Source organism: Erithacus rubecula (genome assembly GCF_903797595.1).
Source record: "Erithacus rubecula genome assembly, contig: SUPER_Z_unloc_4, whole genome shotgun sequence".
Classification (NCBI taxonomy): Eukaryota; Metazoa; Chordata; class Aves; order Passeriformes; family Muscicapidae; genus Erithacus; species Erithacus rubecula.
In genome coordinates, this window is record NW_027635670.1 from 311291 (window position 1) to 455147 (window position 143857).

Below are 143857 nucleotides of genomic sequence, written 5' to 3' on the forward strand. Positions count from 1 at the left end.
TAAGTCAGGAAGGCCTGGCATCACCCATCATGTTACTGATGCTGCAGAGCACAGCAGTTGAGCCCCAAAGCAGAGCAGCAGATAAAAACAAAGTTAATCCTGGAAGACACAGAGTCATGACCCTCAGTTGCTGTGTGCTGAAAGACGTGTGGGATGATTGATTTATCCTTCAAACACAGCAAGAACTGGTAAGAACTGGGAAAAGAACAGAGATTCTTCCTCAGAGCATGAAAGGGATATAAGACAGCCTGAGCAAAATCACCATTCCCTGTTTTCTTATGATGTTCTCTTTGTTCCATCTCCTAGGTCCATAATTTTGCACTCTGCTTTCCTAAAAACCACTTCATTTGAACCATATCTTTATTAATAAGTTATGACATCATCATTTACTATCTCACAAGTTGGCTATTACACCCACTGATCTGGTCAACCACAATTGTAAATTCCAATAAAGCTGTTTTTATGCAGTAATTCAGAATTAAAAATTGCCTCTAATAGACCTTTTTCTGAGATGTGAAAGATATGTTACACTGTAATTATAGTTTAATATCATGCAACACTAAGTTATATATAGTATAAAAATAGATAATGCTGTTTCTGAAAGTGGGTCCTCTTCACAAATAGCACCATCAATTTGATGAGACATCCAGGCCTTTACTGGAGAATTCCATCATATCAATTTTCTGCAGCCCTACTTCAGGTGTGCCACATCCACATGTTATTTATGGACACTCTAGTTTTCTTCTATCTCCATGAAATTGTTTAGTGATCAGGATTATGTTCAAATTTTAAATACTCACCACTAAGAATGTTTATAGTCTTTCACATGAAGGAGTTGGAAAATACTTCAACGTGGCTTCTAAAATCAATTGATTATGATGTCCATATTATTATTTTTCCTTAAGTAACCTTCTTGGTTCTCCAGCATCTTATGCTGCGCTTACTCTAATATCACGACACTATTCCTTAGAGCTTAGAATTCATATTGACCATGGTCTGCTGTCTTTCTCAAAAGACCTCTGGTGTCGCTCTTAAAACAGTTTAGTGTCTTTTTATAGGTATTTTCATAAAGCATTATATGCTTTAAAGAAAAAGAGCTATTTTGTAAGAGTAGTAGAAATTATATGATTGACTTCAGATCATGTCTGGATTTCTGCTCTAAGTCTGGAAATGTTGTTATTGGTTACACTTAGTTACACATCCTGCTTTGCATTCACTACAAGTTTGGATCGTGAGAATAGGATTCAAATAGGCCAAGACATATTTATCCAGTGAAATGAAAGTAAACTGCTGAAGGACTGTTTAATAGATTTTCCTGAAGTGCCTGGATCTTTTTTCAATCACAATTAACAAGCTCCACTGCAATTGCAGGGTAAACATTTATGTAGACTGAGGTTCTTTTATTTATTAAAACTGCTCAATACGGGAAACTGATACATGTATTTTTTAGGAGAGCCAATTGGGATGCTGGTCTACAAATCAGGCACTGCTGTCTAGTATCTATGTAATTTTACACTAAGGAGGTTATGTCACCCCTAATCAGAAATGGAGAGAGTGGGCACTGTTCTTTAGCTTCAGTGTCCTTGGCTGCAGCTGCACTTTGCAAAGTCTGTCTGTGTAGCCACTGTGCACAGACAGTAAGTTTGTTCATACAAACAAACAGTGATCAGGGTCTGGTCAGCACAGAAAGCAGAGCTAGGGAATATAGTGAGGTCTGCAGACTTGACATGGAAAGCCAAAGAATTCAGCTTTGCTCTTTAAACCCAAAGAGGAAACCACTTAGTTCACTAGCAAAATCCACTTCAAAAGGTAATGAAAGTGACAGATAGGTCAGACTTGTGATCAATTTTCAGAGCACAGCATGCAAGAAATCATTATTTTGCATAACTTTACTTACAACAAAATGAAAATAATTGATTAAGTAATAAAGCTCTGACATTTAGGAACAAACAACAGTAATACATTATCATACAAGAGTTTGGATCAAACTGTCTTTGACACAGGGAAGCGGGAAGTACGTTAGTAATGCTCAACAGCTCTTGGTTACTTTGTAAGAAGCAGAATTTTTCAGCTAGGGTCTTAATACATGAAGTACAATGCAGATTTTTTTTCCAACTCGTGTCTTCAAGCATTAAATTATGTATGTAACTTACGTACGTAAGTTAAGGTATGTAAAAACACAAAAAACAATTTGTACTTTTCTTGTATGAGACTGAAATTTTTTTTTTTAAACTTTGGGCCAAAGCAATTGCATCCTGAAAATCCTAAAGGAATTTCAGACAAATGGTAATTTAAGAAATTAAATTAAGCTAAATTTAAGAAAGCCAAAACAGTTATGTGCATATTTTAATGACACAGCCTTTTTAATTTGCACAATCTTTACAAATTTAGAAAAATTTCAGGCTCTCTGTATGGATTTTAACAAATCTAATGCTGGTATGTGGTGTGTAGGTACTTAAATAGTGGTCTTTTCTATTATATTTCTAAAGGGATTCCATACTGCACTCTCATCTTTCTGCATCTGACGCATGAGTTCCTATGCTCTAGGCTTAAGATTTTTTTCTTTAACTTTCAAGATACTGTTTTACTGTGGTATGGATATGGTTACAGTGCACTTTAGTCAGCCATCCACATTTGAAAAATGGAAAGCTAAGCCTAGCACAACAATATAAAATTGCATTTAAACTGAGCACTATTCTGAAATGGAAAGAGTAATATCTTTTAGGCTGCAGCAACTGGTGTAACCAGGAAAAGTGCCGAGCTAAGCTAATTAACAGCTAACAGCCCATAAAATAGAAATTAAACTGGAGTTTCCAAAAAACAATATGAATAAAAACAGAATCTTTAAGTGGTTACAGAATTACTGAAGCTGTGTCTGGTGTAGGCTGGCTTCACTTAAAACTGAATGGAAATGACTTCTAATTAAATATGAGCACCACCAGACCCTGTAATTACTGTGTAATAATAGCTTTTCATTTAAAACTCATTAAGTTTGAATGATCTTGTCACACCTACTGGAAGTAATTCAAACAGTTTCAGCATTGGTGGGAAGAAGCCTACGCAAACTCTTCTTCTTCTGACGTTGTCGTACAGATGAGAAAATTTGCTGTGGTGTTAGGGGTTGAGTGTTTTTCTATTACTGTGTCAATTTAAATCTTTTTTCCCATTGTCAGGCCAGTGGAGCTGGTCGGGTTACACCCAGCATCTCTGATGACTCTGGACAAAGGGGACTCGTGTTTCAGGGAGCTCGGAGGAGGACGCCCCGTCTGCAGCCACGCGGCCGAACGCAGGAGAGCCAGACGGTCTGTGATCACCTGCCCTGCATCTGCCCCGTTCCAGCCTCCTGCCTCTGCGGACACAGCTGACCACCAGAACCCACATGGTGAGCGAGGAGCTGCCCTCTCCAGCCCGTTCCCAGCCGAGACCGGCGTGGCCGCTGCCGCCCCTCCCGCCTGTGCTCCCGCTGCAGCTGCCGGGCTTTGGTCTGTCTGCAGCACCGGGACCGAGGGCAGAGAGAGTGCCTGCAGCTAAAGAAAGGACTGGAGCCGAGGTATCTGTTCTGTTTTCTTGGCAGTTTTAACAACTGCTCTTGTTTCTGCTTGTACGGTTAGATATATTAGTAAAAGAGCTGTTATTCCTACCCCCTTATCTCTGCTTCAGAGTCCTCAATTCAAACAATTATAATACTTGGGGGGAGTAGAACTAAAGTCTCTATTTCAAAGAAAAACTTCCACCTTTATCAGCAGACACCTGTCCTTCAAATCAGGACAAATATATACTACTTTCAAATGAATTTCATATTATATGAAAGGATAAAATCAAGAGCCCTCAGTTAAAAAAGTCTGAGTGATTTACTAACACTATGAAACTATTTCTGTTTTACAAGTCTTCTGAAAGGATTAAAAGTGAACATAAATGTTGAGGATTTCATTCTTATTATGTTAGCATGTCTGAAAATGGTTAAGGATTAATTTCACTGTCCCTTAGACATAAAGGTAATTGGCAGTGTGACTGCAGTAAATCTGTGGGCAAAAATATACTATATTAAGCAATGTAAATCAAGAAAAACGAGTATAGGTTTGTACTGAGCTTAAAAGCAGAGGTCCTCCATTGCCCATGTATCTTCACTGGATTCCAGAGGCTTGCTTGAGACTTCAAATCAGAAATATGACTGTGTCAAACTTCCAAATGTCCAGCTTTCTTGTGGCACTTTACGTGTTTTATATCAAATCTCATTAAGTTTCCTTAAAGTTAGAAGTCCATCTCTGGATAGAGAGGAAGAAAGAATAGAACTGAATGTTACTCTAATGTGTGCTTCAGAATTTCAGGGAAAGGAGTAACTGGAAAAGAAACAGTGGAAGTTACAGACTCTTTCCTGGCTGCATAAACTTGACACACACAACAGCTGAGTGCTGGTACCCTGGCAAGTTCTGTGCTACTCACAATTACCTAAAAAAATCCCACCTAAATTACCATTATCTCTGCAAGATATATCCCTGATCTCAGGAGTTGCTCACAACCACAGGAAAAACCCTGTTTTTGCAACTGTGAGGGTGAACACTAGCTGGATCATACAATTTTTCCCAGTGGCATTGCTCATAGGTTAGCAAAGCCACAATGTCACAGAGGAATCTCTTCCAGAAGAATTCTCTGGTGTTCTTTGGACTGCTCCACAGAGCCCAAAAGAAGGCCACCGACTTTGGCAGGAGGATTAAGTAATGACATGGCTTTCTAGCAAAGGCTGGAGGTGGGACACATAATCTTCTGCATCAACTCTCACCTGGCAAACAACAGGCATCCAACAGGCATTTACAGAAGGTAAACGTGCACTTGGTAGCTTTTGTCCCTGCCACAGGCAGACACTATCACCACTCCACATTCTGTCCCAAAACCTGTGATGTAAACTTTTTTTTCTGAATTGCTTTTGTAGTATTATCTTATTTTTAACTTCTGTTGATTTAATCTGTAGCTTAAAAAAAAGCCTAAGCAACCAAAAACTCCCCAGCTGTTGTCTTTTTATTTATTTAGCAAATTAGGATATTGAATTTGTATCATATTAATTTCTTATGATTTCTGTTCCAAGTTCTTCAAAGATATTCCTGCTTGTCTCCTGGTAAGATCAATGTACAGTTGACTAATATTCTCCTGAAACATTTTTAGTAACTTCCCCTTTTATCTGTCTCATGAAGGAGACAACTGATGGCCCATTCTCTGTTAGTCTGTTCCGTGGTGTGTTTCAATGGTTTCCTTAGAAGGTGGCATTGGCTGCAAATTTTAAACTTTGATGTGCACTGTATGCTCAAACATCTGACTTTGTAGCATGTAAATGAAATGACCACAAGGTCAGGCTAACTTACTTTCAGCAATCTTTGGCCCTTGACATACAACTCAAACCAAGAAACATATTAGTGTCTTCAGAAATTAGAAGACAGGGTTAAAAGCTGGAGACTTTATTAGAAAGGGCCCCACAGTTTAAACATTTGGTGCAACCTTAACTTACATTTCAGTTGATGGGATGTGTAAGAATGGAATTCAATAAGATGGGCTTTGTCTTAGAAAAAGTATACTAATTTGAAAATTATCAAGAATTCAAGAACTATATTAAAGACAATGCAAATGTCCCATTTTTAATTCTACAAAACAGGGATCAAGCATTTGATTCCTCTAATGAAGCCAACACAAAATTTACTGATTTAGCTTCAAAGAGCTTCAAATCAATTCAAACAATTTATATTCCCTAACAGCACAAAACTTCTGCTGGAACACAGCTGATTTTCAATAGAAAGGCACACATTAATTCAACCAGAAGTACAAAAGACAGAATATCCTTTTATGTTCAGTTTTAAGATACCATGAGCTTAGTAAATCTGTAGTGGTGTAATTATTGAAGAAAAGTAGGGGGAGCAAGTAGGTTTGTATAACTTGTAAGACATTGTGTCAGCTTACTCCAGCTGACACAACCTGTAAGGCATTTGTTTTGGGCTTTTTTGTTTGTTGGGGTTTTTGTTTATTGTTGTGTTGTTTTGGTTGTTGTGTTTTTGTTTTTTTTTTTTAATCAAAACTTTACTCCCGGAGTTACACAAAAAGTAATTTATTGCCTGAAAGCTTTCACAGTGATTTGCATTTCACAAGAATAGACAGTTTCATACAGAAAAACAAAGTTGTAGGGGAAAAAAACCAAAAGTGGTAATTTTTGTCCTGGAAACAAATGACAGCACTCCCCAGGTGCTTTGTGGTGTAAATGTGCTTCCTTCAGGACACTCCGGCAAGAACTTGGGATGCAACCCTTGGGCTCAACTTGTGCTTCTGTCACCATTCCTGTGCAGCACTTAGATCTGTCTACAGAAGAACACAGGGTCTTCTGGCAGCTGTTAATTGCACAGACATGAGCATAACACCTTCCTTGTAGGCAGCTGAACCCATGGCAGCAGAACACATTTCATTAAGAGTTATTTATGAATACAGATTCTGCCTCCAAAGCTCAACATAAGAAGCAGTGACTTAAGCCATTCTCTCCATGTCCTGTGACACTGAAGAATTTTAAGCTTGTGAGCTTTGTTTATGCAGGAAAAAGACTCATGTAAGAAGATACCTGAACCTTCTTGCCTCTCATTACAGGACTTTAAAGCTTGCACTTTGCAATTGCATAATCAACAGTATGCAGCATAATATGTTGCTAAACTATGATAAAAGGCTGAGCTAGTAAAAGAGCTGGCTGATTAAATGTGAACCAGAACAGTCTTAAATATTATGACTTGTGTTCAACAACTGTTCTAATGAAAGGTACAGAGAAAAAAAATTGGTTGCTTTGGTTTTTATTTTTTCCCTCTAGGGTCTTCAAGTTCTCACAAAATAAAACATCACCATTTAACCACAGTATTGCATAGGGCTAAAACATTTGTTCTATGGTTTTTACATTTAAACAGTCTAGAATTACATCTGTAGATGACTGCTTGTGCAATGTCCTCATCTTAAAACAGTTCTGGTCAACAAAACACTGCCTTCTTTGATAAGAGCTTAACGAGCTTTTCTGGCATCTAGCTCTTTCCAGGATGATAAAAATTAAAAATCTGACTCAATGTATTTTTGAAAACAGGAAATTAGGAGTGCTCTAGACTTTTTAAAATCTCTTAAATACTTAGTGTGATTGTAGTTTATCCCCAGACTTCCACAAGAGCTTTTTATTTATCCCCAGTCTTTCACTATTTTTTCTTTTTTTTGTTTTTTTTAGTATTACATACTATGTTAGAATGAATTTGTTAGAGCTCTCTATTAGAGAATTTAGTAACAAAAATATTGAAAATGAGATTGCATCTCAAATACTTGTAACATTTACTTACCATCACAATAAGAAAGTATCTCTCAGTAATGTGCAATACTCGGCTACAGCTACTTGAGCAATCTGAAGGAAGTACTATTTTTTAACTGCAGAGAAATTTGAAAGTGGCTGAATTTATTTTTCATTTTACTTTAATTCACAGGAAGCAGCAATAAATTTTAAAAATTTTTATTCAGCTTCAGGTATCTCTTCTAAAGATACCTGCAGTATATTTGATGCACATCTTCCCTCATTACTTCAAACACACTTAAACTTTGAGGTAATTTAGGACAAGACATAAGAGCACTTGCAAAAAATAAAAGTCAGAGATCAGTATTAAAAAATTTAGGCAGGATAAATAGAAAAATATTCTGTCTTACTTTCACTACAAATAGTTTCAGCATAATACACTTCAAAAAGCAAAATAATCAAGCCACAAAGTCCAAGTGAATTTCTAAAGCAAACCTGACTTAAGCAAGCATTTCACCTGCTTAACATTTCAGAGATTTTGCCCACAGCAATAGAGAAGACAAAGCATTCCTGAGGCAGATTGTCTCAGGTCATTTTGCACCTCACTTAGAGGGCTAGAGAAAGGAAAGGAAAAAAATTTTACCAAAATTAAAACTCAAACCATGTAATGCTGTCCTCCATGAAGGCAAACAATGGCCCATCTCGACACAGCATCTCCATTTATGCCTGCCAGCCAGTACAGACTGTCAGTATTAGCTGCACAAAGGAACATATACCCAGGGAGATTTGGGGAAATGTTAACAATGGTGTCCTGCTGTCCCACAAGGAGCTTTCAGTACTCCAGAGATACAAGGCACTTGCTAGGAAGGCCTGAGATGAAACCTGTGAATTTAGAAGATGGTCCTTTGCCCATTCAGTGATAATGGTGTGCCACACTTTCTCTGTGATAATTCCAAAAAGGAATTCTGATTTAAAATGTGACACCTGGCTATTAAGATTGCTCCTTTGCAAAGCATGATTTCACCCTCTCATTCATATGCTATACTGGGATACTCTAAGTGAGATATTTTTATGGTTGTGAAGATATGTTTTGAAAATGACAGAGACAATGCAAGTTATAGCTTTACACACCAAGTTAAAAAAACTAATCGGAGTCTTCATCATCAAGGTATTCCTCTGCATTACTCAATGTTCGGACAGTACCTGGAAAGAAACAAAATTTAAAAAACGTATTAAAAATACCAGGCACAGAGGTTACAAGACTGACATAATTCACAGAAGTGATAAACATGTCATCCTAGATTTCTGGAACAAGATAAATGAGTAAGTTTAAAATGAACTTGCTCAACCGTTTTGAGAAAAGAAATCTAAGTGAAAAAAATAATGATTCTCTTTTTTAGGAGGAGAAGCAGCAAAGGGAGAACAGGAAGAAAAGAAATTGCAGAGCCCTGTGCTCACAGGGACATACTTCAAGAGAGTACAAACTAAATTTCTTCTGTACATTTCTTCTGCTCCCATACTCAGCAGCATAATTAACATAATCTTTTTGCATTTCAATTACAGGATTTTAATAATTTTAATTTTTAGAATGTACTTCAGCAATTGATATTTGAGTATCTGTCTGTATATGTAAAACAAATTTGAACATTGAAGTGGAGGCAAAGTAACCTTCCTCCAATAAAACAGTTTTAGAGATGGACAATAGAAGTCTTAAGTAAACAGGAACAAGAGAAGACTGCTGATATAGAACTGAATTTCTGACAATGTTTCACTTCCAGACATTGGAAACACTTAAATGCAGACTCAAGAGACAGAAGAATTAAGTTAGTGAAAACAACAAAGAAAATACAACATGCAGGAAAAGTATACAGATCAGTGGTGTCACGGATACTATAAAAGATGAAGCTGAGACAGAAAAACTAACAAGGATACAAATATTGAAACTGCAGTTAGACTGGGAATATCACCTGTTATATCAAAGCAAGTAAAAAAGGATGGTGTGACATTACCAGAGACTGGTGATAGATGAGGTGACTAGGGACAGAAAATCAGTCAGTAGTTGAAACAAAATTAATTTAAAGGGAGGGAAGAAGAAGATTAGTTATGTAGATTAGTTACTTATTATGAGGAAATAAAACATTAGCATAATTATTGGGATATCAGAACAGAGAAAACACCTGTACCAGCTGTCTACAACCAACATGCAAAGATGAAATGCTCCTAACAGGGACCAAGTAACTTTAGGAAAAAATTGTATAATTATATATATATAATTATATATAAATAATGATAATATTATATATGTATTAATGAATGTATGTGTGCATATATATATATATACAAAAATATATATACATATAAACACACAGAAGGACTTCTACCCTTTCCTGATTTTACCTCCACCAAAGAACAGGACAATATTTTTGCTACAACTGCTCTTCCAGGCCTTCTCAAGTTGCAGTCAGCTATTCCTCCATTTAATTACCATAACCTCTAGGCTCCTACTGGTTCCCTCTGTTCTCATTAGTCCTCTGACAATGCAATTGTTGCACTGCATATCCCATCAAAACCGACTGTAACCCTGCCTGGGTTTTCAAGTAATTTCTTGTTTCACTTAAGAGTTCCCACCCTAACTTCAACCTCCTGAAAGCTACAGACAACAGCAGTTATACCATACTGAACAATTACTTTGTTCTGCTCTTTAAAATAGTGTCCTTAATTATTTTGGACACAGACACTATGCTGTTAGGAGATTAACACAGTGGGAGGCAGTGAGACCATTTTGATGAACACTTGAAAGCATTCTTTCTTTATTTCTCTGTTAGACAGTCAGTCAGAGACAGACAGAAAGAAGAAAGCAAGAAAATTTAGCAGTAAGAAAAGGAGGATCATAGATTGGTGCTTGTTTGGCTTACATTTGGAGGAACAGACAAGGATATGGATAAAGCACATTGCTTTATTCTTGCAAAGGTGTGCTACTTTTAAAAAGTTTCTATCCTTGCTTTCTTTCTGTCTGAAGAGCCAGTCTTCTATTTTCATCTCTAGCCTTGCTATTTTCACAACTTCTGAACTGTCTTGCCTCTTGCTGACATCAGGTGGCATATGAAACCATGTTCATATCATAGCTCTAAACTAACCCTCTCAAGCAAACACCCAAACACCTTCCCTTCCAAACACAATTCTTAGCCCATGTACTTCATAAATGGTTTTTATGGTTATCAGTATATTGGTATTTGGCCAACATATTAATTCTCAGGAAGTAAAATTATCAGAAAAACAAAATCAGAAATACCTGCACTCTGTTTCTTCTTAAGCAAGGAAGCACAAGCTGCATTTGTTGCCATATCTAAAGCCAGTTTCTTCTCGTTGTTTTTCAGGTCTGTTCTTGCCCCTTCATAAAAAATTTTTTTATTATAAATCATGATCCCAGTTATTTCTCAACCAATGTCATTATGAAATGAGTTTCACTAATGTGCATAGAACAGTAATGGACACAGGAATCTGAGCTATTGACTGCTCTGAAGCAGACCAAAAACTATGGATGCTCTTGCATAAACTACAGTTGAACTTGCTGGCTGCTCTTCCTTTTTAAGAAGCAGATGTCATTGCTGTTCTGGGGTTTAAGTGCCTAATTTTGTATGTAAAGCAGGATGAAATTATCTTGAGCAGGTGAGATGTCTACCTTTCAAACAGCTATCAGAATTTTCTGCAAGACTTTTCCTACAAGTCAGACAGGTGAGCTGGCTAATGACTGTATCTGAGTTATATAGAAACACTAGAGAAAAACAAATTAAAAAACATTCAGGAATCTAGTCTGCACATAGATTGTTGAAACTTGGTGAAGATCTTTACCCTTTTCCAGAAGCATCTCTACAATATCTGCATAACCTTTCCATGCAGCAGCATGCAAAGCTGTGTCTCCCAATTTGTTCTGTGGAGTTAGAGGGAAAAGCAACAGGATTAAAATGCAGCAAAAAAACCTTCCAGCTTCTGCCAAGGGTGAGTAACATCACACCTCTACTCTATGGATCTATTGGTTCTACCTACCTGTTGGTTTAATTCTAGGTTTGCCTGGGTAAGCAGGACATCTACTACATCTGCAGAAAACAGGGAGAGATGATAAAAGAAGAATTTAGTGAAAAGGAATTATGCTATTTTTGCATTCATCATAGTTAAGATTCAATGAAACATCAATGAAACCAGCTAAGGAAAATCTGTAAATGAGACTGCATTTGGCAAACAACAACTAGTCACAAAAAATGTTTCTGCATGAAATACCCCAAATAATAGCACAACTCTTTTTGATCTGCCCTTCTTCTACTCTGCCACTAAGTTACACTAATGACCATGCCTGCTTCAACAGCAACAACAAAACACACAGCACTTGATGAAGCTGAACCTCCCTCCTGGCCTGATTTTTATTAAAAAGAAATAGAATTACATTGAAAAATCCCTGGTTTTATTATTTAGCACTGCAATTTTATCCATCAGCCTAACAAACATAATAAGGAAACCAGAGAACAATAATTTCAAATAATGTTTGAATACCTTTATGGCCTCCATGGCATGCCCAATACAGAGCTGTGTTTCCAGCTTTGTCTAAGCCATTGACACCAACTCGATTATCCAAACACTCCCTCAACCAGCTTAGGTTGCCTGAAAGACAAAATCAGTTTTGGTTATCTTTTTTCCTTTGGAAAGTTAAAAGAACCACTAGAGGCAAATAGTATTTTCTAAATGGTGTCAGTCCTCCTGTGAACTTATGATGAGAGTAAGTGATTAACAACAACATTTATAATTCATTGAACAACCAGTCATACCAAGTTATATCAAGTCATACCAAATATATTTTCTTCCATTCCTGGAGGACTTTTATATCCCTAAGGAGTTAAATGGATGGTACCACACTTTTTCTGTGTATAGACTGAATGGCAATTCTACCAGGCAGTATCTCACCTTTTCAAAACTGTAAAACTTGCATAACTTGCTCAAGAAACAAGACAACCAAAACAGCCAGAGCATCTTAATTCTAAACATATTACTATTGTCATTATAGTAGAAAACAAGCAAATAGTCCTTTAGCATTACACAACTAAAACAGTAAACATACCTCGTTTGGCAGCTTCATGCAGTGGATTATCAATAGACTCGGCTTGCTCTGCCACTGGAATGAAAGAATAAATTCTAACTACTTCTGAAACACGTACTTGACACCCGTGTGGAAACAAAACATACTTGATTCTAAAACGAAGAGAGATTTGTGAGTGACAGACTAGTGATAAACACTTTAATTCCTAGCGTATGGGAAACTAGTTCAGAGAAAATCTTGTGAAAACTTCAAACAGAATCACATTGCACAATTGGCCTAAATCAGATGTGTTCCTAGTACTCTTTGTTCTTAAGGTCTGCAAAAACTTCTGTTCTGCTTATACATGGAATTTTTGCAAATGTGTGGACAGAGACACTAGCCCTCCTACTCTGGTCTAAAATTGAAGCTTTACAAATTATCTCAATGGGAATATGAATTAATAGATTGTTTGGGTTATTTTAAATTTAACACAATTTAATATTATAAAGAAATTTGTATGTAGATATGCAGCATATATAAACTAGTCTTCTTCTCTGGCAGACAGCAAGAGAGAGTCAGTTCGGAAGTCACAAACTAAAGTGAAATTTGATGTAGCCTCAATGACTATACCAGATTTCTATTAATGTATTTCTGCTAACTACAGGGCAGGGAAACAAAGCATTGCTACTATAATGTCTTCTATTGAAGAAGGGAGAACATGGATCAACCTAAGTCACACTGGCAGCTGTGATGCAATCTGTCATGAGAGCTGCTACGCTGCCTACGATTCCCGGCAGGACTTGGAGTAATTGCGTTGTGTTGTCTGTTCTCGTGGCTTTTAAGTGATTTTAGCTGAATCTGAACAAGCAGTTCCTATTCAGTCCAAATACATGTGTGATATTTAATGGGTGCAAATCCAAAGAAATCAATGTTTTCTATGGTAGAATATATTCACTAAAAACAAAAAAAAAGGCAAACAAAACTCCATTTTTCAAGTGTTCTTCCCCTCAAAACGGAGAGTATCTCAGTATCTGTTATGTGCATAACCAGAAATATGAACACCCAGCAACTCAAGCTGTCCCTAGATTATAAAAAGATGAGACAGCTTGTCCACTGCTGATGTACAGTGGTGACTGATACTGCAGACAGATATATTCTGAAATACATGGTGGAGTACTCTTAAGTACGAATACTGTGGTCTGTTTTTGAAAAGACGTATTTTTATTTAGTGATTTTTTTTGATTATGAATGATCTTACCAAATAAAAATATTTTATACTTTACCATAGTTGCTTGGAATTAGTCCAGTTCTCCCTTTGCAAGTTCCTTTCCACCAATTTGTATCACTCTGCAGAGAAAAGGGAAAATATTTAAGATGGGATATATTGTTTCTCAGAAGTATTCAGTCCACATGGGATGTCTTAGACTCACCATGTCCGAGATGTAAATGATATCTCCTTCTTCAAAGTACAGCTCATCTGGCTTTAAAAAACAAAAAGAAAATAAAAAGTAAACAAATATATCTAAATGTGTCTATGTAGGAAAAACACATGCCTAGGTAAGTCTGTCTTGGATTGCAATATAGGATGTGGCCAGAAATGTGTGTTCTATCACCACCTGTTGAAGCCAGGTGGGGCAGTGATTCCTTATCTCCATGGCACATATTATCTGCTAATGGGCCATCTTTAAGACCAGGTGGGGCAATCATCTTTATCTTTTCCACAACCCATCCTCCCTCCAGGAAAATATCATCTGTTGATAGCCCATTGAGTCCCACTGTACAACTGATAAAATTACATCATCCCACTGGGAGATGCTCCAGCCAGGGGGAGGAGCCAAGCCTTTCCTACCTAGATAAAAACCTGAGATTTTGGACAGCAAGATATCTTTTTTCCACTGGATTCCAGAGGAAAGCTGGACCTTTCCACATCATCCCTGGACCTTCAGAGGAAAACTGCACCCTTCTACAGGAGCACTGCTTCAGCTGAACCACATCTGCCACTGCAGGAGGATGCAGCCACCATTTAATGGGACTGCTACCAACACCCTGACTGACTGATGGGGTGTCAGGCTGTATTCTGACTCTGTCAGTGTTTTTGGGATTGTTCTTTGTAATACTGTATTTCTATTTTAATTTTCCTAGTAAAGAACTGTTATTCCTATTTCCCATATCTTTGCCTGAGAGCTCCTTAATTTCAAAATTATAATAATTTGGAGGGAGGGGTTTATATTCTCCATTTCAAAGAGAAGCTTCTGCCTTTTTTGGCACACACCTGTCCTTCAAACCAGGACAAGTCAGAAGACATTCACCTCTCCAGTCAAAACTCAAATTCTCTACCATCTCGACAACAGCTGGACAGTCCAGATTTTGACTTGCTTACAGCTAACTTTCTGGATCAGTAATTTTCTTAAGAATGCAGGAAGTCTGTGGCCTTTCCAGCAAGGCACTGGGCAAAGGAAGCAGTGAAAGATATCTTAAGTTTGTTAACTTCATCCTCTTTTTGGTTGGTCCCAGTTCTCTAGATCTCTTAGGTCTCATCTACCATTGTTGCCTTTGGAAGAAAAACAAATTATTTAAGATTTCTGATCTTTGATCATAGATAGCTGATACTACAGAAGAAAGTATGCTGCTTTTAAACAGAGCTGATCTTAAAAGAGACTGATGAATAATCGGACAGTTTTATTCACATTAAGAATGACTATCAACATCAACACTTTATTAAAAATTTAGTACAATAAGTCTAATATGCCCATAACAGCAGAACTGAAGAAGTATTATAGACAAGGTTAAAAGCAAGATTTTCAAACCTCTGAAGTCTAGACATACTTACCGTTCTAGGCTCAAACGTATACAGGGCCCTGAACACTTTAACCTGGCCTAAAAATTAAAAAGAAAACAAAACAAAAACAATTAAAAAAAAGTCAGTACTAGTACCAATGCCTTTAAATGCACCCTTAAATCCAAATACATTCCTTTCCTTCAAGCTTAATGCTAGTTGCTGGATGGATTTGTGCTATGCCTTTTATCAAAGAAAATAATGATGAAGAGACTCAGCAGTCTGAGTTAAAAACCCAGCAATATGCATTATGAAGGAAACTGGGCACCTGATCAGTTACATGGAAGTAGCCTCTTCTGCACATTTAACACAGTCTTTACAGCTCATTGAGCAACAGAACTGCTGTCATTGATTTCTGAGGAAAAGAATAATTACACTTATACCTACCCTCACACACTCATACATGCTGTACACACTTTTATTACTAATATCAAATCTGTCAAATCACAAAGAATGAAGGAAAGAAGAAAGAAACAAACCAATGACCAATGTCATCAATATGTTCTTATGCTTACTTGCAGTTATTACAAAAGTAATGCAGCAATGCAGAATTCATAAAGAAAAATGACAAATGGCCACAAAATCCTATTTAATATAAAACCAAGGTCCTGTTCTATTTAGATGCTTATAGTAAGTCATAGAGTTTGCAATTCCAGTAAGTGGCACTTTGAAAGAGACTAAGCAGCATTCAAGCCGTGAAAAAAATAACCATAATGCAGAGAGATTCAAATTAAACTGCATAAACTGCAAAAGAAGCTTCCCTACAACCTGTTTTGAAAAATTCAAAAGGTTTTTTTCAAGAGCATGAACAGAAGTACAAATACAGAGGGAACATGTATGTTACATAATTTCATCAGCTGAACCACTGGACTTACTGGAGGACTATATTACACAGACTGTTCTGTATCGTTTACTTTTAGGTATCTGAAGCCTTAAGCATGTAAGTTTATTTACTTTTAAATGTTCTAAGCTTGCAAGTGTAGGTTACATACAGGTTCTACACTATATGGGCTTATACAAATTAACTTGTGACTGAAGCAGTGTCTGATCCATCAGGAGAAAGTGTAACTTAGGTCCAGGCTATTCTGTGTACTCAGAGAAACTGAAGAACTTACTACAAAGGTTATACTGTAGAATAAAGTGTATACACACAATGTTTTGTGTCATTTATTAAATGGAGCTAAGCAAGTAAAGACAGAATCGGTCTCAAGAATAAGCTCTTACATTTTTAAGAACCATCATCTCTAGAACTTTTTTGGTCTTTTTTTTTTTTTTTTTTTTTTTTTTTTTTTTTTTTTTTTTTTTTTATTTTTTTTTTTTTTCTGCTAGATGTAGGCTTTATTATCCCAGTATCTAAAATCATACCCAAAAAAGCCATCATTTTAAAAAGTTAAATTAAGGGCTTTAGAAATGACATTCTGGAGAGGAATATGCTGACCACCTTGAGAAAAGAGGATGGTACCCAATTGCCATTTGCAGCATCCTCTGGGGTGGCTCTTAGATTATGTTTTCAAATGCCTCTGGATATTCCCTAGCAACAGCAATGTCAAGGCATACTTGCCAAGACATAACTACTAAGCAAAACATTTCTCTAGTTCTCTGTTCTCAGGCTTTTTTTTAACTTTAAGTGTATGTAAAGCTGCAAACATAAAATGAACCTGTGTAAACATATTGCCAAGTGCATGTAGATATTGTACATTTTTTCCAATATGTAATTGCTCCTCCTAGATCTTAATAACAGAAATTCAATTTGGCTTTATTGGTTGGTTCTCTTTTCAACACAGCAGCCATTTCTTAGACATAAAATATCCAACACTCCTCAAACCTTCGTCCCAGAAACAAAATACTTGCAACTAGGGCAACTGCTAAAAAGAAAACCTGACTGATCTTTACTACCTATACAGAGATGATGAACAAGGACAGTACTGCATCCTGAACCAAAGAGCTTCAGCATGAAATGTGAACTGCAGCTGTGGAGAATCCAAGCAACAATGACAAAAAGTAAAGGAATAAAAAAAAAAATAAAAGAAAAAATAACAAGAGATGACACAAGAGGATGGAAGACAGGAGTACTGACCTTTCTCCTTGGCTTTTTCACACATAAGACAGAAAAACAAAATACAGAACTGCACACTAACAACTATGGAGAATGCAACCATCACGCAACGATCTTCCGTGCTTAATGTAAGTAAGAGGAGGAAATGGGCAACAAAAGGGAAGAGTAAGAAATATTAAAAGGGGAAATGAGAAGATAGCAGAAGACAGGGAAAAGGAGGAAATATGCATTTATATGTTGCATGTGTCTTTCATATTAATGTACTGCAAATGTACCAACAGGCTTTCTAAAGCTATCACCCCTGTGGAGACAAGACTGGGAATACTAATGCTGATTACAGCATGGCTGACATATTGTTCCCACAAAAGGCAATTAATTGCTTGTTTGTTTGTGGGGTTTTTTTTTAATTCCATAAACCTTAAACAGTGAGTTACTTCCCCAAATGTCCAACTCTGGTCTCACAGACAGACGAACACATGCTAAAACATTCTTCTGTGATGAAATACAAAGTACAGGTCTGCATCAATAGAACTACAAGTATGGGTGATGTTAATTTTATAGTACTTTATATTGAAGTTAAACATTACTCATTACTGGCACCAATCTTTTAAAAATTTCTTGATATTTACTTTCTATTTACTTTGCTTCATATAAGAGCTTAGAACAAGGAGACTTTACATTTGTAATAGCTTTTTGGGACCAAATTCTAATGCAAAAATTTTATCTAGAAGATTAAAATAACAAAATGTTAGCATGCAAAGGCCGCATTACACTTGAATCCCACCTCTGCAAACACAGAGAAATTGCATTTTATGAGGCACATGGCTACCTGTAATCACTGGAAGTACTTTTATCTACCAATGCCTATCTCTAGGCATACAGACTATGCTTCCATTGGTAACAATTTCTGGTTTTGAGAAGTAAAAAGTTAGAAAGCACCTGAGGTCTTATTCGGCTTCCACTTACTACCATCTCTCCAATACAAACCATGTTTAAAGCTTCCTGTAGGACAGTTAACAAGAAATTAGCACTACTTTGAATTTACTGGCTGACAGTACCTCCCCACTTCATACTTTTAAAGGACAAAGTAACTAGAACACAAAACACATAAATACTTTCTTAAAGTTTCAAGATACCAGGCACACATAAATTACTTTTTTCTCAGCATGATTAATGAGAGGAGTATGCCTTTTAGAAGTTAAGTACATGGAGACACAGGGCAGTGATATGTCCCACAAAAAAACTTTTTCTTAGCACAGGGACAGATTTAAAGTGTTCTTTTCAGTCCTGTTATGTCCTGGTTTGCTTGGTGGGTTTAAGGAAAAGTTGTTTGAGTAATCTAGAAAAGCGTGCAGGAGAAACAACAAAAATCTTCAACAACAAACCTTTACCTGCAACCTTTCAGAACATTATGGTAGAATTAGACAGCTGGCAAATTTTAAAGCAAAAGCCAGACAAACTAAAGCACCTCAGAAACTCTAACTCAGTCAGCTTTAACTTAACCAAACACGGGGCCTAAGGCCTCGACTGGAATTTATTCATCTGGTTTACAATATAATTCCAGAAGAAGTTAGGGGAAGAAAGACAGAAAGAAAGAATAAGAATAGAAAGGTATCACCACTCACAGGCCCAGAGACAAGACAAACAATTTTGATGTCCACGTGATGTCCACATCAAAGTGATGGTCACAACTCTGATGCATAGGAAAAACCCATGAAGCACAAAATCAAATGTCTTAACATATGCTCAGGGTCAGGTGGGAATGCCCAGGTACCTTTGCAGGGGGAGTGAAAATCAACACTCTCTGACACAACACTGTGGATCAACTGCAGTCCTCTGGAGGAAGGCCTCAGATACTGGTCTGGGGCTGGGGTTTTGGATGGTTTATGACACCTTCTAGGACATGATAGCTGCCTTTCAAGTAGCGTAGCTTAGCTAGTAATACCCCACCAGCAGGGATGAATACCTTCAGGCTTAGTGTGAATATCTGACACCTTCCTCACAGAAGGGAGTTCTCACACCTGAGCCAGCTGAGTAAGGGAAGACATGATAAAACACTTCTTACAAGGCTCTTCCCTTATCTGACTCAAACGCCAGCTTCTTGACAAACATGGGTTGGTTCGTTGTAGTTATGATTGTGTAATCATCTGGTGCTCATGCTCTCTCCACCTGGACTGTTATCTTCCACATCATCAACAAAGAACATCCTGCTTTTGCAAATTTGAGACATTAACCAGTAATATTTCAGTCTCACAAACCCCAATCTTGAGTCATAAGATTGCCTTCTCCTTTCTTATGGAATTTGCATTAAACACGTACAAAACAGCTACTTGACAAGCAAAAAAGGTAACTTATTATACATACTAAATAGATATAAGTACTTGTAGCATACAAACCTCCCAAGTCACAACCTCCCTCTGCAATGCATCATGGTAAAAGAGTCAAACTAACTATTCTCTGTAACTAGCAACATAAAACTAATGTCAGGTTGGCTGACCCCACACCATTTAATTTATTTTGAATAACTTACCTATAAACTTCTCCAGCTTTTCTGAGGAAGGAAAATGTGCACCTCATAATTCTAAGATGATCCTTTCCCCGCAAAGCACATAAAAGCAATGAAACAGAGAAACTAAACAGTAACAACAGCTTAAAAATGCAGCTTCTGACAGGTACTGAAGAGATACCCAGTGCTTCATAATGCTAAGTAAAAAAAGACCTCACAAAACCAAAACACCATTTTCTAGACTGTAAGATTTTAGTTTTCTTCTTGCAAAGTTGAGATTTTTAATCAATTGCAGCTTCATTAACAGAATATTACTTCCAAAGAAGTGCTAAGTAAAGAGCAGAGCAACAAGGAGTTACTGTTTCCTTCACAGTGACTTTTTTCCCCCCACTTCCTTTCTTTTCTTTTGCTCTAGCTTCTCTAAACTGCCACAGACATTAGCATTAAAATCCACTCTACCAACAAAACATTCTCCACTCTCTCCTATTTGCTTTCAACCTCCCAATGAAAACCTAAAAAAGAAAAAACACCAACAACAAGAACAACAAAAAACCAAACAAACAAAAAAAAGAAACAAAAAACCCCCAAAAACCCCCAACATATGCCTGCATGGTTTTACTTACTTAGTAATGTGTTATTAGTGTTAGGCTGAAATTTCAACACCAAAGGGGAGATAATGAAATTTCATTAGCTGTCAATTAATACTACGTCCTCGAATAAAAAAACACTCCACACAGTCCTTGGTTCAAAACACATATATTTTAAACAAAATAATAATGGCAGTAACTAAATGTTCACAGGAGTTACCAAGGCTTGGCCCCACTGGACTGCTTTGAGTCTTTTGTTAGCATCTGCCACAGAGAGACATAATCAAATCTCACTGACTCCAACAAGATGCTACTAATCAGGTATTGATCCTGATGTAACATCTTTTGATTAGCTATATTAAGACTGAGTAGCTCAAGACTACTATAAAAATCAGAATAGCTAACTCAAGATGAACCTATTCACTGTGTGTCACAAAGCACTGTCCGTGCCTACAGTACACAGAGAGATAATCTCTGCTCTGAAGAAAATCAGAATTGAGTATGGTAATCTAAAAAACCTCAAGTCTATCTAGCTTCTTAAATGGTTCAAGCTAATCCTGGACCCTCATCAGCCACCCTTCTCCTTGCTGCCATAATGCTGCACAGAAATAATTTAGAACCAGTTACTCTAGCACTAACTTGATTGAAGACAACTAATTTGAATCCGTTCCTGTAACAAATGGCCCAAAAGGAAAAAATATGCAAAGCCTGTTTCAATACCTGACAAATACTTTCAGTGAAGAAATTTTCCTTAGTTTCCAGCCTAAACTTTCATGGCACAACCTGAGGCCATTTTTTCTTGTCCTGTCACTCAGGACAAGAAACAAGCACCCACCTTGCCACAACCTCTTCAGATAGTGGTACAAAGCACTAAGGTCTCCCCAAGCCTCCTTTCCTCCAGGCTAAACACGCTCAGCTCCCTCAGCCACTCCTCACACCACCCACTCTCCAGACCCTTCCCCAGCTCCACGGCCGCTCTCGGGACTCTCTCCAGCTCCTCAATGCCTTTTCTGTGGTGAGGGGCCCAGAAATGGACACAAGACTTGAGGTTCAGCCTCACTAGTGCCCAACAGAGAGGGAGAGTTACCGTCTGCTGCCCTCACCACTTTTCATGCAGGCCAGAATGCCAGTGACTTTCTTGGCTACCTGGGCTGGCTCATGTTCAGCCAGCTGTTGACCAGCACCCCCAGGTCCTTGTCCTGCAGGAAGCTTTCTAAGCCTCTCTGCCCCAAGCCTCCAGCATTCGGAATTGGAAAAAAAGCTGCTTTGCATACAGGCCTCCAAACAGTACAAAAGTACTGGAAACACTTTTTATAGGAGTGCCGTTTGTTCTTTGGCATTTTGCTCACAGACACAGCAGAGCTAACACAGCATTTAAGATTGCCACAACTAATACTGAAAAAGGTGGAGTCCCCAGTGTTTAGAGAACCATCTTCAACTTCTAAGTAATGCTTATTAGAAAGGGGAAGCGAACACAGAAAATACGTGTTGGGGGAGGGAGGGAAAGGCATATTAAAAAAACAAGCAAGCAAGCCTAGGAATTTGTTTAGGAACATCATAAAAAGAATGCAAAGGATAGACTGGTACCAGCCTAGATGACAAACTGGGATATCCAGGACTGCACTAATAAGTACCTGGAATGGAAGGAACAAACATAATTTCATTGCAGAAAATCACAAGCAAAAATATTCTCAAAGAAGATACAAGTGAACACAATGTCATTGTCATAGCCCAATGCTGAAATCTTCTGTTTCTTATCAATTTTATTTTTATGAATACCAGCATGCCTTCACTTGCAGGAAGCTTGCTGGAGGTCCCAGCAACTTGCAATAATAAGAGGGTTTGAGATCAGAAATGAAAGTTTATCATTCATATTGAAAGCAGACTTGCTGGAATTGTTTCTCTGATGTTTTTCTCCCCTCAGACCTGATGATTGCAGTGTAACTCCCCACATTTACATGCTCACATCTTCCTAGCTAACAGAAGCCTTTCTTTCAGCACAGAAGAAACCCAAACCACCATCATTTATGTCAAATTCAAGCCTACTGCCAAGGCCTTAGGCATGTGACTCGATGCAAGTGCCCTGTTCCTGTAAATGCTGCCCCAGCTCCTACCTTAGAATTGAGGTGAACTTGTTTGTGATTCAAACAAAATATTCATGTCCAGAATCCTACTTGTAACTCTGATGGCTACTAGTGGGAGAAAAATCAATAAAACTGCTTTGAGGTAGCAACCCTTTATGTTCAATCCATATGTTTCCTCCTGCCTTCCTCAACAACTGGAGTAATTTAAAATACTGGAGTATATTAAAAACTGGAGTAATTTTAAAATATCTAATTTCCTTAGTACAAACGCTGGTCTTTCTCCATAAAATATAAATGCTATGTCAACTCTATGCCAGGATCAATAAACCTTACTGAGAATAGGAACGCTAGGTTTTTTCAAAATATTGATACACCTCTTTCATCTCCCCAAAAGCTTTTGCTGCACACTACATAAGGCTCTAAACAAAAAGACAACACCAGTAAGCACTGTTCAAGAAGACACTGCTTAAGTAGTAGACCACTAAGCAGAAGCCATTAAAATTCATGAAATCCAAAGGACTTTTGTAAACAGGATTAATATCAAACATGACACGAACTCTGCAAAGAATTATGCAGTTTGAGACATCAAAGGTTTCTTAAAAGATGGAGGGGAAACCCTACTCTTGCATAATGCTGACAGAAAAGTATGTTTCCCCTATTTTCAACATCCACTCCATTCCCTTTTATTTTTGATAGTGAGTCTAAATAAAAAGTACAGCTATAAAACAATAACAATACAGAGTTACATGAAAAAAGCAAAGCATTTCTTAAAAAAAAAAAAAAAAGTCTCAAAACAGTATCAGTTAAAAGACTTTTAGAGCCTCTATAAACAATCTTGTCCCCTTACGCAAGGGCTGACTATAGACCTAAAAGGTTAGTTAACAAACACAATTGTCTAACATATGTTGGTGCCAGAACCATCTCTCTGTAACTGAAATCCCTATGTGCTGTGCATGCAACAGGATTTACAGAAAGGCAATCTGTCAGAAAAATGCTCTCATGTACTGAAGAAAATGAGTGGCCACAGCTAGTTGATTTCCCCCCTCCACATCTCCTTTTCCCCATATTTTTAAAGCACTGCCTAACCGTACTGTGCAAAATCCCTGAGCTGAGCAGTGAAGACTTTCTGTTTTAAAAAGGGTATTTATTTCACTATATATTTTCACTTCCCCACCACCAAAATATTTCCTTCCTTCTCTGTCCAATCTGCTCTTATTTCCCAAAGACAGAGGAATGGAGGATAGGAATCAATGTCTTGTTTCTCATCTGTCTGTCCTGAACTGCAATAATTCATCAGCAATGCAAGCCAGCTTGGTGTTTCCTGGAAGAGCTTATAGACTTGACACCTCAATAATGATCAGTGAAGAAAAATCAACATAGCTTGACCAAAGGCACCAAGACATTCTAGCAAACGCAGTCAAAAATGCCACCAAAAGAGACAGCTTTCCACTGTTGTAGAAAGGGAACCACATGCAGTTCCTATAATTATGTCTTTAAATAACATCTATCTATAACCCTAAGAAATTAGATTACAGTGTCAAAGGTGCATTATCTGTATACTGTATTAACATACAGATGTTAGATGTGCAACTACAAAGATATTTTGAAATACGCTAGAGAGCAATCCCTTTCAGAAAATTACTTAAAAATAATCTTCATAACAGATGCTACCAAATCTTCTCTCCTCAAAAGTTAAGGATTTGGAAAAATTAATCTTACTACCTTTAATGAGCTCTGAAAGTCATTAGCAAGACAGTCTTATTTTCTTCGTCTTCCTTCTCCTACAAATTTCCTTTTGCTGTGTCAAGCACTCATGCTGGTAAACCAGCTCAGCAAGTTCACGAGACGTAAAAATAACCTTACATAAACATAAAGATAACCTTACATCAAAAAAGTTAGAGCACTACCAGCTTGTCACGTAACTAAATGGAATGGAAAGGGATGGTGGGGGTAGGGAACCTGTTCTTTCGACGAGTCTGCATTTTATCAGATCAAGCACACCACAAACTGCACCCCATCAAACTAGGGAGAGACACAGTATCAGACAGAACATGCCTGAGTTAGTCTGAGAGCTCCTGTAAGTAAGGTAGGGCTAGAGCCTTTAAATCCTTAAGAATCTTACGTTAAATTTAACTCATCTTCTTGAAAAACAGAAAACTGAGTTATCAACATCATGGGAAAATCCCATTTTTCACATATATTCAGCTGTGAAACACCACATCCTTTCAGAAGCCTGCAGATTTCCTCAGTACTGATTGTTTTCAGTAAGGGTCCACAACTCCAATGCTTTAATTACCATCTTTTTCATCTGAAGTAAGTGTTTTCAAAGAAGCTTAGCAAACTACAGGGCACAGGAAATTCTTCTGGGGATGAAATTAGAGCCAGAGAGCTTTAGCAGATTTTGCTTCTGCAGGCAGGATGAGACTGATGGTTTAAATTATCTAAACTGTTTCTGCACTTACTTGACTTCAAATTAAGAACTCGTTTTATAAGCTGTCTAGTTAAAATACTCAATTAGGCTAAACATTAAATAATTTTCTTTTACATCGGCATTCCAAACAGTATTCCAAGCACACAAAAAAACCTCCTGAAATTTGGATGTTCTTGGGCATCAGATAATCCTGTCTTGGGAGACACCAACTAGTCTTATCTATTTAATTACAATCACAGTGGATTTTTAATTTCTAAATAAGAATTCAAGCTTTTACATTGACAGATGATACACAAGCACGATAAACAGCCATTACATTTTCCACATAAATTCCTTACTTAAAAAAATCCCAAACCTTAAAGCTGATGGTTAAATTTTTGACAGAAGTACGCATATTTACCTGAAAAATGTCACTTCTAAGACTTAAAACTGCGCAACTTCCAATGGCTTTTCAATGCAATTTTAGAAAAAGCTATGCTTGCTATTAATTTTTTTTTAGAAAACCAGCTTTAAAGTAAGTTTTTCTGACAAAAAGACGCCGGAGCAAAAACCTACACATCGATGACTAAACGCACTAGAAAGGGCGATGTGCACACTGAATTTCAAAAAGCACATCTAGAGTTTGGCTGTTCGGAGTCCTACAAGGGAAAACAGTGGATTCCATCCTTTACAATGAAGAACGCTGCACGGGACTAGACTATAAAACCAATTTTATGCGTTAATATATTGCAAATCCGGACAACAACGAGGCAAAACTGAAGAGTATTTCAGCGCTGTTTCTTAAAAGGCTAAAAGGATTCGTGTGCAGCTCCTGCGGCCGGCCGGGCACGCCACGACGCCAAGAGCCATGGCTGGGCGCCGCGGCTCCGCGCTGCGGACCAGGGAGGCCGTGGCGAGGGGGCTCTGCCAAGCCCAACGGGGAGCCCGTGCCCCGGCTCCGACCTGGGGGCACTCGCCAGCCTTCTCCCGAGCTGGAGGGGCGCGGCGTCTGGCCCGGACAGGATGCCGAGGGCAGCGGCCGGTGCTTTCCAGCCGCGGGAGGGGCAGCCCTCGCCGCCGACACCACGCGAGCGGCGCGGAGGGTCATGGCGGCAGGGTGCGGTCCGGAAGGGAAGGGCGGCTCTGCCCCGCTCCCACCCGCGCCTACACTCCGTTTGATAGCGCGGACCCGAAACCAACCCAAACCATTCACGTGTCAGCAGGCATCGGGCTGCGTCGCGCCCCGCACGGCGAGGACGGGCCAGGCCGCTGTGTCCTTCCCTCACCTGGCTTGGCCGGTTTAGGGGGCGGCTTGGACATGGCTGGAGCCGGACGGGGGAGCGGCGCGGCGACGATCGGCTGCCCGGGCACGGGCCCGCGGTAAGAGCAGCGGTGCGAGCGCCGGCAGTCCCCGGGCGCGGCGGCGGCAGCGGGAGCCGGGACGAAGGGCGGGTCCCGGCGGGTCCCTCCGCCCCCGGCGCTGCCCCCGCCCCGCGCCACCGCGGCCAATCAGCGCGCCCCCGGGACCGGGCCCCGCCGCTTCCCTGTCCGCTCTCGGCCCGGCCCGAGGAGCCGCCCAGGCGGCGGGGCCGGGGCCGGGACTGCGCGGCCCGAGGGCGGGGCGGCCCCGGCGGCCCGCGGCTGCGAGGGCAGAGCTCCCCGGAAAGTCGCCGGGGCGTCGTGTGCTCGGGGCCGCCCCGAGCCGGAGGTGGGCGCGGCCCGCGCTGCTCGGTCACAGGGCGCAGGAGGCGGGCGCTCCGGCTGCGCGGAGCCCTGCTGGCGGGAGATGCGCTCATAGCGGCTTCGCGGCGCGCTTGGAGTTAAGTGCGAACTCCGGAGGCGCGGAAGTATTGGAATTGCAGTGGTGGAGGCGCGGCCGGGAAGCTCCGCCGGCCTCGCTGTGTGGGCCCGAGCCTGTGAGAGAGGTTCCCGGTCCGGGTCCGGTGCACCTTCGAGAGTCCCCGTTCGTGGGAGCTCTGCCGCGGTATGCCCTTAAAAATGAGGTGACAGCAGTGAAGTGCTGGCGTTGTTAGGGGCTTGTGCTCTGTTTAAAGACCCAAACTGACCCAAGGAGTAGTTTAGGATTTCTGTGTTGCAGCATTTGTGACAAACTTGTTTTTGGAATCTCTTTTGCACATTACTCAGTGGGGCAGAAGAGTTGGTGTGGTTTTTAATTATGGTATTTTTGCCGTAGACTGGGATTAACTTGCATAGAGACGATGACATAAAGTCCAAAGGTGAATGTGTTTGTCAGGTTTGTTTGTTAACATCCTTTGTGGAACAAAGGGTAATCCTCTGCAACTCTAACCTGACTGATGACTTTTATAAAAGAGCTTTTTTATCTTATTTTTTAAGTAGATTGAATAACAGCACTTCTTAAGAACTAACCATCTATCTTCCCTCTTTGCATTGATAGCCAGTACTGTATGCATTCAATGCATCACTGAATTTTAGAATTATAATATTATATTTTATGAAACTACTTATAAATCCAGTACTAACTTAAAAACTCGCAGATGCCAATTACTGTGGATAATCAGCACCCTTGCAAAGCAATGGTTATCATAAGGGTGATAGCTTGGGCTAGTCGATATACCTTGTCTTGTTCTTCTTTTAACACAACCATACATTAAAAAGCATGTGAAGATCATGTCACAAGCATGTGAAACAGTGGAACTTACAGTCATTGCACCAAATACAAGAGGACGTTATTTCAGGCTCCACATGTGTCTAAAGCTTACTTTCACAGAAACAGTGTGGTTTTGTTTTCATACTGATGCCCCGTAACAGTTTTTCCAAGTACACTACAGATATTTGTTTGTCGAAGGCAGGGAGAGTTTTACCTGCTCAGTCCTTTCAGATCTTAGGTGTCGTAGTTCTTGACCTTCCCAAGTGTGACCTAGAAGGGAAAGAGCACATGGAAAAGGGGTGTTTGCTTGTGGTTAAATAGTTATAAATTGATGTGTGAAACTGAAAACAAACATTGTTTCCCGCGTGTCTTTGCAAAACTGTTTTTCAGCTGCAGTATTTTTCCAGCATAGTTCACTATGTACTCTGCAAACACCCATTCCAGAAGAAAGTTTAAGGGAAAGAGCTGGGGCAAGGCAGAATTGTGTCTCCTGGCAGCTCTGGCTACTGAAGATGTTCAGGCAGTCAGAGCCTCAGAGTTGGTGGGATATGATGGCAGCAACAAGGATATGGGGACAAATTAACCTTTAGAGTTTACTTTTAGAGTAAAGAATTTAGAGTTTTTTCTTTTCAGGGGAAAATCAAGTGCATCCTAGTTCTTCTCAATGCTAAATTAGCTAGAATGTCTTAAACTACCCTTAGAGTAGTTTTACTCTTCCAGATTAATCTGTGGTGGAGCAGAGAGAGAGGGATTTGTATGCTGTTAATGCCCTCAGAAAGGGAGTGGTGAATTCCACAGTAGATACTACATAGCTAAGACCAGGTTCATAAAAGAGTTTTTGAACATACTCTTTGCTATCTTAATGAAATTTTAGAACGTCTTTCTCCTCAGCATGCCACTTGTTTCTTTTTAAATGATTTTGTTTTGCCTTGACAGCTTCTTTTTTGTATTGTTGATGCTTGAACTAGTTATTGTGCTTTTTTTTAGGAAGTTGTATGATATTAATATTAATAGAACTAAGTCTCCCAGAGTTCCTTTCAAATTATTAAAATACTATCAAAAATAAGGTACAATGGAATTTATGACAGGGTATATATATATTGCAGGTTTTTTGTTAGCATTAGAATGAGCAGCAGCGATTCTGACTGTACCTTTGCAAAAAAAAAAAAAAATTATGGACAACAGGACAGAAAATAATTGGTATTTCTAAATACCATGGTTGCCTTCTTGTTCCTGAATTAATATTTTTCACTGGCTATTGTTTTTGACAGTAAAAAGGAAGAACGGAGGAGAAAACAAGCTATGAAAGTGTTGGTTATTGGCCTTGGGGGGTAAGTTATGTAAAATTAAATTCACTCTACAGTTTAAGACTAGTTTTCTTCTCAGAATGATGTGATATAGTTTCTATTTCTGAATCCATATTCTTTTGAAACTGGATTACATATGCAACGTATAATTGCATAGTTCTATAGCATGTAACACTCAAGAAATTGTCCTGTGTCTGTTGGAGACCTCGGGTGCAGCTGTCTGTAGAATCTTTCTTGGCACTGCTTGATTTACTGTACTAATTATTAAAAACTGTTGAACATGCCAGAAAATTCCTAGAGGTAGAGAGTATTTTATGTGACTAAATTTTGGGGGAAGTTATATTGTTTATTTGCATATACCTATATAGAAATATAGAATAGTATGTGTGAGCTTGTACATAATCCTATTTTTGCCTTGGTGAACTTTTTACAATGTTTTCTAACAGTGTAACAAATGGAGGGAAAACAACGCTAGCAGAAAAACTTAAGAATATGCTTCCCAACTGTGATATAATCTCTCAAGATGACTTCTTCAAGGTAACAGTTTTAATGGAAAAACCTGATAGCTAAAAGTAGGATTGAAAAGTAGGAAGTAATTTCAATTATTTTTTCAGTTCTCATATTGATGAACTTTTAAAATTGGTACTGTTTAAAGTAATGTTAATTTCATAAGAATCATAGAATTAGCACTGGGATAATTGAAATTTAAGTAAACAAACCACTGAATATACTCAGCCAAATGAAATTTCGTGTCTTCTTTACCATTCTTTTAAAATAAGACATGGGTGTATGACAGATGCATTTTTCAAGATTCTTTGTACTATTGAGTTTAATGATATGGTCTTAAGCCTACACCCACACAACAATAAGTGGTTGCCTCCCAAGTCAAAACAGAAAAACAGCTTGTGTTGATGTTTGGGATGTTTGTTAAGGAGGGTGATGGAGCTCTTATGTCTCAAGTAAAGCTCTAATGAACTGTAAAGTCATATGAACTGGAGTGTTTGTGGCTCTAGATTAAATAAAATTTTTTGTGGTGCATTTTAACAGTTGTTTACATCGGTTTAATGTTGAAGATAAATTCAGCTAATTGGATATAAAAAATATATAACCCTCATGTATATAACCAGAGTATATATCTCTTAACATGGTCATAAAAGCAACCTTGAAAAAATTAAATTTTTTTCCTCTTCAGCCAGAGTCTGAAGTAGAAACAGATGAACGTGGATTTAAGCTATATGATGGTCAGTAACTCACATGCATTGCCTTTGAACTTTGTGTTGAAATTGTTGTGCTGAGCTTCAATACTTCTTCCACCCCATTTCCTCACCTCTTCTATTCCAAAAAGGCAGTAAACAAGTGGTTGTTTCAGAGCAATCCTTCTCTTTCATTCAGCTTACTGAGATATTCAAGAAAACTTTCTTAACTAGTAAATAGCTCAAACTAGTGCTTGGCCTTTCCTTTTCTCTTTTGAATATTTTCCTCTCCTTTTTACACTTGTGTCTGGTATAGTAACAAATGGTACTGTTCAGTAAAGTCTTGGCTTGCAGTACTGGCATAAGCTTAATCTCATTGCTTGGTAATGGTCCTTTTTTTCATTTTTGCTGGTGAACTCATGGGATATCACTACTGGGTTTTCCAAGTCAGTCAAAACTTGGGTCTATCAACACCTTTATTTCATGTCAGATCTCCCATTAAGAACATATATTTTTAAGTTTGTGATTAATGCTGGCTCAATTTATTCTTAGAGACGTCTAGATACAGATCCACTTTAGGCCAGTGTTTTGTATCAGGTCATATCTACTTCTAAACAGTTGCTTGGTTAGTAGGTAATCTCTGTTTATACTTTGTGATCACAAAATGTATTGCTGAGAATACTGGTCAGACCCTTCAGTCATACCTGAAAACTGGTGATTACTAGCTATGCAGTCTTTGGCTCAACTTCTAGACTTCATGTAAATGGAATGTGAATCTGGAGGGATAAAGTAAATGGACATTCTTATTAAAATATCCAGGTTTAATGCTGCACTTGAAAGATCTTTTAAAATGTATTTGCTGTTATGGTAACCAAAAGCTGCCCTATTTCTACCTTACAGTACCTTACCTTCCTTACCTTCCTCAGTATATTCTTGTGTGTCTGCAGACAAAAACAATGTGCTGTACATTTGCCTTGTACACCATTCTCCTTTAGGTTTTTCTATGCCCATCTAATAAACCTTATGAAAGCCCAAAGCAAAAAAATGTTGAGTGTCCACTCCCTCCTCTGACAATTGACAGAATGATGGAAGTCTCAGGGTTTGTAAATTTTTACAAGTTTTGTGGAAGCAGAGAGCAGTCCCTGAAGTTTCTGTCATGAAGTAAAAAGCTGAGAATTCAGTTCAGACAATATTAGATGCCATAAAGTTCAGAGAGACTACACCCAACAGAAATACCCTGGTCATGGTGCAAGCTTTGATTTCAGGAAATCATCAATAGCAAACACAGAACTACAGATATAATCTTTGGGGTAATCCTGTTCCCCTTCATTTAAATTGGTTTGTAGATTACTTGATTCTTACTGATTAACATAGGGGTACTTAAGGGGTTTTTTTTTTTTTCTTTTCTTCCTTTTAATCTTTGTTTTTTAAGGGATGTTTAACTTTGTTTTCATCTAGTACTTGATGCCCTCTATATGGATGAAATGGTGGCAAGTATTCGCAATTGGATGAAAAGCCCAGCAAGTTCTGGTGTTGTGACAGAAGAGCCACAGAATACATGTGACAATCTGAAAAATGTTTATATTTTGATTGTTGAAGGCTTTCTCCTTTACAATTATGAGTAAGCAGTAATATGTAACATGGTAAATTAAAAGCTACCCTAAAATGGAAGAGGGAACTCATATGTTATAGTATGTTATTATCTTAGGCCACTTAATGAACTATGGAATAGAAGATATTTTTTGACCCTTCCTTATGAAGAGTGCAAAAGGAGAAGGAGGTAAGATTATTAATTTATTGTTTACAGAGTCACTGCACCCCCTGAACTGAAGTGGTCCTTTTGTACTAGCTTTTCTTCAGTGCTTGCAAAATGTAAACTATTAAGATCATCTGTCCTCTGTTTGTTAGTTAGAGGTTTGTTTGCTTTGGTTTGTATTTTAGAGCACGTGGTTGTTAAAGTATTAAATGCTTTACAAACACTAAAAAGATAATGTGTTACCCTGATAATTTATTTAATTACTGATTGCATATTTGAGTAAAACCGTGTTTAAAATGAGAAATGGTTAAAAAAATACTAAGCCCTCGTATTCTTGGTTAAATACAATTAACTGATGATTTTTCTTAGAGCAACAATGTTCATATGTGGGTTTAGTGTATGGTTTTGCTCAGGCTGTCCATTAATTTTACTGTGGATCTAAACTAGATTATTGAGCCAGTGTCTGACTTGCCTCTAAATTTGGAGCAATACTGTGTGCTTGAAATATATGTGCACAAAGTCAGAATCTGCTGGCTGAGTGAAGAAATCCTTTGTTCAACTGGCTTTGGTTGATACCAATTTCTCAGTTTTTCACTAGACTCACCTAAGACTTTAATGTCCAGAATGGAAGAGTCTAAAGAGACTAAACAGCTAGTCATTTAAAGCTTGAGAAATCTGTATTCCTAATAAAAAGAGAAAAAGTAGTTTATTTTGTTAATAGTGTCAATACAGTTTAATTTATCTGTAATACCTTTTACAATTAAAACCCCCAAACTTTTACCTTATCATGAATGTAAAAAGGACAGCAGAAGTTCATATTACAGATAGAATTAAAATGAAGGAGCCTCCCTGGCTCCAACAAAAATACAGCCAGCCTTTCTTTTTTTTTTTATTTTGGATAAAAACTGTTATTTAACCAGCCAACACTAGGGAAAAATACAAAACTTATATGGGAACACATATGTATTTTTGTGTAGCACCAGAGTCTATCAGCCAGCAGATACACCAGGGTACTTCGATGGACATGTGTGGCCTATGTATTTGAAATATAAAAGTGAATTGGAAGAGAATTCAAGTATGCCAATTGGTATGGTATCCTTAATTTTAAACTTATAAAATGCATAATTATGGTACTTGTACAGTTTATGTTGAGTTGTGGGATTTTTTTAAATGGGATAAAATTTTCTTCAAATGTTTTTGTCGCACTTAGTAGGTTTTGATGTTTCTGTTGGTTTATATTTCAAGCCTATAGGGATTTTGGTTTTGTTACTTAATAATGAAAATTAGAAAGTTAAAAAATAGAAATTTTCTGATCACTAATGAAGTCCACTTAACAAGATCACTTGTTAAGGTAATACACATATGTCTAAGTAGGAAGCTTCTGAGACAATAGCTGATGCACTGGCAGAGTTTTTCACAACGAAACTGAAATCCTGGTTATGTCTCGTAATAAGCTGAAGATACTTTCTAGGTGCTGACTGTCTGTGCTACAGTCACCAATTTTGCATGAGAAGTGTCAAAGCTGGGCCAGCTGTTGGGGCAATGCCTCAGGTTTTTGTGATGTTCACACTTACACAGCTCATGGACTACCTGTTTCTGGAGCAGGGGCCAGAGGGAAGGGAAGGGAAGTTGGGTGACTGCTTCATCATCAGATTCATCACACTGCTTCTTGCTGTGCAGTTAGAATAAGAATCGTAGTGCTCTTCTGGAACTTGCTCAAAGGCTGAAACTGAGGAACCTGAAATTATCTACTGGTGCAGAAACCTTTTTGCCAAATTATTCCATTGCTCCACTGTCGTCACATAATTACCATTACACTTGTGGAGACTTTTGTACCACAAAAAGTTGTAAATTAATTATTAACTAGAATATGTTTCCATTATGTTGTTGCTTTTAACATGTAAAACAAGTTTGGAGAAGAGGAAAAGGGGAGGTGCTGTTCTTGATTTGTTTTTTTTCATCTATAGGAATACTGAAAACTTTGCCAATTACCATTAAAGATAGCTGGCATGGAACTCATTAACACTGATTTCTTCTTCCTCAGATTATTTGGATGGAACAAAATCCCAGGAGGAGCTTTTATCCTATGTGTATAGTGATATAATACAGGAATTAAACAAGCTGAGGGAAGAAAGTAAGTAATGTTACTTTGAAAATTGAATCTATGTATCACATTCCATGTTAACAAGAAGCCAATATTTTTATTTGAAAATACTACAAGAATTATATAGATCTATATTTCTTCATGTGCTACAGGACCATGTTTGTTCATTACTCTGAGTCAATATCTGTTAAAACTGTGAGTTCCTGTAAATGGGATGTTCTAAGATCATAGTTGAATCCACTGTTACTTAATGATAAAATAATAATAAAAAAGGGTAAGAGAAGGTATATGGGTTAGAATATCAATGAGAACAAATGCATTCATGGAAGTACTTTCTAATATAAAGTGATATCACTTGCAAACACTACAGGTTAGATATGTATTTTGTATTTATTTTAGATCAGCAGGGCACAGCATGATAACGCAGAAAGCCTGGGTTCCATTTGACATGAACTGAAAACACCAAGACAGTCATTCATGGCAAGCTGACCCACTGAGCAAAAGCTGTGTGTATGACCATAATCCTACTTCACGTAACATGAGAGTTTTTGTAAGTAATTATTAACTCTGTCTTGGGTGTGGAGACAGACTTCATTTAGGGGTATGAATAGTGTGTTCTTTAAAATTCCTTTAATCAGTCCTGCTTTGGCTGAGCTTTAAGGCTAATTGAATGTGTATATTTTAAAGAACATGAAGATTTTTGTGCACAAAACTAAGCCATAAAGATGCACTTCTGTTGAATTAATAAACCTATCTGAACATGGATGATTGCAATTTGAAATGATCATATAGGAATGACAGTGATTGTCTCTATTATTTTTAGGAGCTTATTATCACTGATAAATATGCTTAGAGGAACTATCTGTGTAAGTTTATGTAAGTTGTCATGCTGCTTATTCAGTAAATGATTGAATACATCAAGATAAAGTTATTTAGACTTGCTAAATACCTCTCTGGTGTTTGCACAGTAATTTTTGTGTTATGTATTGTTTAGAGCAGTTGGGAATAGATGTTAAGAAAACGAAAACAAACCTGAAGAGGACTCAGATTGTTGCAAAAAGATGAGGAAATAAGATGTAGAGAATGGAGATGCATCAAGAACAAGATACAGTACATATATTGTGCAGAGATTGACTGGAATGGCACAGACAACTAGACAATAAATCCATGCTTCAGGGAGGAAGAAATGATTGTTATTAATATTCGTAACTCACGTTGAAATTGAGATGAAACTGAAGTGTTGTGAATGAAATGTTCAGAAAGTTGGAATGCTAAACAAATGTGAAAGCTTTGTTATAGAATTTGTGTATGTATGTTTACTCAAACTAGGAAATTGGTAAATTGGATCGTATTTTGTTGCTGAATAAGTAATATCTTACCTCTTATATTTTCTAGACTATGGGTTACATTTTTATTAGTCAGAATAAAAATAAAACTACAGACATGGAAAGCAAAGGATGGATTATGACTTGGTATGTGACAGCTGGACTGGTCAGTGATTGAAATGTAGTACTTTATTGTAAAAGTCCTAAATCTATGTATAAGGAAAATGTGTTATCAGATTACAGCTATGTTTAGCTGTTTTTAAAACAAAGTTCTTCCAAATATAATTTTGCACTTAATTTTTTTTTTGCACTAAAAATACTTCATATTGCATTTGCTCATATGCTGTGATGCACTGTCTCACTTTAAAGTGTATTTTTATTTCCTTTTGGAAAGTGAACAATTGCAAGAGATTAGCTAGTGCATAGAATGGTTGTGGTGGGCTGACCTTGGCTAGCCACCAAAACAATTCTATTACTTCCCCCTCCTCAACAGGAGGGGGGAAAAATGCAAAGGATTTGCATCTTGACTCATGCATCAAGATGAGGACAGGAATACCACTCAGCATTTACTCACATACAGTCAAAACAGATGTGGCTTGGGGGAAGTATTTTAATTTACTGCAAATAAAATAGTAGATAATGAGAATTAAGAACAAATCATAAAACACCTTCACTCCACCCCTCCCTTATTCCTGGCTTGACTTACCACATAAATTCTCCACCTCTTGTCTCCCACCAGTACGGGTGGATGGGGAGTGTGTTGCTCTTTCCTCTTCAGTCTTCTGCTGCTTGAGAGGGGGTCCTCCCACAGGGACAGTCTTTCACTTCTACCTGCTCTGCATGGTGATTCAGGAAAGGGAGTGGAATGAACAGTGGTATCACCTGACTTTATTCTCAAGTATTGCAACATCAGTGCAGTGGCAAGGAGCTCAATTTTGTCAGGTCCTCCTATAGGGAAAAATGGTAGATGAGCTGCAAGACAGATGATGCATTTGTGGTGTAAATCATTGTTGGAATATACATGGTACTGAGCTTGTACTTCAGCAACATGTAATAAGAGCTCAAGATCTTTCACAGTTCTTCTGTAACCGTGCTACTGTTTAGAGTTGCTTTTTTGGTTTTTTTTGGTTTCTTTTGCAAACAAAGCAGGTGGCCTTACTTGGCTTCTGTGGACATGTTTTCAGAACTGGGCAGCACTGGTTTCTAAATTTAGAGGGAGTCCCTAGTGGAGTTAAAAAAAGGGCAGCTAAGTGTCAAGGGACCAGAGAAGCTGCTTTGCAAGGAGAGTCTGAAAATGGTGGTAGTGCTCACTGTGGAGAGAAGACCAAGGGGAAAATGGGCCATGGGTTAAAACATGAAAGCTTGAAAGCTGTGAGTCAAGTGGATGCAGAACTAATATTCACCAAATTTTACAGATACTAGCCTGGGGGCACTTCCTCATTTGAAAAACAGATTGACCAATTTATATTAAGGTGATATTTCACATGGATAGAGAAGATACTTTATGCAATAGACACTGACCTTCTGAGACGTAATGCCGAAAGTGGCAGACAGTACCAGCAAGTTCAAAAGGGATCTAGAAGATTCATTGATACTTCACCCATAAGAAGTAGTAAAAGAAGCAAGCAGTGCTGTATCATGGATGGACTGTAGAAACTGACCAGGCTCATCTGCCTAAATTTTGTGCTCTTGCCAGTTGCTGCAGCAACTCAGCCACAAAAGATAATGAACTCAGAATTCTGAGTCTGTTTGATAGTCTGTTTGATTTCAGGTATTTCATTATAAAAGCTTACAGAACTGGCCTGTAGCTTGTCATGTTGGCAGAGTGCTTTTGGTTTGAAGTGGTACAGCCCTTGACAGAAAAAATATCTTTTTTTTCCTAGTTTGCACTTGGTGAATGTCTTTTGATTGCCAGGGCTGTGCTAGCTGTGAAGTGTTTGGGGAGAGCTGCATGACAGAAGCCTGTGGTTCTTTAGGGAAGAATAGGCAACTTTCTGGAAATAGTGTCATCTGCTGGCAGCAATTTCAGGCTGTCACAGCTGAAAGAAGGCTTTGCTAAGTGTCTTGCACAAATTCAGAAATGTGGAGTGATAGAGGTGGTGGTGTTCTATACATGGCTTTTCTATAAGGACAGAAATACAAGTATGTTATTCATTTGATAATTAGGTGATTTTCTGATGTTAAAATAACAGAAGATGACAAGTCATAAACATTGATGTAGTAAGAACAAACCTTATTTCTCAGAGCTTATGGTTCCCACTCTAGCATTCGAAGTCTAAAAACCTGAATTTCTGTTTAGACTACGTATCATTGATTCAGATACTGGTTTTTTCACACACACAGTATATCCTAATTTACCCACTTGGGAACAATGACTCTTCTGTCCATCAAACTGGATATGTCTTTAGTTTCTCTCTGACATTGCCACTGAACACAGTGTCCAGTGTCCATTCACTGCCTGGTCAGTTACTGTAGTTACAAGAGAACAGGAGCAGTGTGAGAGTAAAGGGAAAGCTCTTACTTCCACAGAGAAGAAGTTAGTCCGCCGAAAGCCTTTCATATTCCTGTTGCATTACTTGGGGTTACTCAATGACTGCCCTTGTCTTTAGACAGACAGGAAGTATGGTGGTGCTCTTTAGCTTTTGGGAGTGAGGGGACGGGCCCTTACAAATAAGGTAGTCTTTTATCAACCACCTCTTCTCAAAGCACAGTGGAAAGGTGTATGGTGTGACTTGCTGCATGCCATGGTGTCTACACCTAGTAAAACAGGTTTTGTCAGGTGAAGGAGGATCATCTGCCCATCATCCAGGCCAAAGTCTGTTGTTGTGGGGGTAAATCTAGTATTTAGTGACTCGTGTGTGGTTAGACACCTTGCTTTTCCCTCCCCACAGTTGCACCTTGCCCATCTTCCCAGGAAACATCATCCGTCTTGAGGCTGGCGTGGAGTGCGAGGTAGTGCGTCTTGTCAGCACAGTGGCCTCGCCGCCCCGGCTGCCTGCCACGGCCTGGCCGCAGCCTGGAGCCGGTAGCCGGGCGGAGAGTCGGGCTTTGAGCCGGTACTTCATGTGCCTGGGCACTCCCGAGGGGCCCGGCAGCTGTGCATCCTCGCCCGGTGTGCCTGAGGCCCTTCAGCGCCTCTGCCGCCACCGGGCGGCCCTGCCGTGCCGCTCACACAGCGGGGAGGGCACGACGCCGCGGACAGCGTCCCGTGCGACACCAACCGGCTCGGGAGCGCGGAGCGCGGGCAGGACACAGCTCCCGGTCCCTGTGGCACCGGCTCGGGAGCGCGGGCAGGACACAGCCCCCGGTCCCTGTGGCACCGGCTCGGGAGCGCTCTGCCAGGACACAGCTCCCGGTCCCTGTGGCACCGGCTCGGGAGCGCGGGCAGGACACAGCCCCCGGTCCCTGTGGCACCGGCTCGGGAGCGCGGGCAGGACACAGCCCCCGGTCCCTGTGGCACCGGCTCGGGAGCGCTCTGCCAGGACACAGCTCCCGGTCCCTGTGGCACCGGCTCGGGAGCGCGGGCAGGACACAGCTCCCGGTCCCTGTGGCACCGGCTCGGGAGCGCTCTGCCAGGACACAGCTCCCGGTCCCTGTGGCACCGGCTCGGCGGGTCCCCGTCTACCAGCCCCGGCCCCGCCCCCCTCTCGCGATACCCTCCAGCGCGGGGCTGGCGGCGCGCGCCGGAAGGGCGGCGGTGCGCGTGCGCGCCGGCCGTGCCCGCGGGCGCAGGAGAGCGCGGGGGATGTCCGCCACGTGCGCCGTGTCCCGGAAAGCGCTGCTGCCAAGGCCGCGTCCCCAGGGCGAGAGGGAGCCGCCTGCCAAGGTGATGCGCAGGGGGCTGCGGCGAGGCCGCGAGGAGGAGCGGGAGCAGCTGCCGTGTCCGGGAGAGAGCGCGAGCGGCATGGGCGCGGAGGCCGAGGCGGAGCGGGCGGCACCGCTGAACGACGAGCCGCGGCGGCGGCAGCAGCCTCTAGAGCCGAGGGTGCTGAGCACGGCGTCGGCCAGGGCGGTGGAAGAGGAGGAACGGCTGGAGCGGGAACATTTTCGGAGGATCATCAACGCTTTCCGATATTACGGGTAATTGAGGCCTGCCCCTGGGCGTGGGGCTCTCCGCTGGCTCAGCGGCCTAAGCAGGGTTGGCAGCCGCTCGCGGCCCCCGGAGCGGGCGCTGTTCCTGCGCGTCATGCGGCCGGCTCCGTGCGCTCCGCTCCGGGCGCTGCGCTCCGCTCCGTGCGCTCCGCTCCGTGCGCTCCGCTCCGTGCGCTGCGCTCCGGGGGCTCCGCTGCGCTCCGTGCGCTGCGCTCCGGGGGCTCCGCTGCGCTCCGTGCGCTCCGCTCCGGGGGCTCCGCTCCGCTCCGGGGGCTCCGCTGCGCTCCGTGCGCTGCGCTGCCGCGGAGGCGGGCTGCGGAGCTCCGCGCCGGCGGAGGGATTCTGCACCGCTTTCCTTTCGCGGTACGCGCAAAGTCGCCTTAATGTCTGTCAATTCGAAAGCGTAAAAGAAAGCATCAAACCTATAGAAGGTGTCTTGCGGTCTCTTAGGAGATAGAATGTTCTAAGACACTGTAAAGCCTTCAAAACAATAGTATTTCCTGCTGGCAGAGAAACGCAAAATGCTGTTTCGATTATGGGTGCAGATTTTTGAAAGACATTTTACTTTGCAGGAGAGACAAAACCTAGTGCTAGGAACAATATATGCTGTTTTTAATCGCATCTGTTGGGTCAGAGGAGGGTTTGCTTGCTCCATAGGAATGAGCCAGCGGTGCTGGGGGCACCTAGTTGTAGGACTGAATCCGTTTAGCAAACAAGGAAGCAAGTTACTCGCACTGGAATGTACTAGAGCCTGGCTGGAAAGGTCCATTCTTCTTCATTGTTTTGGTAAAATGTTTCCTGTTTCTGGGTTTGGAAGGCAGGTTTGTACTTCAGCTAAGATAGCCCCATCATGTGGCTCATTACTATATGCATTTTTTGTCAATGGAGGACAAGCATCATTTGTACATGGTATAGAGGTTCTTGGTAGGAGTGGATAATATTTATATAATTTTTTCTGTTAGGGGTTTTTCCCAGTAAGTTTCATTTCTCTTCCAGGACAAGTATTTGAGCAGGAGGTTGGTCTGAATGCCTTTTTGATGTCTCTTCCCGAGTGAATTCTCTAAATGTAGTTTGGTCCTATCGAAGAACTGGTTAAAAGTATCTTAATACCAATTGCTACTAATGCAATTCCGGCCTGTTATTTGTTTATATTAGTGGCATAATTGTACCTTCTGGCCTTAGAAGCTGGGAATATCTTTCTCAGCCTTTAGCTGAGCTGTGGCTTCGGGTTCCTTTTGAATGCTTGTTTTGGTAAAAACATAAGAAAAGGATGTGACTCAAATTTCCAGTACAGAAATTCGATGAAATTGCCTCCGTCTCAAAGAAATAATTCAAAATTTAGGTGAAATTACATATATTGGTACTTAATAAGTGGAATTTTTGTTTGCTCATGTGGATATTTACTGTTAAATTGGTAACATCTGTATGAATAAGACAGTAACACACTTTAAGATGAGTCCTTAAAGACAAGATCTTGTTCTTGTCTTCTAGAAACTTTGTTATTTGTAGTTTTTCTGATTTCAGTGAATTATTCGTTCTGCTAGATGCTAGTAGTTTAGTATAAAAGGGTCAACCTAATTAGGTTTAAAGGTTTTTTTTTTTTTTTTGCTGATAAAACTTTCAGGAAAATGTTGTTGAGCTAAGCTGATGTGCTTTTTGTAGAAAGTCAGTTTATTTTTTCCCCTTGTTTCTTTTCTATTTCTTGTCTTTTAATGTAATTTTAAACCAGTGTAGCTATTGCAGTGAACAAGACCTTCTCAGTAACACTTGAATGAGATATCAGCTGGTCAGATTTCTAGAATGAGGTTGTAACTAAATAAAATGCCAGCAAATGCAGCTGTCTCTCATAATGGCTGGTTTTTTCAGCTTTGTGCTACTGTATGCTGACACAAGACTTGGGAAGCTTCAGTGTGACTTGACCAGCTAAAATGATTTGGTGGTCAAAAGGGTTAGTATCTCTTACTGAATTTTCTCCCTAGAGTCATCATGACTGTGCAACTATAGCAACTGTATTAGCACCTATACATCTGTCACTTCAGACAGAAATCAAATCTAGCAAAATCTCAGAAGAGTCATTTTTATGAACTTTTTATCCTGGGGAAGTGGAAAACTATTTTTAGCTTGCATCAGTCACATGATCATGTTCACAGGACTTATGAGGAATACGCTGTTAAAAGAAGGTAGCTTAGTATCTTAGTGTGGCTGCCAGAACTCTAGTATGGTATCCAGTATTAAACAGGACTGTGTTATATAGAGTGGTGTAATGTAGAAAATGTAGAGTTGAAAAAATTCTTGCCTAAAAAATTCTAGAAAAGTTGCTCGCTAATGAGGAGCTATGAAGTCTGGTCACTTTCTGTGTGTAAAAAAATGGAATAATTGTAATTGTTACAGCTTAAAGTGAATTATTTACATGTGCGTATATTGCTTCTAAATACTTAAACCTTTCCTTTTTAGAACGAATATGCATGAACGAGTGAACAGAACAGAGAGGCAGTTTAAATCTCTCCCGGCTAACCAACAGAGCCTTCTTCCTCAATTTCTTCCTCACCTGGACAAGATTCGGAAGTGCATTGATCATAATCAAGAAATACTGCAAATCATTGTGAATGACTGTGTTCATATGTTTGAAAATAAGGAGTATGAAGAAGATGTATGTTAAAATGGACTTTTTTCTTGCTCCAAAATTAAATTCTGTATGCTTTGGGATTCTCTGCATTTGTTTTTAATACCTCAAACCTCCAACTTTCTTTTATTTTGTCATCCTTGTTTTATAATTTCATATTTTCTTACACTTTTCTCACTCCTGTCTTTCGCATTTGCAGAGCTGATGCTTAATGAAGCTGTTCATTGGTAGTTCTTTTAGTTACACTTAAGAAAACTAACTGTGAATCTTTCAAGTCGTTGTAAGAAAAACTACCTGTGAATTTGGCAAATCATTGCGTTCACTCCAGAGTTGTAGCTTCCCCCCGATTGCATTTTAAAGTTTTTTTTTCTGTTAAGTGTATAGAATATAAGTGATATTGTCTGTCTTACTGTAGGTTCTTATATGTTACAACATTGTAAATTGGTTACAATTCCAGATTGTAAGTATTTTTAATGTTGCTGTTTGTAAATACTTTTTTACTACTTGACCTACTTTCTATCAAAAAGAAAAGATACCAAGACTTAAAGGACTGACAGAGATGGAAACTGAAGTCCTCCTTGGATACAGGCAAGATACCTTAATGGGCAGCTCTAATGTAAGCGTCTCAGTTTTGCCTTATCAGTATCTAAAGGGATCCTTTTTTCAGGGTAAGCAGTTCAACTTCTGCACTGGCTAAGCCCTGATCCTTTTCCTGAATAAGGACTGCCTGTTGTGCTTTGCTACATATAGGTTTCATTTTTTTTTTTTAACGTGGAAACCAGACTTTTGATAGCCAAAGAGAGAACAGGAAACTCAGTTTGTATAGAATATTAAGGTGGATTTAAGTCCGGATCCCTGAAGTGAAAGGGAAGTGCTTTGTCAGTTGATCTTGCAGCATGGCTTTTTTTTCTCATCATAATTGGCTTTCCCCCTGCAAGACTCCAGATACTTGGTATACTTTCCACTAACTTTTTTTTTTTTTTCTTCTCCATTTTATTCAGGGAAGCGGGAAGATTACACCAGCTTCAACATTTGACATGGATAAATTAAAGTCCACATTGAAACAATTTGTGAGAGACTGGAGTGAAGAGGGGAAGTCCGAGAGGGATTCCTGCTACCAGCCAATTATTAATGAAATTTTAAAGAACTTTCCAAAAGAAAGATGGTAATAGTGTCTTAAAACTTACATTTATGTGGACTTAGACTGTTGCACAAATCTAAAACAGAATTTATGGAGTGATGAAAAGCATTGTTTCAAGAGTAGAGAATTTTTTGTGTACTCAGTGGATTTTATTTTTCAATCAAGAAAGTTTTCATTTCTAATACAAGATGTTGGAAAAGAGTATAATCATAAGTTTCACAAAGTCCTACCAGGTAAACCTGTAATAATTTTTTTGTTGTTGTTCTGCAGCTGGATGTAACAATGTATGTAAATATTTCAAGTAAGATACATCAGAAAGATTACTCAGTTGTGCTTAATGACAGAAAGTTTGCAGGTTAACAGATTCTCATGGTGTGTCTGCTATAGGTGAGAGGAAGCATTCTGTGACAGTGAAAGTAAGGCTTTGGCCCTTCATTATGGAAGGAAAGAGGAAGACTTAACCTCTAGTGCAGTTGCACTTAATTGCACTAAAAATTGAGTCTGAAAATAGTCAATTCTAACCTTGGTTTCAGACAGTTGAATTAAGATAATTCTTAAAAAAAGATTAGTTGCACATGTGAAGGTAATTTTATAAGTATTGGCTTGTTAACAGTGCCAAAATAGTCAATGATGCAGGGGTTTTAGATAATTTAGGTAGAAGCATACTGGTAAAGTCTCAGAAGGTTATAGTGTTACAAGAATTCCATGTTTATTTGGTTCTGTCAATTGATCAACCCAGTCATCTTAAAGTATATTTTAGTTTAAACTTAGTAGTGTTACAGTAGGAAAATTGGAGAATTTTTATGCCCAAAGGTAACAGGCCACTACTTAGGTTTGATATAGCAGGGTATTATTTGTGGTGGTTTTTCCTATCTCAGCAATTGTTACTAATGCTCTTGTGCAAATCTGAAAAGTCTCTTCTACTAGTCATTGTTTAATTTCATTATTAAAGACCATTTATGATGGGAGAACATGGAGTGTAGCCTTGAACTGACTTATCTAAAGATACATACACCTTTAAAAATGTTTTATCTGCAAGTGAACTTCCTTCAATTTTTCTAGTGCTAATAGTGCCCTGCACAAAATAAAAATTTAATTAAATACTGCAGGTATACATCTGATGTGTAGATCTGCAGGAAAACACATGGTTATTATTTTTCAAGAAATTAAATTATCAATGTGGAGCTGTTGTAGCACATAAGTAAAACCTTTTCTCTGTTCACATCTTGTTAGCTGCTATGTTCAGGTCACTCCTTTTTCCTGGTGACCGAAGGCTCTCCTGGTTAGGTGTACTTTTTGAGGTAAGAAACAGTCATGTACTATCAAGCTTAACTGCCAGTGCCACTTTACCCTTGTCCATGTGGTAACTTCCCTGGCAGGTTTCCTAGCTGATCTATCTCTGTTTTTGAAATAAATTTTAACAAACACTCTTCAATGGCAGGAGCTGGGGGAATGACATGCAGCTGAGTCAGGGAAAGTTTAGGTTAGATGTCTGAAAAAGTCTTCATCTGGAGGATGGTTGTGCACTGGAACAGGGGCTTCAGGGAGGTGGCTAGAGCACCAATCCTGCCTGAGTTCCAGAAGTGTTTGGACAATTCCTCTCGGGCACACAACGTGACTCTTGGACTGTTGTGCACAGGGCCAGGAGCTGGACTGTCTTACCCTCACAGGTCTGTTCTAGCTCAGCATATTCTCTGATTCAGTGATTTTTGGAGTGGAGAAATTGTTTCAGTTTAAAGGGATTGACAGGGCCTGAACTGACCACAGTTACTCTCTCTGTTAATTATAGTGGGAGAGGGCTGAACATGAACTCTAATGTGTGAAAGAAAACAGCCTGTAGGTGAACCTCAGAATGTAGCTTTGCATTGCTTTAGAGTTTCCTTTTGTAGCACAGAGACTAAAGTTTCCTGAAAGAAAGAAATTAAAGTGCTATAGAAAAACTGCACTGGGTAATGAAAATGGCTTTTTGTAAATATACTTTATGTTGAAAACTGTAAATATTTTAAATTTAAAACTGTCAGTGCCAGTCACAATTTATTTGGTAAAAGGAATTGCGGTACTCATCAAATTTGTAATACTTAATGGAATGGTACATTCAGTTTCTAATTAAGATAATTTGTTGGTATTGCTAATTCCATGCATTAGAGTAATGTGAAAACAGAGTTTAAATTTTTGAAACTACTCAAGTATGTTTCACTCTGTGCACGCACACCTTGTAGTATTGCAGTTTGCAAGATTGACACGTATGGGTTCAGTTGGTATGAGAGCAGTGGGAAAAGCTGTCAATTGTTTTATGTGCTTGCTCTTTGGGAACTGGAAGTAGTACAAGCAGTGGTTGAAAACAGCTGTAAATCAGAGTAATTACTAAGTAGGTGCTACTTATCATATGTTATCATGTGTTTTGGTCTAGTGTTCTGTTTAGGCTATCATCTAAAAATAAATGGCAAAAGCGGTTCCTGCCTCTTTCTGCTTGCCACCTTAATACAGAATCTGTTAGCAGAGTCTACTAAGCAGTGTTAAGCAAATCTCATGAGATCAGGTCTTCCTGAGGAACTGATAGATTTCTTGCATTATTTGTGTTGGAATTTGTCTTTCAGCTTGCAGGAGCATTGTAATATTTAAATGTCTTGGATTTCTTGGGTTAGAAGGAACTTGCTGTAGGAGTAAAATGTAGATACATTTTTTTTTTCTCTATCAGTGTATTTATTGAAGAATTCTTATAGGGAAGTATAAGTTGTAAATCTAAGTAATCATACTCACGATTTTTTTTTTTAATTCCTCTTTTTCTCTGTCATCTTGGTTTCCTTTCACTTCTAGTGTTGTTCTTCTTGCTTAGGTGAAATGATATAAAGATCATCAACTTCTTGTCCAAAAGAAAACTATGAAATAATTTTTTGTTAATCATCATTCCATGGCCAAAACTAATATACCTAGGTGTTTTTTCCAGTTTTCTCATAAACTAGGTCTCTGGAATGAACTATAGCTTGAAATTCACTTGTGTCATACTGTCCAAAAATCAAATATATTTTCCAAGATGCTGACAGAACGGCCGAAAAGAAATCAACAGAGCTTAGTTTCCTTTTAATATGAAAAACAGGTTATACATCCTGGGCCTGAGCTTGACTGTACTTCTTGAATGTGCTCAGTCACATTTACAATGGACTTGAAATTTCTGTTTTATTTGAATTTTATTTGATTTTATATGAAATGCATGTATCCTTCCAGGTCTTTTTACTTAGCCTAAACTTTGCTTTAAACATTGGATTTAAGAGCAAATATACTATTAGTGTTACTGCATCACTGAGTGTTTTGCACATCTTTAAATGAAAGTAATATAAAACTCAGCTGCCGAGTTCAGAGAAGAATTGCTCTTGAAATGATGGTAGTGTTTAGCATTTGTCTTTATTAAAGCCACCAACAGTATGATTGAAGTAAAATAACAAAATATGGGATACTAGGAATTTGATATGTTTACAATCTAAATTTACAGACTTTGTAAACATTAGGAAAGGAGTCCCACAGTGTGTCCCCATGCCAGTATTTCCACTGATCAGAAGCCCATCTGAGAGTGTGAGAGATATTTATTACTTTTACTTTGTAACCGCTGTAATTACATAACCACTGCAGAACAACTGTTTTTCTAGCCTCTTAAAGGACTACAGCCATTTAAAAACAGTTTCTGTGCAATTGAAGATTTTTAGCTATTATAAGGATTCAAAATTCAATGTAATTCTGTAACAGTTTGTCACAAACAGTTCCTTTTTAAATCTTGAAAAAGGCATTAGGCAATTTTTGTCTGATAAGGGGACACTATCAACAGTCGTTACTTGTTAATGCAGCAAGTTTGCCACATACATAATTTCTCAGACTATAAATTCATAAACATGCTCTTGGAAGGTTAGTGTCAATGTTAGTAGACTGCAGTTTGATTATATTGTATTTTATTAACTGTGCTCTGTTGCTGAAATAAAGTTGGTGGCCAGAAGCATTCTCCAGCAACTGATAGTTGATAGAGTAGTGGTAGAAATTAAATTGCTAGCAAATTTCCAGACTTTAATCACTTAATAAATCTGCAAATAAAAGCGTAGTTAAGTCTGCACTAGAAAAAGGGAACAGAAAACTATTTTCTGAGAGAATTAGGAAAATTAGTTTAGAAGTATAAAAACTTGATGTTGTGAATGAAAATATTCAGCTGAGTGTTAGAGGTTTTATTTTATTTCAGGATGCATAAAGGTCCAGATTTCAAAATGGGAATATACCTGCATATCTATTAGCTACCAGGTTGCTTTAAGAAAGCTTTTCTTCTAATCAATGTGTTGTAATCTTAAAAGTGGTTTATGCCTTATCATCCCCTTTATTATAGAGGCATCCACATGGGGGTGCTAAAATCTTGTAGAGCTAGTATAAATAGTTCATAAATAAGGTGAAATTATAAGGAAATGGAGAAATAGGTTTGATTAGAAAATCCAGTTGGAATAACAGTGTACCATTACGAACAGGAAAAGCTGTAAAACAGAAGCTTTTCTAGCTTTTACCAGAACGCATGTTTTCTTCTTCTCCTGGTTCCCTACTTTCAAAAATTTATATTGAGCCTGTAGTTTTCTGCTGAGCTAATTTTTTTTTCAGTAGGACTTTGTGGCAGCTTTCTTCTTGTTTCCCCTGTAGAAGAGAGGCAGTGAGAGCTATGGCTTCTTAAGTAATAACCAAGTCTTGATTTCCAGCTTGTTAAGTCAGAAAAAGAGCCTGGACTTATAATGGAATGGAAGTGAATGGAATGATTTTCCATTTTGGAGACTTCACTGACTGAATGATCAAATAAAAACTCAAAAGGCTCTGTTAAAACTGCTTTGTAAGATTGTGTGGCCTTTAGAAAAGAATATTTCCTTTTGGTTTGGGTAATAGTGTTCAGAAATTTACAGCTTTTAGGATTTATGTAACTCCTTTATTCATCTTCATACTTGTGCAGCATCCTTACTTTTTTGAACCCTTTGGTATTCTGAATTTTTAAGTAGTCAAAGGCTTTGTGTTGTGGTGCCTTTTATCCTTTGGAACTGCTGATTATGGCCTCCTTCATGTACTTTCATATAAATTGGTAGATGTATTTTTTTGTCTCTGAAGGTGATATGCAAAACAGTGTGGAGAGGTGTATGAATATTCATACTGTTGTGTGTGAAATCATGAACTCTTGAGGTCTTGTTTATGACTGGAAACTGAAAAATTATTTCTTTTTAGATTAGATGTCTTCAGTTTGGCATGGGAGTGATTTCAGTTTTGTGACTGAAGGTTCGATTGCGTTATGGAAATGTGTTAGAATATTCAAAGAGGAGCAAATGTTGAGATTCTTAGTTCTATTTGTTAGTTGCTGCACTTGGGAGAGATGTTTGTAAGTATTTCAGTGAACACACTGCTAGATGTTGTCTTCAGCTTGATGCTTAGTAATGGGTAGATGGTTAGAGAGCTGTAGTGTACTTTGATTTAGGAAATACACCACTTAAAGTACTTCGGGGAAACCAGTGAGCAGCATATGAAGAACCCACCATTGCTGAAACAGTCACTGCTTTAAGGTTTTTACATTCTGAATTGTTCATGAAATTGTGGAGATCTTATGTTTTAATTTCTCATGTCAAAACACTTGGGGCTTTGGGCTTTTTTTCTTGTAAGATAACAAAAAATATTTCTAGAATGCTTTCTGATTATCAGTGGGGCTTAAAGAAAAATTTATTGTGATACATGATAATATTCTTCAATTCACATAACAAATTTTTGACTGAGTAACTGTAGAACTTATAAGAAAAACAAACTGTGTATAGCAGTTATGCTCTGTATTCTGAATGAGAGTTGTATATGTTCTTTTGAGTAATTTCTGTGCATTGTTTTGACTGTACAATTAACCAATCTGATCAGAACAGGCTCATTTTTCATGTAAAAGTGAAGCCATACAAGAAGCATAATATGGTATCTAAGTATATGATGGGAAAAATGTTTGGCTGGAACCTCTGAGTTGTGTTAAGGAATATCAGATAAAGACTTAACTATTATTTTTGTTCTGTTGCAGGGATTTCTCCAAAGTTAATATCCTGGTACCTGGTGCTGGGCTAGGTAGATTGGCGTGGGAAATAGCTATGCTCGGTTATGCTTGCCAAGGAAATGAATGGAGCCTCTTTATGCTCTTTTCTTCTAACTTTGTACTCAACAGGTATATAGCTTATGTTTTACTTGTTGAATAAAACCTAGAGAGGCAAAATTATAAATGAGAGAAGTCTGAATATATACATCTATACAAGAACAGATTTATAAGTCTTACTGCAAGGCACATACTCGAATTCTCTAAGAAAGAAGTCTTAGGGATAAATGGAGAAGGAACTATTGTATCTGAATCATTAAAATTACAGAAAGTATGGCTTTCAAGTTGTGAGATTTAAAATCTCTAAACAGTACAACAGATCTGCAAAATTTTGATTAGGTTTCATGATTTATTTCACATCTGTTTCTGTAAAATGGACACCTATCTTACTATTACTAAATATAGGATAGTAAATACATCCATAATATTTAGTAGTGGTGTTTTTTAAGAGGATACCTGTTTAAAAAGAAGTGTCACCTTTCATACTAAAATTTTAGGCACTGTTTTGACAAGAAAAAGTCACTGAAGTGTGCTGGGCAAGAGGCTGAGAATTAATAGTTCAACCATTATGCTCAGATAATAAATTTAAATATAGTAAATTTCATGTTACAGGTTTTACTTAAAATGACATTTCTGTATTTGGTATTCTGCCATTCTTGCATTGGAATTAAATGTTTTCAAATGACATTGTTAGAGAAGGAAAAAAAGGCAGCACACACAACTGTTCTTTTAAGAAAGAGAGTGGGAAGGCTACAGATGGACAAGTATCGAAAGAGGTTTAGGGGGGTGGGTTTTTTTTTTTTTGTGGGGTGTTAATGTCAGGTTCACAGAGATAGAATTTGACAAGTCATTCATCAGTCTGAAATTATACACCTTTGCTGAAAATATGTGAACTATTGGCTTTTTTTCTATATCACCATGTTGTTTTGGAGACTGTTTTATAGACTAGTTGTCCACAGCACATTGTGATGCTCTTGCATCTCATACAGCTTGCTATTAAAAAACAACAAAGGGAAGACTGCATGATGCCTGCTGCATATCTGCATACAGCAGTAGTGCTCCTGTGATAGTAGTAGATGTTTGCTGGAGGTTAATTTGCTCTTTGTTTCCTGCATTATTCTCAAGTGACTCATTTGGTGATGCAATTGCATATTGCAAATGATCTGACTGATGCCTTTTAGCTACTGAAAGGAAGCCATATTCCTGTCATGCTTTGGAACTTAAAAGCAGCTCAAAAGCATGCATTTCCCATCTTTTGGAGCACTGGTCAGCTGTCACAGAGGTTAGTTAGCTCCACCTCTACCCTCTGATGATATGCTTCCTTAAATAAAGAGTCTTTGACTATATGGGAAATTATCCTAAAGATTAATGTTTTACTAATGGTAGTAATTGTAGCATTTAATGCTCACATGGTGTTTCCTGTTCGTGTAGGTTATTTAGCAAAGAGATGTGCATACATTAAATCTCCTAACAGTATGAGACTCTGGGCAGCCAAATTGGTGTTGTGCAACTACTGTAATCATCTTTGCTGGACAAGTTATCAGTTATGTTCTTAGCATGGAAGAGAATACTCCTAGCATGACTGATAAGTGGTCAGTTTAGTTGAAGTCCAAGCATTCCTGTCTGCCAGATGCAATTGTGGGCTTGATGTGTCTGTTATGAAGGTTTTAGGGACTTGAAGATTCAGTTTAGTCTGAAGTGGCTATTCACAGTTAGCCTTCTGAAATGCTCTTTGCTTTTCTAAAACTGGAAGAAGCAGCAGTGATCAATATAAGCTGAAGATAATACCTAAAGAAGAGTGGTCAGAAAAAAGAATCTGGCAGTAAGTTTTTAACTATAGTCTCAACTTATTTTATACTTGTTCTTAGTTGGTAAAAGCATGAGGATTTTATTCATATGTGCTTACAGTTTTACAGCTTATAGCTTTGCCTTCTTTCTCAGATGGTGGTTTATATATAGGAAGACAAAGTACCGTTGAATGTCAAGCATTGCTACAGTAGGCACCTAGATGTGGTATACTGGCTTAATGTTTCTGTGTGCAAAGTGGTATTTGTTTATTTTCACACATTTTAAAAATACCTTCCATATCTCTGAAATCATGAACTTTGGTTAAAGTGGATAAAGTTGTATGGGATGGTATGTGCGTCACAGTGGAACTCTGGTCACTGTAAATGTCTGAAATTATTTAGAGTTTGTTACTCTGAGGAAACTCTAATTTGAAAATAAAATGACCTTACACTAGCTAAGATAGTGGCTCCAAGGCTGCTTCAGTCCTTGTATGGGACATCCTGCTTTCCCTTGTATACATTAAGTTCTTACATGGTGTGTTTTTCTTCTTTACTTTCTGGAAAGAATATAATTTTAGATAAATCTTGACACTTGGAGAAGACTACTGTTTCTGTTTGTTGCATGTCCACGAATGCCTTAGGATGAAAACAGTTATATTTTTGTCTGTATACCAGTGGTGAGAAGTGAGATGTGACCTACCTTTTTTTCTAAAACTGTCTTTTCAGCTGAATGTTGAACAGTGAATACCCCACCCCTATGGAATATAATCAAGTGTGTAACACTTAAATATGTTAGATTTTTATAATAGAATGTATATTACACATTTTTTTTTGTTGTAAGAATGGAATTGCCAAGGACTGGAGTGCTTGGTTTTGAAGTAAAAATCGTTGAAACTGGAAATGGAGGTTTTCAAACTTGTATATGAAAAAAGATTGCTATTTTCCATTGGAACTGTTTCAAAGTCTGTGTGAACATGAACTCCCTTCTAATACTTTTTTAAACTGCTTTTGCTGTAGTTAAGGGGCTTTTTTGTTTAGTTTTGGGAGTGTATATGTCTGATACATATGAAAAAGGTTGTTGGACACTGTATTACTGCTGCTCCAGTTTTAGTTTTTAACTGATAAAATAATATAGAGATATGACATGGAGAAGGTAAAAAATATTATTTCAAACACTTTATCACAAATGTATTCTAATCATTAGCCAAAAGGGTGCACTTTCTATAACCCAGTAGATTGCTTGCAGTTTGTGAAGTGCTTGATGATATGTATTTTGTGGGACATATATGTCCTCCGTTGTCTTTGGAAGAAAATATTTTTTTGTTTTTTAGTTACAAACTTTTTTTTTACAGGATGGTGGGAAAACCTTCCTGTTATATGCTGTGTTTTATCACTTTTGAAAATATGAGTTGATTTCATTAGTCATGTCAATTCAGAAACTGTTTTACAAAGACATGTTTGCTTAACATGATGGCAAAGATCCAGGTGTTACAAATTTAAAATTACTTCAAACTTAAAATTATTATTACTGTGCTTTGCAAAATGGCATTTAATTATATTTTTAATTTTTAAAGCATCATTTCAGTTAGTCTCTGAAAGATACTTTTGTTCAGTAGTGCTTCAATATTTCCTGTGATTATGGTAAAGGAAAGTCTAGAATGGTAACAAACGTTTCAAAAAAAAAAAAAAGTGGAAATAATGTTACTAGGTTTTCATTGTTTGTTTGTTGGTTCTGGTTTTTTGTTGTTATTTTAATAGAAAGAGAGATGATCCAGCAGATCTCAATCTTTTGGAATATAGCAAATATAAAGTTTTATTAGTCTTACGAAGTAAACATATGTGTTTCCTTCTCAGCAGAGAAATGACTTGGAGAAAAAGATAAGAAGTCATAAAAGAAAATTCTAAAGCTAAAAAAGGCAATTACTTTTTGTGGTAGTGATTTTGTTTCACGTTAAAATGACTTTTTTTATCAGTTTGTTATTATGGGCAGTCAAAAGTGTTGTGAGCTAGATAAAGTCTTCTGGCATGTGTGGAGCTGTTACAAGAACTTTGACTCTTATATTTATATAGATTATAGATAAGCAATTAGTTGAAACAAATTTTGGTGGTTTTCATATTTTGCAGATGCTCTCAAATTAATTCATGTAAGCTTTATCCCTGGATTCATCAATTTAGCAATAACAGAAGATCTGCTGATCAGATACGACCAATTTATTTCCCAGATGTTGATCCTCACAGTCTTCCTTCTGGTTCAAATTTCTCTATGACAGCAGGGGATTTTCAGGAAATCTATTCTGAATGCAGTGAGTAAATGCAAACTTCTAGGCTATCCATGTAACTTTACATACTTTCAGAATATTTGGGACAGATTATAAAGAGAAGGAATGTGCATCTACCAGTATTAAATATAAAGAACTATCTATAGCAAGATTCTCTTACACGTAATATTTCTCCAGCTGTGTCAATACGTTTATTCCTAACTCCAAATCAGCTTTTCTTGCAGTTACAGAAAATGTGGACACTTCCTTGTATAACAGATCTTGCAGGAGCCTTCCCCACAGCTGCTTAATTTTTGAAAAATCTATATTTAACAGTAGAACATCCAAGACTGGCATAAATTAGGACTTCTCCTGTTTTTTATTTACAGAACTTAAAACTTTTGCTATTTCAAGAATACCTGGTTAGAGAAAAACAGGGAGACTCAGGCTTTAAAATGTAGACTTCAAAAATTGCTGCTTGTTGAATTGACTAGTTAAAAACAGCTTGAGAGATACTCAAATAGTGAGTAAAACGTTTTAAAGCTAAGTATTTTGTGAAAGTACACTTTATTTACTTGCAAACAAAATTATGAGCCATCAGCTGCTGTTATTTAGGGTTAAATGAAGAACTTTTACAGGGTTAAAAGCACTGAAACTAATCTCTGTGTACTTTGTTCTTTTTGTGCAGATACGTGGGACTGCGTAGCAACTTGCTTTTTCATAGATACAGCACATAATGTTATTGATTATATTGATACTATATGGAAAATACTAAAGCCTGGAGGAATATGGATAAATGTAGGCAAGTGTGACCAGCCAGTCTTTTTAACTTATTTTTGATAGTATACTTGAAAGTGTGTAATTGTGTCTGTGCAGGAAACTGTACAGCTAGAAAAATACAGGGCTTGGAAATTTTAGAAGTGTTCAAAATATGTTCAGATGTTTGCTAGTTACAATCAAATCAACACTCTATGATTTTAAGTAGACAACTAGATCTTGCCAGTAGCAAGTTTTGCGTTCATGCATCAAACTTTTTTTTTTTTTTTTTTTACCAAATATGGTATTCTATGTTGGTTTTTGCTAATTTTCTATGAAAACAGAACATTAAAATGCGTCCTTGCTGTTTTGGTTTTTTTCCCAATGTGTGATTGGTTCTCTGCTTCAAAGCAGAAGTTTTGGGATGGAGATTCGATTTGATATTTCTGTGGTGAAAGAATGTTAGACAAGACACATTAAACATTAGACAAGGCATTAAACATTATACATAATAAAAACTAGTGACTCACTGGTCAATCAGTCACGCTCCCAGTCCCAGCCAATCAGAGTGCTAGTAGAGTTCCTAGACAGATTTCTGTATTCTGAGCTGTAGAGACAGCAATGATGGTTGGCTGAAGAAATTTTAAGATACAGAAAACAAAATGTGGTAGGAAAGGTTGCAAATTGTTAAATAAGACATAAAGTAATTAGCTTTCATTTTGCATTGATTCTGAAATTCATTGTAAGAATCATATTCAAGTTACAGCAATATATTCTTTTGTCAGAATTTATAGAATCACAGAATGGTTTGGCTTGGGATCTTAAATATGATCTACTTCCAACCCTCCTGCCCTGGGCAGGGAACCTTCATATTTTTGAATATGTGAATCTGAATATAAGTGTTTGTTGTACTATCAGTATATACTTTCGATTTTGAACACATATTTTGTCTTTTTGATAGCCATTTCTGTTGTATCTTTGTACTTTAGGTCCTCTCCTTTACCATTTTGAAAATCTGGGAAATGAACTTTCCATAGAATTAAGCTATGAGGATATAAAGAATGTTATCCTGCAGTATGGATTCCATATAGAGGTAAGAGGATGCTGTAGTTTGCAGTAAGCAGTATTGTTATGAATTAGACAAACTGTTTTGTACAAACCACCATAAGTTTCATTCAATATAATGGCATATATTAATGACTTTGTGGAGTATGATGTATGTTACAAATCATCTGCTTTTCTCAAGTGTATAGGTGAGCCTCATAATCTGATAAACCATAAAGCATTTTCCTGTGTAGTTCCTGTACAGAAGTTGTCTTTAAAACTGCTGCTTTGCTTTCAGGTGGAGAAAGAATCCGTCCTGTCAACTTACACTGTGAATGAACTCTCCATGATGAAATACTACTATGAATGCGTGTTGTTTGTGGTGAGAAAACCAGAATAGTAGTGGTCTGAATAGGTTAATGAGAAAATAATGTTGGTTTGAAAGCTAGAAATGAGAACAAAATCATCTGGTGATGTATGGACACAACCTCAAATCAGTGGTGCCTTCTTGTTCCTAAGAGGATATAGATAGTGTCTATTTTCTTAAGCTCTCTATTGCTATTCAGACATATACTATGCCATGCATATTCATAATACACTTGTAAAAGATTAAATGTTCACAGGCACTGTCCTTGTGTTTTGGAATGAATTAAAAAAGCAAAAGTGTTTTATTGAATAAAATTTAATATTTGCCATAACTAGACTAATTCTCTGCTAATCCTGCCTCATTTCTCATAGATTTATAGTGCTTTTTTTTTCTACTTGATATTAGGAATGCATGGAGTTTCTTACTGTACTAGCTGTATCACTTTTAGAGCAGTATTTGTAAATGTATACTTAAATTATGGGAAGTGGTAAAATTATTTTTGACAGACAAAATAGTCATCAGAACTGTTAAACATTTTCTGTGGAACTGAAGTATAATATGATATTACACAAATTCTGATCTCTGGCTATACCACTGTTAAAGGTTTTATCGAAAAATCAGAACCTCTAGGAAGTTTTTAGTGAAAGCTGAGTACCGAGTGAAAAAAAGGCAATCTATCACAGAGAAGCAGTATGTTAAACTCAGTTCAGGAAAAGACTGGTCTGTATTAATCTTAGTATTGGAACTGAAATGTGTTAGATGCATTGCCTTCTTGAAATAACACTGATTTTAAGTCATCTTCCTACTGTTTAAGCCAGAACTTTTAAAGTTGGTAAACATAGCTGAGTTATCCATGCCATGTGTAGGTAGTATGACATAAAAGTACCTGTCAGAGCAGTGAAGTTACATGTAAATATGTCCTATAACTTAATTACTTCCCCCTGAGCCAGAATATACAGGCCAGATGGCAGACAATTTCCTTGTATCTTAAAACCCTTCACTTCACCTGTGTGACTTCCTGGTTCCTCCTGCTAATGTGATTTTATTTTCCTTAACAGATGTGTCTTAGGTGAATATTTAATCTACAAGAGGCTGTCATGCCACATACAATCTCATGTCACTTTGAAGTTATGAACATGAGAAAAACCTTAATTAACAGTCAGTAGTCTGAGATGAGGTGTCATCTTAGGTGTTTTGTTTTTGTGATATATTGATTACCTTAAGTGCCATTGGGATTGCCATTGGCATTGGCAAATTGGCAAAATGCCATTGGCATGTTCAAAAATACATTTAAAATCTAAAACCATTATGATGAGGGCTGAATTTTTTTTTTTTCATATTGATGTAAGGACACTGGTCAGTAGCTTGTTTGTTTCTGATCATTTTTTGTCATGTCTTTCATGGTGATGTCCTAATCACATCTCTTTAATAGATGTGTTACTGGCTTTTTGATTTTTGTAATCAAGGCCAGAAACTTGTGCCTTTATTCCTAAATTGAAAAACTGCAAGGAGGGAAAGCAAATGTTAAAAAAAAATAATTTCAACACTGAGTAAGAGCATATGCTTGTATATCTTGTATATGTTTCAGTATTGTGCCCCTTTCTGCTCAGAATACTGATTGAGAATAGAGGCTTCTGATCTACAGAAGTGTTTGGTTTAAAAGCTACTCTTCTTTGAATTCTCTTATTTTAAAAGTGCATGAACTGTCAAAGTTCTACCCTGTTCAAGGGAGATCTGTTTAAATATTAAAACTGCTCTTCAACAAATATTTTAAAAGTCTTCATGTGGCTAAAAGTAAAAAACCACATGCATTAATTTCCATATTGTACCATTTAATTTTTGAGAAAATTTGTGATTTTTGCTTTCAATCTGCTTCTCTTAGGTAGAATATGGTTAGTAATTTACTTGATTTTCAAGCTTCTTGAAATAAGAGAGAGGTTAGGTGAATGTCAGGTTGACGCAGAGTAGCATATCTGTCTTTAATACTATCCAACTGCTGCCCCTTACACAGTGTGTAACTTCAAATGTGTTTTGTTTTTCAAAAGTAAGCAATGGAACTCTTTTTATTTATGGTTGAATGTTAATATCCTGTGTCAATATCCTGTGTTCTGGTGTTTTTTTCCCCTGCCACTCCATGTTGTCACAGGTGCCATTTTTTTATGTTCTCTGAAAATATTTTTACGTATAGTGTAATACAGTGATGTGCTTTTATTTCTAATGTAGAAAATGCGGTTTTTTTTCCACAGTATTCTGCTTTTAAATTGCAGCATTCACATTAAGAGTTGGAAGCAAAATAGTCTTGTGAATGAGCTGTTAGTAGTGTTTTACCTGCAGTCCCATTTATGAGTTCTTGGAATTTGCCACTTGTACTGTAATGCACAGGGATAATTGTGTATTATAGAATTTGATCATTGTTTTATTTCGTTTTCTATGCAGGTGGAAATGCTCAAGGTATTTATCAGCTGAGACTGTTTCTTTTAGGTCATTATTAAACTATACATGGTAACAGGTGTAAAATAAAATGCTGCATAATCTTCAGCGTAGAACTTCTTTATATGGAGTTTGATAAATGTAAAACGTCCTGTATTTTTTTTAATGTGTTATATTCTGAAATTGTTTGCAAATATGGTAAGAATGGGAAGTTTCATGTCTCTGTGTGCACTTCCCACAGTTTTCAGTGTGTGTAATGGACTGGGTTTTTTGGATATTAAAGCTTGCAGTAAGGCTCGATGTCTCGCGTGTTTGGCTCCATCCTTCTTGGCCGAGCGCGGGTTTGGCAGTGCGGGCGCTTCCCGCGCGCCCCTCCCGTCAGGCAGTGCGGCGCTCGGCTCCGCCCCGTGGCGGCCGGGGCGCGCATGCGCGCTGCGGCGCGCTCTCGCCGCGCATGCGCCGCCCGTGCCCACGAGTCCCGCCGGCGCGCGGCCCCTCATGGCCAAGCGGCGCGCGGAGCCGCTGATGTGTCACGTGCCCGTGAAGCGGCTGCTGCGCGAGCCGGCGCTGCCCCGCGCGGGCGAGCGGCGGCCCCGGGCGGAGCCGGGCTGCGCGGGCCCGGCCGCGCCCAAGCGCCCGCTGGAGGAGGCGGAGGCGCCGCCGGGAAAGCGGCTCGGGCCCGGCGCCCCCCGTGCGCCGCCGGGAGACGCGGGCGGCGGGCAGCGGCGGCGCGGCGGGACCGCGGCACCCCAGGACGTGCCGGCGGCGGAGGGACGGGCGGGCGGCCGGGGTAAAGAGCGGGCTGCCGCCGAGGTAAGAGAGCGGGACGGGCCCGGGTCGCTCGCAGGCGGGGAGGGAAGCGAGGGGCGGTGCCGGTAGCGGCTGAAGCGTGTCTGCAGGTCGCGGGTGTCCGCCGGGGGTGCTGGCGGGCTTTCGCCGAGCGCGCTCGGTGCCGCGCGGCCCCGTCCGCGCCTCCTGGCCCAGCCTCATAAAGCTCCTCTTATTTACCATATCCTTGGGGCAAGAGAAGCATTACCAGCTTCACCGCGCCATGAGATGGATGGAAACAGCCTGACCACTGTACCTGAGCTTATGCTCAGCTTCATCCCCGTCCAGCAGTGCGGTGCAAGCTTGCCGAGGTTATTCTGGTGTCGCCTCTGTGTGGGGATGAGGGTTAGGGTCACTACAGCATCATCTTCCTAAACTTCGTGTTTTAACGTGTAATAGCAATGTCAGAGCTGTCTTTTAACCAAAACATTTAGCGGAGGTGCTGGTCTGAGGAAGAACATCAGCGTAATAATGATTAGGGTATGTTGAAAGACTTTTCTGGTTAACTTTGAACAATATACGTTTTTCTTCGTGGCCTTGACTGCAGATAGTTCTGATAACGAAATTTGGTAGATACAAAGCGAAGTTTAATTAAAAAAAAAAACAAAAACCACACAACCAAAACAAATGTTGAGCAAATTTCACGAGTTTCAAATATAGAAGTTTGCGTGGTAAACTACTTTTCCTCTCGCCTAGATCTTGTATGACCAAAAAATTAGATTCAGAATTAGATTCAGAAGTGGCAGAAAGTCTGATCAGGTAGATGGAATTTGAACGGCGGTCGTAGACTATAGTTTTGAGAATTGTACTATGCCTTGCATAGTACAACACCCATCTGTAAGGAAAACAGTGGCTTTTCTTTTTCAAGGTCTGCCTTTTTGTGTTTTCTTGGTTGATTGATTTGTTAGTGGGTTTTATTGATGATGCATGGTAGAAATTCAGGAGAAATTATACGTCCTGTGACAACCATTTTAAATGCAATCTTCTTTTTCGGTTTTGAAGAGAGAACACGTGTATTCATAAACATAGTAATTAATCAATTTGAACAAACCTCTACAGAGTAGTTTGACTCCCATCACAGGTATAATGCCAGACTTTTACTTGCTCTTGGCGTTATTTGGCATGACTTCGTAGCTTTAGCAGTGGTCGGGAGACCTCAAGTCTCTTGAATTTTCACACTGTGAAGTTTAGTCCTCTATATAAAATATTTTTCTAGGAGTGTATTTTTAACAGGTTATTTCTCTCAGTACAGTATAGTATAAAACTGTTTTTGTTTTAAAGTAGAACTTGGTTAACACCTCAGACTAGAGATACTTCTTCCAGTTTTTGTGTGTCCTACCTGTGTATTTTAAGTATTTTATAATGATCTTTCCAATGATGATTTTTTACACCTTTCTGAAAATACAATCTCAGGGTTGGTATTATTATTTGCTGCTTATGGCTTGTGTATTTATTAATTTTGCAGTGTTTTTCTTAACGTTTAAAACATTATATTACAGTTGGTCAGAGAAGAAAGATTGTTCTAATTTTATTTCTACATATACTTTTGAAACTAGAGTCAGAAAACTAACTCCTTAAATATTACGCAATTTAGTCAATAGAAATTGGGCTTTTCTATCCCTGAACTTACTATGTGTTGCCTACTTTGATCTGAGAAATACCAAAACAATTATACCAGTTTGTTTGTTAAAAATGCTCCTGTTCAGCATCTGAGACAAGGAAGTAAAATATTTAAAAATTCAAATTGTAGGTTAGGAAAAATGCAAACCTAATATAATATGGAAATGCATTGTTTTAGGTTTGTGTCAGCATTCACTGTTTTTATATACCATAAGAAAATACATGCTGGTGACCTAAAGAATGACTTCTGTCATTCCTCTTCCTAGGTGTATCATCTCCATAGAAACAAGTACAGCTTAGCCACTGTTGAAAACTGGGATATGTTTATAAACAGGCAGTGTATTTTTATTTTATTAAAATACATTTTTTTATTTTTATTAAAACTGTCATGCCATAATAAATTAGTAGATGAGGATGTGTTTCTCCAAGGTTTTTTGAAATGCTATTTAGATAGGTTGGAGTATTGTTGCTATAATGCCAAGGTTGTGGGTTTGCTCCCCATAGGGGCATTCATTTAAAAAGCTGCACTTGCTGGTCCTTGTGGGTCCCTTCCAGCTCAGAATATTCTGTGATTCTTAAGCTTTCCTCTCTTGAATACAAAATTTGGATACAGAAAAGAAGAAACAGAATGTGGTTTAAACACTGAAACGCTTTATTTATCCTGTATGTATCATCCCTATGAGTTGCAGTTAAGTAGGTAAATACATTCTTTTGGATACCAGTTTCTTAATGTGAATGAAAATTGTGTACTGTTAGGAGAAGAAAAAGCAGTGAGCTGGTTTTGTATGTAAAATCCAATAATTGCAGAAGCTTTACACCTTTTTTCCTGTGGGAAAATTGTAAGTTGAAATTTATGAAATTACGGAAGGTGCTACGTATAATATTAAATATGAATATTAAAAGAACACTAAAAAAGCAGAAGTAAATAATGATCTAGTTAAGAATCAACATTAAAATAATTGTTAATATGTAATAGCTGAGTGGCTCTTTCTAGTTTCATTTTCCTGTACTAAAAGTTTCTTTTTATAATTTTCTGCTGCTGATATGCACATCAATGTTTTGTTAACTTTTTTTTTTATTTGTCTCTTTTCAAAGCAAGAAGAATTCTGTCAATATAACTCATTCCTGTACTGGAGAGCACCACTGCCTGCTATTGATTTGTCTGATATTCAGAACCTAGATGAAGAGACTTCATCAGGCACTAAAACTGCTGCAAGGACTGATACCACAGAGACTGAAATGGAAACCTGATCAGTTGTTTCATAGCTGTGCATCTGTTCCCAGGATTTTGGTTTCAGTTGAGATTCGGGTTTTGTTCCTTGGGTGAATGATACATATGCTTTTGCTGTCTTGGAGAAACTGTTGTGGCAGTCTTTAAAAGCAAATCTGAGTTGCCTTAGTGGATGGGATAAATGGTATTGGGTACTTAACAGTAAGCTGTCTGGAGGTGTGCAGTAAGGAGGAGCCAACAGTGTCTAACAAGAATACTTGAAAACGCAGAGGCAGACTAAAAGAAAAATACAGAAAAGTAGAACTTTGGGAAGCAATTAAAATAAATGGGGATACGTTACATGTCAATAGGAAATGCAAAATCATTTTGTCCTTAACAAAAAAATGTGTGGTACCTGAAAGTGAAATATGTAATGTGAATTTATCATAAAAAACACAAACTAGTGATGTCCAATGTGTATTTTTTCTGTATAATAGCTAAACCAAAAACTAAGAGTCCGTCAAAACTGGACCAAACATTCCCTTTCCTATGCAAACCAAAAATCAAGTGTGGCAGAGGAGGGGTAGGAAAAGGGGCTACTTTCTGCTGAAGGTTGCTGCTTTCTTCTGGAAGGTTTCACACTCTCATTTTGAAAAAGTGTTTTCACCTTCTCTTTTTCACATTGTGCACAGCAGTGGGCGCCCAGTATTTAATGTTTTTTGTTTGTTTTAAAGTTACTGCTATTCTTAGTCTTTGTGACATTGCTCTGAACCAGTTAGCACCTGAATGATACGTCTGGGTAAATATTTCAAAGTTAGTGCAATATAAAATGACCACACGCTCTTTGAAACTTTATCGAATGAGGTGTAGTTTTTGCAGAGACTGTGAATCTTGCGGAAGTTCATTCAAATAGCGTTCTTTTGCTGTGAAATACGAACTTAATGTTTGTGATTTGCAATTTATTTACAAATTGAAGTACAATAAGAGAGACTTTAGTAATAGACTGAAGTTGTATGGGAGGAGTTAGATTTTGCAAATACGATCTGTCTTAAAGGATAGAAAACATTGTATTTTTTCTGTAATCATTATGCAAAAAGGCAACTTTTGAAATTAATTTTTTTCTAATAGTGTGCTTGCTAAAGGACAATAAAGTTTTTCCTGTGTGTATATGAAAACTTCGGCACTATTACTATGTGAAGTTCTTGACTTTATTTCTTAAGATTGCTGCTCCTTTGTTGATTTGTTAGGTCATTTTGCTTAAAAGAGCAAGCTTTTCAGGTTTCTTGGTAAACACTTGGAAAGTTTCTGGCATGTGTTCTGCATAGGTATCTATTTGTTGCTTATTCACTTAGCTTGTTCTGAAGAAAGGAGGTGGCTTAGTTACATAGGCAGTTTCAGGGTGCCTCTTTGGATATCCTTCTACCTTTTGTATGATTACGTATTTGTATTTTGTATGGTTACGTATTTGGACAATATGTATTTTTCTCAGACAGTTTGTGTAAGTCCAAATACATCAACTTGTCTTAGGACAAGTTTTGTTTTTTTTTTTTTTTTTTTGTAAAACAAACTTTTTCTGGCAAGAAGGCTATAAAACTGCTGTTTCATGTTTACTACAACCAAAATAAATTAGTGAAAAAAATGTATCTATTAATTTGTTGAGGTGTTTGGATTAGTTATATGATCTAGGGGCTTTTGACCCTAGGTAATACATGCATTCCTATATTTGGGAGTTTTATAATATTTCAGACCATACAGTGTTGTTAGGATCCAGTCAGTATTTCGCCTTATTAACTAGTATTTTTGCAACAGATACTAGTTTGTTCATTTAAAATCTGCTTGATGCTTCACTCGCAGTAGATATGTCCTAGCAATGGCCTGCATATTACTACTAAAATCAGTCATTCCACTCTATTTGTGGGACAGAGGATGTTTTATTATTGCCATTCAAATATATGTTTAATCTATCCCATAATAAGATAAATTTTTTAATACAAATTAAGCTTGCAGTGTGCTGTAAGTATGTTTATTTACTTCATTTGCAATTGTGCTGTAGGCAAGCACTTTCCTCTTGGTTAGTTCCAGTTGTGGACTCTGTTACAGGCTGGAATGTTATGGCTACTTTTAGAGAATTTCCAGAGCTGATTCAGTTTTTCCATTCATCTCTTTGCAAATAGAGGTAAATTTAAAGCCTTGGAAAACTACTTGAAATTGCTCTTGAGAGCCTGGGTTATACAGAATGCTGGGCTAGGGGGAGTGATGATAGATAGATAGATGATAGATTACATAAATTTTGCATTAGAGCTGACAAAAAATATTACAAGTAATTGCATTTCTCAGTGTTTGGTGTCTCCAGATGACCAGTGACACTGAACTACCAAATTGCTGGTCTTAATTTCTGACTCCATTTTTCTAGAGACTTTCTATTCAAAAGCTGCATATAAACTATATGTAAGCTTAAGATGTTTTAATTTGCATATGCATTAATATTCAGTGAGAAGAAAATGCTCTTTTAAGATAAAAAAATGCCATCACACATCTTGAGACAATTCAGTAGCTGCATAGTGACTGACAGTTTTCATTTAATAAAGTTTTACATTTCAGGGGAAAATAATAATTTATATTTTCTATGGTCATGGGAGTTTAGTATTCTCTAAAATACTTCTCTCTAAAAGGAAGAACCTGTGTCACAAGCTTGAGAACTTGTGAGGGGTAGCCACATTTAGATGGCACCCAGTGCTGCATCAGCAAATTACACAGTAAGGATATAGGTATAATAGTAAGTCAGATGTAGGAGTTAAATATGTTTGAAAGCAGATTGAAACAGCAAATTGGCATGATCAGCATTAGCAAATTTTTTGCATTATTTCTAAACCAAGGGCCTGTTTTACGTTGTCTGATTTGTGTTCATTGAAAGCCTGCATTATGTTATGGCTCTAAAGATAGATAAGCCTCTGAGAGGACATTAAAGCTCAGTCCAGATCAGGAAAAGTGAAGAGCTACTGTGAAAGACAGGCTGCACAAGTTGGGTAAGTAGATCAGTAGAAAGGAAGAAAAAAGGGGGTGATGGAAGGTAGGTGATCATGAAGTAACCCAGCCTGTGAGTGCAGGTATCGTTGGCCAGCAGATCAATGATGAGAATATTTTCAGCATTAGCTCCATCTTCAGCATAGCAACATTACAGTAATTTCAATATGGATATGAACGAAACATAACAGGTTTTTCTCACTGTTTTGACAGTTTCTGGTTGATTTTTTTTCCTGTTGGTGAGGAATTTAGTGGATATTAAAAAAAGCATGCTTGAGTATAGGTACTTGGAAAATATATAGGGTCCTTCATGAAGAAGATAAAAGCATGCAAATATGTATGTTACCAGGTGAAATCAAAGATAATTACTATTGTACATCTGCCAGCATGTTCTAATCAGAAGAGTAGATTCACTTGAGGAAATTCATGTATTCTTTTGTGAAAGCATCTGACCACGACTGTGGTAAGAGGGGTTAGACTGTGGAGAAGACTCAGTGTTTTCTACAGCAAAGCTTGTGCTCAAAGAAGCATTTCATAATAACTAATATGCCTGGGTTGGCTTAACTACTTCCATGCCTACAGTTATAACTTTGACACTCTAGGTGGCAATACACATTCACAGTAAGTTACCATGAATCTGGAAAATGTTTTGGGTGTGCTTTTATTACTGACTGCTACTAAAAATTCAAACAATGACATCACGAATGTTAATCATTTCCTTACTGTGATAAATAAGGGCAGATCAGCTCAAAAGTTCCTGATTGTAAGGGGGCACAAGGTTTTCAGCATAACTAGAGGAAAAACATTGTGTCGAGGAGTTTTGACTAAGCTCTTAATTCTCTCCAAATCTCATCCCTCAAAGAAGAAACAAACCAAAAAACAGCCAACCAAACCAAATTATCAATTTAATACATGGGATTTTGTTGTCACTGCTTTGTATCACTGTTGTCTTTAATTAAAAGCGGGGAACAAGCCTTATCACATTGTATATTGGGTGGAAACCTCAGCTGGTGGCTGAAGACTACTTAAAGTATCTAATGATAATATAAGGAAGAAAAAGGTAAGTGCTAATTTGTAAGAAACTAACTCAGGATGTATTTAAATGCTTGTGTCTAGGTAACTGTTTGTGTGTGAGTAAAATTGGGGAAGGAAGATACTTACTTTTCTATTTCCTGATTAAACTTCCTACTTCATGCTTTTTTGTATTAGAGAATTTGGTGGTGATGTATAGTATATTTTAACAATGTATTTTAATTACCATTGTATTTGCAAATACTAGTTGTAGTCAGTAGTAGTTTATGTTTTTAATGTTCTTGGTGAAGTCTTCTTGAATTCATAACTTCTTAGTTACTTCTAAGGACTTTTAAAAGCATTATTTCTTATCTTAAAGCCATACAGATAATAACCTTTTCTCCTATTGAATGAAAAAATAGTCTTCTTATTAGTGTTATGTTACCACTCCCAGGGGAAAAAATGTGAAAGCAGAATGGAGGCAAAGTTAATTTTTGTTTGTATGTTTACTTAGTTTTTGTGGTGGATGATTGTTTTCCTGCTTTTGTTTTGTCTTATTTTGCAATAATGAACTTTTGAAAGAAGAGGTATGAACTGGCTAAGCATTATATATTTCTCACTTTGTTATATGAAAGCTTGCAGTTCATACTTGGATTGGAATATGATGAATTAAGTAATTTACCAAGTATGAGATTGAGAAAATTAAACAAAAATAGCATTGTACTATCTGCAGTGATGTTTAAGATAGTGAAAAGCCTTTCATGCAGAGCTATGAATGGAAATGAGCCATTCATTATTCTCTTGCATAGGAGAATTTTTTACTCTCCATTTGAGTAGTAGTACACAGATGCTCTTCTATCTAAATTGAAACACAGTGGTTAATTATATTGGATCTATGTAGTGTCAAATACTTCTCTCTGAAGTCTGATACTACATGCTGGATATTTTCTTTTGATGCTTCAACTTGTAGAGTATGAAAATTGATTTCAATTTCTTTTAATTCCTGGAATTTAAAACAAACAAACACTTTACTTTGTTTCTGATTACATAATTATTATGTAAGAACTGCTTTGGCATAAAGTAAACTGCCAAAATCCTTTGGTTTCAGTTGAAAACTACAGGGTTTTTTAAAAAATCAAATAGTCACAAAAGGTTGCATCTGTGTATGCTATAATGGTTTTTCTTCTTTTACCTTTATGGAATTGAAAAAACCTGTGATTAAAAAAGAGGAAAATCTACTTCAAACCTTAGTGTTTCCAAATGTGTAATGTGCAAATATAGAGATGCCAAAGACAGCTTTTAATTGTGGAAATATAACTCATTAAAATAATTCTGAAGTATGATTGGGAAATACAGCATGAAAATGAAAGTCAGTCATACTACTTTGATGTGATTTCCCAAGGATGGAGCTAAACTCGTTTCCTCTCCTAGGTTAGTCAGTTTTTCCTCAGAAAATAAAAATAATTCAGATATTTTCATATGAAGAAGGAATTTAAGAGAATACTACTTAAAATATCACCTATGCTGATTCCTGTGATAATTAAAATTACAATTTAAAAACACAATACAGCAGTTAGCAAACACATTGGTATAAAAATTATGTAAGAACTAAGACACTGGGTTATCAAAGAAGGATATTTTCGAAAAGGGGGATTGCTACAGGAAAAGAATAAACTTCTGAATTTCTTGAATAGAAGTAGGCTTAAATTTACTTTTCTTTCCTTTTAGAAATTCACCTAAAAGTGAAACTAGAGCCAACAAGCAGCCAAGTTAATCAGTTTGACTGTTCATGTTATGGAATATTTTTATTATTTAGTATGGGATAGCTACTCAAAACACTAAAGCAACAGTTATAACAGTCCTCTGCCTAGCTGACACTAGCATCTGCTGGTAACTGTCTGCCACTTTCAACAGGGCGCTGCAGGTCAGGTACAGCTTACAGGGTGAATCCAAATGCCATCAGGCTGTACCTAAATAGGAAACCCTTGCCCAGACCCCACAGTTGCTAGGGTAGCCTGTGAAAGCCAACAGCCAATTGCTCGTTCCTTACCTGCAGAGCAGTCAGCAGTTACTAAACACACGTCACATTAACATGGATGTGTCTTCAGCCTTTGGAAGACTGGCACAGACATGGGACAGTATTCTTCACCATGAAACTGCCCATCTTGCACTGTATAATCTGGCATTGCTTTAAGTCTTGTGTTCCACTCTGAGAATGAGTGTGTTCAGCATACTTCACAGACGTCCTAGTAAATTCAGGTTTTCCTCTTGCCTTCAGCCATAGGTCACCAAAGGACAGACTTCCTTCTTCCTTAGTGAAGCATGCTGCTCTATGTATATTCATCATGGTTTAGCCCTTGATTTTCAGGTATTTGATTTTTAAGTAATTTTAATTTTTAAGAATTTTTTTTTAACTGTTTGGTTTTGGATATATAATTTTCAGTTAGTTAAAATTAAAAAGGTCAGTAATGTAGGTAAGACTCTTTTTTTAGTCTTCAGCATGATGATTTTTGTTTGTCTTCTCTAAAGCTCAAAGACATACTTTGGCATGTCTTTGAGCATGAATATTAACACAAACCTCCATCTTCTCAGTTCTGACTTCTGTATAGTCCCTGTGAGAAAGATACCAAAAAAACACAGAATGTTTGGAAGGGCCTTAAAATAATTTTAGGGGGGATTTAAAATCTAGTCCCAATCCTCGCTGCCATGGAAAGGGACACCTCCCACTAGACCGGGTTGCTCAAGGCATTACCCAATGTGGCATAGAACACTGGGTTGGGACATCTCCTTCAGATACTGGAAGGTTGCTTCTCCAGGCCATATAGTCCCAGCTTCCTCAGCCTGTCTTTGTAGTGGATGTGTTCCTCTTCTTACCAACCTCATGGCGGTCCTCTGGATTTGCTCCAACAGTTTCATGTCCTTCTTATATTGGGGATACCAGAACTGTATGCAGTTGGTGACTCCAGGTGGGTCTCACAAGAGCAGAGCAGAGGTGCAGAATCACCTCCTTTAATCTGCTGGCCACACTCCTTTGGATGTAGCCTGGAATGCATTTGGCTTTCTGGAATGCAAGTGCACACTGCTGGCCCACGTTTTTTTCATTAACTATCAACCCCAAATCTTTGTCCACAGGGCTGCTCTCAATTGCTTCTCTGCCCCACCTGTGGGTGTGTCTGGGATTACTCTGAGCCAGGTGTAGGACCTTGCACTTAGGTTTGTTGAACTTTATGAGGTTTGCATTGGCTCGCCTCTCAAGCCTGTCAAGGTCCCTCTGGATGGCATTCCTTCACTCCAGCATGTTTGACCACACTGCTCAGGTGGGTGTGATTGGCAAACATGCTGAGGGTGCTCTCGCTCCCAGTATCTGTGTTACCAATAAAGATGTTGAGGAGTATCAGCCCTGTACCAACCCGAGCTTGTGCCTAGTATGAAAAAACAAGTGGGAAAACAAAATACATATTTTGAAAATTGTTTTAAAATGAGCATTTGAGAGCACTGGGGTAATGTCCATAGGAAATGTCACTGAAGAATCCATATGCCTGTCATTTGACACAGTCCAGGAACCTAAGTTAGACAGAATTCTTGCCTTCTAGGAGTACTCTGAAAGGTGTATTCCTCTGGGAGATACAAGAAATGAGAGAGCAAACAGAACAAAGACAGTGTTCCCTGAGGACTGTTCTACAAAATTATTCTTCAAGGTTTCTTATCCTTAGAAGTAGGAATTGTGTTTAGTCAAAAAAAGCTACCCAGAAACTTGGAAATTTATAAAGATGATACTGTTTTACTACACATGCCATCTGAGGAATCATTGAATGTTGAGGTAAAAACCACAATGTTATCCTTTGATCCTGCAACCTTCCTTGAAAGAAGGTTGTAGAGGTAGATGTTGGGGATTTGTCCCAAGTAACAAGAGAAGAAGAGGAAATACCCTCCAGTTGTACCAGGGAGGCTTAGATTGCATACTAGGGTTACTTTATTCACTGGAAGGGTTGCCAAGCATTAGGACTGCCTTCTCAGAGAAGTGATAGAATCACCATCCCTGGAGGTTTTTAAAAGATGTGTAGTTGTAGCACTTAATGACATTGTTTAGTGGTGGACTTGACAGTGCTAGGTTAATGGTTGGTTGATCTTAGAGGACTTTTCCAATCTAAATAATTCTATGGATTTCATCTAATTGTTGTCCTGCAGAAGTGTATTATGCTTCTCTGTAATTGTAAAGCATTTATCCACGAGATAGAGATTACTACACCTTAAAACTGCCAAACACACTTCTACACCAAGTCCTCTACTAATTTTGCTACTAATTTTCTGTTAAGAAAATTTAGTAACAGAGACTAGAGACACCATGTGAAGTATTGTTCCTCCATTCTGGACTGTGGTATCCTGCTGTGGGAAGTAGTACGCTGGTTTCCATGGGACCATCACTGCAAGCACAAATACTATTTGGAGTCATAACTAGATTAAACTGGCCAACCACATTTTGTTCTTTGGGTCTATACCAAGGATATTTCAGAATGCATATCAGGAAAATTATGGTTGGTTATTTGTGATGTGACTATTAAGTTGAGAAAACTTCCCCCACTACATTCCTGGCAACATAAAAAACTCTGAAGTTGTAAAAACAATTTTTCTCATAGAGTAAGTTCTGCAGACTATCCAATTGACTTCAAATAATTCTTCATACATTCTAATACAACTTCAGAACTATGCTGAGGGATTTTTGAACTATACTCATATCGATAACTACTTGTTGAATGCCTAAAAAAGAAAACATCCTGTCTGTGTGTAATTCAATATTCAAAGTTCTCTTCCTTCTTGCCCCTTGTTGAAGCAATTTATCATGTGAAGAAGTAGATGATTGATATTTATATGCCCATCTGGGTTCTGTCACCTATTAATAAAAAAAAAAAATATTCTATTTGTGATGAGGGAAGTAATGTTTTCCTTTGTTGGCAGTTCTTTTTCTAATATCAGTGTGCATTGGGCAGCAGGAGGGAAGATTTGCTATGATCAGATCTGGAACAGTGGTTGTATGTATGCATACTGTGAAATAAGCAATAAAGCATGATTTAAGCTCACTCCAGGAGGTTGCCTTCACAGACTGTATGTTGAAGGGGAAGACTGAAGCAGAAAATTCTGTTCTGTTGTAGTTCAGAATCTCCATGGTAAAACATTTATATTTTGTGCTATAATGAACAACATTCTGCTACATTGCCTTTTCAAAGCATGCTGAAGCAGAAGCTGAACCAGTCATCATGTGATGAGTGTGTTCAATATATCAGCTGCATATAACAAGCATTTGTTCTTGGATCAACTTATGCTACTTCTTTAGATTTGTTAGATAAAGTTGAATAAGCCTGAAGACAGGCTGATTTGTTGATGATGATATGAATGGGGAGAGTCTACCACTTTTATTCCTCACTCCTCTTTTTAGTGCATCGTCAGTTCTTGAAGGTCTGGTAGGGCACTAAGGCAAAGGTAAAGGTGTGTAGGTAGTCTTGTGAAACTCAGTATCTTCAGTGTACTTGGACATGATGAAACAATGAAACTGGGAGTTCCCTCTAAAACAGATTAGTTCATGAGATGTAAATTAGTTTGGGCTTTTTAATTCCAAAGTCTGTATGAACATCTAATAGATTCTGCCTGATTAAACATGATAGGTGGAAAAAAAACCAAAAAACATTTCAGTGTACTTTGCTGGATATGAGGAATGATAACAACTAATCTTAGAGAACAGGTGGGTATCTAAATGTTTTTGACTTTGCAGGCCATCCATAGAAATAAAAGAAACAAACCCATTCCTCTTTGGTAAGTGTTTCTATTAACCTCCTTTGACATTGCTTTTTGGTTGGTACTTGGAATTTGAAAACAATGCAAGGTGATTAATGAATTAATGCAGTCATACTTTGATAAGTATGCATTTAACTTCCTTAGGACATGAAAAGCAGGAGATGTGATGCACTGTACCTAATGAACATCCAAGAACTGAGCTGTCTGCACTGCTCTTGAGGTGACAGCTTAGACACTGGAAAGAAAAGACTAACAAAAAGCAGCTTAAAGGATGGACAAACGAAATAACACTGGTCTTAAGGTAAGTCTGTAGATATAAGAATGATGAGAAGGAAATATCTCAGCAGTTTTGATTTCTAGGGAAAACAGGAGAGTACATGTGGACTTCGAACTACTAAAGTGGCTGTTATAAAACATACCACATGTATTTTCATATCAGTGAAATGCTGAGGAATTGGGTGTGGGAATTCACAGCATTAGTTGGCTTACATGGCTTTTCACAGCAGATTTTTAGGTCTTTGTACTAGGTAAGAAATGGCAAGGTCTGATTTCAGGGAAGATTGAGAATTTCTTATGTCTGAAAGACTCTTCACAACTTAGAAAAAATGCCAGAAACTTGGAATTAAGAAAATGCTTGCAGTCTGGAATATATACATATAGCTTTGGCCCAGTAAGTCCCATGCACTTGTGTGTGCTGTGATACTTGTGTTTCAAGTTCCTTATGAAGTTCAGATTTGTATGAAGAGTAGGTGCAGTAACAGTTACTGATACATCCTATTAAAATATTTATTTTCTTCATTTATAAGCATTGATGATACTACAAATTGAGCCAAAGGCTTCTAAGCTGACTCAGGATGACTTAAGAAAATTTAATTTATTATAAAGTAATACCTTAAAAAAAAAGGTACAGCTAGGTAAAGAATGAACATGATGTTCAGCACTTGCTAAAATTTCTAGAAGTCCATCCTGTTATTAGAAGCTGTAATGCTTTCTTAAGGCCTACCATGTGGGAAATGCAATATAAAAATCTGAAGACAAAATAGAAGAGTTCAAGAAGCAGAAAACCACATTTGGCAGGAGGCTGGAAACAGTTTCATTATCGTCTCTCTCTTTGAAATAATAGTTTATGTGAAACCACTGCTAAGTTTGACAGCCAGTATTTCAAAAAGTCCTGAGACATGCCCAAGGACCAAGCAAACTCTGTGTTTTTGTGTGCTGCTGAGACTGTGTGTATGAGCTGTCTTCTCTCTGGTGCTCACAGAGGCTCTGCTCAGGCTCCTGCAATGGAACAGCATGATCTGAAGGCAACCCTCTCCTGTAGGGAGGAGGAAGAGGGAGACCTGAGCACAACAGAGAAAGATAAGTCTTGGCTGAGCAGGAAAAACAGAAATTGAGAGGCCAGAAAATGGGAGAAACATCTAGAAAGGGCAAGTGGATGGGAAATATAGATAACATCCAGAATTAGATGGACATTGCAGTTCACAGTCAATACAGTGGCTGGAAATCTACAAAATGAAAGAAACAGTAGGCAAGAAGCAGATGAAAAACCCAAGAACAGGAGCCTGGCTTATTATAGGAAGAGGGTAAGTTGGGGATAAGAGGAAATGGACATTGACTGAAAATTATGGTTTGAGAAACAAAGGCTGGAACAAATTCAGGATAAAGAAGAATGCTGTATGCCTGTTTTATTAGTTTGCACTAGGTACAGCCAGGTATAGTTATTGCAGGGACTTCGGTTTGATGGCCGTGGTCTTTGGGACATTCAAGGACTCCAGGGGACAGTGGTAAATGCTGAGGAGCTGTTGAAGGTCCTTTTAAGTTTTGTCAGTGTGGAAAAAGTGATGCAGAAGTTATGTGAAGATGACTAGGAAGATGAAGAACTTAAGCGTTCAAAAATTTGGATTTGTATCCAAATTTAATCACTTTATGAAGAGTTTAATGGTCACATCCTGTTTCCTTGGTTGTGCTCACTGTCATGAGCTGTAATACTGCTACTGTTAGGTGGTTTTTTTTTACCTTTTGCCTTCAATAATGTCTTGGTTACCTGTGATTCAAGTCTTCATATTTCATAATTCAAGAGAATTGCTAATTTTCTTTTGGATCTTCTAGTTACTTTCATTGTAACTTATACCGTGAATTTGCTTTTACAGCCCCTTGTAAAATGACTGGAGCATTAGGAGTGAAGGCTGAGATGAGGCAAACCAGAGTCAAAAAGCAAGTGCTGAGTTCGGGATACCTGTGATCCGGTCTCCCGATGCTAGAAACAATTTGTCAGGGTGGAAGGAGAGCGCAGCTGGGCCCGGGAGGGAAGGGGTATGAACGGAGCTCAGCTCTGCCCAGCCGTCGAGGCGCCCCTGGCGCCGAGCAGAGCGGGGAAGCGCGGCCGCGGCGGCAGCGGCACCTCCCGGGACGGGGCACGGGCAGCGCCTGGCTCGCCGAGGAGTCGGGGTAAAGGACAGCGCCCCGCCCGCCCCGCGGGACAAGGATCGCGGGCCCGGGGCATGGCGGCGTGGCGGGAGCTGCTGGGGTCGCCGCCGGGCTCCAGGTGCTGCGGCCACCGGCGGGGACGCGGCTGGCAGCCCCCGCGCCGGGAGCGCGCCGACCCGCAGGTGAGGGCGAGGACGGCCGTGTCCCGCCGTGGTGTCCCGCCGTGGTGTCCCTCCGTGGTGTCCCGCCGTGGTGTCCCGCCGTGGTGTCCCGCCCAGCGGGCCGCCGGGCACCGGGGGCTGCGAGCGATGCTCGCTGTCCTCAGCCGGCCGCGTTCCTGCGGCTCCGGGCGGCGCTGGGCGGCCGGCTCGGACAGACAGACAGACAGACGGCTCTCTGCGCCCAGAGCATGAGGGGCTTGCGGGCCAGTCCGCGAAAGGTGCCAGGCTCCGTCTGCAAGTCCAGGCGGCTTGGGAGAGCGGGAGCAGACCACTGCTAGCTGACGGCGGAGAGAAACGCCTGGGCTTCTGGGGGCTGCTTTACCAGGGATTTGGTGTTCTGGGGCCGGTGCTGTTCAGCTCCGTGTATTTCTGCAGACTGGACATGAGTGGTTTCGTACAAAGATCTGCTTGCGTTCTAGTAGCCGTGAGAGGCTCGTAGCAGAAAAAGACTGCCCAGGCTACGGGCAGGACATAGCGCTGCGGTTTTGCGGTACTGCTATTCCAAACACCATGAGGTTAGCTGTAACCTGTCAGAGAAGTGCCTTCGGCTTTAGTAAATTGTCACGTCTTTCTACTATGGTGCTGACTGAATGTTTTTGTTCGTTTATTTGTCGTTTTGGAGGGTTTTTTTCCTGTTTTGTTTTTTTTTTTTGTTGTTGTTGTTGTTGTTTGTTTGGTTTTTTTGTTGCTGTTGTTTGTTTGGTTTGGTTTGGTTTGGTTTTGTTTTTGTTTCTGTTTTTGTTGTTGTTGTTTTTTTTTTTTTCTTTAAATTTACGGATGGAACATTTGTGATTCAGATGTTAGGGGTTTAAAAAGAGAGCTCTGCTACTCCAGCATTAACTTCACTGACATTACGAACCTGGATGATATTTCACATAGGTCATGCTGTAGCAACATTGCTGTAGCAAGGTATCTTCTGTATCTTTTTCTGATACACTTGATGATAAAAGAAACATGTTTGCAGTGGAATATTCTTTATATATCTCTTTATGAACATCTTTTTCATGCACAATATCTGCTTGTAAACTAAGAAAAAAATGAGCTAGTATTTTGAGTTGTGAACACCTGAAGTTAAATCACAAAATTCTAAAACACTATTTGAGAACACTAAAATACTGGAGTAGCCAATTTTTTTTTTTTTTAGAGATTCATGTTTTTGTACTTGCCAGGACCTGCCTGTAGTGTTATATATAAGAATCAGTGAATACTGATATGAGCCTATCATCATAGTTTTCTTCTCTTTCTCTCTGAAGCATGCTCTGAAGTTGTGAAATCAATTTGCAGGTTTTTTTATCTTATTCCATAACAACCTTATTTAAAGCAGTAGCAGGCTTATATAGCAGTATTTAAAAAGCACAATAAGCAGCAAATACATTGTTGTGTTTGAATCGTTTCCTTAGTTGTTTAGTGGCTTCATAAGGAAAAAATGAAGATTTCACGGCTGTCACGAGGTCAGGGCACAGTGACCACCCAGTGGTGAATGTGCTGAAGCACGTTGTTTCTAGTAGTAACCAGTAACCAGAAAACACAAGAATCATCCAGAATGATACCAGAAAAGGACATTTCTCTTCAAGCTTCACTATCATGTTTTTTGTTTTTATGTTATAGGAACAGGGAGCAGATGATTGTTACTTGTTACTGCTTTCCCCTCTGCCGCTTTGTAACCCCCTAGTGAAGGGCAAAATGCCATGTGTTAGCGTTAAAAGAGCAGAAGGGAGGTGAGTTTGAAATGTCTACAGCTCATAAAGGAAAATAGTTTCAACAAATGTGTCTGTCCAGGCATGCAAATGATTATGCAGTGCAGTCAGTACTCCAGTCTGAGCTGTGGGTAAATAATTTATATTTTATGTACCTGGGTTTCAGTTTTCAAAATTGATGTTGGCATCTGAGAGCGTAAGTCCCTCTGGGGCCAGTGAAATTCTGTGTGCTAGTAGATTGCCTTTGTGGAAAACCTCATGGGCCTGGAAACTACAGTGTCACTCCTCCATTCTCCCCAGGAGTTATTGTTTGCCTTTCCATAACACTGGGAGATGTCCTGAATAATAGAAAACAGGTTTTCATGGCCATGATGTCAGAATTGGGCTGGATTCATAGTATTGACTTTAAAGTGGGACTGCAGTACAGGACAGCATGTCACAGGGACGATGCAGCAGTAAGAAGAGAAGATCAGTCTCTTTACACTGCTGTCAGTACTGTGCTGAATGTGACTGCTGTTACAAACAGACCATGTTGGGCTGCTCTATACCATCTACAATATCTGACAGCGTGGGTATAACCATGGCACATGTATCCTCCAGCAGAGTGATCTATAGGTTTTTCTGTGCTCTTCAGGAAGGTATTAGGTTCAAACAGGGTAATCCAGTGTTTTGATAATTGCACTAATGAGTTTTATACTCCTCAAATGGTACACAGCAGAGCAAGAAGCTGAGGTGGTCAACGTTTATCAGGTTTTGATCTTCCTTCTTTGTTTCTTTCAGACAGGCTATATCAAATTCTATGTAAACCTGCCTTGATTCTTGCAATGTATAAACTTATTACTGTGTAACATGCATTCTGAGTAAAACCTTGTGATCCACTCTGTATGACTTGAATTACCAAGTCTTTTGGTAATTCATGTTTTGCTTTACATTCTCATCTCTAATACATTCCCTCAGTTTTTGAAGTGGTCATACTTTTGCCTCTCAGCTGAAATAACAGAGGCCCCTTTCAGGGGCCATAGCTGCTTAAGTCTCAAAAAAGGCATGTATCATTAAGCACTTTCTTCATCCTTTCTTTAGGACTGCCATTCCTCTGCATTTCTGCCATAGTGAAGATATGCATAGTGCATATCAGTCCTATGAACCAGTGCATTTGATTACCTTGTATGGGTGTGCTGTTACCCCCAAAGAGGCATAGCAGAGCTTCTACTAGTAGATACCAACTGTATGAAATACATCCACCTCTGCCTGCTGGCCAGCCAGTGTTTCAGAAAGGCTGGGTGGCAGTGCTGTGCAACCTCAGCCCTCGCAGTCAGCTCCTCCTGTCCCTTCTCCTTGTAGCACCCTCCTTGCCCTTGCTCTGGTCCTTCTCTTATCACTTGTGCCATCACAGCTCATGTGGCCATCTGAACAGAGATGCAGGCATCCTGGTGAGCAGAGAGTGCTACCAGAAGACTGGGTGGCATTTGGAGCTTCCACTCAAGAGAGGGGAGTTGTCATCAGGGTGGCAAGGACAGGAGAGCTTGCTCCCAGCCTGCCTGCTGGGAACTTGGATCCACAGCCCAGCTTTGTGCCAGGAGGGCTGTGCTGATGGCTGCCATGTCACTCTGTGCAGCCTGGCTTAAGCTGCAATCACAGCTGCTCCTTTCTGCCTGGCCCCAGGGAAACCCAAACCTTTGGGTGTCACTTTGGCCACTGTTGCAACCCCCAGTGAATAAACAAGGGGATAAACGTGGTGTGGTGGAATATACCTTGGACATGAAACTGAAGGTGCGGAAAGACCTGGTAGAAAGCTCAGGGGTGTGTCCAGGTGGTCTCTGGGGCAAAGAGGCACAAGGATGTCCCTGCAGTCCCCAGTGGCTGCTCCCAGGTAATGGCTGGCTTTTCCTCCAGCTGGTTTGTGGGTGTGCAATGTTTGGTGGGTTGATGATACGACTTATATTTAACTGTGAATTGGCATGGAAAAGGAAAGCCTTTTTTTTTGGAAGGTGGTGTGGAGGGCAGAGCTGAGGGAGAGGTAAGACACATCCAGGTGAGAAATGCAGAAGTGGCACTGATGATACCTTCAGCCTCTTTAGAAATCACCCAAGATGTGTTTTCTCTTTCGTTGGAAAATGCAGTTTCAGTTCTGTGACCTGTTTTCTAGTGTGTGCAAGAGCTGCTGTATGCAGCTGTCAACCCCAAGAAGATCTGAATTTTGCAACCTGAGTTTTCTTTTCACCTGAGATACTTTAGATATATCTCACCTTTAGAGAGTCACCTCTCCAGTCAACATTCCCTATGCTGTGAAAACATAAAATAAGCAAAATAAAGCTCTGATATTTGCTATCAGACAATTTTTTTCTCTTCCTCCTTCTGGTTCAAATTAGGAAGATCTTTATGCTCTGTGATTTTGAATCCTTTGATGAAAGAATGCATTTGTCACAGCAATGAGTGGTTAACTGTGATTGCTCAGTGCTAGGCAGGTAAGACCTGATTTTAAAGGGAGAAAGTTGATTATCTCTTCACTTAGATCAAGTGCTTGACAAGTAACAAGAACTGCCTTTCTACAACTGGCTTCAAAGTGGAAATCTGAATGAGCCTTGAAGCATTTTATTGACCCTCTGAAACATTATTTTCTTATGGCTTCCTGGATTTTCATCTTAAAATTATTTAAAACAAGATCATTTGATATGGGATATGCAACTTGCTTTGAATATGTATAATTTTCTGATTATATTGCATTAATTAATTTTAAAAAATAGTGAATTCCTGACTTCCCTTGGGACTGACTTCCAAAATATTGTTAGTAAAACAGGTAGGAGTGATCTTTAAAAAAAATTGAAAATTTTGTCTCCAAAAGAGATAAAATGGTTATATTTAAAGATTTATAATAATTTTCAAATATAGTTTGGATTAATTAGCCATTTTTTCCTCTATTACTGGTGTCTGCTCTTATTTGCTGCAAGTTTTAGACATCTCCTATTATTTATTCTGCAATTTGGACTGGTTTCCATCAATTAAAACCTTTACAAGATGTATTTCTGTATTTTTATGTATGACTAACTTGTTCAATAATCCATATTTTATGCTGCTCATTGAACTGGTTTTATAAGAGATGATATACAGTATTATATTGCATACAGTGCCAAAGTAAACCAAACGTCAGCTTTTAGCAGTTTTAGCTGCCATCAGCTGTAAGCACAGATTTTTAAATTATGTGTATGGGCCACAGTTATGAATCAGTCAGATCCAAACTTTGTCAACAATCACCATGCTCCTAGAATGTGGGTTTTGGAGTGGCCTGCTTTAGGTGGAAGGCTGAATTACATGTCATGTCACAGAGACCTTTTGCATTTCCAGTTGAGGAAACCTGGTTTTAAGCAATTTGCAGTTATCTCCTGCCATTATAAGACATCCAACAGTGTTTTTGAGACCTGTTTCAAGGACAGAGCTAAGGAATATAAATCGTGATTTGATATTTCTTGTGTTTACTTTTTTTGCAAAATCCTGGGCTGCTGTCAGCAGTGTTAAGGTGAGGTTTTGTGTCCTTCCCCACCTAGCCCAGTGCCATGGGCTCTGCAGAGGGACAGGTCTGCTCAGCCCCTCCATCTGCAAATCAAGAATTCCTCCATGAGCACTTGCATTCTGAGCAGGGTGTGTTCTTGGAGCAGCACTCTGATAAGTTTTTCTAAAACATTGCATTTTAAAGGACAGCAAAAAGGCTTACTTGATTAGTCAATAAACTTTAAAAATAGAAAGTAATAAACTAATTAAAGGTCTAATGTTCCAGACTAAGCTAAGATTTCCATCAGTTTGTTGTTCTCTTTGACCCAGGAGTTGAACTAAACTTTTTTCACAAGGAGAGTTTTTAGTTTTAGTATTTTCTGCATTTTATTCTCATTTGGTGTACATGTTGGTATTTGTTGAATTGTGTGGTCTACTCTGGATCAGAAGCACCACATTGGAAAGCCCATTAAAGTCAAAGGGTTTTTGGTTTTTTTGCTAAGCTTGGGTTCAAAATAGTGGAAACAGTTTTACGAGCCTTTGATGCAATGCCCTAATCCAGAAAATCACTTAAGAATATCTACTTAGCTTTTAAGTATAGTTGATTAACTGTGAAAGAAAATGCTATAGCACTCTGTGGAGTGAAAGATTAAATTTATGTATTTTTGAAAAGCTAACGTGCTACTTCTGTTCTGAGGAAAGAAAAACTAAAATCTCTCTTCAGAATGACTGATGAGTTACAAGAAGTTCTGTTATCCTTCTCTGACTTGGATCTGCATTTATTCTTCAAGCACAGGTGGCTTCTGTTAGTGTTCATACTGTATTTGTGAACACCTAAGAGTGTATTTCCAGTGGATGAGTTTGTATTGGTTACTAGGAAATAATCACATAAATTCTGCTGTGACCTGAAATTATATACTGTCTTTAAAAGGGGAAAATAGAAAAGCTTCTCAGTGCTACTGAATCTGCAGTCTGCCTGCAAAGGCAGATTGTGATTAGCTGATGGTTGTTTTATGATTGACCATGGTGAACAGTGGAAGCACTCAAATGAAATTATTTTCACAATATTTTTCAAATTGTAGTGAATTTTATTGATGAAAATTTTCTGGTGAATTCAATTTCTTATGGTTGTGTATTTCCACAGATGTGCAGAATCTTGGACACTGGGGCAAAGAAGTAGGTAATAAAGACTGGAAAAGCAAAAGCTGCCAGTTAGTAACAGCTGCAATGATGTAGTGTGGTGATGGAGGTCAGAGGAATCATGGCATGTCTGTGTTACAGCCAGGTGACTGTCCTATGACAAGGTAGCCTGAACCTTAGAGGAGACTCTAGAAGACCTGAGATTGCCATTGAAAACCTCTCACGAGTTCAAATTTTACTGCATGTGACCCTGGAGTTTTGCAATGTTCCTCTACCCTATGTGGATCCAGAGTGGTGTTCCCTGTTTAGCAATCAATTGTTATACTACCTCACACCAGGAGTATGCGTGGGGTGGATGCTGAATCACAAAGTTCCTGCTCTGAAAAGCTGTGAGACAGCCTGTTAAGTTGGAAATCTCTTTAATGCTGGCGATAATTTAACCAGTTGATAACGAAGCCATGCAGAGTTTTCAGGAGTAAGGAAAGGTTCAAGAGATATCAATGTGCTTAGGACCTGAGTTCTTGTGAAATAGCCTTGAGTATTAGCTTACAAGAACTCTGGCTGCTTTTCAGGTATCTAATGTCACTGCAAATGACTTGCTATATGTGAAGTTAATTTTTAAAGGGTTTAAGATATTTTAGGATAGTCTACTTGCAGTGGATTCTGGCACTACCTGTAATAGGGGAAAGTTCTTTCCCTTCTCAGTTGTATTTGAGTAAAGTCTGGTCACAGACTGCAGCATACTGACTTCTCACAGGCTCCTGAATCTCACAGCATCCTTCATAGGCACTAGAAGTCCTTTTGGATCTTTCAGACATTTCTGATTATTGACATCATCAGTAAGATTCTTTCCAGGCATTGTATGCTTGAGTACTTAGGCAATACTATTAGCAGGATCATCTGTTGCTTTTTAAAAGAGTGTTTGCTGTCATGTGATAATTTTGAAGGTAAGAAAATGTTGTATAAAAGTTGTATATCAGGCATAACTTTTATTATTTTTTTTTGCTAAAATGTTGACAAACCTGTTCAACCATGAAGAAATACTGGCTCTAGCAGTTAAGATCTTCCAGAAAACCCCAGTACTTTGGAAATGACATTGTGTACTGGTTTCAGTAAACACAGAGTGTATCCAGTGCTGAGGTATGGTGCTTGATAGAACTTTTCAGCTCCTGAAGTACTGTTTTGGCTAAGACACTATGTTTCTCTGTTATCAATACAATTTTTTTGCAGTTTCAGTAAGCTACTTACAACTTGATTGTACTGCCTAGTTTCCAGCACAACTGTACTTTGCCTAAATGAACTAACCTGTTATGTAAACTGTCTAGTCATTGTGTTATTTCTAATTATCTGCACCTGTCTGGAGCTACAAAATGTCATTAAAAACAATTGCTGTTGTTTTGTCCAAAAATTGATAGTGTTTCAATAATGGATGAAATTATTCTGCCACAGAGATGTGTGCCTTTTAATATTCCTATGCAGGGAATTGAACAGTGTCCAGAGCAGCATGGTGTTTTATTAGAAAATATGTCTCTCTGTGCCTTTCACCCTAAAGCAGACACAAATACAGCTAAGGATGCTAAAAGATTTTTGTTTTGTGTTGACAGTTTAACCTAGTTTTCCTAGGCTCACTTGACCAGTGAACAGTGCCTATTGTCTGGTCTTGAAGGAGCTGAATGTTTCTTGCAGCTCATGGCTTAGTAAAGCCAATTTCAGAGCAGGAAGAGTGTACATTAACCCTGCAGCAGAAGAAAGCAGAAGCAAAAATGGAAGGATTAATGTGTTTTTGCAGGGTAGGTGGGTGGTAAAATCAATGAGGGGGATCACAGGGCTGCATGGCCCTGTTCCTGGAGGCTAGTGAGGCCAGCCACCCCAGGGAGATGGTGACACAGTCATTCTCCTTGCTGATAGCACTCCTGCATTTTGAAGGATCACTGTGCCAGGCTGGGTTTTAGGTTTTGTCTGCTCTCACTGCTCAGCAGAAAGAATTTGAAAGAAAGGGATAGTGCTTATGTTTCCCTGTATTTTACATTCTGATCTCTTTCTTTACTTCTGGACACCTTAATTTTTGAACATTTTGACCTGGCAATGTCCCTTTAATACCATATTATGCAAGGATCTCAGACATTGAAGATATTGGAAAAGTGATTAAAAGCCATTTTCTAAAAACTACTCATGTGCCTTAAATTTCAGAGCCAAACTCTTGCCACTCTATTGACTAAATCAGTCTAGAAATCTCCAAAGCCTCTTCTGTGGCAGGGAATTATAAGCAGCAAACCTAATCCTCAGACTGGTGAGAGAAGAGAAGCCAAAACTCCCAAACAAAGGTCTCAAGACTTCCTTAGAGGACAATCAGGAGGAAAGTCACAATATAAACTTAGTTTCAGATCTTTGGTATATTGAAGCAGAAATTTGCCAGTAAGAAGGTATATGTAGTTGGTTTTTTGTGTCCTTTAGGATTTGATGGTGAAAAGGATACATGTCAATGATGGCTAAGTAATATGCACCTCACTCTAGTGACAGGAAACATTTTAATATGTTGTAGAAATTTAATTGAATTATTACAGTTTCAGAATATTCGTCAGAATTTCATGAAATAAGTTGTACATGGTATAGAAGTCTTTTACAAAATTATAAATCAAGAACTAGACTAGAAAAGTCTGCAGTTCAGATGTCTCCTCTTTTATTTTTACTTGCCCAGCTCTGAAGTAATGGATGACTGTAAAAAAAGCATGAAGTTTCAAATCCCTTTTCCCAATGATACAATCAGTCTAAAACCCTAAGTAAAACCTTAGAGTAAGAAATTAATGTTAAGGTTCATCTGTAAGTTTTACATACTCAGTGAAGATTTTACTTATAAATATTTAAATTAATTACTTAATTAAATCCCAGAGATTTCAATGTTCAGCACCCAACAGTTACTGTTCCCTTCAGGGAATTTGATCCTGATAGATCTGAAGAGAAATGTTCAAAGATTCCCAGTGAGATTCTTTGAAAAGAATCTGTGTGCCATGGTGGCTGCTTGGTTTTCTGAGCTGCAACAAGCATTGCTGACACAATACACCAGGAGGTAGTGGAGAAAGCCCATCTGTCACGCACCCTGAGTGCTAGATCCAGGTCCCTGCTTTTGCATTTCACTCTAGACCTAGTTCAGCAAAATGCATCTGTTCTTGACTCTGTGAAGAAGAATAAAATAATAATAATAATAATAATAATAATAATAATAGTAGAAGGACTCAACCATCTCTTTAAAGTAAAATGGAAGTCTTGCCTTTTTTGACACAGCTTTAGTAAGATTGCAGTTTGCTAATTTTCTGGCAGAAGGAGAATGCAGTTCTTAATGCAGTTTTGGTTAGTCTTTGCCACTTTCTCTATTGTACATGTGTTTGACAGAACATCTAAATAATCTTCATGGTTAAAATAAAATTAAATATTGATCTTCTTGGGGAATTATGTAAGGCTTGGAGGTGAAGGGGTAGGACTGTTCAGAGCAGCAGCTTCAGCTTGTAGTCTTACACCTAACATGATGGGATTAGTTCTGAGTTACTTATATGCAGACATATTGTCATTGCAGTGCAATTTTTGACATACTGTTCCAAAGTTCAGGAATGCATTTATATTTGAAATGTCTTTTTAGCCCCCCAAATCTTGGATCGAAGAGGTCTTCAGTAAAAGAGAATGTGCACACATTATTCCCAACTCAAAAGATCCGCACAGGTAAAACAAGAAATTTCTCTTTTTTACTGTTCCATTTAAAAAGAATCAGAATAATTTTTTATGGGTGTTGCGTTTTGTTTAGATGATGTTTTTTAGTGTCTCAGTCAATGATTTCTGGTCTATGAGTTTTCATGGATCTCATCACCAGTCTCTTTTAAATCAAACTGTTTTTTTGAATTGGAAATTGGCAGCAATTAACCTTACTATCCTTCTTAGATTTGTTGCTCTCAGTCTGGTAAACAAAAGGCATGGTATCTAATTAAGAGATTAAATTACATGGAGTTACTGCTGCACCATTTTTCCATTCCTGAGAGTAATTACTGCTGGTGATCACAGTCTCCTGATACAGAAATTTTGATCATACTGGTATAGAGTATGAAAAGAGTAAGGAAGAGATCAAGGCCTCAATCTGTGCTTTAGGACTTGAAGAACCAAACATAACTTGGCAATCTGTATTATGTATCTAGTGGATGGTATGGCCCAGATAAATTTGAAGAGATGACGTTCTGAGAATGCAAACTTGTAGTTTTGATCATATGGTTTTGAAAGTATGGATAGTGTAGCATACATAAGATAAATAACTCATTTATGAAATGTAGATCTGATATGGTCTGAATTGTGAAATGCCAATAAAATTGCTGAAGTAGTACATTTTCCAGGGGCTAGTGGTGGAGATGACAGTCTGTTTTGTTGTTGATGAGAATTCTTTCCCTGCTGAATTGATACTTTAAGAACAGCATTAAAGCTGTCTTATTTTACATAAGCATATATTAATTATCCACCTTTTATCACAGATGCCCTGCAGGATGCCAGGTGTGTCAGAATTTAATCAGGTAAGAGAGCATAAATATATATGAACTGTTTTTATAGTGACCTAGTAGTAGGCAATCCTAGTCAAGAAAATAATGACATGAGAAATATCCTGCTTGTTTTATGTCAGAGCAGCCTTTCTAGGGTGACTAACAAGCTGGTGTCAAGTAGTCCCATAATCTGTATTCCACATCTTTATTATCTACCTTTTCATTATGCTTCAGGTTTCATTTTGCTTCTAAAATTTACAAGAGTGATGCTTTACAAAGAGTAAATAAATTACTCCCTTTACAGATCACTGTAAAGGGCTGATATGCAGAATGTGTTTCTGTTCTGAGCTCCTTCTAAGAGAATATCTTGCTTTAGAGCAGAAGAAGAGATATTCAAAGATTTTTGCAGGTCTTCCAAGAGAAGAAATATAGGGGGTATTTTAATGCCTCCTGCTAAGATGCAGATACTTGGGATATCACAACTAAAGTTACCTTGTCCTTCATAATAAAATAGTTTAATTTCATCTTAGTCAAGACTACAGCAGTGCTGTGGTTCTCCCCCTCAGAGGAGAGTGGGTCTGTTAATAACAGACCTGTTATTAGGGGAACTATTTATAGGTCTGGGAAGATCAGTAGGACAAAAATTAACCCACAGAAGTGGAAAACCAAAAGATCAGCTTTCATCAAATCAGTTTCCTAGTGCAACACAGTTTGGCTATATAAATGTGAAAACAACACTGTGAGAGGGAGGAAGAGGAACAGGAAATGTGAACTTCAGTGGATGGATTAGTTTTTCACCTTTCTCTATCAAGACATCCTGTATATTTGTGTGTCTTTCATCTTGTAGTTGTTTCATTCAGGTTTTGCTGAGCATTTTCATGCTGTTTAGATTAATATGAATCCAGTTTGTTGGTCTATGTTTGCAGAATGTGTGTGTGTGTCTAATGTACATTTCAGTCAGACCTTATCTTGCAAGTATAGCTTCCAAATGTTAACTGTTGTTGTCTTCTTGGGTATCTCAAGTTATACAGAGAGCTTTGTCCTAGGAGAATTTTTCTGTACCTAACAAGGAGAAATAATTTCCATATGATTGTTATGACTGGTTATATTGTATTTATTAGATCAGCAATGAAACAGGCTTCAGGCCTCCTGAGTTCTGTAGTTTTCCACAACAGTCAAAAATCATGTCCGTATACTTGATGCCTACTATAATTTGACCTAATATTGTAGGAAAATAAAATCTCTTAATGATTTCTTTTGCAGAGAACTTCCAAGGTTTGCAAGCAGTTTGTGAATGGGTTATGCAACTAATTTGCTAATTCTAAGTAGAATTACTCCATTTAGAAGTCTCTAATCAAATATGAGTAAGTTACCAGCCCCTTTGTCCATGCTCCCTTGGTGAGCTGAAATGGGTCTCTATCTGCCCTTCTGTGCAGAACTCACAAAAACATCCCAGGCAGCAGATAGAATGGAGTCACTATATGAGTATTCAGAAATAAGGTTCCAATTTCCTGCATCCTTATACATCTCAGATGTTCTTGCAACTATATAAGTCACCTTCAAGGCACAAGTTTTAGACACAGCTTCTAAATCACTGCTTGTTAGAGCACTGGATATTGTAGTCTGACTCCTGCAGTTACTTTTACTTCAGTGTCAACTCTTTGGGTTTTCCCTTATTGCTCAAACTGTGACTTTTCTAGTAGCTTGCTTTTATGTTACTGATGATGTCCCCACCTTTTCCAGTAGCTTGGTGAGCTTTTGAGGCAAAAAAGGCTAAGTCATTGCAAAGATGCTTTGTATCAATGCATATCCACGTATCCATAGATCATGGGGTTACTCAGGCTGTCAGGGATATGGTCTCCAATATGCTCAGCCAGGGGGCTCAGACAAGGATGCTTCATTTAGTTGTGTGAAACTCGCAAGGATGGAGATGATCCACCCTCTCCAGACCCTGACTCTACTGCTGGGTTATCCTCCTGGAAAAAAGGATTCTTCTTATTTCCAGCCTCAGACTTCCATGTTTCATCTATGCTGCTCCCTCTCGCCCTTGGGTTATTCAGGGGACACCCTGATCTTCTCAGCCTTGGAATCTGGCAGTACAAGGGCATCAACCATCTCCCTCAGCACCCTGGGGTGCAGTCTGACATGTGTGAAACAGGTGCTCCTGTGCTATTCTGACTCAAATATCATCTCATCCTCCTAGTGTCACTCTACCTTGAGCCCTGTCTCTCAGAGTGTAGAAGGCTTCCTTCTCCAGTTTGCTTTTGCAAAGCATTGAATCAACCAAATGTAATTTGCCTGGGTTGAAAATGGAGTGCAGACCTAATTTCATGGCTTCTGCTTATCAAGAAGTGCCTTACTAAAGCAGCTTGTTTCCTGCATTTCCTTCAGGTTGCTTTGGTGTTTGACTTTGATTTGTTGGTTAGTTGGTTGATTTTCATTTGCTTCCAGTTAGTTCTCTCTCTTCTCCATTGAAAACTGTCTGTTTTAGAATGCATATCTCCAGAATCCTGCAGATGTTGACATTTACCCTTCTCCTAAATGGCCAAATAGTATACCTGAGGCATGAGGCAGTTGTGTTTGGGTTTTTGAAGGATGTTCAGTTTTTTAAAAGAGGAAATGCGAAGAATTTATCTCCATTTCCTAGGGTATATTAACTTGTGAAATGTTTAAAGGAGAACTGGGCTGTCAGCTGTCACTATAAATTACACTGAAGATAATCCTGTAGAAGAGACTGAGCCTGTTGAAGCCTGTGTGAGAGTAGTGATTGAATTTAGAATCTGGGTTATTATTCCAGATTGAGACCTTTAATGCTAATTGAGTTTCTGGTATCTTTCAGTCTCGTTTCTGGCTAGGACAGGGTTAATTGTCTCTGGCTTTAAACCAGCTCCCTTCACTACACTTTTCCAACAAGAAACCAACCCTTCTCCCCACAAGAGAGAGAGAGAGAGAGACCCTTGCCTCTGCCTCCAGCCATGATGTGAACTTGTAAAGAGTAACACCTGGACCCTAGCCATGCCCCATCCCAACCCATGCAAGAAAAAGCAGGACAGGGATACAAAGAATCTGAGGCCTGCCACACAAAATTGCAAAAGACATCCTGGCATCTTATGAAGGGGTTTGAGCTGCGTCAGAAGTTATTGGTACCATAGCACAGCTCCTCCTGGCACCCCAAATGCCAGTACTGGGCAGGATGTGCAAAGGGAAAGTCCCTGCCACGCATCGTGTTTTACAGAGTCCCTGATGTTTTACAGTGTCCCTGATGTTTTACAGAGTCCCTGATGTTTTACAGAGCAAGGGGAGTGTAACATGTTGTGATGTGAGCTGTGATGGCACAGCGAGCTTGAACAAGAAACCACAATTACCCAGGGATCAGGAACTGGCCCAGAGACAAAAATTTCAGATATTTCTCAGGAAAGGATAAATAGGAGGTGACATGTCCTGAGGAGGTCCCATCAGATAATGAGTTACCATAAAATGAAAAGTTATACACACTCTGCTAATTCCTCCTGCTGTTTTGGAGGGGCACCTCAAAAATGAGAAGCTGCTGTATTGGAGTCCCTGTGGCAAGTTGCAAAAGCTATGGAGGGACAAGGTGCATCAAGTGAGGTTGCAGAGCTGAAAGGCATCCAGCTGGCTTTAGATATCACTGAATGAGAGAAATGGCCAGTGTTCTACCTCTATATTGGCTCATGAATGGTAGCAAATGCTCTGTAGGGGTGGCTCCAGTGATGGAAAAAACCAAATAGACAGTGCAGAGGTAAACCCATCTGGGCTGCTGAAGTGTGGAAAGACATCAGTGCTGTAGAGAATCTGGCTGTAAAAGCACATAATGTAGATCCACACACCAGGAGTTGGACTGCTAAAGACACAACTATAGGGTGGTGAATCAGGCTGCCAAGATTAAAGTGTCTTGGGTGCACCTGGATTGGCAACACAGTGGTGGATTATTTCTGGCTCATTGAGCCCCTGACACCTCAGGTCATCAAGGAAGAGATGCAACATACAGATGAGCTCATGATAGATGTGTGGGCTTAACCATGGACACTATTTCCCAAGTGATCTGTAACTGTGAAACATGCACTGGGATCAAGCAGGCCAAGTGGGTAAAATCCCTGTGGTATGGGGAAGGATGGTTAAAATATAAATATGGAGAGCAGATCAATTCCATAGACCTCTGGTCCAGAGAGCACTGTATTGCACTGTTATCATATTCCCTGTCATGCACCAACCTCTGGGAAATTTGATGTGACAATGGACTGTTCAAACCACACTGAAATCAGCTGGACCTTCAAGCATTGGGATCTGCATTTAAGGTCATCTGGTTGGCTAATACCAGAGACGCTGCCAATTGAACTTGCCCTGACCAATCAAGACCTTCATGTACTGTAGAAGGGGAGAGAAGGATAAAGTCACTATGGTGTATATGAGGAATATATTTGGGAAATCCATTTAGATTAGTCCTTTCTCAAGCAAAGCCATCCGTGGGGTTGTTTTTGGCTCAGTTGCTGGGTGTGCTTGGTGGTTAATGAAGATGAATGGGGAAACACAATGTGTACCTGAGGAGGATTTGATTTTTGAGTGAGAACAGTCTGTAATATGCAATGTGTGTACATCGTTGGTTATTGAATGACCCTGCCAGTGTGTGCCATAACTACTGTGGTCAGTGGGTATGGGCTGCTCCAGATATACCAGTCATGAGTTTGTGATGCAGCTTGCAACCCCCAGACAGCACACCAGCCCTCCTGTCCTGGAAGACATCTAGGACAGACAGAACTCACAGTCATGGACTCACTGAACTCACCAGATGTCTTGGAGGGATGGCCATTGATTATGATACCTAAGCTCGTGTGTGTGGGTGAGTGTATGTATGTAATTGGAAGGTGTATGATTTGATAATAAGATAGATGATATAGAATAAGGGGTGAAAAATGTCTTCATTCCAGCCAGGACAGGGTTATTTTTTGCATGGAGGGGGCATGGCTAGGACCCAGGGGTTATTCTCTACCGCCTCACATCACTGCTGGGAGAGATGGAAAGAGAACCTCTTCCAGGGAGAAAGACAGGATATGCCGAGTTGGAAGGGATCCACAGTAAGTGTTGAGTCCAACCCCTGGCCCTGACAGGACTATTCCAAGAGTCATACCATGTGCTGAAAGGGTCCCTTCTGGGTAGGCATAGAGTGACTGAGGGAGTGGTTAGGTATTGTCTATTATTAAGGGGTTTCTGTGTGAAATGTTCATTTCTTGTGCAGTCTGTTATTAGTACTGTTGCTGTTAGTGTTTTTTCTCTTATTTAGTTGGTGTTTTCAGCAAATTGTTGTATCTCCTACTGCGATCTTCATCTTTTGCACCTCCAATTCTTCTCTCTAGTGCACTCCAGGGAGAAGGGAAAGGAAAGGGATGAGCAAGAGAGTGGTGTGTGATTTGGAGAGTCACAGTGGGAGCATTGAACTGAGGAGTACCATACCCAAACCAATCTTCCTCAATATTGCACGCCAATCCATCTATTTGTACATGCACTTTGCTAGCTTCTAAGGGTTAATATAAAGACCACTCTGAAATTCTCCTGACTGTTGAGGATAACTCCTAGATCTTTCTTTAGTCCTTAGAGTAACTGGTGGTAATATTCATAGCAAACCTCAGTGTCCTACAACATTCCTCTGAACTGGAACATAAAGCTGTATTACTCAGGTCAGAATTTCTCTATGGGACCCTCAAATGGTTACAGAATCATATGGAATCACAGCATAGCTTGGATTCGAAGGAATCTTTGAAGACTACCTAGTCCAACTTCCCCAATTGTTACTAGTTTCCTCAGGTAGAGAACAAATTCTATATCCAAATGACATAATATATAATTCATGTTATTTTGCTATTGCTACAATTTTTTTTCAACATGGTAAATTTTTACTGCATTCCATGTGAGACAACTGTAGTATTTTTCTTTCATGAAGTTAGGGCTAGTCACTGGTAGATCCTAAAGCTGTATGCAAGTGAGTTTGATATAAAATAATTCCTGTGTTTTTAATGTGAGGTGTTGCTGTGGCCGGCTGATTGGAGAACACCCAGGAATAAAATGCAGCTGGCCTGTTTATCAGGCTGGTTCACAGAGTGATGGTGGAGAGTGGTCTGTGCAAAAACACACCAAGATGAGTCCCACAGATGCGTTTGGTACTATCAATTTTCAAGATGGAGACCACACTTACCATGCCAAGGTAATAGGTGCTGTTCTTACATGACTGAATTATTTTTGTAATTTCAGCATAAGAAAAGGCAAAAGTTGGATTGGGTGAATATCAGATTCATTGTCTTAGGAGGGCAGGGGAATCTAAAAGTGAACCAGATTAAAAGGTGTGTATATTTTTATGTTTTACTTCACTGTGATTAGGGATGGGCTGTCTGTATTGCTCACATATATTTTTGTGCTATCCTGTTAGGGTCCTATGGCAACTCTAATCAAGCTCTGCAGGACATTAGTGCTTAGGACTTTGTAACGTGTTGCAGTTTCTTCTCATAAAGTATTTTAAAGAGGTTTATTTTACCCATTATTTTCCTTTTCAGTATATTAGACTTTCTTACGATAGCAATTTGGATCAGTTGTTGCATCTGATGGTTAAAGAATGGCAGATGGAATTGCCAAAGCTAGTGATCTCTGTTCATGGAGGCATTCAAAATTTCAAGCTTCCCTCAAAAGTCAAGCAGGTTTTCAGCAAAGGGCTGGTGAAGGCAGCTGAGTCTACAGGAGCATGGATAATTACAGAAGGCATCAACAGCGGTAGTGTAATTACTTTTCTTTTTTTCACATTTCATTTTGGTGTTTTTCCTCTGCATAACAGCATGTACATTTAGGTCAAATAGAGTGCAATTCTTTGAAAATTGGTGATGTGTTAATACAAAATGAAGCCATTTTTATATAAGGAGCAGTGCATAATTCACAGAGTGGAATCATGCTTGTTTACGGTTGACAGGCATTCTGAATATTTTAATTAAGGAGCAAAGTATTCTGCATGTAATAACAAGCACTGCATTATAGCCAGAACTCATCTACGGTTAATTTTTCTGCTTCATTAAAATATTTTATTTCTGTGGACTATGGTTAGTATTTTTGAAACTATTTTCAAAGCTCAATTTAACTCGTGTTTTATAATTGATAAAGTTTTGAATCAGGGTAATCCATTAATTAGCCTATTAGTAGCTGAAAGTCCCTTTAGACTACTCTCAAAAACTCACAGGGATCAGTAAACTGAAAGTTTTGCTTCTTTAGCTGTTATTCAATCTGGTGATCTTACAGGAGAACTGTCCTGAGCATTTATGTAACTAATTAAGTTTTATGGATGTGAAAAGCACCATTAGCAACAGGTAAGAATGTTATTAATTAGAAACATTGCTGAATTTGAAGCAATGGTACATTGCACCTGAACTGTGAAGTGTAAATCAAATACACAAACTGGGTATGATGTTTTGGTTTTGATTGAAACATAACTACAGTACAAATTAAGTGGTGCAAAACCTTTCTTGGTGTCCTCTAGCAGGTGTCTGAATATAGAAGAAAAATTATCATTTGATTATCTGTTTAGGAGTGTCCAGGCATGTGGGGGATGCACTGAAAGGCCGTGCCTCACCACACCTGAGAAAGATCTGTGCTATTGGGATGCCTCCATGGGGTATCATTGAGAATCAGAGGGATCTCATTGGAAAAGATGTGAGTTGGATGCATTTTAATAACAAAAGTCTTCACGTTATGTTGGAGTTTTCTTGCATACTTGATTTTCTTCTAGATTAACTTCACTGGTTTTGTATTTTTCTCCCTATAATAGAGGCTTAGATTTTACTCAGCAAAGACTTTTGTGACATGTTGAGGCACTGTATTTTGTTTTACATGTATAAATGAATAGCTTTAAAATACTTCTCTTACAGGAAATTGCCATTCCTTTTTTAAATTTTGCAAATATGTAGTCAACTCTCTTGTCTTGTAAATTATGTTTTTCTATATTAGGATTCAGAATGAACAGTTAGGTTAGTAATGTACACAAATAAGCTATTAATATGTGTCTTATTTTATTCAAACCATGACTTTATGTGAAGGCATAATCTACTCAAGTGGCTAAAGTGTACTACTGAAGTAGTAAGGTGAAATCCTTCCTGATAAACTTTAGCTCACATATTTTTAATGATAATACAACCCTATACAAGCTATGTCATGGTGTTCCAACTGTTGCAAAAAATGTCAGGCAGTGACTCTAAGGATTGCAAACCTAATCAGAAGCGTTTTCTGAGGTATTAATAATGGGTTTGTTGCTGTTAAGAGTTAAATGCTAAGAATCAAACATTTGAGTAACTCATAAAACATGATGGCAAATTTCAAACAGACATTGTAGTGAAGAAATACAAGTGAGGGGACATAAATGGTGATATTTTCTTGGTTTCTTTGAGGACATTTTTATTTTGGTTTTCTCAGGTAGTTTGCCTGTACCAGACTCTTGGTAACCCTCTCAGCAAGCTGAGTACCCTCAACAGCATGCATTCTCATTTTCTAATGGCAGATGATGGGACAGTAGGCAAGTATGGGAATGAAATGGTGCTCAGGAGGAATTTGGAGAAGTACATATCACTTCAAAAAATACACACAAGTGAGTATTGCTGTGGTCTGCTTTATGACAGAAAAACCCATCCTAAAAGTTGAGGAGGTACTTGACATTTCATGTTACATGCTGTATATCTTGATTTGTCATAGCTTTCACTGAGGTCAAATGTGTCAAATTAATTGCATTTATCTTAAAGTCTAAAACTTAGGAAAATGAAAATGACAACATTTTTACAAGGCATTATGAATTTGGATGAACTCACATACGGGTTTCTCAGTTGTAGAGACATCAAAATTACTCAATTATTTAGTAAATATTGAGCATTTTCTCACTTCACAGTTTTATGTGGTCACTATTTCACCACTAAATATTCCCCTAGCATTCTATGAGATGGAATGATTGTTACATTCAGAGAAATGAAAATCCTTTTCACCATGTTAACTACTTTTGACCTCATGACTCTTCTATATTGTAAGCCTGTGACATCCTCAAGTACAGCAACAAAGAGTGGTAGCAGAAGTAAAACCTTTAGTGTTTAACAGATAGCACAACATCCGTCATTTATTTAAAGAGTAAATGAGTTATAGTAAATAAATAATTAAATAATTATTTATTACACAGACAATTATTGCCTTTTATGAACTAGATTGTAAAAATTATTTGTGGAAGTTCACTCTTTCCTAGTCATTCAAATATTGAGGTATGTTGAAAAAGCATTAGTGTTATGATGTTGATATTGTTCCTTTATCTGCTCATATTTTAGGATTGACAGACTTAGAAACTAACACATTTTTTAACATATTCATGTATAGACCTTCTTAGTCAGACTTGCATTTTCTTAGTATGAGCTTTTGCAAGTCAGTCTTTCATTTCTATAGCATTGTACTTGAAATTAATTTCTGTTTTTTAAAAAAATCCTACCCTGCTGCTGTAACACTTGAAAGAGTCTCTGAAGACTGAGATTACTTTCCTATGTGTGTAGGTAAATACATGGGTATTGAATATGTTGCAAATGTCCTTGCATATGACAACTATTATAAAGGGAAGAGGGATATTTAGAAAGACGTGTTTTCTTCCTGATTCTTATAGTTTTTTTCAGTAATTTTTTATGGTCTTTTTTGATCTGGTTGAAGAAGTTTTCTGAAAAATCTTTTCTGAAAAGTTTTAAAACATGTAAGATACAAACAGACCTCAGTCACACACAGAAATCAAAACATTATGGAAATAAATACTTATATGTGGTTCAAAGGAGAGGAAATAATTCCTTCACCTTACATTGTAACTGGTTAGGTGTGTTTTGAAACAGGAATGGGCCAAGGTGTTCCCACAGTGGGGCTGGTGCTGGAAGGGGGTCCCAGTGTGATCCTGACGGTGTGTGAGTACGTGAGGGCCAGCCCAGCTGTCCCAGTGGTGGTCTATGAGGGCACGGGCAGAGCTGCAGACATCCTGGCATTTACCCACAAGCACACAGGTGACACGGGGTGAGTAGTGCCACAGTGCTCCTCCTCCTTGGTCTGCAGGTGAGGGCAGGCACCTACAAAGCCCTGTCTCAAAACTGCTGAGACAATTTCTAATGCTTCTAGTGAAGACACTGCTCTGGTCCAGCTTTAACTTCTGAGATGGGAGAATAGAGTTCCTTTCTTCCCTGCCTCAAACTAGTGCTGAAATAATTATTCTGCCCAATTTACTACGGCTTTTCTGAGGAGGGAAAACTACAAGTAGCTACTCTGTTATGAGATTTCTCACCTTTGGTGAGAGACACTTGTGGATGACTGCCAGAGTATTTGCTATTGTTTCAGCTCAGCCATGTCTCCACCTACCAATATTCTGGACTTGGATTGTACAAACTTTAGAGATTAGAGCTGCAGGTCACTGCTGTAGGAGCCTCAGGCTGAAGTAGGAGGAAGACTAAGTTTTCTCATCTTTGGCTTTGGGTTACTCCCTGGTAGTCCATATTTGACATCCTTGTCAAGGTGTCTGTGTACCACCAGTCCAGCCTCAGCTGCAGGCTCTTTTGAATCCACCTTGGTGAAAATTTTGCATTCAAACTGGGCATAAAATATATGTTTGTATAGCCAGTTAATATTATATGTGGAAGTTTTTAGAAGTCAAAGAGCTTTTTAGATAAAAAAAAAAAAATCTAATTCTAAGTGGTGCCCTGAGTTCACTCCCATTTAAGAAAATAAACTATTTAATAAATTTTATGTACTAATTGTTTACTTATTGTGTTTTCTGAATATACTTTTGGATATATGGTATTTTCCCTTAATGTGTTGTTCAAGAACTTTTTTCTTCACTTGCTCTCCCCCTATATTTGTGATGTTTTAACAAAAATCCTTGAATTAAGAAAAAAAAAGAAAATATGAATGGAAAGTTTAACAAAAGGACAAAGAAAAAAAGAGAGGTATGAAGCCTAATGAACAAATAGAAAGGAATTTCATTTTATGCCAGTTTTTCTTTCTTTATTGGAAGAAAAAAAAATTGCTTCCAGTGATATATAGCTCTATGTGCACAGAAAATCCTTTGAAAATTGTTAACTTACTTATGTGTTGTGTTTCCAATACTAAATATGTATGTCAGGACAAATGTGTATGTGATTAATAATTTATGATATGGGATAACTTTGCTTTGTGTTCAAAGAAGGATTGGGTCAACAGAGAATTAGAAAAAGAAAATAAATTTGTGCTAAGTTTCATCTTTTCTGAAGTGTCATTTGGGTGAGTAAGAAGTATCTAAAATAAAATTGTCATTGATTGCATGTCTGTTTTTCAGGGATCTGTGCCCTCAGGTGAAGGAGGAGATCTTAATGATGATTCAGAATGTATTTAGATTGGAACAGAAACAGTCCAGTCGTCTATTTCATGTTTTGATGGAATGCATGAAACACAGAGAGTCTGTGAGTAGGGTTCATGTGCTGAATTTAGGAAGTTTTCATTTCCTGTCACTTTTTCTGCTCTTTCTCTGGTGGGTTGGTGTGTGCACAGATATTATATCTTATATAAAGATAACACAAATGTGTCTGCCAGTTTCTATATTGAGTAGCTCTATATAACCTGTTTACTTAACTTCTCAGTTAAAGTTTCAGTTTCAGCCATTGTTTATGAAATGAGAGCTTTTCTGATTTTAGTGAAAGACCAAATATCTTCGTTTTCACAAGAAAGATGAAGTAATTCCTGTGTTTTTCTTCTCTAGTAAAGTCTTAATCATAATTTAGAAAGCTTTCCTTCCATTCTTCTACTTACAACAGAACTGTCTCTGAAACACTGCTAGTTACTGGATATCTCCTCCCTCCCTGCAGCTGCTGGCTATGCACTTGAGTAAATCATATTGCCTGTCACCAATTGCCCTCTTATTTTCCACGTGCCTTAGCATAGTTTCCAGGAGGGACTCTTCCATGATTGTGTTGAAACTGATTGGCCTGTAGTTTCCCAGGTCTTTCTTTTTGGACTTTTAAGAAATGGTAGTTATATTTCCCCTTTTCCAGTTACTTAGCCAGTCTGCCACAAATTTTCATATGTGATGGAATTCCTAGTATATAGGCAAGTAATGATAATTGTACTAATAATCACTAAAATGGAAACTACCGAACACATTTTTAATATTTTTTGGTTTATGTTATTGAGTGTTTGTTTTCTAGTTGAAAATGGAGTGAATATCAACAATGTTGCATTTTTACGTTTCTCAGGTTTAAAGTTTAATCAAAAGGAAGCAGGCTCATTTAGGCTCATGCAGCAGGTTTATTCCAATTTTCCTGGGTTGCCATTGCATTGCAAATCAAATGGTGCACCTTCTGTCTGAAACAAAGGGAAATTGTGTCTGCACCCTTTCCATTGTTTGTTTTGAAATGTGTATGATTTAATCTACCACAGCCCACACAAAGAAGAAATAACTGCAGACTTCTCTGCCTCACCTCAAATAGTGTACTTGTGCAATTCTAACAGATCACCATATTTGATGCGGAGTCAGAAGATGAGCAGGACATTGATTTGGCAATTCTGACAGCACTCTTGAAAGGTACTGAAAAACAACACCTTTATCTGGCTTTTATCTGGCATACAGCCTCACTGACTTATCTTTTCAAAGTAAGGGAGTAACTTAAATATGTGAAAACTGATAGATCCCTTACCTGCCTCCTAGGTACGAATATGTCTGCTTCAGATCAGCTAGATTTGGCATTGGCCTGGAACCAGCTGGACATTGCCAAGAAACACATACTTGTTTATGGACAGCACTGGAAGGTACTATTACCTGCTCTTTTTCAACGTGTCTTTACACTTCATTGTGATGACTGATTTTTCATTATTTGCATTTGTCAAGCTTTAATTAAGGAATAGTTTGATGACTGGACTCCCCTTCTGTAATCTGTTTTGATTTTGGAGGGTCATTATCCTTAATATAGTGAAGTATTCAACTACACAGTGCATCAGATCACATTAGGTTTCCCAGAGAAGAGACAATATCTAAAATTCCTGTTGGTTTGCTGTTGGCTTTTCCAAGTAGTTTCAGTGATAATTCTGGATATGTATTTTTCAAGCCTGTGTTGGCAATCAGTGGTGATTAGGGACGTTTCACTGTAGCTTAGAATACTCTGCCAAGAAAGGCAGGAGCTCCTCTTTGAAATGGAGAATGTAAACCCCTCCTTCCAAATTATTATAATTTTGAAATTAAGGGGCTCTCAGGCAAAGATATGGGAAATAGGACTAACAGTTCTTTACTAGGAAAATTAAAACAGAAATACAGTATTACAAAGAACAATCCCAAAACACTGACAGAGTCAGAATACAGCCTGACACCCTGTCAGTCAGGGTGTTGGTAGCAGCCCCATGAAATGGTGGTTACAGTCCACCTGCAGTGGCAGATGTGGTACATTTGAAGCAGTGCTCCTGTAGAAGGTGCAGTTTTCATCCAAAAGTCCAGGGATGATGTAGAAAGGTCCGGTTTTCCTCTGGAATCCAATGGAAAAAAGGTATCTTGGTGTTCAATATCTCTGTTTTTATCTAGGTAGGAAAGGCTTGGTTCCTCCCCCTGGCTGGAGCATCTCCCAGTGTGATGATGTAATTTTATCAGTCATACAGTGGGACCAAATGGCCCAGCAGCAGATGATACCTTCCTGGAGGAAGGATGGGTTGTGGAAAAGATAAAGAACACTGCCCCAGTGGTTTTAAAAATAGTCCATTAGCAGAGACTATATCCCACAGAGATGAGGATCACTGCCCCACCTGGTTTCAGCAGATGGTGATAGAATATTTACTTTTGGTCACATTTTGTATTGCAGCCTAAGACAACTCCAAAGGGGTGTTGCAACTGTTTTCCTAGCTCTAGACAGAAATACAGATATCCCAGTGTAAATCACCAGGCAAAAAAAATAGTAGTGCCATTATTTTAGGTATTGTTAGAAATTGCTGCAATAAGAGAGTTGTAATCCAAGAAGAAGAGATGTCTCTGCTCAACTTAAGGTATAAAAGAGACCATATGTGAAATCAACAGCAGAGATTTTTTTTAACAGTAAATAAAAGTGGGTATGAGAAGAGGGGAGAGAGAGAGGTTAAATAAAAGATGCCACCACGTGGATTCCTGCAGAGTCCTGTTGGTTCTTTTTCACCCCAGTTTTCAGAGTTGAGGTTCTGAGTTGCTCTGCTGGAGGTACCACTTTTATACAGTGTATGTCCTGGGTGCTTACAGGATGTGCCCTTTCCTTGTGGGAAATCCCATTCTTATAACTTGAGTTGTCATGTTGATAAGCATTTCCTTCTTTTCTCACAGTTTGCCACAGTGGGAATGTTTGTCCAGATGCTCACCAAACCTTTACCTCCATTAGGCCTGGAATTAACTCTTTCCTACTGCAGTATCTGTGCTTGTCTCAGGTTCTGTTGTGGTGGCTTATCAGGACAGTCTTTTGGGACAGCTAAGTGCATTCTTTAGGTCCTTCTAGAAGGCAAGCCATTATTCAGATCTGCATTAGCTATATGTGTGTGAAAGAACATACAATAGCAATTAGATAAATAAATTAATTAAATTTAAATTATGGATTTCAAGTTTTTATAGGTAATCCAGTATTTAATTATAACCCTCCATAAATGACCCTTTTGTATACATAAGGTTTTCGTAGATGACAAATATAAAACTCTATGTGCCTCAACACATTTTTCTTATTTCTTGTGATTCATATTTTCTTCAAGAAATTAAGTGATCCAAGAAGTACTTTGCAGAAGTGCTTCTTAATTCCCTGCTGAGAATTACAAGTTTTATTTTTTTCAATCCCAAATGTGTTTTCTTCTTTAAAATGTAAATTAAATAAAAAAAGCAGTTGTATACATATTTGAGTGGCCATAGCTGGTTGTTCGCTGCAACGAGAGACTTTATTTTCTTAATCACCATATTATTTGTGGTGAATAAGTCTGAATATATGGAGGACTTGGAATGTCTACAATTAAACATCCATGAATTAAAGATCAGATAATGAGAAGAGATATCAACCATTGGAACAGGATTCTCAGGCATGTGTTAAGTAATCAACCACAGAACGACTTAAAAGATGCCACAGATGTGGCAATAGGGACAGGGTTTGGTGGTGGACTTGTCAGTGTTAGCTTTGCTGATTGACCTGATGATCTAAAGATCTTTTCCCAAATAAGTGATTCTCTGATTCTGTGTGTGGGGGAAATAATAACACTTTTCTGATCCCCACCTCTTCAACACAGAAGAGCTTAGGGAACTGTTGAGTAGTTCAGGCTCTTTACTCGTGGCTCTTCCAAGGTGAACATGAATTCAGTTTTTTTTCATATTTTTGACAATATTTCCTACTGTTTTGTGTACTTGAATTTTCAGATGAAAAAGTAATCTTTTGTGATAGGAATATCCGAACTCAATATTCTCACTTAGATATTTAGTGAAAAACTATTATTTTACAGATTGCTCTATATTCACCTAAGGATAAATTCTAAAAGGCTGTATGCCTTTTTTACATATTTCTAACTTATATCCAGTTTATACTCATGATTGCAGAAGATAGGTCCACTGAAACATGTTTCTGACTGTAACTGCTGAAAAGCTGATGGAGTTCTGACTTCAGTCTACTAGTCTACTTCAGCAAGTTACTACCTTGCTTCCACTTATTCTGCTGTATCTTTTAATGTTGTTATTATTGTACTTTTGTTATATTTGTTCTTACAAAGTTCTGTATCAACAGTGGTCATACTTTGACAACTCGTTTTTTTAACAATATGCATGTTTCATATCTTCTGCTTATGATGCTGATGTTAGAGGGGCTGATTTCAGCTGTACTTCAGTTCTCTGGAAACTCTTAGGTGAATACCACAGAGTCCTGTCAATTTACCACTGCCACTTTATGGATGCTTTCTATAATATTTTCTACTTGGATTTGACACAGCTCTTCAGATTTTTCTGCCAACAAAGAACAACTTTGATACAGGATTTTCCTAGCCTGTTCTGTAGTAAGGAATAAAGCAACAAATTAGTTTGTTATTTCTACAATAGCCTTAAGTGTTTCTTTTATACCTAGTCATCCTCTGTCCTTACAGATCCACTGGCAGTTTTCCTACTCTCACTCCTCTGCTTTTGATATATTTGGAAAAAAAAATAGATGCATCTGTTCGTATCTGTTTCAGTACAACATTCAGCACTATTTTGAATGAAAAGCCATTGTCAAATAATAACTGTGTTCTCTCTTTCAAGTAAGATTTAAAGATGTCATAACAAACAAGCCTCACATCTCTTGCTGCTTCTCCAAGCAGATTAGGATCAGATATACTCCTGAATGTTTTTCTTTTCTAAGCAGGGAAAAACCCCAAACTATTTTTTTTGTGTACTGAAAAGGAAAAAAATAGAAAGTGTACAAGGATGGTTTTAAAGCTTGCCTTTAACTTAGTTGTTTTCTTAATTAAAGTGAAGGAACCCTCTGACTGTCAGGTTTTGCCAGACCTGCAATTGTCAGGGGCTACAGCTCCTTCAGTATTAATTTGGCTGTGTGTTCAGAATTTGAGTTATATATTTAAGGAGCAGTTTTCAGGTGATTGTCTATAGACTCTTGTAGTGTTTCTGTCTATTTAAGTGATTCCAGTAAATATGTACAATTATGCATGTATCATGGCTATTTCTAAGAGACTTTAGTCTTAGAAGTTTAGAAGGTAAAAGTTATAACCAGCTGTGTTTCTGTTTAGAGGTCAACTCTACCTCAAATACCAGAGAATACTATTCTAATCATTACCAAAGGGCTGCTGATTTCTTTAGACACACTGCCAGCTCAATGACTGTTAGAAGAAATTTAATGCAAGAATGGCCAGTCAGTCTCAGATATTTCTTGAAGAAAATCCAATAATTTAGAATCAGTGCAAAAGTTTTCTTCTTACGTGTTCTGTAACATTTAATGGTCATCTTTTAACATAATTTCTGCCAAACCTCAATATAGACATAAAATGTACTGTTTTCAAGTTGGCACTAGCACCTGCCCCATTAGTGTTCCAGCCTCCTCATTCTGCTCACCCCATTGCATTTCATGTGCATAAATGTTTCTATAGAAAAACTTTTTATGGATTTATATGAACCTCATATGTCTAATTCCTGTGTCATTTTGCATGTATAAGCTCTGCTGAGCTCTGTTCAAATGTAGAGTGCTCCCACCATCTGGGCTCTGCTTGTAGGTAGATCTCTGCTTCATGCTTCCTTTGAGAGAGTTTATTCTAACACACATTATCTCTCATATTTGAAAAAAAATTGCTTTAAAGAACTTGCAGTCCTATAGAGACTTCTCTATGGTAATTTGAAATAGCTTTTGTCATGTGTAAAAGAAAAAAAAAAAAATACTTCCCTCCATGTCCTGCATTATTATAATTTATCTTCTGAAGTGAATTACAGAGTAGAGAATATATTATCAGAGTCCAATTGTAACATTTATAGAAGTCTCTGCAGATGTTGGGTTTATGGAAACTGTTTTCCTTCCCCTCTATTGGCTTTTGACACTAATGTTTCTTCCAGCGTATTTTTCTTTTAAGCTTGCACTTTAAATATGCATAGAGACAAATCATTGTGGTGGAGAGATTACTAGCTCCAAGGAGGTTTATTTATTTCCAAAAGTAATTTTCTAATATTTTCCTTCCACTCTGTCCATTTGGAGGTTGGTGCCTTGGAAAAGGCAATGCTGGATGCTTTAGTCATGGATCGTGTGGATTTTGTTAAACTGTTAATAGAACACGGAGTGAACATGCACCGTTTTCTTACCATATCTCGTTTGGAAGAACTCTACAATACTGTGAGTATTTGAAATCCCAGTGTACCACTTTAGGTATGAAAGCCTGGAAACAATACTCTTCTGCTTAAGGGGTGTGATGATTAGGCAATGTTTTTATGAAGGATTTTTGAAAAAAATAGACAAAAAGAAAAATTCACGGGTTTGGTTATTTTTGATTATAATTTGGGGATTTGGGAATGATGTACCAGGTTGCTATTTTTGATTCACTGTCATGAATTAGGTTGATTACTCATTGGAAGCTGATGAGAAATATGTTCAGATTTTAATCTGATGTATAATACACACTTACCTTGCTGAAAATGATTTGTTGTTTAGACCAAAGCTATATCCGCTTCTTTCTAGAATAAATCAAGATTTAAGATAGTAGAAGTGTTGCAGATTGAGGCTGAAATAGTTTTATAAAGATTTATGGGTAGAGTGGGGAGAGTTTGAATCTCAGTAATTTATAGATTTCTTAAAGCTGATTTCTTGTACTGTATTGATTTTCTAGTGTACAGTGACATGTCTGTTCATTGTTTTTTCTGTTCACACCACAGAAACAAGGACCATCAAATCTACTTTTACACCATCTGGTTCGAGATGTGAAGCAGGTAATAGCCATAAGAAAGGCTAAGGACCAAAAATGCTGGATTAATACTTCAGTGTCCACTGGCAAGCTGCAATTAGATAATGCAGGGGAATTTTGGTAACAGAAGTGACAGCTTCATTATTACAGTCCTGTATCAGCTAAATAGTTTTGTCCCAGTTCCACTCACCCCCTAAGCAATTAACCAACATGCTGCTGCTGAGGCTCCCAAGGGTCCTGTACCTTAATTTCAAAGCCAGGCAGTTCATCCAGATCAGACTCTCTTTCTCACATTATTAAATTGACATATTGAAGTAATTGTACAAAAGACTTCATGAATTAGTGCAGTAATTATGCTTTAAGATTTAGTGCAGTAAATTTGCTTTAAGATTTTCTATTTTTTCCCCCAAAGTTAAAGAAGTCTTTCCTTGTTATAGCAGTAGTGAAAAGTTACTATGACAAGAGATAATATTTGGATGTGCTGCGTTGCCTAGGAGAACAGAAGGTGGCAGTGGATGACTACTGCATGGAGCACTGGTTCCACAAGTGATTTAGTAACAGCCTTATTATTTAGATGCATCATTAATTTATCTGTTATCTGTTGTACCTCACAGCACTGCTTAGCCAGGAAGGGATGAACTATTCTTTATGCATCTAGACTTCAACACAGGAGATTACTAGATCCAAATCTTGACTAATTGGCTAACTCTTTCCAGGATGTGATTGCTAAAATAAAATGAAATGGTGAGTTTGACTGTTTGCAGAGTTCTGTTGGATTCATGGAATAATTTTATTATTGTGGATGACTTTCATGTCAACTCCATTTATAGTTCTTTAAATAGATGCAGGGTATCCTGATCTCCATAACAAACTATTTTCTGTATTTTTCCATACTGATGAACATATTCAAGATCTAATTTATATTATAAATCTGGAATATCTATATGTTGAAAGGTGTAAATCTTGAAAAGACACTGAGCTTTTCCAGGCTGAGAAAACTCTCTTCCTCATTGAAGTGACTGATATGACCACTTCCCTGAAGTCCATTTACATATTTGTCTTTATATATCTCAGGACATTTTGGGAAAACCCAGTGTGTAATCTAAAGAGGAGCTTTTGGTGCTTGATATACAGTAATGGAATTCTTTAAAAAATGTCTCCACAATTTCAAATCTTTCTCTGCCTTTGTATAAGCTAGACTTGGGATCTGCAAACAGGTCTAAATGCTGAAAAGTCTTTTCCACCTGAGCTTCTGTAAATTCACATAGGTGCTCTGTGAATGGGCTGTGCAGTTGCAGTCAGATTAAATATGGTGACAGTCAACAGAATGATGTGACCCTGGATTTCAGAATATTTTCTCTGCTACTGTGACCATGTACTGTTGACCATGTTTGAATGAAGATACACTTCAGTGTATCAATTCAGAGTAGTCTGCTCTGATGGCATAAAAGATGAAGGTTAGTGCAGATAGAAGTTTCTACAAGCTTAGGTAGTCAAAAATACTTGCCTAACTCTCAGTGTCCTGGGGCTGTGCGGCCATAGCTGGCTGTACTGAGGCTTGCTACTGAAGTCTATTGAAAAACACCCTCAGTGCAATGAAGAAAAAACTTTTCACAATCTGAAAGGCATATACACTGCTAGGAATACATAACATCTCTGACTCCATTTATGTACAGGCCCATTTTTCCCTTCCAAGAGTTGCAGTTTAAGGTTTTACCAATAATTTTTAAAATCTGCATGGAAGAGAATCTATTCTTTAGAGAATTTGTCACAAGCCTTGGGTCTTGGAAGGACAGTGGAGGTAAGACAGGCAGTGGTGCTTTAAGCAGAAGTGGTGGGATACTCAGAGCTAGTGTATGTACTGTTGTTGTCCTACTTGTCAAGACAGTCTTGAGCTTCAACAGCATATTTCCAGTCTCTAGGAGTTAGACTGCTTCAGCTAAATGCATCTACTACTACTTCAATTTTAATTAATCAGAGCACCTAATCATCTCATGTTAGCCTTCTCTTGATATGAGGTTTTTATCCGTACCTCTGCTGTTGGTGCTTATATGAAGAACAGTTACTCTCACTGCTGGACACAGCTGATCTTGTATGCACTGTAAAATATGCAATGTGGTACAGTGAACTGCAGGCATCTCATTTTCCCCTCATTTCTGGAAGAGTTCCATGCGTGCAAGGAATGTGTACAGTTTCTCGAAAGATGCACACTTTTCCAGATTTTTCTCTTACAATTAGAGGGCTATGACATGGTTGAATGTTGCATATAACAGCATCATGGAATGTTTGTGACTTTTGGTGTTTCAGAACAGCCTTTCTTTGGATTACAAGATATCACTGATTGACATTGGCCTAGTGATAGAGTACCTCCTTGGTGAAGCTTATCGGAGCAGCTACACCAGGAAGCATTTCCGAATTATTTACAACGATCTCTACAGAAAACACAAGGTAGCTTCTTCCAAAACAGTTGTCATCAAGAAAAGCCAAAATGTAACACCTGAAAATAGCTCAGGTTGTCATCCTGGTTTGTCTGAAGGGCATAATTTATATGTATGTCATGCTTGTCTTCTTGAGAACTGTGGAGAATTTGCAAATAAAAGTGACAAATCTCCAGGACTATTGGTGGTTGTTAAATTATTTGTTAGTTCCGTAAATTTACCTTTGTGTCCAGTATCTGTGTTGAGTTTTGTCTATCATCCATCAATAAGGAATGACAAGATTTTACCAACCATCATTTTCCCTTTTTGGAAATTGTTACATGTTTCCTTCTTGCAGCTTAAACCACCTTATGCAAACACTAAATTCCACTTGCCTTGAAGTAGACTTGGACATGTCAACATTCTCCCTATTGGTTTCCCAAAATCAGTAGCTTAAAACTAGCCTGAACTTCTCAATAAATTAGCTGAAAATCATTCCCAATATTGCAGAAGGAGCAGATTTACTGTATAAGAATGATCTCCATTTTTGTAGTAGAACTGGACTTTTAAGTACTTCCATATGTTAAAAAATAAACAACAAGACCCTTTCATCCCCAAGAAATGTTTCTATGACTAAGAGAAAGCCTTGAGAAGAAATAATGAAACCTGTAACTTGGAGTGAATAGAAACAGAGAGAAGGAGCTTTCTGTGTCTCACTAGTTTTTAGCACAATGCTTAATAAAAAAGATGCAAGCAGTTCTGACACTTTTTGCCCTTTTCTAATGAAATATGACTTTAAGAGGGCTGGGTGAAACCACATAACAATATAACTAGGGATTTTTGGGAAGGACATTAGTGATTCAGCTGTTAACATTCTTCCCTCTTAGCTAAAACTGAACAAAATTTGCAGTGATGCTGGATGTGCCATCCTTCAGAGGAAATTATCAGCAAAAGGTTCAGGCAGTTGTCTTTCAAATGGATTATGGCAGTTTTATGAAAGTCAATACTCAGAAGAGTGGGTGATTCCATCTGTTGCAACCCTGTTTGTTGCAATTTGTGGATGCTATGCATGGAAAATCATTATTTTGAATTCAGAGACTCAGAAAAATATATGTTTGTTAAATGAGATGTGACACAGGCCATTTTTTTCCTTGATGGTATAAGCTTCAGTGGTAGCTATGGTGATTTTTGACTCACTAGTTTTTGAATAACATCAGTTTCTACATGCACTATTGCAGTCAGCAAGTACCAACAAACTTTATTTCTAATTTTTCATTTCTCTCTGCATGTTTTATGGTTTGCTTTTGGATCCAGAGAGTGGTCTCCAGCTTGCCTCAAAGCTTGTCTCATTCCTTTCATCAGAGTAATCAGATGGATAGTGGAATGGCATCCACTGAAAGTACTTTGCATTCTCAGTTCTTCAGAACTGCACAGCCTTACAAATACAAGGTAACATAATTGCTTGTTCTAGACTTTGTTTAGAAAATATCAGGGTGCTAGTAAATTTATTGACAAATTTTAATTATTATAATTCTACTTAAATTATGGTGGAAACAATGCTTTACTGCTTGCTGCTCATGAAGCACTTGCAATTTTTTTGGTGAAATCAAGCTCAGATTCCATGACAGTTTCTTAACTTCCATCCTTTAGTTGTTAAGGGCTTTAATTCACTAAAATGTGTATCACCAAATTTCTGAGTATGAAGCATACGTGAAAACTCTTCTGAATTTGGAAGAAATATAGGAGTTCTCTGATTTTCCTAATTCTTTCTCATAATAACTTATTAAAGTGCTAGAGTAAGACAGCTAAGAAGAGGTACATTCAGAGAAAAAATGACAATAATATCTATCTATCCATCTGCCATCCATCCATCCATCCATCCATCCATCCATCCATCCATCCATCCATCCATCCATCCATCCTCCCATCCATCCTCCCATCCTCCCATCCATTTATCTGACGAAACATATAGTAAAATGATTTTAAATTACTGTGTTGGCCTTTGTCAGAGCCAAAATGAACCTATGACAGCACTGAGACTTCCTCACTTTTATCAGTAAGACATTTTTTCCTGTACCTTTCACCAAGAAATACCCAGCTATGAATGTATAGCAAGTTTACATTACAAGTGTGACAGCAAAAATAATCTTTAAGTATCTAAGGTGTATTTTGATCTGTTTACTTTTTCTTCTATTGTGAGACATACAAAAAAGAGAGTAAAAGCATGGGGTATCATGGGGTTTGGAGAGTGCCCAACTCTATAGAAAGGGAAGTTATGAAAGGCCTGGATGCAGAGCAAGGTGTATTTTTCCTTTGTTAATATTACCAGCTTCTTAACATTGGTAATCTGGACATGGTCCTACCTGTGGTTTAGGACTCACATATATGAAGCTGTCAAATAGTTTGCTACTTGCAATTCAGATTTGCATGCAGTTTTAGAACCTCAATCATTCTCTGGGATCTTCTTTTTATTTTTCTTTTGTTTTCCTTTTTTTTTTTTGTTGTTTTTGTTTTTTAAATGAATTTGTAGGAACGATCCAGCCCTTTTCCAAAGTATAAGAAAAAATCCAAAGAAGATATAAACTACACAGAGAATTATGAGTCAACTGGTTTCATCTACCCCTATAATGACCTCCTGGTTTGGGCAGTATTAATGAAAAGACAGAAGATGGCTATGTTCTTCTGGCAGCATGGAGAGGAAGCCATGGTCAAAGCTGTTGTTGCTTGTAAACTCTACAGAGCAATGGCACATGAGGCTAAACAGAGCAACATGGTGGATGACACCTCAGAAGAACTCAAGAAGTATTCAAAGTATGAATTCTCCCTTCATTTCCATTCAAGTTCTCTGGTGCTGGGAATGGTTAAATACTACCCTAATCTGCGAAGTGTTGGTGATGTTGGTGATGCCATTGCCTATGGTGTATTTAAAAAGTGCTTTCAGATACTCACTACTGATACTATATAATGGATCTATGTGCTGGTGTGTAGTGCAGTGGAGAGTTACAGGAAAACTGTTTGCATGTTACCTAGAAGCATATTTGAAAATGTAGGTGACTAATGAACAGCCCCTTATTTGCTAAATGGTCTAGTGAAAGGTTGAAATTTCCCTTGCAGCTTCTCTTCCAGTTCAATTTGTTAAAGTTCAATTCGTTTTGGTATTTGTAAATGTGGCAACTATGTGTTGGACTGCTCAAATATATAACAAGCAGTAATGAGCAAACCAAAATCAGTGCTTAAATACTGTTCTGTGTAAGACTAAGTGGAAAGTGAAGTACCTGAATGAAAAGGGAAAGGGAGTACTGAAATTAAAAGGGAAGTAGACCAAGAATTTTCTTTGAGTTTATAATTTCCATTTAGTGTTTCCTGGTAATTTTTCTTGTTAGTAATATATTTTCTGTTTTGTAGATTTCATGCTTAAGATTCAGGTGCAATGAAATGTCCCTTTTTCTTTTGTATGCAGCTCCAAATCCTAATTTGAGGGGGAGGGTATGTACCTTCCTTTAAGAGTCTTCTCTGCAGAGGTGTTTTAAAGTCAGTCCAAGAGAAGAGGCTTTTGCAACTGACTGCAATGCTTGCCCACAGTGGTGATGAATCTGTTGGTTGAAGCAAATACAAAGAACTTTCTAGGGACAATTTTGATCACTGAGTGAGATTAAGAGCAAAACAAATAAAAAACAATAAAACAGGATGGCTCTTAACATTGTAATTACAACTAAATAGTTAGGTTTCCACCTCAAATTGTTTTTCACTAAGTATATCAATAAAGCAATGGGGGAAATGGGAGAAGGCATGCTTACTGAGATTGATAGCTGAACTTTAGTTACCAGAGTATTCACAGCAACCTCTTTTCAGCAATGACTGAGTTTGGCCTGACGCCTGTTATATGGACTGCTAATTCCTTTCTGCTTTAGGGAATTTGGGCAGCTTGCCTTAGATGTGCTGGACAAAGCATTCAAACAAAACGAGCAGATGGCCATGAAGCTGCTGACCTATGAACTGAAGAACTGGAGCAACTCAACTTGCTTAAAGCTGGCAGTGTCCGTGGGGCTGCGGCCGTTTGTGTCCCACACGTGCACACAAATGCTGCTGACTGACATGTGGATGGGACGCCTCAAGACACAGAAAAACTCCTGGTTTAAGGTAGCATTGCTCTATTTTTATTCTGAGGATTTGGGAGATTTTTAGATGCTTATGGGTTTGTTTTTTTTTTTTTTTTGTTATGAACATGTCTAATGCAGACTCAGACAACTGTGCTTAAGCATATGTTGCAACATGAACATCTGGGAAACAAAAGCAAGGGAGGGAGGAAGGACAGCACTTGCTTCTGTTTTATTGTTTTGCAAAAAGCATGTGTGGGTTGACATTAGGAGGAAGGATTCTTTGGTTGCTCTTCCCATTCTCTCAGGACTTTTCAGGCCTTCCTCACCTGTTCTTGCTTCCTCACATTGCCTATTCCCTGGCAGAGCTGCTGGTGAGAAGGATGTTTTCCAGACACAGGGAGAAGTATTGAAAACATCCCCAGATACAATGACACTCTTCAAAGCCACAAATCAGACAAGAGCAAAGCAAATCACAGAGGCTGTCAGACCACCATACAAATTTCCAGCACCAGTGGCTCCTTACCCAGCCTGTGGGATTGCACTGGTTTTGTGCTGGCACCAGGCACTGCTGACTGTGCTTCAGATTTATGCTATCACTGCTTACTTAATCTTGTGGCTCTCTTTTTAGGTCATTATGAGTATTCTCCTGCCTCCCACCATTCTGATGCTGGAGTTTAAAAGCAAGGCAGAAATGTCTCATGTGCCGCAGTCTCAAGACTTCCACCAGTTGTGGTATCATGGTGAACAGAGCCAAATCAGCTCAAAAGATACTTTGGTTAGTCTTTAGGATCAGTTGTTTGTGTGCCAGAGTCTGTTTGTTTACCACAGTGTGGTTCTGAGGAGTGAGAAGATGCTCATCAAGTGGAATGAAATGGCTGGAGACCAGCCCTCTCCAGAAGTATAGGTTAGGTCCCTGATTTGGATACAGATTTAGCTGTACTTGGTACAAGTTACTTCCTTTGTCCTGGGTGTCCCTTCTGTACTGACCATAATGAGAAAGTCCTTCCCAACCTCACATGTGATGCTAGTGAGGAAGGGAGCAGCTCTCCTTGAGGCAGATAAGAAATGTGCTTACACATGTTCTGCTTAATGATAATTTTGACTGTATCTATTAGTCTTTGACAAAAGTCCAGGCTACTGATTTTCATTAAATACTCTTTTACAAAACTCTATTAAAAAATATGCAGACAGTGAAACTGTGCCTTATAGAGCATGTTTCACACAGTGCATGTTGATTATTGCAAATGAAATGGTTGTAACCACACAAAACCAAGCTACAGTAATGCTTGGTGCACTCAGAACAAAGTTTACACATTTGTGTCTGCCTTCCCTCTCAAACAACACTGCCTTTGCAATTATAGACCATTATTTCTTGCTTTAAAGATGCTGTTTCTTTTAAAGAAGGGTTATGATGTGGAAAAGGCTGTTCAGAAGTCTGATGAAAGCCAAGCAGATGGTGGACAAGGAAACCTGTCTGGAGCTAGAAAAATCTATGAGTTCTACAACGCACCAATTGTCAAGTTCTGGTTTCACACGGTTAGTCATTCTAGAACCCCTCTTTTGGTGATTCAAATGCCACTTAATTCTGCTTTCTCTAGCATGGATTTGCAGTCTCTTAGTGGTGGGTGTCGGTGGGAAGCTATTTGAAAGTTTCTCTGACTATTAAGTGTAAAGATTCTGCGAAAATCATGCAACTGAACTAAAAAAAAACCAAAAAAACCAACAACAAATAAACAAACCACAAGGAAACCCACACCCAAAACCCCAGAAAACCAGTTTCAGGGAACTAAAGAAAATCTCAAGCACAGATTTTTACAGTGATTAGTTGCAAAGGTTGAGAGAGATTTGAAGGTGACCTTCTGTGCCTTTAATACTTCACTGATATTTGTGCTCCTTTCTTTAAGAACTATCTCTGGAAAAGTGAATATTTACCTATAGGAGATCATTTACTATAGGAAATGTGAATTTATTAAATAAATCAGTTTTAGTAACTGTGTCAGTAGAGCTCAGGATGCTTAAGGTCAGACTGTTCATTAGGTCAGATCACCATGCACATAAACTTTTATTCTGTTAGCTAGGTGTGTTTATAGGCTGCAACCTATTATGTTGGATACATTTATAGCATGTTCTTGTACATCTAAAATAAGTATTTTCCACCTGATATCATTGTGTTTTGAAGGATTTTATGAGAATAAACATATACTGGAATTGTTTATCTTCTGCTCCTGCTTTTTTTTTCAGCTCTAGAGTATAAGGAGAAGCCCATAATAACAAAACAAAACAAAAAAGCAAAACAAAACAAAAATTTGGAGAAGTGGAATAAAAATTCTGGACAGAGTCCCAGTAGTCTGAGTCCTTGTAGTGAGGCCAATCAGATGGTACATTTGCAGAAATTTGTTTGAGGTTTGAGATGTGTATGGATGACACACCGTGTGTTTTGCAGATGTCATACTTGGCATTCCTCATGCTCTTTACTTACACTGTGCTGGTGAAGATGGAACCCAGACCAAGTGTGCAAGAGTGGCTTGTTATCATTTATATTTTCACTACTGCTATTGAAAAAGTCAGGGAGGTAAGCTTTTTCCATTCATGTTTCTCATCTTTATTATAAATCAGGGAGTACCTCTCCGAAGAATGATTAATCCTGCATTATTTTCATAGAGAAATGTACAGGGAATTTATTTTTTAGAAGTCCAGTTACTGGGCCTTGAAAATGCATGTTAAATTTTGGCCTTAATTCTCTGCTTTTATCTGTAGAGCTGGTAGGTAATGGGTAGGTGACTGCTGCATTGAGATTTGGAATCTTGATGTAGGCACCTGGTCCTTAATTTTCTTGAGTGGACCATTAGATTTCTAGCAATAATATTTGTCTTTAGATATTTAATTTGAGTGAGAGCTTGTTATGAATTAATAGATATTTTGCATAGAACAATCTATGTCTCTCTCTCAAGGCTAACCAGCCTTCTGTAAATGCTCTTGGAAAAAAAAACCAACTTAACTTTAGTGCTGGATTTTTTGAGAACAAAAAAATTACATTCCAATCAAAATTATTGCAATTATTTGTAGTTTATTAGACCCGAACTTCTGGACACAACTTGCACTTCAGACCTGAGTTTGGGGACAAATGCAGCTATGTATTTCTTCAATTTTTATATCTGCTCTGACATGTCTTCACTGTAGAATCAGCACATAGTAAATATAGTCATGTGAATTGTCTTTTGTATGACTTTTAAAATGCTGTACTTTCAGAGGAATAAAGCTTGCCACAAAAAGCCAGCCACAGTTCTGAGCAAAGGATGCTGCAAATACAGATCACTCAAAAGACTGTGAAATCAGCATGAGAGAGACTAAGGATTTCAAGGGACAGTGAAAATACTAGGAATATTTCAAAGCTTGGATGCACTTGAAATTTCTGTGTCAGCATGAGATAAACTGAAAATATTTACTGTAGAATTGCCTAACTGAGAAAAATGTTAAATGTAAAATGGGTACACTTTTGAAATCACTGTTGTGCTCTTGTACCATCTTGATGGTGGGACAGCAGAAACAACAGCTTTTTTTTCTAGTATCATTGGTAGGACACTTTGAAATTGATGTCTTTACTTGACTTTCTTTGTCCATGTTCTAGTTCTGGTCTGTTGGCAAAGACTTTGTAGGACACTCTGTTTTAGCCATGCAGCTGCTTGACTGCTGGGGGCCCTGTTATATATAGCTGCAAACCTCGGTTTGTCTAGATTGTATCAAATAATTGTTAAAGCCTTAGGCCCTGCAACTGGTTACTCAGGTGAGTTAGTCTAGATCACTTGTTTACATTAATGTGTTAATATGCATAAATTCTTGCAAGATTAGGGCATAACATTTCAAAATCACTTCTTTGCTTGGCACTTATCAGTGCGATCTCACATAGAGCTGCATAATTGGCCTCACTTGTGGCATTGTGCAGAGGTTTTATTGGCCTCCTCCCAAGGATTCCACTTCACATGCTTGCTCAGTGAAGCTTAAAATCCCTTTGGGGCACCCTGCAGTTCAAGGAGTGAACATTTCATTCTTTACCTTGCTAGTTGCCGGCGCTCCTTTTTTTAACCGGTCCTTGGCAGAATACAAGGATCTTTCTTTGTGTTTTTGATCTGAAATAAAAGGCATTAGTTATTTTCCCAGTGGCAAGGTTAGGCTGATACTTTCCATTACTTAGGGGTTAATGAAAACGCTGTTGCGGGGCATGACCATCCCTCTAGAAAGTGCTTGTTAATTTCTAATAATATTTATGCATAAGAGTTCTTTCCTGGCTGCTCTCTTCCACGGAGGTATGTGCTCTTTAGTGGATGCATTCAGGTTCAGGATCCATTTTTTCTGCAGGAAGAGCTATCCCATTTGATGTGACATACTTGAGCAATATGACACTATAGATTAAATAAAAACCTCAATTGATGATAGGTGGCAATGAGCAGTAAATGGGCCTAAGACAAAAGAAAAAAAACCACAAAGGGTGAAAGGATTAATTTCCAAATATCACAAAATAATTCAGACAAAAAAAGGTTAAATATTGTATATGTGATTTTAATGGCATTTTGTGGTGTTTTTTAATGTTTCCCCCCTCCCTCTACCCAGGTATTTATCTCAGAACCTAGAAAATTCCGCCAAAAGGTGAAGGTGTGGATTTATGAATACTGGAATTTTACTGATTCTGTAGCTATCATCCTTTTTATGATTGGTTTTGGTCTGCGCTGGTCCAACCCCCCTGTTCAAACTGCAGGGAGGCTCCTTTACTGCTTGGATATTATATTTTGGTATACTCGACTCCTTGATCTATTTGCTGTGAATCAGCATGCTGGCCCATACCTGACAATGATTGGGAAAATGGTAAGTACTGCTTTGGAGCAATATTTCTGCAATTAAGGCATCCACATTTAGGAATATGTGAATCTCATAAGTGACAGAAAATAATAATAATAATTCACAGTGAATATATTAATTGAAAATACGATGATTATTTTCTTTTTGTGAGTTGACCATAATCAGATTACACTTTTCTTTAATTTTTTAATTTCATGGATTTATTCACAGAAGCCATTTTCACTTCATGCTTTAGAGAAGGGCTGCATTTGAACTAGTTTGCTGATCTAGCTTGGTAACAGGAGAAAGAAAAGTCACTGCTTCTTGGAGATGGGCTTACTATGACAGTTTATTTCCCTAACCCTTGGAAACTGTTTCATTATTATATTACTTTTTGATTCAAATAATTATATCCCAGTGTATCCAGGAAAATTTCTGTGAAATCAAAGTTAATTTTGTTTCTCTTTTGCTGTAAGAACTGCTGCTGAGCTGTCTAGTCTTGGGGGAACATGTGAAGATTCCGACTGAATTTGCCTCAGTTACTGAGAACTCTCTTCTTAATAAATTTATAGTCTGTCTTTCATGGTAATTATTTAGGAGGCAAAATAATTTTCACCGCTGTTCCTTGCTCTCAGATTGAAAGAAGCACCACTGAGCAAAATCACTATTGTAAGACCCCTGCATTTTTTATATCTTGCTTAAGATCTAAGAAGGAAATGTGAAGCAATAGGAGTGGTGGCTTTTTGCTCTAGGATGATTATAACATCTATAGAATGCTTAGGTAGTCCAGGTCATAGAAAAAAAATATTTTTATTTCCTCCAGCATATTAGATTATTAACTCTGGTTTTATATTCTGGTTTGTAAAAACAAACTCTTCCCTAAAATGAATGTCTCTTTGACATATAATTAGCACAACTAATTCTTTTACATAAACATGTCTTCCAGACAGGAAACATGTTCTATATTGTGATCATGATGGCCATAGTCCTGCTGAGTTTTGGGGTTTCACGAAAGGCAATTCTTTCACCAGAGGAGCCTCCTTCTTGGACACTGGCCCGAGATATTGTATTTCAACCCTACTGGATGATGTTTGGTGAAGTCTATGCTGGAGAAATAGATGGTAGGTAATTTTTAGAATGTAGCTCAACAGCCTAAATTAAGTATGTGCAGAAGCATGTCTACTTTGGTCTCTTGAGTTTCAACTACCTACTGAGTCTGTTCTTTCCTAGCAGCACTGGCTCCGGTATGGCTGTGTCAGTAATGAGTAATACTGCATGAATGAAGTTGAAAATATGAGTTTCTTTGTTAAAAATAAAGATTAAACTTTAAACTCTTTAAATTTAGTGTTTCGAATTAAACATACTGCAAATATCAGGACAAAGCATATAGGAACTAATACTAAGCTACTTCCTAGTCAGGAGATCTGCTAGTGAAACAAATTTCCAATTATATGAATCCAAAGCTGCTGATCTCTTAGAGAAAAGACTATAAAGCTGCCTTTAAGATGGAATGAATAAAGGAGGAAAAGAAATGAGAAATAAGTTACCTGGCTCCATTCTTAAACAGATAAACTATGTGCACATAGAAGTAATAGAACCAATCAATGTAAATAGGAAAAATCATTATTATGGCTTTGACCTTGTTTCAGTAAGAGAGAGGAGCCAGGCACTCCAGAGATATTTAAGCATTTCAGAGGTAAGGCACTCTTGTGGTAATGACTGAAGGTATAAGTAAAACAATCCCTAAAATAGAAGAGTAGGTATGCAAATAGAAGTATATATTTGAAGTAAATAGTTCAGCATAGACCAATTTATTAAAGTAATCTACCCTGTTGCATCCATTATTATTGCTGAAACAATCACACGTATTTTGGTTATATAAACAAAATTCTTTTAATGAAAGCACACTGTTAAGTTTCCCAGTTTAATCCATTTAATCGCTTAATAGTTCTAAATCTTTAGAAATTTGACACTTCCAAATAAAGCTGTGATTTCTCTAGTGACTCTTTATCCTGCAGAATATGTCCTGAATTTAGGGCTGCTGCTTTATAAGTATGTTTTAAGGTTTCCTCAAAAGAGTTAAATTTGCCTAGAAATCAAAAACATTGGAAAGTATTAATTTTGACAATTTAAAAACATTAAAAGAGATTCCCTACTTTCCACTATTTTTTGCTTTACAAATGTTCATAGCCATATATCATTTTGCACATGAGGTAATGTACCTTCAAGTTGTGCGTGAAGCAGCCTTTGAGCTGCATCCTTTTCACAATGAAGTCTGTGACCCTCCTGCCTTAAGGATCAAAGATTTGGATTTCAGCTTACTCAGGTAAAAGCCGTCCCCCAAATAGATTTCAGCTGCATCATATTTCCCCTTAACAAAGAGTGGGATGACTGATGTAAGAACTGATATGTACGAAATGTTCTGCATCTTGTGAATGATGGTGACTAGGGTTGTAATAGCATGTAGAGGTCTCAGTTCTCCTTTAGGTGGAGGCTGACCTTTAATTTGCAATTTAGTGATGCATCTCTGTGAAATTGGTGAGGGTTGTTCTGTTTCTTGCTGGGACAAATGAGAATCAGAGGTCATTGTTGTGCTCTACTCACCAGAGTACTACTCACCTGTGCTACCCATGTTCTGTATGTCCTTCGTTTCTAGTTTGTGAAACCAATGAAGACTGTCCTCCTGGATCCTTTCTCACACCATTTCTGCAAGCTGTCTACCTTTTTGTGCAGTACATCATCATGGTCAACCTACTCATTGCATTCTTTAAGTAGGTACCTTGGTATTGTTGCAAAAGAAACTAATGTATTTTCTGCCAACACTTCATGAAAGATTTTCACCAAAAATGCCCCAGCAAGGGCACATTGATGGTGGTTGTTGTACCCCATCTGCCATGGGGGTAAGTCAAATAAAGGAAAGAGTGATGATAGCAAGATGGTGCCAGGAAAGGGGTAGTGAGAAGACAGATAAACTCTTTCACTACTTCAAAAGAATCTTACTCTGTGAGAGCAGAGAATTGCAGCTGGCAAAAAACCCAACCTTAATTAATCTCTGAAGTAATCTTCCCTTCCTAAAAGTTGTATTTGTTTTGCAAAGGGCCCATATAATATTCATCATAGTGTAGGCCAAGTTTTAAACTGGCAGTTAAATGGCAGGTGTTCAAGCAAAGAGGATAATAACTGTAGGAATATGCTTTTTCTTTAGGAAATAATTTGAAAATTCTTACTTAATGCAAGCTCATATGTTCTAGACTGAAATCTAACTGTGCTGTTTCCAACAATTTACCTTTTTATCTGTGCTGCCATAGCAGAAAGGGTCTTTATAGTAATTCTATAGTAATACATAGTAATTTATCATGGTCTTTATAGTAATACTAACCCTTCACATTTTAACATGAATCCATTGTAGTGGATCAAGTTCTGTAAAATATTAAGAAAGAGCAGCCTAATCCAGTTCTTTACTTTTTCCTTTAGTTCTAGATTTCTGGGGAAGAAAATATTTAAAAAAATTAAAAATACAAAATTAATAGTAATATTAAAATATTTCAAAATAATAAAAGAAGTCGTTAATATACAAAAAACCTGACCTATTGAAACTCATTCTACTTCCACTTTCAGTAAGAAATCTCTTTCCTGGAATTATGTCAGAGAATCAAGCTATTATTTTATACACTATGTATTATTTTACATGTGTGCAATTGTTATTTGAATTATTTCTGGAATTAAACCTTTAGTAATGATGATATGGTAAATCTTCTGCATAGTGATGTGATTGTTCCAGAAGGTGTGAGAAACACATTTAATTATGCTCTCAGTAGGAAAGTTGATATTTTTGTGATTATAGGCTGGGTGTGTATGCAGCTGAGTGACAGTGCACCTGAAATGACAGTGCTAGAAACCATAACATTTCTTTCCTGTTCTTTCATAGTAGATACAGAAAATTACTCAGTGCAGCCATGTTTAATAATTTCACATCTCCAATGTGTATTCTGCAGAAGAATGGCTCATGTAGCTGCAGCAAATATATTTTTAGGAAGAATTCACAAAACTATTTTGTTACAGTCTTCCCTTGGTCTGGCACCTACTTTTAATCCAGTCCAAAGGCAAACAATGCTGAATTATCAGGTACAAATTAAAATTTAAATAGCATGACTGGGATTTCAAAGTCATGTCAGTGGCATCTTTTGCTCAACTCCCATTACTGTGAATGAGAATTGGATCTCCAAGTCTGTTAGTCAGCTCTGAAGATCTCATTCTCAGTGCAGTAGCTGCAGGCATTGCTAAATGAGAGTTGCTAACCTGATTAACCTCACTGGAGGAATGGGACCAGTGTCAGATTAGGTCTGTAGGCAAGTGCCTTGTGCTATATTTGGACTATTCCTCACATGAGTGTTTTACCCTCCTTCCCCTGTCCCTCTGTGGCTCTCTCCTCAGCAATGTTTACTTTGATCTGAAATCCATATCGAACAAGCTCTGGAAGTACAACCGCTACCGCTACATCATGACCTACCGCGAGAAGCCGTGGCTGCCTCCACCCTTCATCCTCCTCAGTCACTTTGGGCTTCTGGTGAAATGCATCTTCCACCACCAGCCCCCAAATGAGCTGGACCAAGAGGAAGGCGATGTTGGACTAAGTAAGCTGGGAACTAAAAGCAGTAGTTCATCACCTCTCCCATCACTGAGGAGTTGAGTTTAAAAAAAAAAAAAAAAAAGAAAAAGGGAATGCTTTGCTTTGTATTTGGACATTGCTGTGCTATGTTCCGTGCCTCAGTCAAGATACTTCACAAATCTGAGCTGAAATGAAGAGACACCAACTTATTCTGTAGGAACTAAATAATTTCTTATTGTAAAAGAAATTAAGAAGTGCCAAAGATACAAATTTCTGTATGTTTGCCATGAAGGCACCAAAGTATCTGCAGAGCCCAAGGGCATAAGAGATGCAGTGATGGCAGATGCAGAGAGGGAGCATGGGAGCTTCCTTGCTGCTTCCATCCCTTTGTGCACTGACTTATCACTGCATCTTACTGTCTTTGCTTTTTCCAGCCTGAACTTCTTCATGCCAGGTTTTTCCTAATGCCTCCTTAAGGTGGTGCCAGTTTCATGTCCCACTGTCACCAGCTCTGCCAAGAGTAGCCTGAACTGTTGTGGGAAGGTGATCTCAAGATGTTGGGATTGAAATGAATACTCAGTTGTGAGGCTTGCTGGTGGATGAGGCAGGCAAATGGAGAAGAGGTGACTGCAAAAGTATCTAAAAAAACATTGGGAAGCACAGGTACTTTTAGCATCATACAGCATCATCCTTTTTTATGCAACACATGCTCTTGATAGAGGGTAATAGAGGTGGGCAGATCTTGGGTGGGTTATGGTTCACTTAGAATTTTCTCTGCTGAACATGAATCTCTGAAGATATTTGGCATGATCACAGGTAGTTAGAGATCTCAAAAACAGGCTTACCTAATCAGTGCTGAATGCTGTACTGCTGCTGCCTGGTTCAGCTTCCCCATCATGATTGGATACAACTGCCTCCCTTTGAAGTGCCATTGCTTGTTTTATGTGCTTGTTTTATTGCTTATTTTATGACGGTGTAAGTCAATGGCATATCATAGAGGGTGTCTTGTAGGGAGCATTAGACTAAAGGACAACTGAAACTCTGCTTAGGACATCTAAAAATCCTTTCACAGAGGAGAGCTCATGGTTTTCTTACATTACTCTCAGAAGGAGAATTCTTTTCTGCTTAGGCACCTCTGCGCACTGTTTCTATACACTTATGCTTGATAGCTTTCTCTTTTTAGTTTTGGTGTTATAATGAACTGGTTTTCGTGAGTACCCAGAGCCACCCTGTGGAAATTCAATATCGAGATAGAGACTAAAATTTTGGAGGAAGGAACACAGGTCAAATAGGGGAGAAAAGTTCCTGCAAGGTGATCAAGTCTCATTAGGAGTGAGAAAGGGAACCCCAGAACACGGTGGGGGTTCACTGCTGAGCTGTATGTTGCAGCTGAGTACTACATTCTTGTAGAAAACACAACCTTGTTGCTTGGAACAGGCACTCCTCTAGCAAGTACAATGAGGACTTTGGTACATAAAAAGGGACACAAAATAGGAGCTTGGAGAGTGTGGGATTTGAAACAGAGAAGAAGATTTCCACCATATAGATTTCATTGTACTGCCTTGTAATGGAGCTGTTCTCAGAAGCCTTGGTGTGCAAGAAGACTAACACCACAAGCAGCCCAAGTTATAGAATTTGAAACTTCTGAATGCTTTTTTCCCCAATAAGGTTGGGATGGAAGATCTTAATGTTTTATACATACAAACTTTAATTAAGTATATCGGAATGGTTTTACATATGGGCATATTAGCCAATTAGTTTTAAAAAAAAAAAAAAAAAAGCTTTGCAGCTTTGAGCACCTGAATGGACTGTAATTGTTATAGGTAACTAGCTCTAGATGAATGCCTGGGCCAAACTGCAGTGGATTTTTTGTCAGGTTTACATATTCATATCTGAATTTATCAAAATAAAGGAAAAAGTTTGTGAGAAAATGCATCTTTGTGAGCAGCCATTCAGATATGTATTTTTGAGGCTTTAAAGGGGAGTATACTGGAATTTTTGCCTATGTGGTTTTGTTCACTATGTTAGGAAAGACAAAATCCCACATTTTCCTGTATATGAGGTATTATACTCAAACCCAAATTCATGCAGTTAGGCCTGTGTAATTCTTGTCAAGGGAGGGAGTATAAACATGTTTTTGTCCTTTTTTTTCTCTTTTTTAAACTCATGCATCATAATAAATGATTGCAATTATTAGCATGCTTCATACTGATTCCTGCCTCTTTTGTTCAGAACTGTACCTGAGTGATGAGGAGTTAAAGAAACTCCATGACTTTGAGGAACAGTGTGTAGAAGAATATTTTCATGAAAAGAATGAAAACCTGAGTTCCAGTGGCAGTGAAAGGATCCGTTTGACCACAGAAAGGTGTGTTTTAATGCATGTTTATGTTCTTTTTATGAATTTGTCATACAAAAAGACTTTGATAAGTTAATGCTTTTGGAGCTGGTTATGGCCACTGAGAACATGCATGGGCCTTGTTAATTTGATGGAAATGTGTCTGTTTCTGTATCTACACCTGTTTGAGGTGTATGGATCCAGCTCTGTCTGGGAAGCCTTGCTGACAGAATCACATCCCCAGAGGAGTGCACTGTGCACATGGTTAAAGGGGTACAGTGAGGTGTTGCTCACTTTCACTTGTGCAGACCAGGCAGCACTAAAAAAACAACACAGAGAACAGCATACAATATGTAATTGTATTTAAAAGCTTAGAAGTGTAGGTACACTGTGAGATTATTGCTTGTGATTGAGTATAATTGCTATTTACAGAAACAATCAGAAAACCATTGTAGCATTATTTGCAATGTAGTGTCTTGGTTTACACAGTGTCAAGACACAACTACCAAAAGGGTTTCAAAACAATCAGTATTGGCCTAATTTAGCTTTCTATTAAAATCAATGGCAAATTGCCATTAAGTTTAATGGAAAGAGTTCAAAAAATGGACACTGTAAAAAAGTCTTACTGAATGCCAGCACTGATTTCATTTAACAAATGTATTTTGCCTAGAGAAAACATAATCTTATTTTCTGCAGTTAAACACAGAAGCAAAATAAACATTCCCTCTAAAAGAAATTAAATAAGTAGCTTTGTTCAGAACCTGCAGAATTGATAACTTTGAGAAGGTTTCATTTAGTGGGTAAATATGGGTCTGGAAAGGATTTTTTTCTGAGTGCAAGTGAAACACTCTTTGCAACATTGCAAGAAATTAATTTAGATGAATAAAATATTTGTCCTTGATTTTATTCAGCTGTGGCTCAGTACTACATATTTTAGTTACTCTGTGACAAAGGAAAGCAATGGTTACTGCATATTGCCTTCAGCTAGCTTATCATCATCCCAGGGATAAAGTACCACAGAGTATCTTCAGGAAATAGGAAGACAATGATTTGGTTAAAATGATGCAATTCCACACTAAGAAGATTCTGGAGTTTTCACTAGAGATTTGAGGATAATAAAAAAAGGCTTTGTTTTTTCTGGGCAGTTGATTTTTACCTGCCTCCATAAGATCCATAGAATCTGCTTCCTGATACCAAGTCTGTTCTAGGGAAGACCCATTTCTCAGCAGACTCTGGTATTTGAAAAATGTAGGATTAAAGAATACCCAGCAGTTTGTGTGAGTCTTATCTTTCTCATGGTTGCACAGGAAATGTAAAATGAAGGATGTCCAGCTGACAGGAAACATAATTCATGTGCTGCCATCAATGGTTTAGTAGTTCTGTAGCAATGAATTGGTACTAGTAAGAAAACAACAAATCTTAAAATAGGTACTCCTTGAGACAAAAAGTCTGTTTCCTTAAGAAACCCACTGGCAGTTTGGGTGAGTTTTGTCAAATACAGATATTAATGGGAATGTAAGTCACGAATAAAAAAAAAAAAGTCTGTTTGAAACACTGACTTTCTGAAATGCATTAATGGTTTCTTTCACCATCTCGCAGTCAGATGTAAAGATGTGTGTTCTGGCATTTTAGTTATGTTTCCCTTTTCTACCTAGAGTGGAAGAGATGTTTCAACAACTTAAAGAAGTGCATGAGAAGGTATTTTATATCAAGGAGTCTCTGCTCTCTCTGGACAGCCAGCTAGGACATTTGCAAGACCTGTCTGCCCTGACAGTGGACATCCTGAAAGTGCTTTCAGCTGTAGACACCTTGAAGGTGGAAGAAGCCTTGCTGGCTGACACAAAACATCAAGCTAGGAAGCTGCCCCATAGCTGGAGCAATGCATTCTATTCCAAGACCTTGAGCAGCCTGGAGGGCTTGTATGACAAGAAATACCACTATTACAGCATGCCACCCTCCCTCTTACGGAGCCTGGTGAAGACACAGTCTCCATCAGCGTGCAAACTCTTGAAGCCTGAGGGTAACAGGGTGGTAGAAGACAGCTCTGAAAAGGCAGAAATAGAAACAGACACGCTCACTTCAGGAGTATCCTCTGAGACTAAGTCGACACCTAGGTATGGGCAGTTTTTACTGGTGCCCCCTGACCATCAGGGAGGGTCTTTTTCTGAGGATGTCACCTTAAATTTGTCCTTTTTAAATACTGCTGCTAAGTACAGGGATGTAGCATTCAGAGATGACCTGCAAAGTAGCACTGTGGTTCAGCAAAACCTGCCAGGTATCAGCTTCCTTGGAAAAGGGACAGAGGGTTATCAATGGAGCCGGAGAGACTTTGTTATTCATTTGCCATCAGAGAAGATTAATGCTGCAGAAGCTGTGCATCCTCTTGATCTCCAGCTACCGCTGGATATTGGAGAAAGTGCAGCATCCCCCTGCCATGACAGAGAAGAAACTGAAGGTGGTTATGTCAACTGGGGATTCTCTGAAGGTGATGAGAAAGGAGTTTTCAGCGCAGATCCAAAGAATAAAGCCCTGTACCTACATTCCTCCTATGACAGGGACAACAACTGCCAGAATAATCCCGCCACGCATGTCCAGTTAAGTGATTCGAAGTCCTCCTACAACTCTGTAAAATCAGGTCACAGCAGCAGCATCTCTCAGAACAGGCTGAAGCGAAGCATCTCCTGGATCAGCCCTCTCTGGAGGGACTGGAGTTTCTGCAGAAGCAACAGCTTACCATTGCCTAAGAAACAGAGATCAGGGAAAATCTGCGAACCTGTCGGTGGTAATTATAAAACATTAAACCTGTACAGTATCTTTGACTGGAGAGCCCAAGACATTACAAAACTGTTTCCAGATGGGGTATTGGATGCAGTGGAGGATAGTATCACGGAGTCCAGAGTTACTCTTTCACTTCATTTGTGTGGGTCTGGCTGGTGGGAATATCTGAAATGTGCTTGGTAATCAAGCTGCAGCCTACCTGCATGTCAGCCACCCTGCCTGCCCCATCTCATGGATTCTCTGTGTCTGTGGCTACACAGCCAGGTGGCAGGAGGATTGTGCTCACTCTGGGAAAGTGTCTTGCTGAGCATGAAAAGACAGAGTTGTAGCCACCAATACATATTACAGGATCCCATAGAGATACATTAGCAGTATTAGAGATGGGTGCATGGAGAATGAAAAGGCTTACATTTCTGTAGTCAGTTTAAACACCTCCCTAAACACCATCAAGTCTGCTTACCAAGCACTAAAATACATTAGACCCCGGCTTTAATTATGAATAGCATGAGATGATGGATAACTTTAGTTGTTTTATGTCTGGTGATGGTGTACATTTTGCATGGAACTGCTTGAGTACTGAGTTTGGATGTCTTTGTCAGATTGGTTTAGACATCTGCCAGTCCTCAATCCTATCAGATTTTACCTTAGTAAATGGAAACTCTGTGACTTAAAGATGTTTTCTCACTCTTCCTTGCAGAATCTCTAGGATCCTTGGAGTTACACCACAGTGAGGCAACGAAAGCAAAACAGCAAAACAGAGACAGAAAATCTGGAAGAGGAAAGAGGAATCAAAAACCTCTTCAGGTGCCGGTATGAGCAGATTCAAGAGAATTGTGTATCTCAAAATTGTCTTTTTCATTCCTTAAGAGCAGTTGTGCAGCGTGGCTAATTGAAAATATATACATCTAAAATGCTGCACACAAACTTCAGTATCTCCTGTGTATGTCTAGCTTTGGTTTAATTTTACTATTTTTCTTTGAATGTGTGGGATTTCGGTTCTGAATTTGTTGACATCCAGGGACTTTGGTATACTGTTTTTGTGGTGATTCACAAGCATAAATCAGTCCCTACATTTTAGCTGTCAGGTGAACCTGTGGAGGCTTCATGTGATTTAGGATAGAGTGAAGCAGTGACCATATCCAGGGGGTATACAACCGTACTCAAGCAACACAAGCCCCATTATGTTGTCTCCTGCCTGCAAGAGTCCCATAGACTTTTCTCTGAATCCATCAAACATTTAGCACATTGCAGAAAATATATTTATTGTGTAAATGTATGGGGCAATTTTTGCAATTGTGGCTGTGTGTTTGTAAATAAAAATCTATTCCTAGAGCTATAAAGACATTTTTAGGGTCTTCATTATCTAGAAAGAATGATCACTGTTTAATGAATATTGAAGCCTGGTTTGTTTACATAAGATACCAGGTCAGCAAAGAATCTTGGACTTGAACTTTGAAATCTAGTATCTCTGAAGGTATTAGGTCTCAAAGTTCAAATACCTTCAGATAGTATGAGACCTTTCATTTGTAGTACTTGCTAGACAAAAGCTAGCATGTCTTCTGCAGTTTGTGACAAAACTGCAAAAATCTGTTTCTCAGTTGGGGGTGCATTCATTCATTGGCATTCCAGAGATGCTCTGAAAGGCCATGTCATATGTTGTGGAGATGTTAGCCTTCCTGTAAATTCAGTATTGTTCTCTCTGTGTCTTGGCAGGTGATTACAGTGGATGATTGTCCCCAGCACACTCAAGTGAACTCAGAGCCTGCAGAGATCAATGTCTGGGATGAGGAAGAGAAACACAGCAAGAATTGGCTCACTGTGTCTAATTTCAGTCAGCTAAGTATGTTACAAGTTGCAAACAGTGAATTTCAGAACAGCTTTTAAAAGAAGCAGTAAACAGAAATTAAAAATTCAAAGGGTTATCCACCATTTCCACCTCATGGCATAGTTTTTATAGAATTATAATTAGTTTTTCTTGGTTGTTTGATGCAACACTGAAGAGGTAAAAGAGTCATAGATTGGATGGAAAATCAGGTGAATATTTTTGGGACCACTGCCTGTCTTCCACTGGAGATAGCTGAGTACTAATCCTCAGGAGAAAGTAGGAGCCAAAGAGAATGGTGTCTTTGTCTCCTGTCCTGAAGTGTCTTCTAAGTGGCATCCTGGAAAATTGCAAAAAATAAAGTCATACTTTTTCAGGACATTTACCCTCACAGGCAGTGCTGTGATACTGTATTTGTTGGCAGATCCTCTGCCTGCATTATTCATTTCTCATTGCTCAGAAGCACATCCTCCAAAGGGAAGAAATGAATTCTATGTTGTCTTTTCTGGAGTGAAAAGGAATGACATTCTTACTCTTCATTTAGTAATTCTTCGTCTCTTTCATTCTTAGAAATTCTTTGCATTACTCATCCCATCTCTCAAGTTTGCTGTGATGTGGCTCCCTGGTTTCATCCTGTGAGCTGCTGGGAGAAGCACCAGACAGTGCTGTGGCTCAGCACCATGTGGTCTGAGGAGGGCTGTGCTCCAAAGTCTGCTGAAAAAAGTGGAAATAGTCTGTTTAACCCTATGAAATTCTGTCATTGTTTTTTTTATCCATAACACATTTGCTGGAACAATACTGGTATATAGGTGTTTATTTTATAACACTGCATAATTTAGTTTATAGTAATAGACCTGTTCATTTACCCTCTAGAGATAGCTCACAACTTTTCTTCTGACTAGGTTTGGAACGTCTCTATTACAAGCACCAGAAAATTAAAAATCCAGATGTTGGTAGACATACCATACCATTCTGTGATTACCTGAAGCATTCTCAAGAGGTAAGACCCAGGATCACACATCCAAGTCTGTAATTTTGGATGAGCCCACAGTTGCTCTACAGTCATCACTGGATTTCCAATACAGTTTCTTTGTCATGACATATCTCTTTGAGCCATGAAAAACTTTGTTGTCTGCTGGCACAGTGTATGTGTGGAAGCAAATTAATTATTTAACAGCTGCTAACGCTCTACTAAGTTTATTGAAATAGGACATTAAATTATTGAATCTTAGAGTGGTTCTGAATATGAGTACAAACTTAGTGAATAAAACACTCATGGCATACCAGTGGTTCAGAAACCCCTCTTGATAGTACCAGGGAGCAAAGCAAGGGGGTGTGTAGGAAGCTTTTGTTAAAAACATTTCAATCTTCAAAGCCAACTACAAGTTCAAAATAGGAGAGAAATTTAAAAGAAAATTAAAATTGACTTAAAATTCAGAAATTAAAAGTTGAATTTTAGTTGATTGATCTTTGAACTTAGTGGTCCTTTTCATTTTAATTATTTTTATTTTTATTTTTATTTTTATTTTTATTTTTATTTTTATTTTTATTTTTATTTTTATTTTTTATTATTTTTAATTTTTAATTTAATTTAATTTTTTAAAGTGTGTGTGTGTGTGTGTGTGTGTTTTGAGGGTTGAAATTGGTTTTCAGAAGAAAAATTCCATTTCTTGCTACCACATTAGGAGGACCTGGATGGCCCATTCTTATCTCATAGGCTTGAAGTTTAAAAGATTATTTGAGTATTTCTTTCTTATATAATACCTGGAAAATATGTGATCTAAATATCCCTGGAAAGATGTTCAGTGTGTCACATTCTTCTGTTCCAGGGCTTTTGAGTGAATTTATTTTCAACAACAGTAAGGGTTATACCTACACTGGAATTTTTCAACATGAAGAAAGTTCTCTAATACTGTGCTTATTAGAAGACATTTAACATGCTTTGTGAGTGCATTGAGATACATGTGGTGGCCTGAGTATTTAATTCAAATGTCTGGAGACAACATGAAAAGCAGAAATGTGAGCAAATTAGTTCCATTTTAGTGTAGATATGGCAGTGATTCACCTGCCTGTCAGGGTCATTATTCATGTTAACAATAATCATATTAAAAAACTGTTCTCAAGGCTGTAGCTTCTTGAGCTGTGCAATGTGTATATGATAAAGATGTGTATATTTTACCAGTAAAAGTACCTCTCTTTTTTTAGGATTTCAGTAATAACATATTTGGAAACACCAAGAAAAGTAACCTGAACAGGAACTCCTCGTATGTATTGTTAGTATGTTAAGATACTCATCACAGGTTTTCAGAAAGAGATGCCTGTAGGGTCTGCAGCTTTCCATTTTAGTTCTGCAATATACTTAGGATAACAAATACCTGAGAAATGGAGAGTTAACACCAGTTTGTTGAAGTTTCTTAAGGAAATCTTGGTAATGGAGATAAAGGAGATCCTTTTAAACAAAACGTGATTTTAGTTGGAATAAACTTCCTTTCTAATTCTAACAATAATTGAATTTTCTAATTCAGCCACTAAGATGAGAGCTGGACTTCATGATTTACAAGGTCTTTTCCAACCTTAATAATTCTATGATTCTGTGATGATTCTGTGACCATAGCATCCTTAATTAGCCATTTTTCCAATCTAGTCTGCATTAAAAGTTGCATTTGCTTTTACTGTACAATTGCATATTTTATTTTTTAATAATTGCATCTCCTGAAAACTTCTGTTACTGACTGATTCATCTCTCTTGTACATTTGCTAGATATTTAGCTCAGTTTTCTCAATGCATTTTGAGAAGTTATTAAGCTTTGATTACATTTAGTGACAGTATACTGGTTTCAAAAGTGGTTTCCATTTTCTTGTGAGGTTTTTAATTTTTTCCAGATTGATTAATCATTACCATAATATTAGTAGTACTTTTGCTACATGCAGAGCTGTCTTTATGTTCCTTTTACTTTTGTCTCCTGTTTTCACTGTTTTCATCAACTTCTTCTGGATATCTCTCTCTCTCTTTTTTTTCTTTTTTTTTTTTTTCAGCACTGTACAGGTAATAAGTAGAAGATACTAAAGAAGTCTCACATTACATGTGATTTCACCATGAGGAGAGGAAGGAAATAGTGTTTTTGGGGTTTTGTGCATAATGTAGGGGGTGGAGTTGAGTGTTCTGCAGCTGTGTGTTTGGGGTTTTTAGGATTTTTTTCTTTTATTACATTCCATCATTTATAGGCAGTAGGCAAACTGCATGCTTACCAGCAGGGTGTAGGGGCTGTTGAGTGTCCAGAATCTGTCACTTAGTCTGTTTTCTTCAGTGGGGTATCTCTGGTCTATGAGGTGAGCCATACTTTCTCTGTTCTGTAACAAAGACTGCTTTAATGTGGCAGTCTTTTTGCAACCAGACTCGTTAATCCAAAGAATCACCAATTTAAAAAGCATGTTTTTGTGCAAGCAGTGGTAATTACCCAAGTAACTGTTAATACATCTCAGCATTGACTCAAAAATGAACAGCTGTGTATGTGATTGAGAGCTCTGTAACTGATACTGTTATTGCAGTGTAAAAATATGTGAATAGCAGTGCAGACTCAAGAGCAGCTCAACATAAAGCAGAGAAAGAAAAATTTAGAAAAATGTGTCAGTTTTTTAGTACCTGTAGATTGCTGATGGTTGTTTTGAACAAATTTCACTGAGGTTTATTTTGCTTTATGATTGCTGGGTCACATCTCTTTACATGTGATCCGTGTGTACCAGTGTTAGCTTAATGACAGAAATGTTGGATTAAAATGTGAAATATTTGCTTTTAAACAGATTGAGAACTCCAGAGGAAACTGACAGTAAGTTTTTCATTGCTTGTCACTCATTTTAATTCCCATCGGCAATTCTCATGCTGACAATTCTGAAGTAGAAAATCCAAAAAGAAGTTAATTTACTGTAGTGGAGGATTATAGTAGAGATATTGTCTCATGTGTTAGTAACTAATTTGCACTTTAAAGTGAAAGATTTTTTAATGAGAAACATGTTTTTCTCATAACAACTGCATAATCTTAAAAGAGAAGAACTATTTTTTACTCTAGTCTGCCCAGTAATGTTGTCTTTCCAGCAGAAAGAAACTCTTTAATATCTCTCTTTGTGTTATTTACCTGGAATTCTGAAATATGTGAATGACTAAAATTATTACAAAGTGTCAAATGAAGAAATTCAAGGTTTTAGTGAGGAATCACTTTGCTCCTCAAAAGCAGAGTGCTTTTAAGCATTGTGTCTTAGTCCATCTAAGTTTTCCTTGCATGAGTCCTAGCTGTAAGAGCCTGAGCAGCTGGGCACCTATCTTTTTTGAGATTAGCTGTGGTGCAGGAATGAGTTGCTCCTAGTCTTATCTCCAAGTGCTGCTCTTTTCAGATCCATTTCTGCACAAAACACCGCAGTGCTGAAGAATTCTGCTGCAAGGAGAGTGAGCAGTAAGGCTGCTTTCTAGAGCACACCATTCTTTTGATTAAAATCCAGTTTTGCCATTCTCAAAAGGCCCCTTTTAATGTATTGGTTTTGTGCAACATACGAAATGCTGCAAAAGTAGATGGGTCCAGCAGGAAAATAATCACAAGCAATTTTGAATCACTAAGAGGAGTTAAAATTGCTGATCCTTCCCCCAATATCCATAGATGTTTTAATGTAAGATCTCTTTCACTAGATAAGGGACTAAAAGCAAATAGAATACATGAATAAGAAAAGTTAAAAAATTTTGGTGAAAAATGTTTTGATTATGTAATTTTTTGAAAATTAATAGCAGTACAATATATGTATACATTGAAATCCAGCATTTTGAAGGATGGTTTTCCAAGAGAATGAAATTATTTCATCTGGTTAATGAAAATGTGTTCATTATTCTTTGTTGTATTAAAAAGGCCTTTTTATAAGGCAAAGATTTTTGGACCAAATTTGATCCGTCTGAGGCTATTGAATATGTAACCACCAAAAAATTTTATCTGCTTGTATTTTAACAGCACTTTGGGCACTCTGGGTTAATGGGAAAGTTTTAGCATAACTTTGGTGCAGCTGTACAGTTAATGGAACACTTCATGGCTGAGGATGGAGTTGGAAAACTCATATCTTTGGGAGGCCATGAAGCATGGTTGACAGTAAAGGGCTTTAGATATCCCAGGGGACTAGCTGGCTTAATATGTCCTTGAGGTTAATATCTCATTTTCCTTACCTTTTCCTTGAGTAAATAAGTCATGGCTATATTATTCTGATGGCTGAAATTTGCAAACATACAGTACATGATTGTGTAGTTAAAGCTCAGTACTGAGCCAGCGGTTCTGATTAATCTGTTTTGTGACAAACTCTGAAATGTAAGGGATTAAAAAATCACAATTTTGTGTCTACTAAGATAATTAATACAACAATCCTTTAAACATTATTTCAGATATCTTCTCCTGCTTGAAAACATCTCAAGATCTACACCTTCACTACTCAGGTAAGAAGGTGGCACAAGAATGACCGCTGAATTTAAGAAATTAAAAAGAACATTAATTCTCCCTTTGTCATCTGCTGTGATTTTCATTTTGAGGACTTGCACAATTCTCACTGCTAGAAAGGTCTGTGCTAATTCATGTCTAACCCTTCAATGAAAGAATTATTGATTTTTTTCCCCTGTTGATAATTGCTTCATTCTCAGTATTTATGGCAATTCCAGAGCAGAGTGTAGATAAGCACTTTCAAAATATCAGTGGAAATCATGAATACAGGTCAGATTCCTGAGGGGGCAGAAGAGGCACTCATTTGTTTATAGCTGTCAGTCACCTCGTGCCTCCCAAACCCTCCTTTGTAGTTTCTGCAATTCTTTTCTTCAGTTAATTAGTCCTCTACTACTTCATTTGTGTTTGTATATCTATGAACTCCTGAAAATCTGGCAGGGAATAAATCCTTTGACTGCTAATTGCCTGCAGTCCTGCCTCTCCCTGAGCTGAGAGTGCACAGATTTTCCCACAAGGCTGGGATGTGAAAATTCCAGGAGGAGAGGAGAGCAGGAATTGCCAGTAGATGTCACCATTGCCCACAGGACTTGGCTTCTGCTACTGGCAGGGCTGGAACAAACCAGAACGATCAGCAGCCTTCTTAAATTCAAAATCTACACAGTTTTCACTGGGATTAAGACCTCCTTTCTTATGACTTGACAAATGTCTTCAGAGGTTTTCAGTGTACATTTTCTTTCCTCAGGATAGAATTTAGCCAGCTATGCCCAAAAAAATCCTACACTAGAATTCTGTACCATATATTGCTTTTGTGCTATTCTTGCTATCCCTTTGAGCAAGCAGATATAGTCCTGCCTCTCTGGAGACTCAAAAGAACTAGATCTTTGTCCCAAGTTTGGCAGCAGCTGCAAGTGCATGTTACATGGCTACTCAAAGTTCTAGAGCAACTGCTGGCAGGGTCTAGCAGATGGTACAGATTTTAGCAGCCCCTCTATTCACACCCTTCTTCCTACTATGCACTGATTTGATGATCAGATGATGATCTTAGTCAGCACCAAAGGAAGACCTTGTTTTTCAGTCCATGCTCCAGTACTGTTCAGAGATTGTAACCAGCTCCTGGTGAATTTGGTGTCTGTGAACAGCCTTGAACTGGAATGTGAAGTGCAGTGAGGGCCTCAGTTTATGGGGTGGATGTGTCATGGGTGCCCTTTAGTCTGCCCTTCTGGACTCAATAATCGCCAATTAAATTTTGCTCAAAGAAATAATCTTAAAAGATGGATAGGTGTTGTGCTAACACTGTAATTCCATAAGCTCCGGGGTTTATTTCCATGGCTTTTTGGTTACTCTGCAGAAAAACACAGCTCTGCTGTGGTTGACTCTCTGCTTTGGACAATGGTTTTGCCTTCATCTATCAAAAAGGGAAATTAGACAGTCAGAACTGTAGCATCCAAGTGCCTCCTAGTTCTAGGAGTGCCTTACTTTACACCCCTCTCCACCTTTGTGATAACTCAGAAATTGTGAAAACAAATCCATAAATATTTAGTTGACTCTTTGAAGGTTTGAAGGTGTTTGCATGAGAAATAAGCTGCAAGTTAGGGAGATATAATAATGTTACAGATGTTTTTTGGCAAGAAGTCTGAATGAAGAAACAGTACTCTGTGAGGGGGGGTTTGGATTTTCCTGTCATACCTTGTTAAATCTGACAGGACAGACAATGGAGGCAGCTGGGCTCAGGGCATCTCACCAGCACAGTGTGAGTGTTGCTGCACTGGAGTCGGCAGGAGCAGGATAAAGAAGCAGCCCTTTGTAAAAGGAGGAGGATGAGGAGATAGCAGAAGTCCTTCTAGGCAGGGTGCAAGGGCCTGTCCCAGAGAGCCTGTTTGTAAAGAGGGAATTCATGAACAGAGTGAAATGGGTTGGTATTCTGGTTCCAGCCAGGAGGGGACATGGCTATGACTTGGAGGTTATTCTGTACCAATTCTCATAATTTTCCCATGGTGGAGAAGGGGGTCCTTTCCATGTTGGGGGAGCAGAGGTTTGCTCGTTGCTGGTTTCTTTGTAGTGAGTATTCACATGTGAATTGTTTGCCTCTCTTGTGCCCTCTGGTATTAATGCTGCTGCTGTTACTTTCATTTTCCTATTTCATTGCTGTTTCCAGTAAATTTTTCTTACCTAAACCCGTGGTCTTTAACTGTTGTGTCTCCAATCCTCTCCATTCTTCAACTGGGAGGAGTGGGAGAGGGGGAGTGAACAAGCAGAGCTGGGTCTGGAATGTTTCAGTGGGAGCACTGAACTGAAGAACACCATTCCTAAACCATAACAACTTTATTTGGTGTTCCACATGAAACCTGAAGAGCTGAGATAACACCAGATCTGGTAAAGGTAGGTGGTAAACAAGTATTTGTTCTGTTAGATATGTTGCAATATTGTTAACTAACTGTATATTTCAGTACAGGCACTATGTGCCTTGAGATTCTCCTTTGCAGAGCAGGCAGAGGGGTCAGGATTGCTTTGTTGCTGAGCATGAGCATTTGTTGTGTGATATCAACTTATGAAATGATAACCTCAAGTGCAATGAGGGTCATTTGTGATGAGTGTTCACTGTTGGTCTTCTACCCTTACTTCAGGCACTGCCTTTGGGAAACCATTAACTATGTCCTGGGCTGTATCAGGCACAGCATTTCCAGCTGATCAAGGGACATGATTGCCTTGCACTGGTCTCACCTTAAGTACTGTGTGCAGTCTGGGCACCACCCCATAAAGTAGACATTAAACTGTTACAGGGCATCCAAAAGAGGGCCATGAGGTCTGGAGTGGAAGCCCTGTCAGGAGCTGCTGAGGTCCCTTGGTCTGTTCAGCCTGGAGAAGAGGAGACTGAGGGGGGAGACCTCACCTCACAAGGGGAAGCAGGGGGCAGGTACTGATTGACTCACTCTTGTGACGAGTGACAGGATTAGAGGAAATGGTGTGAAGCTGAATCAGAGGTTAGTTAGTAAGGTTTGGATTAGATCTCTGGAAAAGGGTTTTCATCTGAGGAGTGTTTGGGCACTGGAACAGGCTCCCTAGGGAAGTCAGCACCAAGCCTGACAGAGCTCACACAGCTTTGGGCACCACTCTTAGGCACACACTCAGGCACAAGACCAGGAGCTGATCTTGATTATCCTTATGGATCTTCCTCCTGATGGGTCCCTCAGCATATTCTGTAATTCTGTGTTTCTGTAATGATTGTACCCAGACTGTGAGCAGAACAGGGAAGGATTACTTTCCCCAGATTTTGAGTCATTTTTTCCTCATTGAGGCCTGTTACAGCTTTGGAGTATTTTGAATTCCCTTTGGAATTGTTCTTTGGATATTAGGAAAAGCATGCTTTTGTTGCTAAGTCTGCTGAGTCTCTTAACTGCAGTCTTACACTGTGATTAGAAAAAGGGATTCTTAGGAGGGTCTTTCAGAGATCTACCCTGAGGGTGGATAGTCATGATTGGCCTTGTAATATGGGAGAAAATGGGCCAGCTTTTGAAGGATTATTCTGCTCCAATGGCTTGGAAGTTCACCCCTGAACAAATACAGGACCCTGGTAAAGTGGCAGAATATTTGAAAGAAAAATGGTGTGGCAGCTCCAGAGAAATGCAAAGTTCTGCAGTGCGAGGGGCCCTGGTTACTGTTTATCAGACACTACTCACAATACTACTGAGCACCCTCAGAGAGAAGAGGAGGAAGAAAGCAAAGATGCACTGTGGCCACTCAAACTACAGCTGAACCACAGGAACAACTCGTGCTGGTATCAGTTGCTCCTATACAGAAGAAGAAACTCAAGCCCAAACTAGTTTGCATACTGAAGAGGAAGCAGGGCCCTCAGAATGGGAAGCAGGACGAGAGAAAATCACCCACTAGGTGAGCAGCAAGGTATGTGAAAATTTTTCAGCCACCAGTCAAGAGAGTCTCTGCTGATCTGGCAGTTCTGATGTTGGGATATCATAGCCCATGATATGGAACTATATGGTAGTATAACCAAGCAACTGGGATCCCTGTCCCAGGATCTGGAAATTGAAAAATGAATTGAGAATAGAACAGAAACTCTCAGAGGCGACTCCTGTTAAGTATGAAGGAATGGTGACTACCCAGCTCCAGCAAGAAGGTCATCTTTTTTGCTTCCCTACCAGCCTGTACCTTGGCTGTAGAAAGGTCTCTCTGCAGGGCCTCCCTGCTTTTAAGGGAGTCAACAGCTCCTTCCAGTTTTGTAGTATCTGTGAACTTGCTTGGTTCATAGATCACATCAAGCAAGCTGAAGAGGAGACTTTCCATGCCTTACCAGTGTGGACTAGAATCTCTGCTACTGCCAGCAAGTAGCCCTCTGCTCAAGACAGCATATACACTATGAGGTAACCTGGGTTAGGTGTTTTTTTGTGAGTGTGACTGTGGAGAGGGCATGAGGTGGTTGGATGGAAAAGCCACCTCTGCCCTAGCAGCAGAGGTATGTGAGTTGAGAGGAGGAATGAGCACTAAATGTTACTCTGATTTCCAGTGAGCAAGTCCTCAGAGAGAATAGGAGGGCTGGTGTTATTTCCAACCCTCTCAAAGGGACCTTCAGCTCATATTTACAGGATGTGAACAGTGACTACTCTGACCAGAATTAGAGGGGTCCTTCCTCCAGCCAGGTGGAGGAAAGACACAATCAGATCTATTGGACTGTGTGGTTCCAGTAGCTTGGCACATCAGACCCATAAGAACCTAAGCCTTTAGTTGACACAGGTGCACAGTGTACCCTGATGCTGTCAAGGTATGTAGGGGCAGAATCCATCTCTATTTCTGAGGTGATAGGGGAAACTGACCCTGACTGGGAATGAATGGCAGAAACACCCCATTGTGACTGGCCCAGAGGCCCTGTGCTTCCTTGGCAGAGGTTACCTCAGTTACCATCAATATTGCAAATGTGTTTTTCTCTATTCTTTTGGCAGCAGAGTGCAGGCCACAGTTTTCTTTCATTTGGAGGGATGTCCAGTACACCTGGAACCAGCTGCCAGGAGGTGGAAACACGAGCCTCAGTATTTGTGTAGAACTGATTCAGATTGCTCTGGAAAAGGGAGAGGCTACAGAACATCTGCAATACATTAATGATATCAACTTGTGAGACAACACAGCAGACAAAGCTTTTAAGAAAGGGTAGAAGATAATCCAAATTGTCCTGAAGGCCAGTCCTGCCATAAAGCAAAGTAAGGCTTAGAGACCTGCCCAGGAAATTTAGTTTTCGAAAGTAAAATGACAGATGGACATTGTCTGATTCCAATGGACATGGTCAACAAAATTGCAGCTATGTCCCCACCAACCAGCAACAAGGACACACAGGCTGTCCTACTCACTTTGAGATTTTGGAGAATGCATAGACCACAGTCAGATTGTGAGTTGTCTCTCTTGTCACTCAGAAAATAATGATTTTTAGTGTGATCCTGCCAAACAACAAGCTTTTGAATGAATGAGACAGGAGATTAATTTGTAGCAGTAACCCCTGGGTCAGTTAGGACTGGACAAGATGTGAAAACGGTGGTCTACACTGCAGATGTGGAGAATGGTCCTTCCTGGAGGCTCTGACAAAATGAACCCATGGAGACTTGAGGATGATCCCTGTGGTTCTGGAGTCAGGAATACAAAGGAGTCAAAGCTGCTACACCCCAACTGGAAAAGATCCTGGGAGCTTATGAAAGGGTTTGAGCTGCTTCAGGAGAGTTTGGCACCAAAGCACAGCTCCTCCTGGCACCCTGACTGCCAGTGCTGGGCAGGATGTGCAAAGGGAAAGTCCCTGCCACACATCATGCCACTGATAGTACATGGAGTAAGCAGATTTCTCTGATCACACAACAAGCTTCAATAGGATAATCCAAATCACCATGGGATCTTGGAATTTATCACAAACTGGCTCAAAGGTGAAAATTCTGGAATATCATTGGAAGAAGAGGAGGGAAAGGTGACTTGTGCTGAGGAGGTCCCACCATATAATCAGTTACCAGAAATTAAAAGTGATATGGTTTCTTCACTGATGCTTCCTGCTGTATTGGAGGGACACATTGAAAGATGCTGTATTCGCAAGTTGCATATGGCAAATTGCAGAAGCTATGGAGGGACAAGGAGCACCAAGTGAGGTTGCAGAGCTGAAAGCCATCCAGCTGGCTTTAGATACCACTGAATGAGAGAAATGGCCAGTGCTATACCTCTACACTGACTTGTGGATGACAGTAAATGCACTGTGGGGGTGGCTGGGCCAACGAAAAAGGACCAAAAGGCAGGACAACCCATCTGGGCTGCTGAAGTGTGGAAAGACATCATTGTCTATGTAGAGAATCTGGCTGTAAAAGCACATCATGTAGATCCACACACCAGGAGTTGGGCTGCTGAAGAACATCACAACAATGGACTGGCAGATTGGGCTGCCAAGATTAAAATGTCTTGGGTGAACCTGGACTGGTAGCATAAGAGTGAATTATTTCTGGCTCATTGGCTCCCTGACACCTCAGGTCATCAGGGAAGAGAGAAAACATACAGATGAGCTCGTGATAGAAGGGTGGACATGGACACTATTAACCATGGACACTACTTATAACTGTGAAATGTGAAATGAAAAGAGGGTAAAGCCTCTGTGGTATGGGGGATGATGGTTAAAATATAAATATGGGGATACCTGGCATATTGATTGTATTGCTAATGTGCCAAGGCAAGCTCAATACATGTACAATTAAAAAGAATACTGGATGGCTGGAGATGTGCCCTGTGCCTCATACCACTACCCAGAATGTTGTCTTGGGCTTTTGAAAAGCAAGTGCTGTGGTGACATGGAACCCCAGAAAGAGGTCAGTCAGACAACAGGACCCATTTCAAAAATAACTTGATAGAACCCTGGGTTAGAGAGCACAGTATTGAAGTGGATATAATTTTCCCTGTCATGCATCAGCCTCCAGGTATGTTGAACAATAAAATGGATTCCTAAGAACCACATTGGTGGGACCTTCAAATACTGGGATTCACATTTAGCAAAAACCACCTAGTTAGTTAACACTAGAGGCTCTACCAATCAAGCTCAATCAAAACTCCTACATACTGTAGAAGGGGATAAAGCCCCTGTGCTGCATATGAGGAATATGTTCAGGAGGTCAGTTTGGATTAGTCCTGTCTCAAGCAAAGGAAACCCACCCAACAGGATTGTTTTTGCTCAATGACCTGATTGGTCTTGTAGAGTAATGCAGATGGATGAGGAAGCACAATGTGTACCTGAGGGGGATTTGATTTTTGAGTGAGAACAGTCTGTAATATGCAATGTGTGTGCATTGTTGGTTATTGAATGACCTTGCCAGTGTGTGCCATAACTACTGTGGTCAGTGGGTATGGGCTGCTCCAGATACACCAGTCATGAGTTTGTGATGCAACTTGCAACCCCCAGACAGCACACCAGCCCTCCTGTCCTGGAAGACATCTAGGACAGACAGAACTCACAGTCATGGACTCACTGAACTTGACAGATGTCTTGGAGGGATGGCCATTGATTATGGAAAAGATGCATGTGCTTGTGTACATCTACATCTGTATCTATGTGTGCAGTTGGAAGGTGTATGACTTGGTCATGAAGGACATAGTGCAGAAGAAGGGTGCATCTGACTTTTTGGCAAGTGCCTGGAGTTCTGTGAAATCCTACTATTTGTCTCAGTTAGGGAGAAGATGTAAGTAACATAGATTAGCTAATCTGTGTTAAATTCTCTTGAAAAATTTTGGCAACTTTTGGTTATCCCTAGTGCTTTCTGACTTTTTGCTAACCATCATTATGCATGTGACAATAGAACAGAAATATTTTCTACAGTGCCAGTCTGCCACAACTCTGCAATTCTCCACTGACCAAAATTGTTTCATTATTTGTTCCCCAAGAGGGTAGGAGGCTTCCTTCTCCAGTCTGCTTTTGAAGAGCATTGAATCAACCAAATGTAATTTGCCCTGGTTGAAAATGGAGTGCAGACGTAATTTCTTGGCTTCTGGGTACCAAGGTTTGTCTTATTAAAGCAGCTTGTTTCCTGCATTTCCTTCAGATTGTTTTGGGGTTTGGTTTGGTTTTTTGGTTAGTTGGTTGGTTTCCAAGAATTGGTTTCTTTGTCACCAGTTAGCTCTCTCTCATCTCCACTGAAAACTGTCTCTTTTACAATGCATATCTCCAGAGTCTTGCAGATGTTTGCATCTAACCTGCCCCTAAATGGCCAAATAGTACACCTCAGGCATGAGGCAGTTGTTGTGTTTGGGTTTTTGAAGGATGTTCAGTTTCTTAAAAGAGGAAATGTGCAGAATTTATCTCCATTTCCTAGGGTATATTAACTTGTGAAATGTTTAAAGGAGAACTGGGCTGTCAGCTGTCACTACAAATCACACTGAAGATAATCCTGTAGAAGAGACTGAGCCTGTTGAAGCCTGTGTGAGAGTAATGATTGATTTTGGCATCTGGGTTATTATTCCAAATGCAAAAATTTAATGCTGAGTTTCTGGTATCTTTCAGTCCTGTTTCTGGCTAGGACAGGGTTAATTGTTTGCAGAAGCCAACCAGGGGCTTGCCTAGGCACCAGGAACTGTTCTCCATGGAGTCGGGTCATTACCGAGACTTGGGGGAAGAGAATTTCTTTTGGGAGGAGGGCTCCCTTTTGGATCAAGGTAGTGTGGTCCTGTCTGTTGTCAGGTGTTTTTCTGTGTGAAGCATGCATTTTTTTTTGTCATTAGGTTGTTGTTACTCTTAATTTCCTTATCTCGTTGATGTTTCCAGGTTCTTATCTCGACCCATGATCTTTACTTTTTGTGTCTTCAGTTCTCCTCTCCAGCCCCAAGAGTGGGAAGGACAGGGGGAGGAGGACTGAGTGAACACTGCATGGTTTGACAAGGTTCAGAAGGAATGTTAAATTCGGGAATAGAATTCCTGAAACACAGCAGTGTGCAAAGGGGATTTGCTGTCTGAAGATCAGATGTGACATAGTGCTGCCTCCTCCTTGGCTTTGTACTACAGTAAAGTGCAATGTTTCTGAAACTTAGCCAGCTGGCTTATTCAACCTAGCAGTGAAATCTCTGTTCTTTGCAGCTGTCGAAAGAAACAACTTAATGAGACTTGCTCAGACCATACCATTTACACCAGTCCAGCTCTTTGGTGAGTATCAGCTTCTTCTTTATATGTTTTGCTTTATAAATACTTTGTGGATTATCTTTTAAAAACTGTGTTTGAGATATTGTTTTGGATTTATATCAACAATTCTTATCTTTTGAAAGAGACAAAACAAAATACAATTGTAGTCATGCAGTAGTTTAGGGACTTTTGGAGGTCACCTTGTCCAACTCCTTCCATGGTCAATTCAGATCAGATTGCTGAGGCAGTGTCGAATTGCATTTTGATTATGTCTATAGATGGAGACTCCTCATTTTCACAGGGCAACTTCTTCCAGTGTTTGATTGACCTAACCATTAACATAGTGCTTTTCCCTGTATTTGTTTGGGTTTCCCTTGCTGTAGCTTGTATCTGTTAGTATTTATGTGATTGCTGTCAACTCAGAGATGAGTCTAACTCCATCTTTTAAATATCTATCCTTAGGACAGCTGAAGACAGCAGGACATTTCCCTTAACCTTGATAACTTCATTCTTTCTGTTTCTCTTTCACACACAGACACATATATGAATCTATGTATAGGATATGCCATCAAGAAAAAAAAAAACCACAAAAAACAGGTAGTGATTTAAAGAACACTATTCCTTTATCTGGCACAGAAATAGAGCATAATCCATACATTTTGGGGAAGAGTTCTGAAAATAGTGTGCGGTATTGGCTTACAGCAACAGTAGCTCTGCCTCAAGACTCTTGATACCCAGGTGCTGCCTTCTCAATGGGTAGCATATCTTGTCTCACAGCAATGAATTGCTGATGCTTGCAGCATCATAGGATTTCTTGTGACCTGATTGATGTAGATAATTAATATAGCTATGGCTATACTGAGCATTCTAATCTCTGAAGCTCCTAGGAGACACCTCTTTAGTATTAAACTGTCAAAGGTAATAAAATGAAGATTTAATGTAAGATTTATAACTGTGTCTAGTTATACTATCTTTATTCAAATGTCTGTCTTTTATGTAAGGTACTGAGTTTTCTAATTGCTTTATTTTAAGTTAAAATGTGCTCAAATTGCTGGATTCAACAGCATCTGCATTTGTGCTAATTGGTGAAAGGCAAGCTCAAGATTGGGGAGGAAATCTAATAGTCTGAATCCAGTTTGTGATTACTTAGAATGTTCATTGCCATCTTGGCAATTTAGTTACCTCATTACACTTGCCAGAGCAAGCCTGATTCTTATTAATTACTGTTACAAATAGTGTGAGTTGTAGGAAGGAAAACCAGATTTAAAAAAAAAAAATCAGTCCACTTTGCTGTTAGGTTACAACAGAGTGCAACTGAGTTAAAGCTCACTCATTTCTGCTTGCAGAAAAAAATGTTACTAGCAGGAGCAGAACATCTTAAACATTTCATCATTGCAAATAACAGTGTAATTTCTAGAAAAAAATGAAAATATCAGCTTAAAATACTAAAACTGTAAGTTTCTGGATAATTTGCTTTAGCTTGTTCTCCTGGAAATGTCCATGATGTGGCTCATCATATCATGATCAAATCACCTCTTTTGAAACAACTCAGCTCTCTATAGCAAAAGGTGGCATTCTCAACTGCAGCCAATATTGTATCAACTATAAAATTAAATCCATTTAATCTTTAGTACTTGATAACTTTTGGCCTTGCTGTCATGATTTTTTCCCCTAGATTTATTTTTGACTATTATTTTAAACTATTATTTTAACTGGTTTTAGATAAAGATTTGAATTCAGATGCTTGGCTCCTGCAGGTTTGTTTGGGTGTTCATTGTTTTTTGGAATTTACTTTGTGAAACAAAATTAAAAGGAAAATGCAGGGAATGTTCCACAGATTATGTTTAATTTAAGTCTTATTAAAAATTCCTCTTCCATATAAGTGCAAAAAGAGAGGGAATTACACACAGGATACTTAGAGTTCATACAATGGAGATAAAAATGGTGACTTTTAAAAAATACGTTCTTTTAAATGACTGCTATAGACTAGAGTATCAGTGAGCTTTGTTTGTGTAGAAGAATTCAAAGAATTCAAAACCAGGAGGTTTTGAATCTATGTTTGGAGGTTTAATACAAGTTCTTTGTACCACCTATTTTCATAGTAGAAGAATGAACATACTGAATACTGTAAGTTTAGGCTGGGGAAGTTTTCAGATAGATTAATAGTTATGATGAAAAGGCTCTCTTTTTGAAAAGTACGGCTTAGAAAGGTGTATAGGAAGCTATGTTATTTATAGAAGCCAAATGAAAACACTGTTCTCTCCTGTTTCTGCAAAATTACTTTTGCTAACAAAACTTCTTTGTATTTAAGCTGGAGAGGAAGTGACAGTCTATCAGCTAGAAGAAAGTTCACCTATGAATCTTGATAAAAGCATGTCTTCCTGGTCCCAGTGTGGCACAACTGCAATGATCCAAGTCCTGTCACGGGAGGAGATGGATGGGGGTCTGCGGAGGGCCATGAAGGTCATTTGCACTTGGTCTGAGAGTGATGCATTAAAGCTGGGACAAGTATTTATTGTGAAGTCTTTCCTGCCAGAGGTGGTTCAAACTTGGCAAAAGATCTTCCACCAGAGCACAGTATTGCATCTCTGTCTGAGGGTGAGTGTAGACATGAAGGCACAGTGACTGATGTTAGAGTAGCCTGATGTTAGAGTGCTTACCTGTTAACAATTTCAACAAGGCTGACATGTTTTGATGTTATCTCTTGGAAAGAAAAAAGCATTTAAGGAAGATGTATCTCCCACTTGTAAAAAGTAGATAATCATGCTATGTGTGTGTGTTTGTTTAGTTTTTTGACAAATTCATGACACCCTTCTTCATGAGAATGAGGTGGTGCTTATAACATTATCTTTTTTTCAGGAGATTCAACAGCAAAGGGTTGCTCAGAAGCTAATCTATACCTTCAATCAAGTGAAGCCTCACACTATTCCCTATACTCCAAGGTAAATTCAGTGTCTTTAAATACTAGGTGAAAGAGTTTTCTCTTTTCCTCCTCTTTTTCTATTGTGGGTTGCAATGATAATGCAGTGGTAATGATAATATCAAAGATAGGTAATGAACTTTTAAGAGGAAAGGTAGACAGCTTTGAAGTTTGTCTTTGTAGCTACATGTAGTAGCAAAGTAAACATTCTGCTCCTTAGACTTAAGTCAGAATTGCCTTTTATTTTTTGTAATTAGCTAGAACAATTTGATGTAGCTTATTTACAGTG

General features: G+C 38.6%; 4 protein-coding genes across 8 annotated transcripts in view; 3 read left to right on the forward strand and 1 right to left on the reverse strand.

Annotated features, from left to right (window-relative positions):
• Positions 1-7491: 7491 nt before the first annotated feature.
• On the reverse strand, positions 7492-26310 carry OSTF1 (osteoclast stimulating factor 1). The gene is made up of 10 exons (XM_079331465.1): positions 26122-26310; positions 15187-15233; positions 13787-13837; positions 13640-13703; positions 12399-12452; positions 11837-11944; positions 11336-11385; positions 11141-11219; positions 10581-10679; positions 7492-8491 (listed from the first exon to the last, which is right to left on the reverse strand). Exons 1-10 carry the CDS (start codon positions 26153-26155, stop codon positions 8433-8435), a joined length of 645 nt encoding a protein of 214 aa, XP_079187591.1. The 5' UTR covers positions 26156-26310; the 3' UTR covers positions 7492-8432.
• A 226-nt stretch (positions 26311-26536) lies between these two features.
• On the forward strand, positions 26537-55461 carry CARNMT1 (carnosine N-methyltransferase 1). Its single transcript, XM_079331495.1, has 18 exons — positions 26537-26674; positions 26706-26819; positions 28736-28795; positions 29218-29308; positions 29964-30012; positions 31423-31585; positions 31673-31744; positions 32698-32807; positions 33765-33854; positions 38064-38513; positions 38632-39229; positions 41696-41891; positions 42866-43029; positions 49061-49201; positions 53041-53219; positions 53863-53976; positions 54920-55023; positions 55273-55461. The coding sequence occupies exons 3-18, from the start codon at positions 28767-28769 to the stop codon at positions 55372-55374; spliced, it is 2652 nt and encodes an 883-aa protein (XP_079187621.1). The 5' UTR covers positions 26537-26674; positions 26706-26819; positions 28736-28766; the 3' UTR covers positions 55375-55461.
• A 2760-nt stretch (positions 55462-58221) lies between these two features.
• On the forward strand, positions 58222-62604 carry LOC306814935 (uncharacterized protein C9orf40 homolog). 3 transcript variants are annotated; one of them, XM_079331467.1, is made up of 2 exons: positions 58222-58584; positions 61315-62604. In XM_079331467.1, the coding sequence occupies exons 1-2, from the start codon at positions 58270-58272 to the stop codon at positions 61468-61470; spliced, it is 471 nt and encodes a 156-aa protein (XP_079187593.1). In that variant the 5' UTR covers positions 58222-58269; the 3' UTR covers positions 61471-62604. The 3 variants fall into 3 exon arrangements, 1 of the variants encoding a protein (XP_079187593.1); XR_013777285.1 differs by lacking the exon at positions 58222-58584 and adding an exon at positions 58834-58910 and having other exon boundaries at positions 61315-61452; XR_013777286.1 differs by lacking the exon at positions 58222-58584 and adding an exon at positions 58917-59680 and having other exon boundaries at positions 61315-61450.
• An 11078-nt stretch (positions 62605-73682) lies between these two features.
• TRPM6 (transient receptor potential cation channel subfamily M member 6) overlaps positions 73683-143857 on the forward strand; it is an 80894-nt gene continuing 10719 nt past the window's right edge. Inside the window, exons 1-35 of one of the 3 annotated variants that reach the window (XM_079331456.1) lie at positions 73683-73863; positions 83860-83939; positions 84734-84772; positions 90776-90956; positions 91303-91516; positions 92319-92443; positions 93200-93371; positions 94633-94807; positions 96099-96222; positions 97268-97340; positions 97464-97564; positions 102460-102594; positions 103131-103184; positions 105467-105607; positions 106891-107025; positions 108107-108387; positions 109488-109716; positions 110305-110451; positions 111078-111212; positions 112120-112248; positions 114285-114536; positions 115456-115630; positions 117166-117280; positions 118944-119143; positions 121351-121483; positions 123109-124235; positions 124929-125041; positions 125945-126071; positions 126956-127053; positions 128259-128317; positions 129855-129880; positions 131467-131517; positions 140607-140672; positions 142960-143246; positions 143508-143590. In XM_079331456.1, the coding sequence (XP_079187582.1) occupies positions 73756-73863; positions 83860-83939; positions 84734-84772; positions 90776-90956; positions 91303-91516; positions 92319-92443; positions 93200-93371; positions 94633-94807; positions 96099-96222; positions 97268-97340; positions 97464-97564; positions 102460-102594; positions 103131-103184; positions 105467-105607; positions 106891-107025; positions 108107-108387; positions 109488-109716; positions 110305-110451; positions 111078-111212; positions 112120-112248; positions 114285-114536; positions 115456-115630; positions 117166-117280; positions 118944-119143; positions 121351-121483; positions 123109-124235; positions 124929-125041; positions 125945-126071; positions 126956-127053; positions 128259-128317; positions 129855-129880; positions 131467-131517; positions 140607-140672; positions 142960-143246; positions 143508-143590 (5690 nt within the window). In that variant the 5' untranslated portion in view covers positions 73683-73755. Of the gene's footprint in view, positions 73864-83859; positions 83940-84733; positions 84773-90775; positions 90957-91302; positions 91522-92318; positions 92444-93199; positions 93372-94632; positions 94808-96098; positions 96223-97267; positions 97341-97463; positions 97565-102459; positions 102595-103130; positions 103185-105466; positions 105608-106890; positions 107026-108106; positions 108388-109487; positions 109717-110304; positions 110452-111077; positions 111213-112119; positions 112249-114284; positions 114537-115455; positions 115631-117165; positions 117281-118943; positions 119144-121350; positions 121484-123108; positions 124236-124928; positions 125042-125944; positions 126072-126955; positions 127054-128258; positions 128318-129854; positions 129881-131466; positions 131518-140606; positions 140673-142959; positions 143247-143507; positions 143591-143857 lie in introns of those variants that run through there. The other 2 variants (XM_079331457.1, XM_079331458.1) reach the window with 2 other exon arrangements.

Bases quoted from the DNA above. Each gene is read 5' to 3' on its own strand.
- CARNMT1 (XM_079331495.1), top strand. From the start codon at position 28,767: ATGAAAGTGTTGGTTATTGGCCTTGGGGG. The intron at 30,013-31,422 runs GTCAGTAACTCA...GTTTTCATCTAG, and splicing joins TGGATTTAAGCTATATGATG to TACTTGATGCCCTCTATATG. The intron at 31,586-31,672 runs GTAAGCAGTAAT...TTATTATCTTAG, and splicing joins TTTCTCCTTTACAATTATGA to GCCACTTAATGAACTATGGA.
- OSTF1 (XM_079331465.1), bottom strand. From the start codon at position 26,155: ATGTCCAAGCCGCCCCCTAAACCGGCCAAGCCAG. The intron at 13,704-13,786 runs GTGAGTCTAAGA...TTTTCTCTGCAG, and splicing joins TCATTTACATCTCGGACATG to AGTGATACAAATTGGTGGAA. The intron at 11,945-12,398 runs GTATGTTTACTG...TTTGTCTTTCAG, and splicing joins GCATGAAGCTGCCAAACGAG to GCAACCTAAGCTGGTTGAGG.
- LOC306814935 (XM_079331467.1), top strand. From the start codon at position 58,270: ATGGCCAAGCGGCGCGCGGAGCCGCTGATGTGTCACGTGCCCGTGAAG. The intron at 58,585-61,314 runs GTAAGAGAGCGG...CTCTTTTCAAAG, and splicing joins AAGAGCGGGCTGCCGCCGAG to CAAGAAGAATTCTGTCAATA.